The following is a 109,439-nucleotide window of genomic DNA, read 5'->3' on the forward strand; positions in this document are numbered from 1 at the left end:
CTTCATAGGGGTTGCAGTGACTTTGAACCACAATCTTAAAAACTCCTACACATAAATTATATTACATGAACATCAAAAAATGCTTCCTACATGTAATTAATCCATATAGAGCAAAGGTTTCACGAATAGACTTTAGATGATACATTCACAAAAGCTTGAATCGATTATAAGAGCGTGAAGAGGACCAGAGAAATCAAGCAACGATAATGTAGCATGAAGCACCTTATCAACATTCTCAGGCTCAAGACCATTTTGAAAGCGTTCCATGTAAGAGTTGGCAATCCAGTATCTACTCGAGTCAGGAGTATGCACCTAGATATGCAATGAAACTACTTTATCAGGCATTGATAAGCTAACGTGTGAGTGCATGATAACATTGGATGTGTTTCAAGGAAAAAAATTAAACCTCATCAATCAAAAGAATTGAACCATCATTTGCCTTCCCAAATTCATACTAGTGTCCACCAATATGAGGCCATGTTCCAAAGCTACATGCTGCAAAGTAAAGCAAATGAAGTAAACAGGAATGAAAAACGGGCAGAAAGATATTGATGTGTGTGTGTGTGGGGGGGAGGGGAGAGAGAGAGCAAACACGTTGAAGTTTCAATGGATTGATGCACTCACATACTTATGCGAGCATATGATCAAGCTGTCGTCACTTTGTCAGTGATAATATATAAAAATTTGTCTCTTTATGATATGAAAAGTGGAATTTACGCAGGCAGAAGATATCAGTGGAAATAAATGGAGATGCATAATTACCTGACCATACTCAAACAAACTTAACGCTTTCCTGCTTACTTCTTCGTAGTCAGCTTGGGTCATGAGTCCACCTTAACAATCTGCCAGGGAAATGCATCATAAAATAAGTACGAGAATATTGAAAGATATTATCCAATTGTTGGAAATCCAACAAAAACAATCAATGTGTGTAACAGCATGTGTTTGATGTTTATCATTTATAAGCACTGCATCATTAAATATTTTCTTTTAGAGCTAAATCATCAATTTAGCCATGGAATCACCAGGGATTACTACGTTAACCATCCAAGCCAAATTGTATATTGTTAGATGACTACGAATGCTGGTTAGAATTGTTAGATATCATTCAATAAATTTTTCATGATATGATTGCATAAGCCCTCATGCGCTAAAGTCTAAACTCAAATCTTGGCCTAATTTGTAGCATCATATGGCTACTTTACTCCACAAGGAAAATGAACTGAACAGTTAATCTAGTAGCAATTGTGGTCAGTCACTGCGATCAGTGCCACCCACTGGCAGCCATCTTTGATTTCCAATCAAGCTACCTAGTCCCTCCTTCCAAAGTCGGCCCCTAATCAAGACCTTATCTCTCGAGTCACAGAACAGGTTTATAAGCAAAGTACTCTATCCATTCTGTCAAATAGATATTAGCATAATTATAATAAGTCTTGGTTGACATTTTTGAAGGCATATATCACAAAAATAATATAAATTCATCCTAAAGGAAAACTAGATTAATGATTGTGCCAAGGATAATCCTAATCCAAGACAATATCAGAAAAATAACCCCCATCATGTATCATTCATTCATTTTAAGTTAGAAGTTTAATATCCAAATGCAGAGAAGCTTCATAAATTCCCAAACTACTGCCTCCCTTCCCTTCCTAACCTTGGTCCTGCTCTCTCCATCCTTCTCTTTTGCTTGTGAAGCTCATTTATTATCAACAAGATAGTCAGGATTATATTATACGCGTCATACCTCATCAGGAGTGATAGGCACGTCATGATCTGCAGCCTTGGTTGTTGGCGTGATTATATTTTCAGACAGCCTTTGATTTTTGGCCAATCCTGTAATGTGTTACTAGGATATAAACTAAAAAGTACAACTTTAAAAAGAAACCCAAAACGCAAAGATTGAAAGAAAATCCACCATCTGGGAGAACATTGCCACAATATTCTCGGATGCCTTTATTGTAGACTGTCCATAGAGATGTATCAGTACTTCCAGTCACGTATCCTCTAACTGCAAAACAGCAACACTAATCTAAATCAACGGCCATTTGAACCCCCATCGCATTTCTCAGAACATTTAAATAATGAAAACATGTAAAACGAGATGAATAACAATAAAACATAAAGAAGCACAACATGCGTATCTCTAGCTCAAATACATTGTATCCATCACAAAACCGTGAACAGCAGATACTCGTATCTTTGTCCTGATCTTTTTCTAATATATCTGCATTGCTCTTCTAGAATAACAAAACCAGAGCAACTCTGTCAAAGCCTTTCAAAAGGTCATAATATGTGTAATGAGACTGTATGTAACAAAGAAAATACTGACCATTGTTTTGTTGCATAAAAGGTGAAAACAATTTCTTTCAGGATACTGAACTCCAAACCAAAGTTGGGCAAAAGTCAATCAAAGAAAATGAAACGGCATCAAGCAAGATGTTAAATAGACAAACGGCAAATCACTCACCAACAAATTCAACAGGGAACACCGAACATTTTCTTGCAATGGTAACATTTTTATCAGGAGCTGATACAACAGCATTGGAAGTTATGTGCTTAGTTTTCTCAAACCACCACAGGCTTGTCTCGTTAAGAACCTGACAAGTATAAGCCCAATAACTCAAATTCCTAAGTGACACCAAAGACTAGCTGGTTCTGATAATTATCTATCTACCAGCTAGAAATAAATTCCAACATTCTTTTTCAGTCACAAGCATTTCCATTCACTATCAATTAAGTAGCACTTCTCATGCAATATCTGGTTAGTATGAAAATAAATATCACATATCAAACCTGGCCTTTGAAAGGTATGGAAGCAAGAATCCTGTCAAATGCACTCTGCCGATCAGTCGTCACCAGAACAAGATAGTCTCCACTGTCATAAATATCTCTAACCTAGCAGCATATACCGAGCTATTTTAGAAGCGCCAGTAAAATATAGGGGAAACAACAAGGAAAAAGAACCAACTTTTTAGTTTTGCATCCCCTTTTTCAGGCTCTCCCAAAACTTCTCCGACCACAAAAGAAATTTGGATGGTAAAAAAGAGCAATAACTTCCCTTGCAAGATGCATTTTCAGCATTAGTTTACCTTGCCTCTAGTTTTGGACTTAAGACTAGGAATGGTCAGATGAAGGTTAGTTTCAGAGAGGCAGTTTGAGAGGGAGCTTTTGATGTCTCCAAGAACTTCTTCCTTGCGATTACTATTGAGGAGAGCTTCAGCCAAAGAGAAATGTTGTTGAGGTTCTTGTTGATGCTGGCTTCGCATTAGCGCCGAGACAGATAAAGTTAGAAACTTTGGTGGCTTCAAAGTGATTCGCGAGGAAGAAAATGAAGAGAGTGCATGAAGAGAAGGATTGATGGGAAGAAATTTAGGGCTGTGGGTTTTTGGAGGGTTTAACATCTGGGTAATGCGACCCATTGTTTATTGACGCACAGACGCGCTAGAATACAAATGCTTCTCACCCCCCTTCTCTATAACATCTAGATTACCTAAGCATCACTTTCTTGAGTATCTTTGTTCATCACCCTCAGCGCAGCCGTTCAAGTCATCGTAGACACCACAGAAGGCCACGTCATACACAGCCTCCCCCAATCTAGAGCCGGTAATACGGGCTGGGCTCGCGGGCCCAGCCCGCCAGCCGCCAAAAAAGACGGGCTTGGGTTGATGTTTTCCCAACCCGCACCGCTTTTGGCCCATTCCGCCGCGGGCTAGCCCGCCAGCCCGCTTTTTTTTTTTTTTTTTTTACTTTTTGATTTTTAATACGTTATATATATAGTTAGATGATTTTGACCATTAAATTTCATATGGACATTACCTCATCCATATCATTATATATATAATTAATTAAGCACTTCATATATATGTATGGTTTTTTTTTTTTGGTGAAGTCATATATATGTATGGTTATATGAAGAGCACTATCCATCTTTTATTTTTATATCTATTTGTCGTTAGTATGCACGGCTTCATAAGATTAGATAAATATGTGATTTTCATATAGTCATACATACACACACATAAAAGATTTACTTAATTAATTTGGATAAAAAAACTAGTTAAATTAATTATTTATAAAAAATATATATGTTAGTTTTTCTTAAATTTCTTCTAATATTATAAATTAATTCTCTTTTTTTTATTAGAATCCATTACTCAAGTTTAAAACTCGGAGCCTAATTTCAACATTTCAAATTAGGCTTAACTCATACTAATATAATAAATTTAAAAAAAAAAATTTAGGCTGGTTGGCGGGCTCGGGCTGGCAAAATGCCAGCCCGCCAAGGTGCGGGCTACTTCAGCCCGCACCACATTTGGCCCGCACCGCGGCGGGCTAGCCCGTATCCGCACTGCCAGCCCGCTTTCCCAGGTCTACCCCAATCATTAACAGAAACCAATTCAAGATCATATCGGAACCGTCCAAAACAAACAGAACCAATAGAGTAAGCTCGTTCAATGAAAGCAACGGGCAAAGCTTCCAACGATTGATAAAGCTCACTCACAGCAGAGCATCTCGTGCAATTGACGCAACATGCAAAGCTTCCCACAGATTGATAAGCTCACTTACAGGCAAAATCTTCAAAATGTAAGACCTGCAATTAATCCAAAAATACACGACATAGACTGATTAATCTCGCCCATAGGTAGAAAACGAAGCACCTCTTTCAAGATCGAAACAGGGAAGAAGGAGGGAAAATAGGAATCAAGAAGATGAAGGAGAATCGTGCAGGAAGAACACATGAAGGAGTTAAGAAGTCTATGCACCTGATCCGTAGAAGAGAGAAGCAAGAAGCCGACACCTGAACTCTACAGCTGCTCGCCGTCCGGCAGAGGTAATGGAACTTTGAACTCTTCTTCCAATTGCTATGATCGACACCTTCCAAGCCTGCGAGATCGAACTTTTAAAGACGGCTTGGAGGTGGAGAATGGTTTGTGATTCTGTGCTTCGGCGACGGCGGGGATGGTTCGGGCATTGAACAGGTTCTCGCCTTCCTCGCCGCCGTCCAGTTCCGTTGAATGGGCAATGGAGAGGAGAACGTTGCGTTTGACTTACGGCCCCCATTGGTTTTTTCTTTTGTTTTGTTTTTTTAAAATTTTTAGGAGAATTAGAGTCAAAGATATAAGGGAGATAGTATCTATTAAAAACAATTTTAAAAATTGCAATTATTTTGTACAAAATCCAACCCTACCTTTTATATGCCCCACATTTTATAAATTAATGTTATCTAATTAAATTTAGACTCAAAAGAGTATAATTATAATATTATATTAGTTTTAATATATATTTTGCCAACAATTAGTCAGTTCTAATATATATATATGCATATAAATTTATTGATAAATCTATCAATATAAAGAAAATATATATTAGAAGTAATATAATATTATTTTTCTACAAAATAAGCAATAAAATATTATAATTATTCTCTTTTAATCTTAAATTTAATTAGATAAAATTATTTTATAAAACACAGATGTAATTAGAGGGGGCGTCTAGAGTCTAGATAGGAATAATTTAATATTTTTGAATTTATATTTTGATACTTTTTATTAAATAATTGTAATTTTTAAGATTTCCTCTCATAAATATTGTTTCCTTTGCCCCATTTGCTCTAATGACGTTAATATCCTGTTAGCACTACATTTAGGAAAAATTCTTTGAGAAATTATTTTTTTGCCAATAAAAAAACTGATTACATCTATATATCTATCTATCTATATAACCTATAAATCTTGCAGCGGTTTTGTGATTAGTCTATGTGACAATCTTAGATGATGGTTTCTTTTCCATCTAATTGGTTGTTGATTGTTGACGTGGATGGTTATTAAATTGAGATGAAGTGGCTGGTTAAATCTGGAGGCCTTGAATCACTTGTGGAAGAATTCAATAAACTACATAATTACTTACACTCTTTTTAATATTTTTAAAGGTGAAGAGACTATGAAATATGAATTACTGTCTAGAGTGATGAAAATGAAAAGGCTTTAAATCATTTTGTGGAACAATTTAGATAACTCTGGAAATCATTAATTCATCCTCTTTTGGTCATCATGTCTCTCTCTTTTTAGTGCAGGAGATTCATCTTCTCTCTTATCTTAGGAAAAATCAATCATTTTCCCATTATAACCTTCGTATCTTGTAAAGTTGCATTCATCATTCTCATTTCCATTATATAAAGACCATTCCACCAACCTCATTTCCTCCTCACCGCATTCCAGTTCTCCACTTTGGTTTTCTCTGCACCAGTCTATTCGTTAATATGGTATTATATGTTTTCAATTTTCCCTCAATTTGATCTTCTCACTTCTAAGCATAATCATGTCCACAAAGCTTTCACCTCTTGATTTATCTTCATTTTTCTTAAAGGTTTGGAGATCGGTTCTCACCGGTGGCACCATCGTGATCACCATAGTCTACCTATGATCTACAGCTCTCAAAAATTCCTCAACTGAATAGTCATTGTGCAAGGAAGCTTACCATACCTCTTTTAAAGTTTTAAGTGCCAGGCCATAATTATGGTAAATGCATTGTCTCAGAAAGGGGCTGTCGGAGGTTTTCTTGTCACTAACACCTGAACGTTTGAATTTGCTGGTTGGTGGAGGTAGTGAGAAGATGGAATATGATTATTTATTAAATTTGCCGCAAGTATTTGCTACATTTATTGAAGAATATTTAACGCCCTCCATTTAATAAGATTTAATTTTTCCTCTTTTCCATTCACCTCATAAGGGATTCTGAGAGTTATGGTTTCTTTCAATTTTCTGGTGTGAATTAGGATTTAAAATTTCTAATCTAGAATTTTGATTCAGTGCTAATATTGAAGTAAATAATCAAGTATTTTAAGCCCCTTTTGTTAATTTATTAACTTCTCTTCTTCTTTTGTTTTTGTCCCAGGATAATGAAGAGATTATAATCAAACTTTACTCGAGAATGTTTGAAACTCCCAATGCAAAGTATAACTAATAAAGAGATTCATTCCATTAATTGAAATTTTTGATATATTCTAAATCTCAATTGCATATGTTGTCGTGCGTAAGTGTTATTTTCAGCATTGGGTCCTAAGTTTTCATTGAATTTACTAACTGTTGTGTATATGAGTGGGTGTGTCAAAAGTGAAGCCTCACATTGTCCAAGAGAGAGGGGCTCAAGTGTATAAATGCTATCATACACTATAGGGCTAGTGAATGGGCCTAGAGGAGAAGGAGGATCTCGCGCACATGATAACAGCCCACCGAAGGGAATGCAGTTGAAAACTGGTGATCCCCCCTTGCGTGAGTTAAGAAAGCACTGGGCACTTTTGCAAAAATAAATTATAAAATTGTGTTAAGAGAGCTTATGAGAAAATCTTCTTTTTGATTGTTTATTTTTTGAGTCAACTGGAAGTTAATGAATTTAGAAAATTTTATTCCTCATTAAATCGTGATTATCCTTCGTTAATCCTTAACCCATTTTCCCTGGATTAATGTTTGGTAACGTCTAAAATTTTTTGGCATCCACTCCTCCTCTGCATTTCTCTGCTCCTTCTCTCTTTCTGTAGCTGGGTTGTATTTTTTTCCTGCTGTTCTATCACCCTGTCTTTTGCAGGAAGGGTTAGTTTAATCCTGGGGAGTGCCGCATTCATACTTACTTACGATGGCAAAATAACTCTTAAGGACAGCGTCTACCGGGACGACTCAAACTAGACTATTATTTGTTTCTAGTTTTCTCTACAATCTTAAGAGTTACAATGAAGTCCCGTAATGATGCTACTGCTTGGAATACTAATCCTACTATCAACATTGCCCATGTTCTTGTCTTCACTGCAGTGCCACTTCCCAAGCCATTTCCGAATGTCTCCAAGATTGATGTGTTCAATGGGAAGCACTTCAGATGGTGGCAGGAACGAGTGTACACTGTCCTTGACATGCATGGAGTTGTTGTTGCTAAGAATGCTTGGGCAATTGCAAATAAGGTTTACTGACATACACTCATTAACACTTTATCTAATGATTTGTTTGATGTCTACTGTGTATACAAGGAGGCACATAAAATATGGGAGTCGCTGATCGTGAAATACACTGCTGAGGATGCTGGGAAGCAAAAGTTTGTGGTTGGAAACTTTTACGGATGGGAGATGGATGATGATAAGTATATAAAGTTTCAAATCAATGAATATGACAAGTTGCTTCGAGCTGAGAAGATAAATCTGCCAGATGAGTTCGTAGCTGGGTTCCTGATCGAGAAGCTGCCAGACTCATGGAATGATTACAAACAACAACTGAAGCACAAGCAGAAGCAACTGTCACTATCATACCTGATCACACATATCATCATCGAGGACACAAACCAGAAGGCAATCCAGACAGCTAAAGGAAAAAAGATGGCAACAAAGGCAAATATGGTAGAAGCAAAACCACATGACAAGAGGTATAACTCCAAACCTAGAAATAAAAACTTTGACTACAAGCCCAATAGTTCTAACCCAAAATTCAAGAAGAAAGGGAATTGCTTTGTTTGTGGAAAGTTAGGTCACCATGCAGCTCAGTGCAGGAAAAGAGCTGGTAAAAACACTAACTGTAAGGGTGGAAATCCTCCTAAGCCAAATGTGAATTTGGTTGAAGGAGATGATGATGAGATTGTTGCTATTGCCTCACAAGCCCCTGTGATCTCTGACGTGAGGAAGTAGGTGGTAGACTCAGGTGCTACTAGGCACATTTGTGCAAATAAGAACATGTTCACCTCCTTTGAAGAAGGAGAAGATCACATCTATCTGGTTGATTCTCGAACTACAAAAGTTTTGGGAAAAGGAAAAGTTGTCCTGAAACTCACGTCTGGAAAGACCTTAGCATTGAATGATGTTCTGTACATGCCTGATGTTAGAGCTAATCTGGTTTCTATAGCTTTGTTAGGGAAAGCTAGGATTAAGGTGTCATTCGAATCTGATAAGATCGTAATGACAAAGAATAATGTTCAATTTAGAAAGGGCTATTGTAATCAAGGATTGTTTGTACTGAACATAACCGAAATGAATGATAATGCATCTTCTGCTTACTTGCCTATGTTTTATATTGATTCTTTTGATGTGTGGCATGCTAAACTAGGACATTAAGTAAATCCTATATAAAAAGCTTTATCATCTAGGGCTAATATCAGGGATTAAAAATAATGTTCTTAATAAATATGAAGTGTGTGCAGAAACAAAACAAACTAAAAAGTCATACTTTCCTACTCAAAGAGAAACCGAGTTATTATCCTTAATACATACTGATCTAGGTGATTTGAAACAAACTGAGACTAGAGGTGGTAAAAAATATTATGTAACTTTTATCAATGATTTTTTAAGGTATGCAAAATTATATTTGTTAAGAAATAAAGACGAGGCTTTTGAAAAATTCCTTTCATACAAAGCTAAAGTAGAAAATCAATTAGACAGAAAAATTAAAAAGCTAGATCTGATAGAGGAGGAGAATTTTTACAATTAAATAAATTTTGTGAAAAAAAAAGGAATTATTCATGAAATAACTCCTCCATATTCACTAAAATCTAGTGGTGTTGTGGAAAGAAAAAATAGAACACTAAAAGAAATGATGAATGATTTACTTGTAAGCTCTGTTGCACTAGATAACCTTTAGGGGTGAAGCCATTTTGTCGACTTGTTTTTTACAAAATAGAATACCCCATAGGAAAACAAATAAAACTCCTTATGAATTACGGAAAAGCTTTGCACCTAGTCTTAACTATTTAAAAGTGTGGGGGTGTCTTGCAAAGGTTTTATTACCTAACCCTAAAAAAAGAAAAATAGGTTCTAAAACTGCTGATTGCTTATTTATCTGATATGCTCAGCAAAGTACCACTTATGGTTTGATGGTTTTAAGAAGTGATGTTTTTGGTCAAAATGCTATTATTGAAACTAAAGATGCAGAATTTTTTGAACATATTTTTTCTTTGAAAGCTGAGCGTATTCCTAAAATTCTTAAAAACTCGTCTAAGCAAAACTCAAATGAAAACATAGTAGAAAGTTTACGAAAAAGTAAAAGGCAAAGAAAAGAAACCTCCTTTGGGGATGACTTCTACACGTATTTAGTACAAGATGAACCTAGAAACTTTTATGAAGCGACATCTTCTCCAGACACATCCTTTTGGAAAGAAGCAATTCAAGCTGAAATTGATTCTTTAAAACAAAACAAAACTTGGGTTTTAGTTGAATTGCCTCTAGGAGCAAAACCAATTGGTTGCAAATGGATATTTAGGAAAAAATTTATTCCTGATGGTTCTATCAATAAGTATAAAGCGAGGCTGGTAGCCAAAGGTTTTACACAAAAAGAAAATATTGATTATTTTGATACTTTTCCTCCAGTGACAACAATTTCTTCTATAAGAATTCTCATTGCTTTAGTTTCAATTGATAAACTCTTTATCCATTAAATGGATGTTAAAACGGCTTTTCTAAATGATGATTTAGAAGAAGAGATTTACATGGTACAACCAGAAGGATGCATTGTTCCTACGCAAGAAAACAAAGTCTGTAAACTTGTGAAATCTTTATATGGTCTGAAACAAGCACCTAAACAGTGGCATGAAAAATTAGATCAAATCTTAACTAATGGTGGTTTCTTTACTATTAAAGTAGGAAGGTGTGTTTATATCAAACTTATGAACAATGACTGTGTGATTATCTGTTTGTATGTGGATGACATGCTAATCTTTGGTACTTATCTAGATGTTGTATTTGAGACTAAGCGTTTCCTTTATTCTAATTTTGATATGAAAGATATAGGTAAAGCAAAAATTATTTTGGGTGTCAAGATAACAAGAAATGAAAATGGCATTTTAGTATCTCAAGAGCACTATGTTGAAAAAATTCTTAGAAAATTTGGATGTGATGATGATTCGTTCAGTACTCCTTATGATTCTAATGTGAATTTGTTTAAAAATAAAGGAGAACCAGTTGCTCAATCTAAATATGCATAGATTATTAGGAGTCTGTTGCATTTAGTGAACTTCACCAGGGTAGACATAGCATGTGCTGTGTGCAGATTGAGCAGGTATGCTCACTGTCCAAGCAGTGAACACTGGATGGCTTTAGTAAGAGTATTGAGATACCATAAGTTATGGTATTCTCTATAGTGGATTTCCTACTGTATTAGAAGGATACAGTGATGCTAACTAGATCTCAAATTTAGAGGAGACCAAATCCACTAGTGGTTATATATTCACTCTTTGCGATGGTGCCATATCGTGGAGGTTAGCCAAACAAACTATTCTAACTAAATCCTCGAGGGATTCAAAGTTAATTGCTATGGAGTTGGCTGGTATAGAAGCTGAGTAGTTGAAAAACTTCTTGGCTAATACCCTATTAAGAGAAAAACCACCACCATCAGTGTCCTTGCATTGCGATAACCAAGTCGTAATAGCTACAGTGAAAAACAAAAACTTCAATGGTAAAAGCAAACACATACGTTTGAGAAATAATATTCTAAGGCAGCTGCTCAAAGATAGAGTAGTCTCAATCGATTTTGTGAGATCAGAAGTGAATTTGGTGGATCCATTTGTGAAACCCCTGGGGGAAGAAACAGATTATCGAAACATCAAGGGGAATGGGACTTAAGCCAACATGAAATCAACAATGATAGAAACCCAACCTTTATGATTGGAGACCCCATGAAGAAGGTTCAAATGGGAAAAACAAGTTATATGTTAGTTCTGCTAGTACTATTGTAAATTCATAGTCCCTTCATATAATGTGAGAAAGTGCTAGAATGCATTTATTAGTGAGGCTGAGTGAAAACTCTTAATGATTTCATAATCCTACGAGATGGTGTGCTCATTATAGGTACACTTGATGAAATCACCTCTATGAATGTGGAGTGGGGTAGCTCCCATGAGATCGTAGCAAAATCTCTAGAGCATTCGTTAAGAACTAGGCACTCGCATGGCTATTATAACACGCAAAACCATTGTAAACAGTGGAAATTGTGAGTGTATAATCTGACTCCTAATACTTCTAGTGCACACCAAGAGTTGTTGGTTCATAGAAGCAGGCTTCACTGACATCTCTATGTGCTAAGTATTATTGGTCTAGGTCTGGTTCATAGTCCGAAAGACACTAGACTTGAAACGGCTATATCCATGTGTAACTCAGCTATATGTGTTCCCTTTTGACACGTGGGGGATTGTTGTGTATATGAGTAGGTGTGTCAAAAGTGAAGTCCCACATTGCCCAAGAGAGAGGGACCTCAAGTGTATAAATGCTATCATACATTATTGGGCTAGTGAATGGGCCTAGAGGAGAAGGAAGATCTCACGCGCACAACAACGACCCATCGGAGGGAAACACAGTTGAAAACTGGCGATTCCCCCTTGCGCATGAATTAAAACAGCACTGGGTACCTTTTACAAAACACTTTTGCAAAAATAAATTATAAAATTATGTTAAGAGAGCTTATAAGAAAATCCTCTTTTTGACTGTTTATTTTTTAAGTTAGCCGGAAGTTACTAAATGTTAGAAAATTTTATTCGTCATTAAACTGTGATTATCCTTCATTAATCCTTAAGCCATTTTCCATGGATTAATGTTTGGTAACATGTTAAATTTATTTTTTAAATATACCTAACGCTCATAATTGACAGTATAATTATAGTTTATTGTAGAAACGTATGAAACTGACGGTTTAATTGTGTTTATGGTCATTAGTGCGGTGCCTAACAGTCAGATCCTCTGAGGCCTATATAAAGCAGTTCGAGACAGTGTGTTGAGCACTCCTCCCTTGAGCTTTCGGGCATCCATTCCTCCTCTGCATTTCTTTGCTCCTTCTCTCTTTTTGTAGTTGGGTTATATTTTTTTTCTGCTGTTTTGTCACCCTGTCTTCTGCAGGAATAGTTTGTTTAATCCAGGAGAGTGTTGCATTCATACTTACCCACGGTGGCGAAATAACTCTTAAGGACAGTGTCTACTGACACGACTCAAACCAGACTGTTATTTGTTTCCAGTTTTCTCTATACTAACTACTACTATAGGATTGTTCAGGATGTTGGTTGGATTAGGTGTATGTATATCCGTTTTGATGAAGTTCTGCAACAAACAGCTTCGGTTTCCCTCTACATGGCTGCGAGTTGTTTACTTATTTACAAGTAGATTTTAGCCAAGACTTTAGTATGAAGAAAGAGGTATGTTTAGTTTGTCACAGATTTTGTATTGGCAAAATTTTTATTTGTAACATACTATTTTTTTAAAAAAATTGTAATTAATATATATAATAATATTTTATTTTTTAAAAAAAAAAAGAAAAGAAGAAGAAACAACTTTCCACTAAATTTGGTGGAAAGTTGTGGCTTTTGACTTAGGAATAGAATTTAGGGGAGAGGGTCGTAAATGAGGTTGGAAAAAAATGGAGTGGATGTATTAAATGAAAGAAGAATGTTGGGGGAGGAGTAGTGATAGAGTTGAAAAACTTGGAATGTAATAAATAAAAGGAGAATTTGGGGAGTAGTAGTAAATGATAGAAGAAAAAGAAAGGGGGAAGATACGGTTGGAAGTGGAAATTGGGAGGAGGGCGGTGGAAAATTAAATGTGGGAGTATTATATACATCCTCATCCCGGTTATTTCTTGCAAGCCAGAAGAAGAGAGACGAAAGAGGAAGAGAGAGCAAAAGAAGAGAAAAGAGAGTGAGAAGCGGAGAGGAGAAAAGAGAGAGAGAGCTGAGTTGTAGAGTACCTGACAGTTTTGGGGATTATTTAGGTACACAAAACTACTTCTTTTTGTCAAATTTCCTTTATGAGTATTTCCTATGTGTTTAGAGCTTTATATTATTAGTATCATTATAATATTTAGAGAAAATTTTACTGTTTGGGTATAGAGTAAATATGGAGTTTTGACAGCGTATGACCGTAGAAATTTAAAGATACATTATTAAGAAATTTTAATCGGTTCATATTTACTCAATGACTGTTTTGAGAATTTTAAATTAAGATTTTAGTTGCAAAATTTGTTATTTGAAGATATAGAATATTTTTACCGATTAAATTCAAGTTAAATAATTTATTTGAGTTATTTAATATATTATTGAGGTTTTAATCGGTTTAAATATTAAATAAGTTAAAGATATATTTTTGAAGGCTTGAAAAATTGTAAATTGAGAATTTTGTCAAATTAGATAAAGCTACAGTTTGTTTATAATTTAAAAAGAAGTTGTTTGGTTTGACGAAAAATTTTAAAGGAGACTATAATAAATAATTCAGAATTTTAATATAAAATATTTAGATTTTGGGTAATAAAAATATATTTACTTAAGTTGTTAAACTTAAATAGCCTTATATGTAAATTATATTTTTCAAAATAATATTATATCTATTATAAATGCCTAGATTTGGGAGAGTTAATATATTTATGTAATTTTGGTTTAGAGGGTAGTCTTAGAATTTTAAAGTAGTTTTGGAGTAGTTCTGAGTTTATATTAATAAATATTTATGTGCAATTTTATAGACTCTTGAGAATTTTGGAGTAATTTTTGTATGAATATTTGTAAGCTAAAGAGTTCCAAGTAACTCTAAAAATTCCTTCTTGTACATGTGAATTGTGTATGATTATATTGTGGATTTACTAATCATTATATTACTGAAATATAATATTATGATTTTTTGTAAAATAAATATTTTGGTACCTTACCTGATTTTATTAAGATTTGTTGCTAGTAATTATGATCAATATTTAAATATATTAATAGCTATGAAATTATCATGAGTTACTGTTAAATGGTATATGAATTTTATTACTATCTTATTTTTAATAATATATTTGAGAATATATTTATGAAGTACTATTATTTGCATATGAAATGCATTGTTTGGTTAAGGATAAAAGGAGATTGCATGGATATAAAATTACGACGTGGTATGCCATCACTCGGTGCACAGTGGATGGCACTTGTCAGGGCCCCTTCTTCCATGTTTTCCTTTGGTCAGGAATTCATTGGAGCTGTGGGACATGTGACACCTCCCTATTCACAAAGGAGGGGAGCCATAGTCCGAGCTTGAGCTCTATATCTTTGGCCGGATATATCTCTAGTATCGGTGAGCTTGGAATAATTCAGTAAAATGGATTAGTTCCTATCGGACCATGTGTTAACCTATGGCTTCGGTCAGCAATATAAGGATGGACGGTGATATAAGGGAAGCGGCATATTGCATTATTTTTGGATATATTAGAAAAATGATATTGGTATATTGTTTTAAAAAAATGAAATTGAATTAAATGTATCAAATCCATGATTTTTAATATATGTATATACACATATAAACAGATTTTTGGTTTATCATATATGGTTTGCTTGTATAGGTTAGAATTTCAGTAGTTACTGAGACGTTTGATCTCACCCCCTATATTAACAATTTTTAGACGAAAGATCTAGTAGAAATCAAAGGAAGGCACCAATAGAGTGAGCCGTGAAGGCTTTTGTGCTCCTCAAGCACATGCTATGTTATACTTATATTTGCCATGACTATAAGATTTTAATAGTTTTTTTGTTGTTATGTCAGAAATATTTTGGAATTATAACTTGTCCAAAGTGTTAGAAATACATATGGACTTTTAAATGAAATATTTATCGCATATATGGATATAATTATGTGAGGTGTTACATTATTTTTCTAAAATTCAGCTTTTTTCTAATTTTCAATGGTGCTAAGTGTGTCAATTCTCTTTCTCTTGTCACGGCTGGCACAACAAAATTTTTTCCCCAAGAGCACAGCAAAAGCAACATGGTTTGGGAATATATAAGTTATGCTCTTTGCTTAATGAAACGGTGAGCACTGGGAGATTAGGCATCAGTGCTCATCTCCCGCTGAGCAGGAAAACGCATTCCTCCATCCATGTCATTCCATCATTCTTCATGCATGCATCTATTTTAATTGTTTTCTTTTCATTTATTTTGGCCGTTTCGTTTCCCTTTGTTTTCAGAGAGTGCTTATCTCGATGCTCCTATATAGATTTTGGGTACTATAAATGCACAGGTCTGGGTCTGCCTTTTTGTGATTGTTCTTCTAGTGTTTGTGGGGGCTTTCTTTCCTTCCTATTGTGGGAATATCTGTAAGTGTAGTGTGTGTGCATTTTCTCTTTTCGTTGGTTGATTTTTGGTGTTGACTGTTTTCTTTCTTCTTTGCTCTGGGGAGTGAAGTGGAAGAATGCATCTCTCTTTTGAGATTTATTTTGGTTTGGTTTGGTTGCGTGGTCAGTAGGTTAGGTGTTTCAATTTTATTCTCAATCGCAATCAGGTAAAGGGCTTTTTCATTCTTTGAGTTGATTGTTTTCCCTTTGTTTTTATTAATAATTATCATGGTGCAATAATTATTAGTTTTTCTTCCCAAAAATAAAAGAAAGATAGTGACTACTCGAGCTTTTCAATGATCAAAGTTCAGTTTTTAAATTATTAAATTACTCAATCAAGAAATTTATTCATTTATTAAATATATTAGCTTTGCTTTCCATGATTTTTTTTTTTTGCCAGTAACGAAATGGAACGACGAGGGGTGAAAGCTTGTGCAATTATCAAGGTCTTTGCATTATTTCATTATTTCACTATTTCACAAAGTTAAAGTTATCTATGGTCTGTTCATTTTTGAAGATATTAAAAGGCATGCAAGCTGTGTATTATATAGTTAATTTTCTGAATTATTATTTCATAAACTAATTCAAGGTCTCTTCGTTTTCATAATCCTAAAAAGTAATTTATGTCCTCTTTGTTTTTCAAGATTTGTTTTTACCGGAGTTTTTCAAGTTATTGAAGAGGGTATAAGTCTTTATAATAATATAGTTTTCTAAATTAGTCCATCAAGTGATTTGGAGTATCTTGGTTTTATTGTTCTGGAAAGTGATTTACAGTTACTTCATTTTTCAAGATAGATTTTTTTTGAGATGACAACTTTTGGATTTTAAAAATAAATGTTAGTCCCTATATCCTTTTTTTTTATAAGAAATAATTTCTCTATAATATTGTCTTTTTTTTTTTTTTTTGATACAAGGAGACCCTGTTTCTAGGGTCTTGAGCCTGTCGACACTCCAATTCCTTCTGCGTCTTCCTGCAAGATTCTCAGTATGCCACTTGGTGGGGCTTCCCACATGCTCCAATGTTGTGGACTGGATAGACTCATCTTTGCCATCATGTCAGCACAGAGATTTCCTTCCCGATAAGTATGACTAAATTCAAGTTGTCATTCTCTCCTTATTAGCTCTTGCAGAATGTTGGTTAAAGAGTTGTCTCCTTCTATTCCTCCTTTCTCTCTGATTTGGTTGATGATCTCCTTGGCATCAGTCTCAACCTGGACCTTCCTAAATCCCAAGTTCCAACAAAGCTTAAGTCCCTCTATGATTCCCCACACTTCTGCCGTCGTTGCGTCCTATGCTTCTAGACCGCATGAAAAACCTCCTAGCCATTCCCCATCGCTTCCTCTTATAAGTCCTCCATCCCCCGTTCTTCCTTTCCTCGTTCCTGCTCCATCTGAATTGAGTTTGCACCATCCATTATGCGGTTGTGTCCATCTTATTAGCGTTTGCGCGTGCCTGTCCCCCTCACATAAACTTTTGTTTTGTCTTGTCCTATAAGATTCCAGATACTCTGCAATATATTTCTTGGCATTTCTGGGCATTTCCCACTCTGGTTCGTGTAGATATCTATTTCTCCATTTCCATATGTGCCAAGCTGTCGTTGCAAACAGCTCCGGCCATGCGCTTTCTTCTTCTGTCTTTCCTTTGTAGTTGAGGTTTCCCATTAGCCATTGATTGCAATCCGTAATATCTAACCAAGTCCTGCAACACCACGGTGTTAGTTTCTTCCAAATTATTTTAGCGCGCGGACAGTCCCTGAGCGCATGTAGTATATCTTCCGTTGCATTTTGGCAAATCTGACACTGGTTTGATCCGTCATCCCATTTACTCATCAAGCTTCTTGTCAAAATTCGTTCATGTTTTATTCTCCACATGAAAACTCTTATTCTTTCCGGCACCTTAAGCTTCCATATTTTCTTCCAGTTGCCTTCGACTTGCATCCTCGAGCTATTGCTTAATTCCCCATAGGTACTTGCCGTGGAGAATATTCTGTTCTCGTTCAGCTTCCATCGTAACTTTACTCCCTCATTTGTATTTTCTATAACCACGTTGGCTTTAAATGTGTCCTGGAGTTTGACAAGCTCCTTCTACAGTCTTGAGTCCCCTGTCAGCACTGTAATTTGGTCTCCTGTTTCACTTTGTCGCTGGTATTTTCCCATTAAAACTTGGACCCAGAGCTCATCTGGTTTGCACTTCATTCTCCATAATAATTTCAGCAGCAGCGCATCATTCATTAAATTCAGGGATTTGATTCCAACTCCGCCCTTGTCTTTGGGATTGCATAAGGTGGTCCAAGCTATTGCGTGCCAATTTTTCTTCCCTTCTGTATCTCCCCAGATGAAATTTCTTTGTATTCTCTCAATTTCCTCGGTCACCCCTTTTGGTAATCTATCATGCTGTATGGTGTAGAGGGCCATTGTATTGGTAACCGAGTTAACCAGCGTAATTCGCCCCGCTAAGGATAAACTCTCCGCCTTCCATCTATTCAGCTTGCCTTTAACTCTTTCCACCACTTTGGTATATCTTGTTCTTCGGTTTCTGGGGAACGATATTTCTGCTCCCAGGTAACGTCCCAGATCTTCAACCTGTCTAAAACCACTTCTCCTGCAATATCTCTTCGCAAGTGATTAGGAACGTTCGGAAAGAAGAAGATCTGTGTTTTTTCACTGCTTACCCTGTGACCTGAAATTAAGCCAAAATCTTGCAAACAATCTAAAATGACATCAATTTGGTTAGTTGTTGCTTTAGCAAATAGCACTAAGTCATTGACGAACATCATATGGGAAATATTGGGTCCTGAACAGCCAACACTCATGCCTCTCCATTTTCTCTCTTTCACTTTGTCTAGAATGAGGTGTGTGAGCTTTTCCATTCCAATGACAAAGAGGTATGGGGAGATTGGATCCCCTTGCCTTAGGCCTCTAGCGGGATTGAATTTTTCCATCTTTTCACCATGCCATAGGACCTGAGTTTTCGTAGTTGTAATGCACCCCAAGATCCTCTTAATCGTTTCTTCTGGAGCTTTTAATTCCTTCAGTACATTCTCCATGATATAATATTGTCTTTAAATACACAAATACAAGTTTGAAAATTTAAACCGGTCTCTCTAGTTTTACCCTCTCTACTTTTACGCAGTTAAATATGCTACTTATTATTTTTTCGTATTAAATTTTTACTCATTATTTTTCATGTACTCTCTTTGCAAATTAGGATATGATCAAAATATATATATCTTGCACATTTATTGCTTTTAATTAAATTTAACTAACATTTTAAACTGCATGGTTTTAATAATTATTTTTTATAATAAGTGACAAATGAAGTAAATGATAATGAGAAATAAACATACTGCAAAGATTGAGACTATGTGGGGCTTGTAGATGGGAGATTAGACTAGGCTTATTATTAGGAAGGTTTGAACTTCATCGTTTTTTTACTGAAATTTAATTGGCATCAAGAATAAATTTACTAAGCATGGTCACCAAAAGAAAGACAACCAAAAAACTAAAGAACAAACTATTCCCAAATTAGCATTTTGATAGGAATAGTGAAATCAAGTCTTGAATTAACATGTAGGGAAGGGGATTTTATAATATAAACTAATTAAGTAAATATAGAAAGAAGATCAATCTCGATGACCTTCTTAAATTTGAATTTTTAATTTCAAATAAAAAGACTCTTGAGATTTGCATAAAGATGATGTATAAATATTACAAATTAATAATTGCATTTTAATTTAGGATTTAAACATGCCCCTCAAAGTTTGCAGATATAACAAAATCAGACTATACATATATTTAAATTAAAATAATCATTAAATTGTAATATTTATATATAAAAATCGCTCTACATTGTAAATTTAATAATCTCAAATCAAGCCTTGAACTAGAGCTGGGAATCAGGGCCGGCCCTTCAGGGCTGGCGGGCTTAAAAGGGCCGGCCCTCCAGGGCTGAAATTTTAAAACTACCTCAATTTGCTAAGCCTGGCCCTTAAGCTACAGGGCTAGGGCCGGCCCGCGGGCTTTTAGCCCGTTTAAGAAAAAATACTATTTTTTATATTTATCATATTTTTTTTATAAAAATATAAAAATAAACCAATGAAATTATTAATAAAAGACATAAATATAAATAAAATTAAGTTACAAATATAAAATATCATCATATATAAATATTCATAACATCTAAAACATTCATTAACAAGATAACAACATCTAAAAGTTTTATCTATAATGCAATTGTGCAATAAATAAACATTATCATTAATCTTTTGAAACTTCATCATCACTATAATTAATTATTTTTCTTCATAAGTATGCTTCTCTTTCGTAACAAAATATCAATTTTTTCTTCTTTATAAGAATTTTATTTTTAAATTTTGCAATCTAACTATTATTTTACTTTAATGTGAGAAACATTGTTGTTGAAACTCATGAATTTCTAATTCAAATTATAGAATCACAAGTTATATAAGTATAAAAATATTCTATTATCAAATATATATATATATATAGTTTAAAAGTATTAACGCATATAATATAAATCAAATCATTATTAAAGTCCAAATTAACCCATTTTTTAAAAATTTAATTGGATAAATTATTGTCTAAAACTAAATTTAATTTTAAAATGATAATAATAACAAAATATTTGAAATATTATTAACAATGTAAAAAATTAATAACATTAATATTATATAAAAAAATTATAAAAGGGCCGGCCCGCGGCCCTCCAAGGCCGGCCCTTTTAAGCCCTCGGCCCTCCAGGGCTTATTTCTCATTTTAAGAGAAAAATATCAAGCCCATCCCTCATAATTTCAGGGCCTAAACGGGCTCGGCCCGTTTTCTCAGCTCTAGAACTCCCCAAGACAACATTAATTATCACTATTTGGTTTTTAAGAGTAGATTAATAGGTAAACAAATAAAAAATATATTGATTCTGTTATGAATAAAGAAGAAATAGAGTATTTCTCATTCCATTCAAGAGTACTCAATACATTATACATGGCCCCTATTTATAGGCACAGCTTTACACCTTTGACAGAATCTACAAATTACATAATAATAGGAGATAATTGTGGGATATAGAGATAATGGGAGATATTAGAGATTATAGGAAATATAGGAGATAATGGGAGATATATGGACATCCACAAAGATATTATTATATTCATAACACTCCCCCTTGGATGTCCAATATATATGAATGTGCCTCGTAAAAAAACTTCAACTAGGAAAAACCCTGTGAGATAAAAACCTAGGGAAAGAAAAAGAGTACATCATTCATTGATACACTATGCAATACTGCCTTATGAAAACCTTGCTAGGAAAACCTAGTGGGACAAAACCATAGACAAGGAAAAAAGAGTACAACGTGTATCAACTCCCCCTTTTGGCAACATCAGTTGACATCTTAGAGCCTGTAAAGTCTAATATAACGAACAACCCTTCCAAATATTGTAATGGGATAAAAACGTCAAATATGAATTTCATAATCTTCTGAAAATTATGAGACAAAATAGTCCTTTTATGGTTTACCCACACGTAGATTATACTATGATCTCTTGATATGAGGATTAAACAAAAATACTTTATCTATATAGCCATTAAGATTAGTCTTGGGTACCTTCAAATAAAATAATATTACCTCCATGGCACCCTTAAAGTAAAGAAGAATATTTTTAATTCCATTCCAACATCTTCATGTTGATAAAAAAAACTATATCATGCTAATCGGCAAACGATATTTCAGATTTTGTATGGCTAGATATATAAATACTTCAGTGATACTAAGATATGGTACTTCTGGATCAAGTGTTTATTTATTACGTTCTGAAGGTCTAAATTGATTTTAATCTATATCTAAAGATCTTGCAACTAATGAAACATATAATAGATGTTGCTCATCCACATAATAGATGTGATTTATCTATATGTATTCTTCTGAAAGGTTTCATTTCAAATTTTTTTCTTTAAGTAATTCACAACTATTGAAAACTCATCAGGAGTTCTGATATTATCATTATAAATAGTACTGATAACATACTCATTTTGAATCTTTTCACAAACAGACAAGTTGGAATAAGTTTACATCATTCCTTCAGTTGATATTAACCACATATATCTCATATAGAGACTTACTTCAATGGTGTTCTTGAGAACATAATTGTATGCTTCTAGAAATTTAAATGATTAAATCCTTAAAGGAATTTCATACATATGATCTATATCTATTCATGTATTGGATCGTTTATATTTATACAAGGATTTGAATCCTTCTGGGATTCACATATAATTTCACTACATAGTAAGTAACTGTATTTTCTAGACGCATATGAGATATTTTTATAAATTATCAAATTGCCAGATTGATAAGATACATAAAAATTTTAATTCACCACAAGATTGTATTTCTCTTTTCTTGTACAAATGCCTATTATACTTCAGGTGCTTGGGTTAGAAATACACAAATCTCCTGTTATAATGTTGTGTCTTTTCTTTTCTGTTGGTCAACTATTTTTCTGCCTGTATCTCATAACAGATTTATATATAAGATCCTCACTTGATCATGTGATATCATCAATCAAATTATTGTCGACAATTTTATTCCTTTATCAGTCCTATTTTCTTTTATGACATAATATATCGAGATCTCTTTATTGTTTTCAAACACTTAAACCTCTTCAGGGGTCAAAGAGTTATGTCTTAACTTCTTTTGCAATTCATGCCTCCTTAGTATGATCATCATGATCATTTGCTCCTTTTTCTTTTCTTTTGGAACCGATCATAATCTCATACTTTTAGCATGTCTTCAAGAATGGGAGCATTTTTAGCTGGAATATAAGAATTAAAAATTCTCATTTGGGTCAGTAATTGCATTTGGCAAACATTAGTAATGTTTTATAAATGCAATACTTTATGAACTTCTAGTTCATACTACTATATTTGAGGATCTACATTTGATAGTGAAAGTGAATTCTATGTGCTCTCTTTTCCAGCTATACATTTTCTCCCCCTTATATTGGAAATATGCAATGTAGGTCTCCCGAATCCATAAATCTCCTTCAGAAACAGTATTTTGTTTCATTTAGAGACAAACAAGAATAAGGAGGTTCTTATCCAACATTGATCCCAACTTACTTTTAATATCTATCTATGTGCATTATTACGATGGAATAATAAATATTGCACATTCTAAGATGAAAAATGTCTGGCTCCTGATCAAAAGCCAATTATAATAGGAGAATTCACAATACATTGTTGGCTTGATGTATTTATGTGCAAAAATATATAAAATCAATCATTCGAATACTCAAATAGGAATTCTGTTCTCATAAACTCTGATCTAGCTACTTATGGAGGCTTTTACTAAGCATATAATCATTAGCAACGTGAGGAACAATCACTAGCAATCTCAACAAGAATCATATTGATTTCATAATCAAGAACTTATGTACTTAATGTAATTATCTGAACATATTTGCAAACTTCAGGTTGCAAGTTGATCATAAATACTTGTGACCATTTTATAGATGCATCTTTTACTTATAGAATATTACTTTGGTCCACATGGTGTCTAAATGGGCCCATATATAAAGTTGATACATTATAAATCTGTACGATCCGATTTTGAGCATAGCTAGTGATGTTCTCTTTGAGTACAAACAACACATAAAAATTCTTGAATCATATATCATTTTTAAAGAATCTTCCGGTTCTTTAATAAATGACAATACACATTTTTCATGATATTTTGCATCATTATAATCCGGGATAATCTAACCGGTCATGCCAAACTATGAATGCATAAACTTCTGGTTTATTGTAAAATTATTCTCAATTATTAGTAAACTTCTTGTTATCATGTTATATTATTTATTTTCCTCCTTAATATTCCATAAGGGATATGTTATCAATTATGAATTTTATCTTCAGAATAATAAATTATAATATAGCTCTTCTAGAGCATTAGTTTTTATCTTTTACCCAAATGGTAGAAACCTGTGCACTTATGGAAGGTTAAGCGCTACTGGTTTTTCTGGAGCTTTTTTTTCAAAAGGAACATGAGATATAAGGAATGACATTAATATTAATAATAACAAATTCCATCCAACATGATTCACACGTGTATTTCAACAATCTCCCCCTCAAGTGTGAGTCATGTAAATATATTTTTCTTATTTTTGTATTTCAAATACAGTGGATAATATATAGTAAGCTAATAACACATCTTTAACTTGGAAATCCAAATGCTTCCTGATTCATATATAATAATAGATTTCAATCCAATTGAGCTATCACCTTAAGATCCTTTGATAAGTAAATATTCTAATATAAATGTTGTGGGTCATAATTTTTCATTATCAATTTCTTTTCTGCCCACAAAAATAATGGGGGGAACTATATTAGTTATTCAAGAACTATATCGATTTTGTTACTAGTTCTTCAGGAACTATATCAACATTTTGCTATTAGTTCTTCTGGAACTATATCAATCTTTTATTATTAGTCCTTCTGGAACTATATCAATTTTTTGATTACATATAGTTCTTCAAAAAAAAAATGCTATATATTGTTCTTCAAGAACTAAAATATATTATTATTTCACTATATGATATACTTCACTTTTTGTTATACTTTTTTTTTCAAAATATGAATTATTTTTTTTGAACAATATATATATATTTTCTCGATATTTCGTTATTCAAAAACTTTATTTCTTTGTATATATTATGTAATGCTTCAAAACTTATTCATAAATTTATAAATTCAACAAAAAAAATCTATAAGGATTAAAATCAAACTATATAGTTAGGAAGATTTGAATCATAAGCCTTCAGGGCTATTTATAAGTCATTAGTCTTCAAGTCTCTATATTGGAAATTATATATATTTTTAAAGATCATTTGTGTCACTTCATATTTAAATCATAAGCCTTAAGGGCTTTAAAAACATCATAACTTATTATTTTCATGTCATTCAATAACATGAGTGTAATGGCTGCTAGCCATTTAGTAATAAAAAAATTATAATATTAATAAATATCAAATTGAATGTCAAAAATATATGAGAATAAGATAAAAATAAAACTTGAATTTCAAATTAATTAAATGTAACATGAAATAAAGAGAAAAGATAAACTCTTTTATCAATACATCCTTCACTATATAGTTATTAGTTTTCTGGGCTACATTATTTATAATTCTAATTGTCATAATTTTTCTTTTATAAACAAACCATATAATGATCCTTCTCATAATCAAAACTATATGGCTTCAGGCCATTTAATAAAGAAAATAAAGATACATGGCATTTAGCTATTTAATTTCAAAATAAAAAATTAAAGATATATGTTTTCTGATCATAAGATAAAACTTTGATGTTATATGGCTTCAAACCAATTAATAAAATAACAAAATTAAATATTTATGACTTCTAGTCATAAGATAGAAAATCAAAATTATATGAATACGAACCATTTAATAAGATAAAAGAAAAATGAAATATATATAAATGGCTTCTGGCTATAAAATAGAAAATTCAACATGATATATATAAATAAAGAAAAATTAAATATATATGGCTTCTGGCCATAAAATAGAAAATACAAATTATATGGCTTTTAGCCTTTTAATGAGATAAAAAAATTTAAATATCTCTGGCTTCTGGCTGTAAGATAAAAAATCAAATTTATATGGCAACTAGCCATTTAATTAGATAAAACAAAATTATATATATATGGCTTCTGGCCATAAAATAGAAAATTCAAATTACATGGCTTCTAGCCATTTAATAAGATAACAGTAATCAAATATATATGGCTTCTAGCCATAAGATGGAAAATTTATACCTAAATACTTCTAGTTATTTAATAAGATAAAATATCAAATATATATGATTTCAAGTCATTTAAGAAAATAGAGAATTAACCCCATATATATATATATATGGCTTCTAGCCATAAGATAAAAACTCAAAGTTGTATAGCTTCTGACTATAATATAGAAAATCAAAATCATATGGCTTTTAGCCATTTAATTTGAAAAGAATGAAAAATCTGAGTTATATGGCTTCTAGCCATTTAATTACAATGAGATGAAAATTTAGAATGATATGTTTTCTGGTCATTTAACTTTAGATGGTAAATCTTTACGGATACTGCTAGTATCTATTGGAACTTTGGGTTCCTTCGAAATAGTGACGTCAGGTCAATAAGAAATAGAGGAGGAAAAAAAATCTCCAATTATAGCAATGGAACCTGATATTTAAAACAACGGTAGATAATCCTTTTAATTCTATATAATGGCTTAGATTATCCTAGATAAATTGAATAGGAATACGGATACTCTAAAACACCATATATATGATGCTCGAGGTATTTTTATTTGAACAGAGCAAATGATGCTCTAGAAAAATAATAAAAATGATGCTCTAAAATTATGATGGGGTAGAAAAGTATATCATATGTACCTTGGTTAGAAGTTTGTGCTGATAACGTGTTACGAATAAAGAAAAAATAGAGAAGAATCATACAGAGGAAGAGAGGATCAATAAGAAAGAGTATTTCTCATTCCATTCAAGAGTACTCAATACATTATACATGGCCCCTATTTATAGGCACAATTTTACACTTTTAATAGAATCTACAGATTACATATTAATAAGAGATAATTGTGGATATAGAGATAATGAGAGATATTAGAGATTATAGAAAATATAGGAGATAATGGGAGATATATGGATATCCAAAAAGATATTATTATATTCATAATAGATTCAATCAGATTGTTAATTGTTATCAGTGTTTTTACCAAAGATGCTATTGTGCTCTTGAAATTAATATTTTAGATTTTGAAACTAGGATAACAATTGGCGTTTTGAAAAGAATGACGCAATCAAGCTTTGAACTCCCCAAAATAACATTAATTACTGTAATTTAGTTTTTAGTTTTTTGAAAATAAATTAACAAGTAAATAAGTAAACAAAAAAGTAATGATTGAATCGTTTTCTGACAGGATAAAAGTGAAACTCATGGAAAGAGGAAAAAATAACAAGTAAACAAATAAATAGAAAAATATTGATTGACTTGGGTTTTTAACAAGTTAAGGTTAGAACTTTTGGGAAGTAGAAAGAAAAAACATACTTAAAATATACTCTCTTTAGTACTATTTATAAGCTTTAAATCTCTGGTCCTATTTATAAGACACTTTCAATATATTTCACACAATAGAAACAATGGAAATAGTGAAATGCCTAAATAACTACATTTCATTCGAGATGGAGGAAGAAGTAGTCCAATATTACAGCTTGGATTCCATAAATAAAATACAGGAAGAAGAGGCTATGTGGCAAGAGATGTACACAACATAATTTCTGAACATAGTGATTACTCAGGAATTCCGCCGCATGTGTATGGTTAAAGGTTGACGTTCCAATAATACTTTTAAAAAATATTGACCAATTTGTGTAATGAAACAAAATTGCAAATTACCTTACTTGGAAGGTATTTCATCAAAGCAATCACATTAAGTGGGACAAGTAAGGATGAAGAAGAATTAATTCACAGAAGGGATCTTAACCTATCAGAATCTAGGCTTCCATTTCAAGCAACTAGAAGACAAGTTCTAGTAATGGTGTCATTTGCAATGACAATTAACAAAAGCCAAAAACAATTAATGGAAAGGGTAGGGTTTTATTTACCAACAATTGAATGTGGCACTATTAAAGGTAAAAAATATTGTGGACTTGAAAGTGTTAGTATTAGACATAGAAAAAAAGCCAACAAACCGAACAATAAATATTGTCTCCAGTGAAGTTTTTCAAAATGTCATTTTGATTTGACACACAAGCACTAATAGTGAGTTCTTCTAATGTAAAACATTTTAATAATTAATTCTTCTAATAAAAAAAAGTCTTGCTTCGACAAGTTGTGCAATGCATGGGGTTCAGCAGTATCTAGTTGAAAATTAAAAAAAAGAACAAATAACAAAAGAGACAAAAAAAAAGAGCAAACTAGGCAATTTTTTTTTGGTCTCAAACAAACTAGACATCAAGTAAGAGAAAGGAAAACTAGAAAGCAAGCATCAAAAGATTCCGTATCCCTCTCCTCGGTAATTTGTAGAGTCACTTGTCTCTCCAACAAAAATATGTCTCCCTCGCATTTATTTAATGTGACATTCTACGTCTTCTTTAATGTATAAATTAGTTAACTAATTTAAATAGATTAATTAAATTAACTTAATTAGTTAGTTTACTAATTTAAATAAATAAAGTAAATTAGTTTAGTTAATTAATTAATTAATTTAAGTAGATTAAATAAATTAATTTAGTTAGTTTTTAAATAAATATGTATTGTTTTTCTTAAAATATTCTTACTAATCAAGTATATTAGTTAAAACTATTATTATTACAAGGACCATGTTAAGAAAAAATGAATAAATTAAATATAAGAGATAAGATGAATTGGAATCTTATATTTATTATCAAAATAAAAATCAAATAAATTCTTATATTATGAATCCGAAGTAGTATTGCTCTTTTTTTTTTTTTTAAAACAATTATGAATCAATTAACTATCCACAATTAATTAACTGCCCGTCAATCGTCAATTATCTTAGCACTCCGATCAAAGAGAATTGATTCATTAAAAATTGATTTCTAATAAATATAAAGAAAAATTACAATCAAGTTTTATAGAAGAGAAATAATTATCAAAAAGTCTAAATAACAACCTCAACAACCTATAATGAGAAGTCTTATAATGAGAATGACAACTTCTAGAATTTATTTTTCAATTATTTTTTTTATTTAGAACCTTATTGTAATTCTTCCTAAATATAAACATTGATATTTTAAACATTTTTCTAAAAACAATTCATGGTTCGGATTTCCATGTACATTTATCTGTCTATCACCCCTCTCACATTTCTCGAGAGCTATTCACAACAAAATATAACCCTTTTTCTTCGATTATTGTTCTTACCCTTTCATTTTTCTTGAAATTCTGATAGGACTATTTTTCTGATCCTGTTTATAAGTGTTTATAAAGTGGAGAAAAGATTTTTCTTAATCCTATTTATAAACTATTTCATTAAATTTTTAGTATGAATGTACTATTTTGTCATTTATTTATTATAATACAAATAGCTATTTCTTTTAAAAGTATATATATCAAATAGAGATACAATTGAAAAGTTATTATATTTTAATAGCGAGTTAATACAATTTAAAATTTTTTTAATCAATGTGAAATATGCTAAAAATACCTTATTTAATAGACTAAAACAATACTTAACAATATTGAGCTTGCATCAAATATACTTGGTTGGCAAATTGGGATAAATCCCCATTTTCCCAAGAATCAATCACACACATACATATATATGAGACTGAGGTACAAAATATTTAAAAAGTTTTTATATAGGAATATTAGGTATATGAGAGTTTCTTTTGATACAAATTTGACCTGAAAGTCTAAAATCCTAGCAATATTATCTCTTATTATTAAAATATTAACGTTGACCGGTAAAATAGTGACATAATCATTAATATTTTTAATGATAGAAAGCAAAATTGCTATGATTTTTAACATTTAGGAAAAAACTTGCCCATAAAAAAAATTATCTACCCAAACATTTTTGAATGAAAATTTCTGAAGCAAATTTACACTTTAATCCATATATATAATAACATTTTTACTAAGTCACAATATTCACGCAATCATTTTGGAGCACACTAGTTAGATAATAGGATCTAATACTCTGCCATTTTAAGTATTTTGAAAGATGTATTATTGTGAGTGGGGGATATTCCTTGTCTGTCTCAAAATATATACACAGATCCATAATGTAACGCACCTCATTTTTAGATTCTGGGTAATATATAGAAATGTTTTTAATAATCATTATTATATAATAGTTGCAAAAGAAAAAATTTATGTATGTCTAATTAAATAATGAAATATTATTCAAATATTTTAACTCTATTAACGATATACTACCTCCGATCCTAAATATAAGACCCTGTTTGACTTTTATTTTGGTCATAAATATAAGACTCCATTCCACTTTGTCACTTATATTTATACATTTTTTCCAAAATAACCTTTCTAACAATGATAGTTCTAGTCAATACACTTGATTAGCAAGGATATTTTAGGAAAGACAACATCTATTTAAGACAAATAACTAACTCAACTTACTTCCTTAATCTCCTTAAATTAGTCAACTGGCTTTTATAATTAGGATCGGAGGTAGTATATATATGTATATATTAGATCACAAATTGTTGGATTATCCTCGGTGGATCATACAATTCTGTATTAAAAAGGAAGAATATTTTTATATTTTATGTATGTTTACTTTTACTGCCCAATACCTGCTTGTCTGGGACTTGATTTCAGAATACGAAAGAATGACCGGAGAAAAACTATAGAGGCTATGACGTAAACAGCTGTTTATGCGACAGAGAAAAACTAAATTCGCTTGCGTCCGGAATCCCCAAGGACTACTCTGACTTGTGGGGCCTCCTTAGTTTGAAAGTTAACTTGCTCAAGAAGGAGTGACTGGCGAGTGTAGTATTTATAGTGTAGTTTGTGAGCTTTTTGTTTTATGCTTGGCTTCTGCCTTCTCTCATTGGCTCACCCTCGATTCTTCAGATTTAGGACCTGCATTCTGTGATTTCGATTTGCGATTGGAGAGAGAAGCCATGGAGATAGATGGTTCAGCCGATCCTCTTCCATTTGCGAGAAGGTAGTTAATACTTCTCTTCAATTGAGTCGATTAATATCGTTATAATTGTTTGTTAACTGTTTCTGCTTCGTCTTCTGCAGTTATCAGTTGGAAGCTTTGGAGAAAGCCGTCGGTCAAAACACCATCGTGTACTTGGAGACTGGTTCTGGCAAAACTTTGATAGCGATCATGCTTCTTCGAAGTTATGCATATCTTCTTCGCAAGCCTTCCCCTTTCGTCGCGGTATTTTTGGTTCCGCATGTTGTCTTGGTTAAACAAGTATGCAAATCTTTCTTTCTCTTTCTTCTTCCGTGAAGTTACATTTTCTGATCGACTTCCATTATCATGGGACCACTAAAAATTTCAATTTTCAAGAACGCTCTTTTGTTTGCACTTCTAATAATAGCATTAAATCTATGGTTCAAAACTGTAGTCCCGCATCCAGTATTGCTGATTGGGAAATTATACAACGGATAAACGCTCTTCCGACTAAGTTTTACTTACTCCTCACTTCCTGAAATGACAGCAAGCTGAAGCTGTGGAAATGCACACCGATTTGAAAGTTGGAATGTACTGGGGAGACATGGGAATCGACTATTGGGATGCTACAACATGGAAAGTAGAAATGCAGAAACACGAGGTGATTATTTTCCACATTTGCTTAGAATCAAATTAAAACTTACTAATTGGGCTATGAGCAGTCTGCTCTTGTCTCTCGAAATAGTCCTGCCCGCATACTAAATGGACTATGTGCAGCATGGCAAGCATTTTACTTGGCACAGGGGTATGCTGTTGTATGCAAAAGACGAATTCAAATAGTCAAAATATGTAATTTTCCCCATTTGGAGGATTAGTTGCCCTCAGTATCCATTTATTGTTAGTTACTCTTAGCACAATGTGTCTGATTTGTCTTTGCATATTACGTAGGTAAGATATGGTTATCGACAGTAGTGGTTTTGATTGTACAGGTACTTGTTATGACTCCTGCAATATTGCTGTCTGGCTTGAGGCATAGCTTTTTCAAACTGAATATGATAAAGGTCTTAATAATGGATGAATGCCATCACGCTAGGGGTAGAGACCCTTATGCGTGCATCATGACTGTAAGTGCCTCCCCTGTTTTTATTTTGCTGGCGTGTCTTTCAGTCTTTCAATAATCACAATCCTGCAGTGAGAATTTACTTGTATATAGGTTATTCTTTGGTAGCAATAGTCTGTAACTTGTAATCATAAATGCTAAACCGTATTGTGTGGTTATGCTATTGAATAGCTGCATTAATTTAATCCGTGACACTTGCCTTAAAAAATTTTACTAGAGCACTAAATTTCTCAGTTAATTAAACCTGAGAATAATTGTCAGTGATGTTCAGTACTATTAAATATTTTTTGTTGTCAAATTGTATAAAAAGATATTTTGTTTGATTGCCGATGCATTTATCTATGGTCAAGTTTCTATCTCATTGTGCATTGCAACTTGGGGTTGTGGCATTTGGAAAACTTATATTCCTTGCAATTTGAAAATTTGATTTCATGCAGGAATTTTATCATCCTCAATTGCAATCTAATAGTTCTGAGCTCCCCAGAATATTTGGGATGACAGCATCTCCTATTAAATCGAAAGGTTTGTAGGCCCAAAGAAAGTTCTATTATCTCATTGAATTGGCAGTATTTTCCTACTCAGCACTTTCTATGATTTTCTAATGTCAAATTTACCTTTTGTTCGCCTCTAATATTTTAACTAGGTGGGAATTCTGAATTGACTCTGTGGAAAAATATTGCTGAACTTGAGAGCCTAATGCATTCTAAGGTTTTTACATTATTTTTCTCCATTTTTTAATTTTTAGTTGTTTTCTTAATTTCTAGCTTTAATGTATGTCTTTTTGCTCTAGGAAATATGTTATCCTTGTAGATACTGACAATTTTGGAATGAAAGTAACCGAACTACTGAGAAAAATTAGATAAAATGTCCAATGTTGTCCAGCATAAAAATTAAAGACTTTAGGCAATTGTAAAGCAATCTGAACAAGCAAATGACAAGATAGGTTATAGAAGTTCAGGACTTTTAGATATCTCCTAAACCATCTGCCTTAAAAATACCTTAACCATGCTTCCTCTAAATTCCATTTTTTCTTTATTTTCTACATGGTGACTGAGTCTGACTTACTTCCATCTTGGAACTTCCCTCTTCTTCTACGTGATTCCCCTTGTGACAAACTTCATGTGTCCCTTCTTTTCCAACTTCTTCAATTACACCTATCAATTTCTGCCACGTCTGTTCCCATAAACATTAAATTCTTTTCTCATCCCATCTGTCTCTTTATCACGGATGTAAATTGACATCTTGAGTTCTATGGGTACTAAAATACAAAATAGAATTGTTGCTTGGGTTTGTGTTTGAATTTTTTCCTTTCTTGTTATATGCAAAAAATTTATGCTGTTATATATCTACTTGTACAGGAACGTTTACATTGCTAGAAAGATGTTATCACTTGACAATGTATTTAGAAGAGTATATTTTTGCAGGACTACGGCCTGTTTGTTTAAACTTAAAAAGAAGAAGAAGAAGTGATTTTTGGATGGTTTAGAGATTAGAGATGTTACGAAAAGTGATTTAGAGATTTTATTTTAAAAAAGAAATTCTGTGTTTGGTTACAATAGTAAGATATTATTTTAGTGATTTTCAGATTCAGATTTTATGATATCTCTTTGGATCTCTGTTAATAGAAAAATTATTTATTATTTAGTTATCTTTAAATTTTTTGTTATCTCCATGTATGTCCGTATTTTGATGGCATTCTCTGTCATTATTGTATCTGATTATTTTCAGAGGTTATTCAAAGTAACTTTTTCAAAATAATCAGAAATCTGCTTTTTTTCAAATAATATTCTGATTAGTTTTAAAAGCTTAAACAAATATTTAAAATTTTTCAAAAGTGATTTTTTTAAAACAAAAAAAGTGATTTTTTCATTAAAAAAAGCTTAAGACAACAGGTTCTAGTACTCTCTTACATTGAGGTTAAACTTTATTTTGTCAGGTTTTTTGTTATTTGAACATTTAATAATTTGTATTGAAGGTATATACATGTGCAAGTGAATCTGTCCTTGCGGAATTCATACCAATATCCACCCCAAAGTTCAAATTCTACAAGCACACTGGAATTCCATTTAACTCATTCAGGTGCTTGGCAGATAAACTGCAGCTACTGAAAAAACAGGTGAGAACCTCCAAGAACACCAGCTTTCAATATGTACTCTTACCTGATATCGACATAGAATTAAATTATTCCTCTGGGTTGAAATTATGGATAAGGAATTGGCAATTCCGACAATCCTGTCATGTTCTTATACCCAATACCTAATCAAAATTCAGTTTTACACCTTTCATTGATAGATATTTTGATCATTTGATTGTTGATTTGCTTCCTTGAGGTTGTTGACTGTTGATTTGCTCTTCATTAGTATGAATGCTCAGTGGAAATGTCAGAGTTGACTAGTTCTGCCTCAGAGTCTATATGCCAAAGAATAACAAGGATTTTCTCAGCTTTAATTTTTTGCTTGGATGAGTTAGGTGTTTTGTTGGCTTTGAAGGTACGTACTCATAGTTATCACCGATTTCATTTTTCTGTTCATGATTGCATGAAACATTTCACTATATGTTTGTTTTATGTGGCAGGCTGCAGAATTCTTATCATCGAATGAAACTGAATTATTTTCATACGGAAGTATGGATGCCTCTGGACAGACTACTGTTAGAAAATTTACATTGCATGCTTTGGACATTATTTCAACTTTCATATCAACTGGTAGTGACTTTAGCCTTGGAGACTATAAGTACATTTACGATGAATCATTAGCTTACATTCTTTTCCTTGTTATCAATCAAATTTTTGTAAATGTTTTCTTGCTCAGGTCCTCAACATACTGTTGGTGATATTAGGTCACAAGTGGATGTGGGCCTATTAACCACAAAAGTTCTCTGTCTTACTGACTGTCTACTTGAATACAGGTTCCCTTATATTGATTATTTATGAAATATGTTGAATTTGAATGTGGTTTTGAAATCTCATATATTCATGTATGGACAGAGGGTTTTTCTCTCGGTCAATGTCCTGTTGAAACGTGAAAGTTTTTTTGGATGATTTTTTATCATCTCTATCGTTCGTTCTTTCATTTAAAAATTAAAATTAGGCCACATCTTTAGTTCTTTGCTACTGTATGTTTATTTATGTTGTTCCTCGTGTTTGGTTGAGTTTTACTTGATCTTAGTGTTCTCACATTGTGACAGAACCTATGAAATTCCAATTACGTAGTTAATTAATAGAATGTGATTAATTTTTAATCTCTAATTGTATATAGTAGTTTTGTAATTCCATTGATGTTGATTTTGACTGGTCTGCTATGAATATTCAATTAATAGGGGCTTCAATGATATGAGATGCATAATATTCGTTGAGAGGATAATTACTGCAATTGCTCTTGAAGCTCTTCTGAGAGAATTCCTCCCAAAACATAATGGATGGAAGACTAAGTACATAGCAGGAAACAATTCAAGGTTGCAAAATCAAACAAGGAAAAAACAAAATGAAATCATAGAAGAGTTTCGTAGGGGCTTGGTATGATGGTTACCTGTGCCATCATTTGTATAGTCATAAAAAAGTACTATATTTAATTTCATACAACGTATTTAATTTGCAGGTCAATATCATTGTGGCTACGTCAATTCTAGAAGAGGGGTTGGATGTCCAAAGTTGTAATTTGGTCATTAGATTTGACCCCTCTGCCACAGTATGCAGTTTCATTCAGTCCCGAGGACGAGCAAGAGTTCAAAATTCTGATTACATATTAATGGTTGAAAGGTAATTTTTTTTTTTTTTTTGAGTATCCTCAAGTATTTGGACAAGATGCGAAAAGTTTATTTGGGACTGTAACAGCTAGACAATTGCAAATAAACATGTTCTACTGATCCTTTAATAACGCACGTTTTGGTTTGATTTTCTGGTTGAGCAAAATTTCTCTGAATAGCTCTCATGTCATGTTTTATTTTTACAATACAGCGGGGACTTGGCTACGCGTTCTCGATTGGAGAAGTACTTAAGTACTGGAGAAATTATGAGAAAGGAGTGCTTGCGTCATTCTTCCCTTCCTTGTGAGCCCTTCGATAGTGATATAGACAACAAGAAAACTTATCAAGTTGAAAGCACTGGAGCGATTGTGAATCTCAGTTCTAGTATTGGTTTAATATACCTTTATTGTTCACGGCTCCCTGCAGATGGGTTAGTTAATTGCTGATCTTCCTAAACTCTAATTTAGGCGTTTCCATATTTTTATGGAGTATTTTTTAGATTTGGTGTTTGACTCTTAGATATGGCTGATCCTACATTTGGGTTTTCATCTATTTCTAGGTACTTCAAACCAATGCCTAGATGGGATAAAGAGACTGGGACGCTACTTCTTCCTAAGAGTTGCCCTATATCATCTGTTTGCGTAGAAGGTTCCAAGAAAACCTTAAAGAATACTGCTTGTCTTGAAGCCTGTAAACTACTACATAAAAATGGAGCTTTGACAGATAATCTTGTTCCTGATATCGTTATGGAAAAAAATTTGATGGAAGAATTTGGTAATATGATGCCTACTTTTCATTGTTATTCTAGAAAATTTATAACTGAAAGTGAAATTTAGTTTTCCTTATATTTTTATGTTGTAAATGTTTGGGAATTTATCTAATTCTCACAGAGAATGAACCTTATAACGAGGAGCAACCTCATTATGTTCCATCTGAATTGGTTAACTGCTTTCCACATGATGTCAATACTTTATACCATTGCTATCTGATGGAGCTGAAGCAAGAATTCAATTATCATGTTGCTGTTCGTGATGTTGTTCTTGCAATGAGATGTGAACTTGACCTAGAAATTGGGGGCATGGAATATACAATGCATACTGATAAGGGTGGCTTGATAGTAAAATTCAGATACATTGGTACAATAAATCTTGGCCTAAATGAGGTATGATGTTTGTCCTCTTGTTGCGGCTTCCGTCATCATAATAAATGTTACAAAAGTTAATGTAGTTATCTCTCTCTCTCTCTCTCTCTTCAGGTTCTCTTGTGTAGAAGATTCCAAATCACTGTATTTGGAATTCTTCTGGGCCATAATATGGCCAAGTTGACAGCCATTTTAAATGAACTCCATTTGGGAGATAATCTTGAGATTGATTACCTTCTGCTTCCAGCCACCACCATAACTCAGAGACCTTTGATCATCGATTGGCCTTCTGTTACTTCTATATATTCATCTCAAGAAGGTTGCAACAAACATGCTGCAAACGTATGGACCAAAGAAGCTCCTGTTTGCTCCTGCAAACTAGAAAATTCATTGGTCTACACTCCACATAATGGTCATTTCTATATCATCACTGGTAGAATGGAATTGGATGGAAACTCTCCACTAAGACTCAGTGATGGCAGAATTACTACATATAATAGATACTTCAAAGAAAAGTATGCTAATATTTGTTGACTATGTTTGTTCTTTTTAAGTTGATTTTTCCCATCAGCTCTTTTACTTAGACATAATCTTATACCTTACCCTAAATCTCAGGCATGGAATCAATTTGCGTTTTCGACACCAACGACTATATAATGCAAGACGCATGTTTCGTGTGCAAAATTACCTTCACAGAAGTAGACAAGTGAAGGAAAGAGGTTTGAATCTTGTTCTTTGACTTACCCATAAAAGTTAGTTGTGCAGGAGGATCCCCAAAAACAAACTTTTGGCCAATGAAAAAAGTACAAAAGCTATTCATAGCTTTTTTTTTAGCTTTTTTCAGAAAGTTTCAACATTTTAACTTTTTCATAAAAGGTTTCTTTATAATGAAAGTATTTTTGCAGACTAAGAAATTATTCTTGCCCGTGAAATCATAACTATAATTTACCCCAAATTGAAGCCAGTGTTTATATCATTTGTCATACTCTGATGCTGATTTACTATATGCATATATATTTTGCAGAATCAAACAAGGGTTCAGTTGAACTGCCTCCTGAGCTATGCTCTATTATCATGTCACCCATATCAATCAATACAATATATTCATTCTCATTCATTCCCTCTATAATACATCGGCTCGAGTCATTGCTGGTGGCGTTCAACTTGAAAAAAATGTGTATGCAAAATGATATCCCAACAGTCAAGGTAAGCTGCTATTTTATTGCTGTGAAAAATTATCATGATATGATTCGAACAGTTATATTTTCAGTTTTTTTCCAAGGAAAGATGATTTCATGCCTTTCTGCTGAGACTCATAAACTACCTGAATGTTTGTCTACATTAATTTTTTTATAAATAAGTTGTTCTAACGGCAACTGAATGGAAAATTATGGCACTGGATAAACAAAGTAAAAGAACTACTTTGGCCTCCTTTTTTTTTTTTTTTTACCATGTCCCAGTCAATACACAATGAGTTTAATTAGATTGCTAAAAGATGTCGTACACATTCATCAATTTCATATCTTGTGAACTATCTTTGTTTTGGTTTATTTGTGTTTGGTCTTCTCCATATGGGTGTATATTTTATTTGCTTGAAGATGCTTGGTGGATAATTCTGTTTGCCACATTGTCGTTTTAGAAGTTTTGAATTAGATATAATGCATGTTCAAGGCAACCTTCACCTTTTCCTCATGCTTTCATTGTACCATGATTACGGAATATTACTTCCCTTGTATATCTTACTTTGTTGTCTTCGTTCAATTTTATTGATGATATCCTTGTCCTATTGGTATCTGTTTTGTGCATTGTAGATCCTGGAAGCAATCACTGCAAAAAAATGCCAAGAATCATTTCATTATGAATCCTTAGAAACTCTTGGAGATTCTTTCCTCAAATATGCTGCTGGCCAGTATCTTTATCAAATCTATCCAACTTATCACGAAGGTCTACTCAGTGTGAAGAAGGACAAGATAATTTCTAATGCTGCCCTCAGGAAGCTTGGGTGCAGCCGTGGACTTACTGTATTCTTCCTTTCCCAACTTTTGTCTTTTCTATTTTGATTCTTATCATTTACAATACTGTCTACCAGTATTTCGCATATGACTTTGGATCCTTATTATTCATGCACTTGTGCATTCAGGGAGAAAATGACACAAGATAATTTGGCTGTGTAAGTGGCTCATATTTCATAATTAAACTAATTCATATTTTTCTCTTCATGTCTCTTTGAATGCATCCTTCACAGAGTGATTATAGAGGATTCTGACTGTTTTTCACGTACAGGGGTAAATATTTCCCTTTTTGGGTTTTAACCTTTAAGGTTTCTATCCTGGTCTGGAAATATTATTTTCTTGACATAATTAACTACCCGATTTATGAAGTGGTACCAAATGGAAAATACAACTTCTAGTGCAACGTGATTGGAGAATAATAAGGGGCTCAACATTTCATGCACGGCTTTATTTCAGTTTGATAAAAGTAGAAGGTTTGATATATTTGGTTGGTGGTTGATTGCTTTGCATATAGTTGTGTTGACAGATTATCTTTTATATTAGCTTACTGAAAATGGGACAAAACATGAGTAGAGATTAATATTAAAAAAAAAGGTCAAATTAATAAAATGTCAATGTGAATACTGAAATCAATCGCATACAAAGCAAGCCTAGCATGGCCAACTGAAATGAATCCGATTCTACTAGAATTAGGAATTCAAAGCTAAAACCCTTGAGGTCCTTATTTTTAAATAGAAAATAGAATCCTAATCCCATTATCTTTGCGATGTCTTATTTGATGAACTCTAAATCCTAAGTTCCATAATAAATCATAGTTAAACCGTAAAGCTATGATTCTATACGTCAAGTATACAATTCAAGTAACATTAATACAATCCCATCACTCGACATTAGATGATTTTTTTTTTTTAACACAAAAAAAAATCAGGTGAAGATGACGGGTTAAATTGTTAGAGGGGTTAAATTGCATTGTTTAACTAGTACTTGCTATCAAGTCAGGAACATCCCTCAGGAGCCTGTTTCCTAATCTTTTGCTAAATATTCATGACTATTCCTAGCTCCTATACGCCTGATGAAAGGCTATGGTAGCCTTCCCAGGACTAAGACTTTTTATCCTAGTTAAAGGCCTGTGACTCTGATTCCTCGGTCTCAGGCAGAAGAGCCCCATTATTTTTTTGCAAGGCTGGTTACGGTAGTGTTATTATATCATCTCTTCTGAATTGTTGAGTTTCTTAAGTCACACTTGACCATAAAACTGTATTTGCTTCACCATTAAGCTTTGGCTCAGTGATAGTTATTTGAGCCGATCTGAGTTTTCAGTTGAAACCAGAGTTCACGTTTGAAAGAATTAAAAAAAAAAATGTACTTGTATTTTGAAAGTGATTCCTTTTCTTTTTTAATTCAGAATTTTCATTCTTTTTTGTTGCAGGGCTTCATACGGAACTCCCCTTTTGATCCACACAAATGGATTATACCCGGAGATAGATCTGGATGTGTTTCTTTAACAGAGGAGCTGGCATCTGATATGACAAAGATTTATGTTAATGGAAATAGAAAAATAAAACCTAAAGTCATCGCAGATGTTGTTGAAGCCTTGATTGGGGCTTTCCTTAGCACTGGCGGAGAGAAAGCCGCTTTCAGGTTTATGGATTGGGTTGGAATTAAGGTGGATTTTAAAATTACACCCAATAAGACGAATTTAATTATACATCCAGAGAAGCTTGTAAATGTCAGATTTCTGGAATCGTTGTTGAACTATTCGTTCAATGACCGTTCCCTCCTGGTAGAAGCTCTGACGCATGGTTCGTACATGCTGCCAGAAATTCCAACATGTTATCAGGTATCTCATAAGTGCTGCATTTTTTTGTTTGATTTTAATGTCAGTATCTTTTTAGCTAAACTGGAAAGTGTACTTTGTTTGCTGGTATGGCTCAGAAACATGCTATTCATAGAACGGTTGGATCTAACTTTTCCTTTGAAATTGACCGTAAGATAACTGAGGCTGAACTGAAGTTTCCCAAAGTCTGCTTGAGACGCTTAAATATGCTAGTCAAACATCATCTTCCGACAACTGAGATAGCTATTATTATTAGTTTATCATACCAAAAGAAAACACTTGCGTATGATTATGGATCTATGAATAGCAAAATTTCAGGCTCATTCCTTTAGTATCAGCCTATCTTATGGAAGATTTGATGTATCCCATGATTAGTAGTCACTATATTTTTGCTCGTTTTTTGTTTCTTTGCTATTCAAAATTATTAACTAATATACACAAATTTTCCCTGCAGCGACTAGAATTTCTTGGGGATTCTGTGTTGGATTTTCTTGTTACTGAGCATCTGTACAATAAATATCCTGGCTTGTCTCCAGGGTTGTTGACTGACATGAGGTCAGCTTCTGTAAATAACGATTGTTATGCTCGGTCTGCCATTAAGGCTGACTTACACAAACACATACTCCATGCTTCTCAAGAATTACATAGGGATATTGTTGCTACAATAAAGGATTTTGAAAAGCTGTCTTCTGAACCAACTTATGGATGGGAGACAAGGACATATTTCCCCAAGGTTAGCCATCACTATTCAGTTCATCGATCTTAAAGCAATGTCCTGGTTTTGAATGTATGCTTATTCATATTACTGTCACAGCAGTGTTTCTTGTACATCTATTCGAATATTACTACCTCTGGTTCTTAATATAAGATCTAATTTGTGGTTCAAATTTATGTTGGGATCCAGAACTCGTAATGTTGGTGGCTAAGGACCAGAAGATTAGATTACTATTAATGCTTTTCAAACATACAACTCATGTTCCTTTAAGATGCAATCTGTTTTTTTTTCCAGTGTTGCAAAGGTATTTGGGATCCTATACTACCTGTAACTAATATTCTTACTATTGATAGGTACTTGGGGACATCATAGAGTCTCTGGCTGGAGCAATTATGGTGGACTCTGGATTCAACAAAGAGATTGTGCGCAGAAGCATCATGCCTCTCTTGGAACCTTTGGTCACACCTGATACTGTACAGATTCATCCTGTTCGTGAGTTGCAAGAACTTTGCAGTAAACAACATTATATAATGGAAAAGGCATTGTTGTCCGCAAACAATGGCTTGACTTGTGTCACAATGAGGGTTCTAGCTAATGGAAAAATTTATCAGGAAACCTGTACAGCTGACCACAAGAAAACAGCAAAAAAGCTAGCTTGCAAGGAAATTTTGACGTCCTTGAAGAACACCAATTCTGCATGAGGAAACCAGGAAGGGTATATAATATGGAATTCTGATTTGGCTAGCTAGCAAGGTCTCATAATTTATGGAATTCTGATTTTTGATAGATCCTTATGTACTGCTTTTTGCGACGTTTAAATAAACTGTGGCAAGTGAAATCCAGTGAAATTAAATTCATGATTTGAGATTTAGTAATTTATAGGTTGCTTTTGTGGGTAGTTCCTTAATAAATGATCTTTTTAAAGGCACTTTTATTTAATTATGAGTATTTTTTTTATTTAATTATGAGTACTTTTGGAAAGAATAAAAATTTCTGGCAAATATGAGCTACTTGGTCTGTGTGTTTTTGGTCGCCATTTAGTGTTTTATTATACTATCTCTGATCCTTAATTTATTTATCTTATTATTAATGAAAAATTTCATATATAAATAGAACAATCCTTACAAAATATAAATACTATTTCTTTGGTCTTATTTATAAATAAAGAGAGAAGATTTTTTTTTGTCCTATTTATAGGGTACTAAGAAAATTTTTTTGTATAAATATACAATTTTAATTTTGTTTACATGAAATATATTTTATATTAAATAGAAAATTGTTGAATTTTAAAACTGAGCTAATAAAGTTTAAAATTTTTCTTGTGTAAAATATGTTAGAAGCAATTTATAAAGAAAACGAGGCGATCAAAATATTCGCAAGGTCTGGTTTCCAATTTGTATCCATTAAACAAGTCATTGAAATTCCCAAAGTGATACATTCTGTATGAGGATAAAAGAGACTTGCACCCGTTTTTCGTTCAGAGAATGATGCGGTAATGACGTAAATAAAATTATTCACTGTGAAAATTTCATGTCATTAGGGGTCATTGATCTGACCAAAAAAAAAAAAAAAAGAGGTCATTGACATTTTTTGATGAATTTTTAAGCAATATAATGTCATGGCTTTTAATTTTGTATTGTATTAATTATTATGATAAACTTTGCTATAAATTTACAATAAACACGTCATTTATTTTATAGGTGCTAATTCTTTAAAATGAGTGTTTCTTCAATTTTTTTTTTTGAAAGTTGGCAAATTGCGGCTTTTACGTTTTAATACTTCCAATCCTTAATATAAAGCTAGTTGATTAATTTGAATAAATTAAAAAACTAATTAAGTTAGTTATTTGCAATAAATAAGTATTTTTTTTAAATATTTTGTTAATCAAGTGTAATGACTAGAACTAACATCAAGGATTATTTTAAAAAAATAAATAAATATAAAAAAAGTGGATTGAGATCTTATATTTAAGATCAAAATAAAAATTAAATGAACTCTTATATTAAGGATCGGAGTAGTATTAAATAGATTATTTGCTTTTCTTTCCCTCTAATTATAAGATCTCATTTGTAGACTACAAATAAGATCTTATGATTAGGAGGATGTAGTATTTTTGAACGTTTCTGAGACCCGTGACGTCGTAGTTTTCAAGACTTGCGTAGTAACTGCCACCAGCGGACTTCTCCCATCCTTCGACTTCCGGGTATCCTTTCTGACGATAGTTATTACTACTACTATTATTATATGCCAATAATATGTGAAGTTAACTGCTGGCAAAATAATAACAATAATAATAAATATATATGAACTTAACAATTTTTTTGGGTTCAGAGAAAGTTAAAACTTTGCATGGTTACAGAAAGTTAACCTGTACATGCATGAAGTTTTGCTTCAGAGAACTTCCCTTGAGAGTGAGACTGGCCCATCTGCCCGGTTGTATTTATCGGTTTCCTTCTCTCTGAAAGCGATAACCAGTACTTGTGGGGTCTCCTTAACTTCAAAGTTAACTTGCGTAAGAAGCAGAGCCAATGGCCTGTGTAGTATTTATACTTTCGTTTCAGAGAACTTTGCCTTGTGCCTGCTTGCCTTGTAGTCTCTCTTTCTCTTACTTTCGTTTCTTCAAGTTTTTCACCTGCATTTTCCGTCACCCATTTGAAATTGCGGAGAACTTCATAAGCTTGGAGCTTTGATAGGCAATCTTGTCCCTGAGACTGTCATGGAAACAAAGCTGGGGCGAGAATTTGGTAATTTTTTACGCCTATTATATCTTTTTACTAATGTGATGATAATCCAAGATGAAATTATTTTGCTTTCCTTTTTGTTTGACCATTTATCTGATTTTTACAGTGAATGAATCTTCTAATGAGGAGCAACCTCATTATATCCCTTCTGAATTGGTCAACAGATTTTCACGCATTCATGGCAACACAGTGTATCACTGCTATTTAATAGAGTTGAAACAAGATTTTACCTATGATGTCTCACCTCGTGATGTTGTTCTTGCCATAAGGCGTGAGCTTGACCCAGAAGTTATCAGGTCAATGGAATTTAAAATGTGTATTAACCGAGGGAGTCTCACAGTGAAGTTTAAATACATTGGAACAATAAACCTTGGCCTAAATGAGGTATGCCACCTTGATCTCTGTCTGTATTGTATAATATAATAGCAAGTCTTACAAAAGTTTAATGCAGTTAATGTATGTTTTTCCCCGTTCAGGTTCTCTTGTGCAGAAAATTCCAGATCGCTGTATTTGGGATTCTTTTTCATTATAATTTGGATAAGCTGATGGGCATTTTAAATGAACTCTATTTGGGAGATAATCCTGAGATGGATTATCTTCTACTTCCAGCCACTTTCATCCATATGAGACCTTTGACCATTGATTGGCCTTCGGTTACTTCTGTGTTCTCATTTAAAGAAGGTTGCACCAAACATGTTTCTAATGTATGGACTAAAGATGATGTAGTTTGCTCATGCAAACTTGAGAATTCATTGGTCTATACTCCTCATAATGGTCATTTTTATATCATCACTGATAGAATGGAATTGGATGGAAACTCTCTGCTCAGTCTCAGGGATGGCAAAGCAATGACATACAAGAAATACTTTGAAGAAAAGTATGATAATATATTTGTTGCTGTGGTCTAGTTTTCAAGTTAACATTTCTCAGTGGGTGTTTTATTCTGATATATTCTCATCCCTTATCCTCCATTTCAGGTATGGAATCCATTTGAGTTATGAAAACCAACAGCTATATAATGGAAGGCATATATTTCACGTAAAAAATTACCGTCTCAAAAGCAGACAAGCGAAGGAGAGAGGTTTGTATTTTGATTCTTGTTTTTGGACTCATAATTGTTAATTGTCTTGTGTGGGAAGGTTTATGAAATAAGTGCAAAAGCTTTTTTTAGCCCCCCCCCCCCCCCAAAAAAAAGTTTCAACTCTTTCTTTATATAAGGAGCATTTTTGTAAAAATTGAGGTTCAACCCTACCATATGACTCTATGCAATGAAAGATAATAGTGGCCAGTATTAGTATCATTTCTCTCTTTATGTGCTGCTGAATATATATATGTATTTTTTCTTTCAGAATCAACCAAGGCTTCGGTTGAATTGCCTCCTGAACTGTGCACGATTTTTATGTCACCCATATCAGTAAGCACAATATATTCTTTCTCATTCGTTCCATCAATAATAGATCGGCTCGAGTCATTACTTTTGGCTTCCAACTTGAAAAAGATGTGCAAGCAAAATGATATTCCAACATTCAAGGTAAGCTACTATTCTTTTGCCGTCAAAATGAACTATCATGATCTAATTATAGTAGTTATGTTTCCATGTTCTGCCAAGGATTGAAAATTTCATGTCTTTCTACTGAGGCTCATTAGCTATCCATATGATGAAGAAAGGAATATATGTTTTTGAAGATTAATGGTTTATGGAAATTTTTTTTTTTTAATGGACCAAATAGAGAAGTAGTTTTAAGGGCGAACACAATGATAAAAGCAGGGCACTAGTAACCAAAGCATAAGAACTGCTTCGGCCTCTTTTTTCAAACAAGTCTTAACCGGTATGCTAAAAAGAGATTAATCAGATTACTAAACAATAGTGTGACACTCTTGATATGATGTGAATTTTCCATGTTAGCATCTTTTGGTTTAACTGCGTTTTGACTTCTCAATATGAATGTAATTATTTGCTTAAAGATGTTTGATGGATTATTCTGTTTGCCATTTCATTGTTTCAGAAGGTTTGACTTTCACATAATGTCTACTGTAAACTTCTCTATCTCTTACTCACTGCCTTCATTATATCTTAATGGTGGAATTTTATTTTGTCTTAGATATATATACCTGCACTAATGGACATTTGCTATATGCTATGTAGATCTTGGAAGCAATTACTGCAAAAGAATGCCAAGAGCAGTTTCATTATGAATCTCTAGAGACTCTTGGCGATTCTTTCCTTAAGTATGCTGTTGGTCAGCATCTTTATCTAACCTATCCATTTGATCCCGAAGGGCTTCTTAGCACGAAGAAGGACAAGATGATATCTAATGCTGCCCTCTGTAGGTTAGGGCGCAACTCTAACCTTCCGGTATTCTCTCTTTTCATAGAACACCTTAACAAAGAAATGTAAAAATCCGCTTGTGTGTTGTACTGTATCCTGAAAATGGTTCCTTTTTAATTGCAGGGCTTCATACGAAGCAGCCCTTTTGATCCAAAGAAATGGATTATACCAGGAGACAGATCTAGAAATGTTACTTTAAAAGAGGAGTTGGCCTCTGATATGACAAGAATGTATGTTAGTGGGAATAGAAAAATAAAACATAAGATAATTGCAGATGTTGTTGAAGCCTTAATTGGGGCTTTCCTGAGCAAGGGTGGAGAGAAAGCGGCTTTGAAGTTCATAGATTGGATTGGAATAAAGGTGGATTTTGATATAATACCCAATAAGAGGCTTTTAAGCATAGAGCCAGAGAGGATTGTGAATGTCAGATATTTTGAATCCTTATTGAACTACTCATTCAATGACAGCTCTCTCTTGGTGGAAGCTCTCACCCATGGTTCCTACATGCTGCCAGAAACTCCATGTTATCAGGTACTTTAAAACCCAAAGAACATTTTCATGCTGGTATCATTTCAGAAAAACCAAAAACTGTTCTACATTTGCTAGCATGGTTCAGGCACATACAAGTCATGAGACCCTTGAGATGATACTGAATTGAAGCTAACTTTAGGACTCTTGGTGATTTTCAGCCTAATAGTGGGGCTGTTATTATTATTATTAGTTTATCATACGAAAGAAGACCTTAATTTGCTTACAGTTACCTATGGAAGGCAAAATCTTCAGGGTCATTTTTGGATCTTTTTTTTTTTTTTTTTTGCAGCGACTAGAATTTCTTGGGGATTGTGTGTTGGATTTTCTCGTCACTGAGCACCTGTACAATAAGCATCCTGGCCTATCTCCAGGTTTGTTGACTGACATGAGGTCTGCTTCAGTAAATAATGATTGTTATGCACGGTCCGCCATTAAGGCTGAATTACACAAACACATACTCCATTCCTCTCAAAAATTAGAGAAGGATATTGTTAAAGCCACAAATAGTTTTGAAGAGTCTAGTGAGCCAACTTTTGGATGGGATACAGAGACATATTTCCCCAAGGTTAGCCCTCACTATTCATCTCATTGGTCTTTAAGCAATGCTTTAGTTGAGTCTATGTTTATTATACTATTGTCACAGTAGTGCTTCAGTGCTTATATTCAAATATTCCTTTGGTGTCAAAGCACAAGCTGTCCTAGTTAATAACTTTACTTATCCTGTGTAGATGAGGTTCTAGCATTTAAACCTGATGTTAACATGTTTGTGAGTATTTAAATTGATTGTAATAAAGAAAATAATCATTTTGGTAGATTTGCTCATGATTAGAGTAGGCTTTTTTTTTTTTTTTCCTCCCTGGCCAGCGATTAGAGTAGGCTTTTCGATCTTCAACAATCACATGAATGTGTAGAGGGTATATTCATCTAGAGAGTGACAAAAGATAATTAGTTATGAAATCTAAATCTCACTTTTTTCCTTCTATTTTTCTCTAAACACATCATCTGCCTTCATTTTATGATTGTAAAGCTTTTTTGTTGAGATAACATGTACTCTCTCTAGTTCTATATACAGGAGCGAAATAATTGATTTGTAGAGCTTAAGGAAATTAGTTAATCATTTGCATTGGAAGTTATCCATTGATGAGAACTTCCTTAATAAGTACAACCAATATGGATAATTTGGAAAAAAAATTATAAATTTAATAGCAAAATAGATTTACAACTAAAACAAGTCCCTCAACTACCTCCTATGCCAGGGAATGGAGGGAGTAACCTGCACTGCCTCCATGGGAAGCTGTGTAAGTCATATAAAATGCCCTAATCTCGAGTCCGATGTTAATATTATACATTATTGACAGGTGCTTGCAGATATTATAGAGTCTCTGGCTGGAGCAATTTTGGTTGATTCTGGGTTCAACAAAGAGATTGTGTTCAAAAGCATCATGCCCCTATTGCAACCTTTGGTAACACCTGAAACTTTACCGGTTCAACCTGTTCGTGAATTGCAAGAACTCTGCCAAAAACAATATTATAAATTGGAGGAGCGATTGGTGTCTAGAAGCGATGGCTTAACTTGTGTCACAGTTAGGGTTCTAGCTAATAAGAAAATCTATGAGAAAACCTGTAAAGCTGCCAAAGGAGACCTAGCCAAAAAACTAGCCTGCAAGGAAGTTTTGACTTCCTTGAAGAAAATCAATGCTGTTTGAAGACACAAGCAAGTGGAACAAAGTAATATGTAGTTAATATTGCAATATTGCATCACTTGAAGAGATCTGGTTTGGAAAGTCTTGTGATTATATAGAATTCCAAGTTTTGAATATTCCTTATGTTTTACTGTTTGTAATATGGTGCGATATCCATTTCCCTTAGTTACCTATTTAGCTCTTCACTCGAAAAAGGAAGTCGCAAGTGAACTTTGGAACTCTTCAGCCACCGGTTGCAGTTCAGCCATTGCTGTTGAAGATGTCTTTTATGCTTAAAGTCTTTCTTTGTTGTAACATTGTTACTTTCTAGTTTTTACTGCTTAGGTTTGTACTGTGTGTTCTCGTTGTTGTTGTTGTCGTTGTTTCCCAGTGTAGAGAATGTTCACATCGTCCAGTTACTGTTCTTTCCCCTTTTAAGGTTCAGTGCAGAAAATTCCATATCACTGTATTTGGGATTCTTTCTGTTTATAATATGGCTAAGTTGATAGACGTTTTAAATGAACTCTGTTTAGAAGATAATCTTGAGCTTGATAATTGATTAGCTTCTGCTTCCATCAACTACAAGTCAAAGAAGACCATGGACTTGATTTGTAAATGCGAGATTTCTGGAATCCTTATGGAACTACTCATTTAACGACACCTCTCTCTTGGTGGAAGCTCTTGTCTACTTGCTACTAAAAATTCCCGTTATCAGGTACTTTAAAACCAAAAGCTGATTTTTGCATTGGTATTACTGATATTAATAAAACCAAAATTTGTACTTCATTTGCACATACAAGTCATAGCATGCTTGGACTTAATAACCTTGAACAAAATATTACCCCAAGTCCTTAATATAAGATCTAGTTTGTAGTTCAAATTAAACTTTAAACTATAAATTGTATCTTATATTGAGGACTAGAGATAGTACAAACACTTGAGGTGAGACTGAATAGAAGTTAGCCTTAGGACTATGGATGAATTTCCACCTAATAGTAAGGCTATGATTATTATTGTCACTTTATCATATAAAAAGAAGACGTTAATCTGTTTATAGTTGTCTTGTCTGTGAAAGGCAAAATCTTTCGGGGTCATTTCATCGACAAGAAGCTGGCTTTGGAGGCCGTATTCAAATAGATAGTGATGCAAGAAGATTGACTGAATATGAAGCCCGTATCTCAAAATCAGTTATGGAATCTAATACTCACCCTTTTCCCTTTTGTTTTTCTCTAAACCCACCCTCTGCATTCAATTTATGAATGTAAAGCTTCTAGGTTGAGATCACATATAGAATATACCTCCTCCAGGGGAAGGTGTGTAAATCATATAAAATGCTCTAATCAATGGCTGAAATCAATTGAATCCACCTAGTGCAGTCATTTATTGATAGAAGACAATCCAGGTCCCATGTAAGCATGATTTTTGATTTGAAGATACAGGACTGTAAATGTTTTTTTAAAAGCTGCGGCAATTGATTTTAGATTAGGGTTTAGGGCTTCAAACATGATTTTATAACTCATTTGTATCCACAAATTACATCTTGCCGGACACAAATCAAAGCAAAACACAATGAGAAGAGGATCATTGAGACTTTCAGCCTTCAGAGCTCAATCTTCATCCCTGGTCGCTGATATGCATTTCCCATGTGCTGTAAGAGGCATCACCCATATGTGATAGATGGTGTACTTGTTGCTGACGATGATTCACATGCTTGACACTTCGGGCAATTTGGCATCCTAGAGGATAAGAAGACATGCTGCCTTGATGTTGCAATAACGCCATATCACGCTCTGCAAGGGCTGCCTTTTTTGAAAGAAAGGGATAGATTTCTCTCTTGAATGGCTGCATCTCTTTCGGCCATAATTGCTGCAATTTGCTTCATGGAAGGTTGATGTTGCATCAACCACTGCAATAAGAGTATTGAGATCAATATTAAAGACAATTTTTTTTAGAGGAAATACATTTCACACTAGCATTTTTTTTTTAAATTAAAAAGGCAGAGACTAACTGTTTGATATTACAAGCGGGATTGAACTTGTAACCTCTCACTTAGAAAGATAGCTTGCATGCCACTAGATTCAAGGCCATCGGCTCGACACTAAGCAATTACTACATGCAAACTTTAACAGTTGAGTATATTAATGAGCAGAAGGTTATTTCAATATATCCGCCCTTGAGCTGATTTATATTGATCGGCTTTGTTCTTTCCATTTTCACAACGCCCAGCATCATCCATTATAAACCTACAAATGGACACAAGATAGTTACTTTTCTAGGCCTCCCCAATTGGTATATAGAGCCGGTAATACGCGAGCCTAGCCCGTCAGCCCGCCAAAAAAGGTAGGCTCGGGTTGACGTTTTGCCAGCCTGCCATGGTGCGGGCTACTCTAGCCCACACCGCTTTTGGCCCGTTCCATCGCGGGTTGGCCTGCGAGTTGGCGGGCCAGCCCGCTTTTTTTTTTTTTTAATACATTATATAATATAGTTAGATGATTTTGACTCTCAAATTTCATGTGGACATTACCTCATTTATATCATTATATATATAATTAATTAAGCACTTCATATATATATATGTATGGTTATATGAAGAGCACCGTCCATCTTTTATTTTTATATCTATTTGTTGTTATTATACACGGCTTCATAAGATTAGATGAACATGTGATTCTCAATTTCTCATATAGTCATACATACACACACATAAAAGATTTACTTAATTAATTTGGATAAGAAAACTAGGTAAATTAATTATTTATAAAAAAATATGTTAGTTTTTCTTAAATATCTTCTAAAATTATAAATTAATTCTCATATATTTTTTTATTAGAACCCACTACTCAAGTTTAAAATTCGGAACCCAGTTTCAATATTTCAAACTAGACTTAACTCATACTAATATAATAAATTTTTTTAAAAAAATTTTAGGCTTGGCAAGCTCGGGCTGGCACAAGATGTGGGCTACTTCAGCCCGCACCGCGGCGGGCTGACTCGTATCCGTACCGCCAGCCCGCTTTCCCAGGTCTACTGGTATAGAACTTGGTCAATTCAGCAATAATATGCTACAAGTTCTGCATACACACATATTACTAACACAATTTAAGCATCTCATTACTGCTGCTGTTTTCATGGGGCAATGGGGTTTGAGAAAGAATGAGTTTCCCTTTCAACAAATCTACATCTCTAGAACTCTATCAAAAAATGACTGCTTCAAGGATTGAATAATTTACCATGATTATAAATATAGATATTATAAATGCAAAAGATGAATGCAAAACTGAATATAATTACCCCTGCATATAAGAATACAACACATGTAAGTGAAAAAATAAAGCACAAGGATTCCAATTTGCAAATGACGTTACCTATATATTAACACAACACGCATAGGAGGGCAGAGATATTACAGAGATATACTATTTATGATATAGTATGTTCCATCTAAGCATTAGAGTGCAAAGAGTTGTCAAACAACATATCCAAAGCATAAAATAATTAAGAGTAATCTACGTCCTATGAAATAAGGGGTACAGCCATTTAAGGTCATCTGTGGTTGCATTGAAGTAACATATTTCATTTCAAAGGGGAAAAAGATATGGAACATCTATTATACATTTGTTATCATCATTCAACAATTTTAAATTCTTGTTTTTTTTTTATCCAGGCACGAGAATCATATCTTATCACAAAATACATTTTTCATCATATTTTTCTTTCCATTCCATACCATTCTAATCATTCTATGCACCAAACATCTTGTTAAATGCCCTCTATTCACAATACTTGACACAGTTGATACTCAACAAGCGACAATGAAAACCCTAAAATAAGAAACATTAAGAATAGATAGTGAAAAAACATATAAGAGTTGTGGCCAAAGAAAAGAGAGGCAGACTGATCCATATTTCGATTCTCGTATATTGAACACAAAATGCATACATAAAGACTGTAAATTGTAGAATTAAGGAGTGCAAACACTTAATTGACAAACGCCCCCTTTTGTTTATTTGTGTTTGTGTGTTACTTACAACTGCCTAGCCCAAGAAGGTCAATTTCTATTTCTAAACTTCACTTGTTGACAGGAAAGAGAGTTTCAAATGATGAATTATGATTTCAGGGCAGTGATTGTAGTAAACGGCAACTGACCTTATGTTTGAGCTCCTTGGTTGAAGATTTAAGTTGCGAATTTATAATAAACAGTAAGAAGGGTAACACAAAATCATGTCACGTAATACAATGCCTGATTCTGGGAACAATGACGGGAAAAAAATAAAATAAAAAGGCTATTAGAAGGAAATTAAGGAGATGAATATGACAAAGGTAAATCAGTATACAAAGAGGAGGGGGGAACAGGGGAAGACAAGTTGTTGAAGTAGTTAAGACAAGCACAGAAAAACTGCACCATAATACAAGAGTCAGTAAGAATACGACTACGATGATGAAGACGACGTCCGATTGAAAACGAAAAGGGGCGGAACAGGAAAGGGTTAAAAGGGGTGAGACGACGACGAAAAGCGACGGTTGGTGGGGAAGAAAGGGGTGAGGCGAGGTCTCTGATCAATGGCCTCGGAACTTCAACAGTAGCCGGCCGAAGGCAACGGTGCCCGGAGCTGATGTGCGAAATGGGGAAGCCGAGGACAGAGTTCCTGTGCCGATGATTGGTACGACGGTGACGAATAAATCACGTGGCATCTGACACGACTATGACAGGGATAATATGATGAAATGTCATGTGATCTGTCATATGACTCAGATGATGACTGGCCAAATTGGTGATTTGTCTGTCAATGTGGCACCTAACAAGATGATGACAAGGTTGAATGAGAACGTGTCTACTGGCGTACGTGACCGATGCTGGCAGGCTCAGTTGGATTGGATGACATGGCAAGATGAGGTGCATCTAACTCAGATGACGATGAGGACAGAAAGACACAGGCAGGCAATGGGACTCATGACTCGGATGATCACACGGAAGATGAGACCACATGGCAGATGATGACATGTCAGATTGGTGATGTGTTTTGCTGAGGTGGCTGCTGACTGCTAATGGCATATCTACTAACTGACGTGTCATGATGATGTGTCCTCTCACTTTGATAACATGTCAATTTGTGAGGTGTTTGTCAGGTGTCTGTTGACTCAGCTGACGACATGTTGTAACGTGTCATGCTGGTGTGCTAACTAGGATGATGCTGCAGCCAAAAGTGACAACATGGCGGCTGATTTGGCAATTGACTTGACGGTGGCATTTGGTGACGTGTCTGTTGAGGCGGGTGCCAACTGACATTGACAATTTGCTGATGTGTTTTGTCACGAGGGCTGTGACTCCGATTATGACCGGGTGCTGCTGATGACGTTCCCAGTCACATGCAGGCTTGCTCATGACTTGAATGGCTTTGATGACGTGGGGCTGACATATGATAAGATTTTTGTTTTTGGGCCACGTTAATTGGCCCATTTTTATGTGATCCTTCGTTTGACTTAGGCTCATCTGATAGGCTTTTCAAATTTTACGGATCAGTTTACCAAAAAAAGAATTTACGGATCAAGCATTGATCTCATTGAGGGCCAAGATTTTTTTTATGAGTACAATTAACATGTGCATGTAAAGGTGCGTACGTTTATTTTCTGTAAATATTTTTTTGCCAACATCTGCAATTTTTTTGTGAGAATCATCAATGTTTAATATATTAATAGAAATTTCATTAAAGAATAGTCTATATGTAATATAAAAATTAAAGAAATACAAAATAAAATCAAATAAATATACTATATTTATTGTAAAAACAATTATGATGAATACATCAAAAGCCCAAATTTTTTTTATATTTTCATCAAAAATATTATTTTTAACTGCATTCTGAATATTATCAATAATCAATAACTAAACCCTCCCCTCAAAAGACCTTTTTTTACCACCAAAAAACCCCCAAAGCATTAACATGTGTGGTTCTGTATGTAGAAAGGCATTAGGGGGAAAAAAAATGAAGAAACGAGAAAGTGAATAAACATAATATGTTGTACAGTATACTTAGTAAAACTTGTTTAAACCATACTAGGTAAAATTAAGAGTAAATATGTTGGCCAAAAAAGAGAGTAAAAATATACATTGGTCCATAAAATAACCATATAACTCAAGTTTACAATTAAGTGTAAAAAATTGTCCTTAATTTTTTATTTACACAAATTCTCATGCTTATCGATCATCATTCAATACTCATCATAGTAATAAATACAATTATAATGGAATACAGACCATCCAAAATTTGGTATGCATTGTTATATTTAAAATTTGAAACATGCAATTTTTTCAATGATAAGCTTATTTTTTAAAAAAAGTGTTAGTTATAAGATTATCTTTATTTTTAATTTCAGTATCTATTAAAACAAAATTTTAAATTCAATCTAAATTATCCTAAATTAATCTCAACAAAAAAATTAAGATGAACATTTCATGTCATTCGATCAGCTACAAGCCTACAAGGTGGTTGACCGGCTCTCTTTCTATTTCAACTCCCCCCCCCCCCAAAAAAAAAAACATTAAGATGAGATTTTGTACGTTAAAAGGCATTTTCAAAGGGGAAAAAATATGAAGAAACGATCAAGTGGATAAATATAATATGTAGTCGATTAACATGCATCGTTTGTAGAGATTTGGCTCGTAAAGTTTTGCGATCATGTGTAATTCTGGTTCTACATTTTTTATAAATCTTTATCTATTACCGCTTCCAATGGGTAAATGAAGTTATTTAGTAAAATTTTCTTAAATCATAATAAATAAAATTAAGGGCAACATCACGCATTGTAGTTTTTTTTTTTTTTTAGTAATTACGTGATAACAATTCTCCCCGCTTTTTTCCAAGGCAAAATGTTCACATCATACAATGTACAGTTAAGTTAGCTTAACAAGGAGGGAAGCTGGCCCACAGAAGCACGCCATGAGTCTTTTGTTTTGAGCTTGGAACTTTCCCTGAGCTTGCCTCTTTACATCACTCGCTATCCTTCTTTGCGAAAGCGAGAACAGATGATGATTATTTTTCTTTCTTTTTGACTTGCGGGGTCTCGTTGTGTGGAAAGTTAACTTGCTCACGAAGGAGGCACTAATCTGTACTATTTTTTTTTTTTGAGCTGAACACTAATCTGTACTATTTATCCTTTGATTTCTGAGAATCTTTTTGCTTCGTGCTTGCTTGCCTTGTGGGATCTCTACTCTCGATCGCTCTCTCACCTTCATTTCTTCGAACCTTCTACCTGCAATTTTTGTCACCGATTTGAAATAGAAGCCCATTACCGATGGTTCGTTTTTAAGGTTCTAAGAACCTTCAAGATCAAACACTAAGGCTTGCCTTGACGATTACAAAGAACTTCATCAGCTTGAAGTTTTGACAGGCAATCTTGTCTCTGATACTGTCAAGCAGAATAATTTAGTGCAAGAATGAGTCAATCAGGTAAATTTCATGCCTATCATTTGTTGTACTATAGAACTTGTGATGATAATTCAAAATGAAATTTTGCTTTCCTCATATGTTTCCTTTTTGTTTGACCATTTATATGATTCTTACAGTGAATGAATCCTATAATGAAGAGCAACCTCGTTATATCCCGCCTGAATTGGTCAACAGATTTTCACAAATTGATGGAAATACAGTGTATCACTGCTATTTAATAGAGTTGAAACAAGACTTTACTGGTGATGCTTCAACTAGTGATGTGATTCTTGCCATAAAGTGTGAGCTTGACCCAGAAGTTATGGAGTCAATGAAATTTGAAATGCGCATTGACCGAGGGAATCTGACAGTGAGGTTTCAATACATTGGAACAAAAAATCTTGGCCTAAATGAGGTATGCCACCTTGTTCTCTTTCTATGTTATATAGCATAATAACAAAGTTTAATGAAGTTACCGTGATTTTTCTTTTTTTGGGCTCCTTTCCAGGTTCTTCTGTGGAGAAAATCCCAGATCAAAGTATTTGGGGTTCTTTCTGGTTATGATATGGCTAAGTTGACAGACATTTTAAATAAACTCTGTTTGGAAGATAATCCTGAGGTTGATTATCTTCTATTTCCTTCCACTTCCACACATCAAAGACCTTTCTCCATTGATTGGCTTTCATCTCAAGAAGGCTGCAAGAAGCATGTTGCAAATGTATTCACTTCAGATGGCCCAGTTTGCTCCTGTGAACTTGAAAATTCATTGGTCCATACTCCCCATAGTGGTCGTTTTTATATCATCACTGATAGGATGAAATTGGATGGAAACTCTCGGCTTAGATTCAGGAAGGGCAAAGCAAGGACATACAAGAAATACTTTAAAGAAAAGTATGATAATATTCGTTTCTGAGGTCTTGCTGTTAATATTTCCCATTGGTTGTTTCACCGTGACATATTCTTATCCCTTATCCTACATTTCAGGCATGAAATTAATTTGCGTTATGAAAATCAACAGCTATATAAGGGAAGGGATACATTTCAAGTGAAAAACTACCTTGACAAAAACAGACAAGGGAAGGAAAAAGGTTGGAATTCTGATTCTTTTATACGGATTCATACTGGTAAAGGTGCTTGTGCAGGGTTTCCGAGAAGTTTTTTGCCCATGACACAAGTGCAAAAGCTACTTTTAGCTTTTTTTTACTCTAGAAGTCTCAACTTTCTTAAGCCATTGTTAGTAACATTTGTCTCTGTGTGTTGCTGATTATTCTTTCCCCCCCCCCCCCCTAAGAACCAGGCAACGCTTCAGTTGAATTGCCTCCTGAACTGTGCTCTATTCTTTTGTCACCCATATCGGTCAGTACATTATATTCATTCTCACTCATTCCACCAATAATGCATCGGCTTGAGTCACTGCTTGTGGCTTTCAACTTGAAAAAGATGTGCATGCAAAATCATATCCCAACAAACAAGGTAAGCCATTATTCTATTGTTGCTAAAACGTGCTAGCATGATTTAATTCTAACAGTTATATTTCCATGGTTTGCCAAGGACTGAAAACTTCTCCATCTCTTGCTCGTGCTTTCATTATCTCTTAACGATGGACTTCTATTTTCTTATATACATATATTGTTTATTCTAGTGTTGTTGATGATACCTGTCCTAATGGCATCTGCTTTGTGCGTTGCAGATCTTGGAAGCAATTACTGCGAACGAATGCCAAGAGTCATTTAATTATAAATCGCTGGAGACTCTTGGAGATTCTTTCCTTAAATATGCTGTTGTTCGGCATCTTTATCAAACCTATCCATTTGATCCTGAAGGGCTCCTTAGTAAGAAGAAGGACGAGATGGTATCTAATGTCGCCCTCTGTAGGTTAGGGTGCAACTCTAATCTCCCGGTATGTTTTCTTTCTCACCTTAAAACACCTTAACCAAGAGAGATAAAAATCCGCTTATGTCTTGTGCTGTATTCTGAAAAGGAAAAAACTTAGGTCAAGTTCCTTATATCCATTATGTCAAGTTCTCTAATTACACATGATCATGTGTCCTTATTGACATGAAACAAAAAAGGACACAGTCATATGTACCTGGAGAACTTAACGTGATGGATATAAGGGACTTGATGTAAGTATTCTCATTTGGAAAATGGTTCCTTTTCTTCTCTCTTAACTTTTTTTTTTTTTTGGCTCTGCAGGGATTCATACGAACCAGCCCTTTTGATCCAAAGAAGTGGATTATACCCGGAGATAGATCTAGGAATGTTACTTTAAAAGAGGAGCTAGCCTCTGATATGACAAAAATGTATGTTGATGGGAACAGAAAATTGGACAATGAGAAAGTTGCAGATGTTGTTGAAGCCTTAACTGGGGCTATCCTTAGCACAGGTGGAGAGAAAGCTGCTTTGAAGTTTTTGGATTGGATTGGAATAAAGGTGGATTTTGATATAACACCCAATAAGAGGCTTCTCATCGCACATCCACAGACCCTTGTAAATGTGAAATCTCTGGAATCCTTATTGAACTACTCATTCAACGACAGCTCTCTCTTGGTGGAAGCTCTTACCCATGGTTCCTACACACGGCTAGAAATTCCACGTTATCAGGTACCTTAAAACCAAAAACTCTTTTTCCTGATGGTATCATTGGTTCTAGCAAAACCAAAATCAGTAATCTATTAGTACATACATATCATAGCATGCTAATGGTACTATTGATGAATTTCCACTTTATTCACTTTGACTATAACAAAGATACATGAGATGAGGATGAATTGAAGTTAGCTTTAGAACTATTGATGAATTTCCACCTCATAGTAGGGCTATGATTACTATTATCAGTTTATCATATGAAAAGAAGGCGTTAATTTGTTTATAGTTATCTATGAATGGCAAAATCTTCAGGGTCATTTTGTTCGAAGCGGTCTATCTTTTGGAAGTTTTGATGTAACCAATAAGTAGTTATGTTTTTTTCTATTACTTTCATAATGAATGAATTGAATATTACATATATAATTTTTTCTTTGCAGCGGCTAGAATTTCTTGGGGATTCTTTGTTGGATTTTCTCATCACTGAGCATCTGTACAATAAATATCCTGGCCCATCTCAAGGTTTGTTGACTGACATGAGGTCTGCTTCTGTAAATAACGATTGTTATGCTCGATCTGCCATTAAGTTTGAATTACACAAACACATACTTCATTCCTCTCAAGAATTAGAGAAGAATATCGCTCAAGCAATAAATAAGTTTAAAGGGTCTTCTACTGAACCAACTTTTGGATGGGATACGGAGACTTTTCTCCCCAAGGTTAGCCCTCATTTTTCATCTTATTGGTCTTTAAGCAATGCTTTAGTTTAGTCCATGTTTATTCTACTATTTTCTCATAGTGGTATTTTAGTGCTTATATTCAAATGCTCACTTCATTACTAAACATAAGAGTTAGTAAAAGGGTCAGCTTTGATCCCAAATATAAGATACCAATCAATTTTGTCTCTCTTATAATTCTTTTCCTAAACTCTCTCTATTGAATATACATATCTTATCGGTCCTTAAGCAATGCTTTAGTTTAGTGTACGTTCGTGGTGTTTTAGTGCTCATATTCAAATGCTCCCTTCAATACTAAATAGAAGATACTAATTAACCTTGTCTCCCTTATAATTCTTTTCCTAAACCCTGTCGATTGAAAATATATATTAAGGAGGTTTTCATTAAGGGATAATTTCTAAGGCAAATGATTAACGGGTGTTTTAAGAAAACCAACACTTATTTTTCACGAATGACTAGAGTAGTTATTTAGTTCCTATATTTAGGAGCGAGAGGTAGTATCATTTTGGTACATTTGCTCACAATTAGAGTAGGGTCTTGCTTTTTGATCCTCTAGAGTCACATGACGATGTAGAGGCTGCATTCAACTAGAGAGTGATAATATAATCATATAATTAGTTTTGGAATCTAAACCTCACTTTTTTTTTTCCTTCTATGTTTTTTCTAAATAACACTTCCTCTGCCTTCATCTTATGAATGTAAAACTTCTAGGTTAACATATAGAACATACTACCTCCATGGGAAGGTGTGAGTCACATAAAATGCCCTAATCTTGAGTCCAATGTTAATATTATTCATTATTGACAGGTACTTGCCGACATCATAGAGTCTCTAGCCGGAGCAATTTTCGTTGATTCTGGGTTCAACAAAGAGGTTGTGTTCAAAAGCATCAGGCCCCTGTTAGAACCTTTGGTAACACCTGAAACTTTACCGATTCACCCTGTTCGTGAATTGCGAGAATTCTGCCAAAAACTAAATTATAAATTGGTTTTGGGGGAGCCATTTGTAGATAGAAACGATGGCTCAACTTGTGTCACAGTTAGGGTTCTAGCTAATGGGAAAACTTGTAAGCACACCTCTAGAGCTGCCAATAGAGACATAGCCGAAAAGAAAGCCTGCAAGAAAGTTTTGATTTCCTTGAAGAAATCAATTTCTGTTTGAGGAAAACAAGCAGGTGGACAAATATGATATGTAGTAGTTTGTTAATATCCCATCATTTGTAGCTCAGTAGCCTCTTCAAATAAAAGAATGTCATCCGCAAACATTAAATGAGATATTAGAGGACCACTATTAGAAGTCCTAGCAGGTTTCCGTCTGTTTTCATTCACTACATCACATATAATATGAGACAATCTATGCATGCAAAGGACAAACTGGAATGACTCGATGATGCCGGGTTTGAATAAGATTTTTGTTATTGGCCCATTTAAATTGGCCCATTTGTATTTGCTCCTGGTCATAAGAAGATGATTTAGAGGGGGTTTGGATACCCCAATAATCACTTTTTAAAAGCATTTTCCCGCAAATCGAGACAAACTCTTTTATATATTTACTTCGTATACCGTAAAAACACTTAATTGTTTTGGATATAGTATTGATCTCATTAAAGGGCCAAAGTATTTTTATAAATAAAAAAAGTTTTTATAAATACAAAAAATATATGCACACAAAGTTTTTATAAAATCTTGTTTTAATATTTGTTACTATCAGTGTTTAAAATATTAAGAGAAATCTCATTAAATAAAAAGTTATATATAATAATATAACAATACAAAAACAAAACAGATAAATATAATATATTTACTTTAAAGAAATTACGATGAATACATATATCCTCACTAATGCCTTTTCTTTTCAGCTACAGTAGGGAATTCCGGAGAGACCTGTGAGGGTCGGCGCATCGCGGCTACTAAATTCTTAGTCTAGCTTTTCAGTTTTAAAGATCATTTAGGTATTTTAAACTGCTTTTCTGGTCAAAAAAAAAAAAGGTATTTTAAACTGCTTCTTTTCATTAAATGCATCTCATAAAAATTATTTTACTCATAGAACTCTATCTAATGGTAATAATTTTATATTATTTTGAAAAAAAATTTATGTCTAAAATTTGAAACCACAGTATTATAAAACTAATTTAGTATGTCATTTCAATCAGTTTAATTTTATTTGGTGTGAAAGATGATATTTCTGCTATGAAAATTTTGATTAGATTATTTATTTAAGTGTATTTGAGTTGCTATTAAACTTTTAATCGTTTAGTTTTGATATTTAAACTGGAAATGAGACTTTTAAATTTTAAATATAATAATTTCATATCTGAAAATTTGGAAAAAATGTTTATTAAAGTAAATAATTTAGAGGATTTAAATGAGTAATTTAGATTTTTAGAAAGGGTATAATTTAGTGTTGAAAGACTAAATTATAGGTTATGAGAGAATTGGAATTTTAGCATAGAAATTTAACTATATACTACCTTCAGTCCTTAATATAAGACCTCGTTTGACTTTTAATTTGGTCCTAATTATAAGACCCCAATCCATTTTGTCTCTCATATTTATGCATTTTTTTTCCAAGATAGTCCTTCTAATAATGATAGTTCTAACCAACACACTTAATTAGTAAGGATATTTTAGGAATGACAACACTTATTTGTTACAAATAACTAACTTAACTTACTTCCTTAATCTCCTCAAATTAGTCAACTGGGTCTTATAATTAGAACCGGAGGTAGTATTAAGTATATATATATGTTCTCAACTAATTAAATAGCTTATGGATTGATATGTGAATATATTGATTGTGTAGATTAATAATTAGATTATTGGTGTCAGCATAGAGCTAATCTTGTGATAATCCTTTTCTTTAATTTGAGTAAGAAGTAACCTTTTTTTTTTGTGTGTGTGTGAGTAAAAGTAATTAACCACTTTTTACTTGTTATGTATGTTTATATATTATTTGCGAGTGATTTTAAATTGTGTGAAATTTACAAAATGCTATTGGACTATGTTATGAATTATTAAACTTTATTGTTATTGAATTTGTCTTGTGGGACTTGTTTTTGTTAAAGAATGATTAGTATGATGACCTTAAGGGTTTATAGATAACTGAAATCAAAAGTCTAAAATACTTTCAAAGCAACATTAACAGAACAAAATGGCATAATACATATAATACTATTACGATTAGAATTTATATATAATTAATGATATTCAATATATCATGAAATATTAATTTTCAGGAATTGCCAACTAATTATAAGCACTGAAATATATTTCGAAACAATCAAAATCAGGCTAGTAAAGCACTCATCGGCAAAAACCACCAGAAGTCATATTAGCATTCAAACATATATTTCACAACTTAAAAATATAGTCGTACAAACTGAATCAGTAATGACTCGGCCAACTTTAATAATTGAATTTATATGTTGCACGAAAACTTTTAGAATAAAATAACCATCATTACAATTCACAGAAAATGAAGGATTTGTTTTGGCATCACAGTGAGCATGAAAAATTCTTAGAAAGCATGATTTTCCCAACATTTCATTGTACTACACCTGATCCTAATTATAAGAGCTAGTTGACTAATTTGAAAAAATTAAGAAAAGAAGTTAAGTTTGTTATTTATAATGAATAAGTGTTATTTTTCCTAAAATATCCTTATTAATCAAATGTATTAACTAGAACTATCATTACTAAAAGGACTTCCTTAGAAAAAATGTATAAATATGAGAAACAAAGTGGATTAAGGTCTTATATTTAGGACTGAAATAAAAATCAAACAAGATTTTATATTAAGGACCGGAGGTAATACTATGTAATTGTAGTGCAAAATTGTGCACCACACAAAATGGAGAAAATGATTTCACTTTTATGTAATCCATAGCTTTATGTCATTGCAATAATCATCACAAAAAAGTAACTAGAAGTATATATTTACACGATAGAATAGATCTTGTATCCTCCAATTAGTAAGAAGAGCTTTAATCCTTGAATAACAACATAATTGAAAAAAATGAACAGAACAAAATTTGTTTGAATAGCTCGGGTGGCTTAGCTAGCTAGATGCTATCTCATACAAAATTAAGTTAGAAGACTATATCTTTTCAGTATTCTAATTGTGTCTCTCTTTAATTAGCCAAAAAGGTAGTGCAAGTCTGGTTTAAAGTAACATGTACTATTGCATGCATTAGATCCTTAAATACAGCTAGCACTTGAAAAGAGGCAAGTTTTTCTCAGAGAACTTGGAAAGGTTGGGATTGAAGGAACAAACGTACTACGTTTACTTGGAAACAAAGGTCTCTATAATTTTTTTGGAGCAAAAAAGATCCCTATAGTTTGATATGGGCAATTTATGAGGAATTAAACCTCGACTTAATCTTTTGACGTTTTTTCCCCCTGCATAGGACACAGAAGAAGGAAAAATATGTATCATAATTGATTGATTGATTGATTAATTAATTGATTAATTAATTAACGTTTTGTTTACTTGGATATTGCGATAGTTTCACAATTGCTATAACTTGATCATGAATTGCAAAACAATTATTAAAAAACGAAGAAGGAAGTATTGCTATATTAAAAATGTATTAAATCATGGGGGGGGGGGGGGAAGCTGAGTCCGAGATGTTGAATGCATGGCCCCAAAAACAAAAAAAGAATAAATTATGAAAAAATGAAATCTAACATGTATTAAATAATTGATATACTTACTCCACGACTATTCAATAATGACTCAAATGAAATAAGCAAGTTGAGAGCTCAAGATGTTGATGGAGCTAGGAATCAGGACCGGCTCTGCAGGGCTGATGGGTTTAATAGGACTGGTCTTACAGGGTCGAAATTTTAAAAATACTTCAATTTGCTAGGCCCGGCTCTTAAGCTAATAGGCTCAAGGCCGGCCCGCGGGCTTTCGGCCTGTTTAAAAAAAATGCTATTTTTCCTATTTCTTATAAAAAAATAAAAATAAACCAATAAAATTATTAATAAAAGACATATATATGAATAAAATTAAGTTACAAATACAAAATATCATTATATACAAATATCCATCAACATCCAAGAACATCTAAAACATTCATTAACAAGATAACAACATCCAAAGTTTCATCTATAGTGTAAATGTGTAATAAACAAACACTATCATTAATCTTTTAAAACTTCATCATCGCTATAATCAATTAATTTTCTTCATAAGTCTTCTTTTCTTTCGTAACAACAATATCAACTTTTTCTTCTTTATAGGAATTTCACTTTTAAATTTTGCAGTTTAGCTATTATTTTACTTTAGTTTGAGAAATATTGTTGTTGAAACTCATAAATTTCTAATTCATATAGAATCACAAGTTATATAAGTATAAAAATACTCTCTTATCAAATATAATATAGTTAAAAAAATATCAACATATATAATATATAATCAAATCATTATTAAAGTACAAATTAACCCACTTTTTAAAATTTAATTGGACAAATTATTGTCTAAAACTAAATAAATCAAACCATTCTGTGAAATTTAATTTTAAATCGATAATAATAACTAAATATTTGAAATATCATTAACAATGTAAAAATTAATAATATTAGAATTACACAAAAAAAATTTAAAAAACAAAAATATATAAAAGGGCCTAAACGGGTCAGCCCGTTTAAGCCCTCAGGCCCTGTAGGGCCTGTTTTCCATTTGAGGGAAAAAATTTCAAGCCTGACCTTTGTAATTTTCAGGCTTAAACGAGCCGGCCTGACGAGCTCGACCCGTTTTCCCAGCTCTAAATGTTGGGGGGGAAAAAACATATATTTTATCATAATTGGATTCAGAGAATGTTAACTTAGTATGAATGAAAGGAAATACAAAAAAAATAGAGTAAAATATTCTAACTACCCTTTTAGTTTACATCATTACACATACCTTCTTTTATTTTAAAAATATACAGTTTAATCCAATAAGTTAACACGGTTAAGAATATTCTAAAAAGATTCTAAAAACATTATTTTTAACTAAAATTTATATTAAAATAAATTTTACTTATTATTTTACCTTTCATTCTAATAAATTCCTAAATTACATTTTTACAGTTACATAAATTTCATTCATTTAAGGCAAACATAAAAGACTTGATTAAAAATTTAACTATTTTTTTCAATAAATATATATATACTTTGACTGAACATGTATATAAAATTTTGTAACAAAGATGTGTTTAAAAATTTTGAATTATAAATTTAAATAATTTATAAAACCTTTTAAACTTATATTATTTAAATTCTATGATAAAAAAAACTATGTATTTGAAATATGTTTTCACAATTTAAAAGAAATCAAAGTAAATAATTTCTAATGAATGTGATAAAATATTAAAATTATAAAATTTTATGATTTAGATCAAAATTAATAAATTTTATGACATATTAGAAATTTTTAAAATATATGTATTATAATTATTTTTGATTTTATAAAAAATATTTTTGGAAAATATAAATGTCTAAATAATTATTAAGTTAAAAAGGGGTATTTTGATTAAAAAAAATAATTTAAAGTCAAATTTAACGGTCAACTAACAGTTTGGATAGATAGAAATTGAATATTAAATATAAGAGGGAGGTTTATGTAACATGCATTTAATTATAAGAGAGGTTTATATACATTTTTAAAATAGAAGGAAGGTTTTTATAATTAAAATAAAATAGAAGTGTGTCTGTGTATTTTACTCAAAATAATCCATATCGCCTCCAATGCAATCCTTTGAAAATTCTCGAGCTCTTCAGACTTAGGATCAGTAGACCCCCAAGTTGCAGATGAAAACTTCGAAACAACCCCTTTTTCTGTTCAACGTATAATTAATGTTAAACTATAAATATTTAAGCTGAGAAAAAAGAAGCAATAATTTGCAAAGTCCCCTAAGTAAGAAGAAAACAAAGAAAATACTGAAAAAATAAGGGCCTGTTTATTTTTATTCTTTGTTTTCTTGTTCTTAAAACAATTTTATAAAATTGTTTTCTAGAATAAGTTTTGAAAACAAAAAACCAAAGAATTTGTTTGGATAATAATTTTAAAAAAATCATGTTTAAAAAAAAAACCTATAGAAAACCATACTTAATAGGTCATAGTTGTATTTGCTAATGATAAGTAGTAGATAGCAGGTGAAAAAAAAATTCTCAAAACTTTTAAAACAAAAATACAAAATTCAAAAACAAAATAAAAATCATTTAAAAGTTGTTTTGGTTTTTTGGTTTTTAAATACATGTTACTGTTTTTTTGTTTTTTAAAACAATCAACTAAAAATAAATTACCATACAAATTTTTTTTTATTTTTCTGTTTTTAAAAATAAAAAATTATTTTTAAACCAAAAAACCAAACAAATCCTTGTTGATTTCAATTTTGATTGTTGCGCTGCAAATTCCCATCAAGTCACCACTGTCTCTCGTAACATGCGCCCAAATGTTGATTTGAAGGAAGCCTTGTACCGTATCTATGTGTCTCATTGCTTTTTATTAGTGGTATATGAACAAGAATTGAGTTAGATAATTGTCTTATTTGAGCTTATTTGAGCTGGGATTTCTTTTTTTATTTGGTTTTAAATTATTGATAAAATATTTATATATGCTATTGACGATCGAATATAAAATTATAAAAAAGTGAATTATTTATATCAAATTTTAACATTTAAATTTGTTTATGTACATTTTTAATTTATTGATATTAAAATAAATTTTTATCAGATATTAAATCTCAGTCATTCAAAGTTGATCTAATAATGAGAATACAGCTAAATTATACATTTAGTCTTTTAGTTTTATATATAGTTTTAATTTAGTTCTTAACTTTAACAAGTTTATTTTTAGTCTTTTAACTTTAAAATTGTTAACGATAAATAATGATCTTGACATTTTAAATGTTAACAAAATATTTTCAAATATTAACATATTAAATTTAATTTTTAAAACAATCATAATTGTTATAAAAAAAATTATTATTTAAGCTTAACAATTTTAGGATTAAAGTACCATGATTGCACCCATAATAAATATTTCATTTTTAACTATATTGGATCATTAATAGCGTATATAAATTTTTTTATCAATAATTTGAAACCAGATAAAAAAAGAAATCCCAGCTCAAATAAGATAATTATTTAACTCAATTATTTGTTATATACTGGTAATAAAAAGCCATGAGACGCATACACATGATGCAAAGCTTCCTTCAAATCAACATTTTGGGTGCGTGTTATGAGAGGCAGGGGTGACTTGATGAGAATCTGCAGCTCAACATTGAAAATTGAAATCGTTCACTACTTGATTTGAATTTCTCTCCGTCAGATTGAAAATCGTTCTCCTGAAAAACAACTTTCTCGCATTTCTAAACTTGTTCATGTTTTGAATAATTTTGATTATAGCATTTTGATAATTATTTTTCAGAGTGTAGCATTTGGATAATTTTTTTCACTGTTTATAGGGTCTGGGTAAAAAAGCCTATAATCATGACCAAGTATATATATCTTCCATCCTCCTCAAATTTTATATCTGAAATCGAAACCAAAAAAAACAAAATTCACAAAGTTGGAAGAGCTATACATCCAAGGATTTAGGGAGTATTTGGATTGTTGGAAAAGTACTTTAAAAAAAAAAAATCTTTTGTAAATCGAGATAAATTTCTTTACATATTTATTTCGTATACCGTGAAAGCACTTTTAAAACTATGATTTTATTTTTACCCAAATACCTCCTTAATAGGACCCTGACTAAGTATGTTCTTACCTAACTACAAAGGGTATGTTTGGATTGACGTTGGGCAAAACTGACTTCTAACCAAACTGACTTTTGTAACTAAAATTAGAGTAAAAGTCAGTTAGTGTAATACGATTTATGTTTGGATATGTGCTTTAAAAAAATCAGTTAAAAAAGTTAAAAGTTATTTGGATGATTAATAGAAAAGTTAGTTTAGTTGTAAAATGACCGAAAGGCATGGACTTTATTAAATAGTAGTTTTGAAATTTTATGTTTTTAATATGATAATAGTTTAAAAAATATGTAAAGTTATTATGATAAATATAAATAGTTTATTTGTGAAATTATAAAATAAAAAATTTGTTACGGAGAAAAATTTGAAAACACATTGTAGATAATTAATTAAATATACATAATAGACAAACATGAATATAAATTAAAATTAAAATTCATTTGATCTCTAATTAAAGTAAATGAAATCACATAACTAATTAGATCGTAAGTTTTGCATAATTTTCCCATAAATTAATTAGAAAAGTTAATTCAGATTGCGTTCCATAAGTCAATTAGAAAAGTTACTTTTTCTCATAAGTTAGTTTAAAAAAAACCCCATCCAAACAACCAATTTTACCCAAATAAACCACAAACATCAGTTTCATACTTCTCCGTACACTTTTACCTTCTCCAACGATAATCCCAACGAGGCCAAAGTGGTCTGAATATCCCCTCTACCATGTTTTGAGCCTTTTCATTCTCAAAAATAATCGCATAGTGAGGAACGGTAAAAGTAGGGAAGAGCCGTTCATATACAAAAATAAAAGACAAAATCAAAACTATGATCCAAGAATCTATTTTTCATACTCTGTTTAAATCTCTTGTTTTCTTATTGGTCTTAGTATATTTCGATGCACACCTCTTTCTTCATAGTTTTAATGAACTAAGATTATATTAGAGTTTTTTCATGAGAGCCTCAATCATTCAACTAGACGCCAGAGGAAGGCACGCAAGACGAGAGAAGCTAGAAATGATGACAGTGAAACTCATTCACCTATTGAACGAGCTGGCTTTCCAATTTTAAAAAAAAAATATCACATCAGTTACATGAAAAAAGTTGTCCTCAGTAAGAATAATTTGTCTATAAACTTAGGGGGTGTTTGGATGAGTGTAAAAGTACTCTTTAAAAGCACTGTTTCACAAATCAAGACAAATCCTTCATATATTTACTTCGTATACCATAAAAGCACTTTTTTTTTTATATTAAAAGAAACCTCATTATAACGTTACATGCTCGTTTCTCGTGTATCCACAATCAACATCCAGAATAGAAGCCAGGTCTGCTGGTATTACAGAAACATAATGAAAACCCCTCATAGCTTCAAGCCCTTTCTTTGCTAGAAAATCCACGACCTTATTGCATTCTCGACTAGCATGCTTTATTCGGACGGTCCAGTCTCGCGAAGTAAGATTCTTTATTTCTCTTAACACCTCGTAGTCGGCATGTCCCTCCTCTGGTTCCAGGCTTAGTAACTCAGTTACAGCCACGGCATCAGATTCGAGTAGAACTTTCCGGTGGCCATAGTCCCAGGCAGTCTTGAGTCCATGAAGACACGCCCACAACTCTGCCGTTAGAGCCTCTCCAACATTAAGCCTATGAATGAAGCCTCCAAGAAATTCTCCAGCTGCATTTCTGATGACTCCACCACAGGCGCTCGCAGCCATAATAGGGGAGAAGGCTCCATCAACATTCAGTTTCACCCACCCCTGCTCTGGTGGTTGCCACCTATCTGTGTCTCTACAGCGGCGAATCCCTTGCAGTTGACACCATTAAGATGCTTTTGCATTTCATTTATGTTGAGACCGTTGCATGTGCATTAGCTAACACCACTTCATTTGTCACACGCTTCCCTTCGAAGATGGCCAAATTCCTCCTTTTCCAAATCCACCAACATATCACGACAAAAAGAGCTTTCCATTCGACACCATTAACTCTCTTTGAACAGATGTTCCACCATAACCATTCGTCGAAACTAAGAGAGCAGAAATGACGCCAGGCATTAGGTGGGACCAGTTTTTTCCATAGTCGCTTTGTTTCGTAGCAGTCACGGAAGACATGTGAAGTATCCTCCACTGCTCTTTTACAGATATGGCAAATGTCATCATCACTTAAGCCCCTACGTCGACGCGCAGCGTTAGTAAGGAGGCATTTCCTAGTTGCAAGCCACATCAAAGTCCTACACCATTGTGGTACTCTTAACTTCCACAGCTTCTCCCATGATACATTGTCTTTTGGATCCGATTGAGCAAGGAGGTTATAAGCCGATTTTACGGAAAAGTTCCCACTCCGTTCGTGCTTCCACTTTATATTAGCCCCATCCGCGAGTTCTTCAATTCCTGCCTCTACTTTCTTCCATACTGATTTGAGTCCCGACCACAAATTTGAACCATAGCGATGTTCATTAATTTTTTGGGATCATATCACTCCCACATCGGTACTTGTCCCGAACAACCCGGACCCAGAAGTCATCCTGGCATTTGATTAGTTTCCACCCTAGCTTCATCAAATGGGCACGGTTTTGCAGCTTAGCATGTCTCAAGCCGAGTCCTCCCCTAGTTTTCGGTTTGCAGACGGAGTCCCAAGCAACTAGAGGAATCTTATGTGTGTCAGTTGTGCTGCCCCAGAGAAAGCTTCTGTTGAGTTTATCAAGCTTCTCGCATGAACCAGCTGTAAGGAGAGAAGTCTGCATGGTATGCGTTGGGATGGCTGTGGTTACAGAAGTAATGAGGGTGGCACGGCCCGCAAGTGAGATTGAGCTTGTCTTCCATTTAGCCATTCGATTCTTCACCTTGTCGATAACTTCCTTAAAGGTGTCTTGGTTTACTCTCTTTATGATGTAGGGAAACCCCAAGATACTTACCCAAATTAGCAGCTTGAGTGAAGCCTAGGTGGGAACTGAGTTCTGAGCACCTGTTTATGATTAACATTTGTAGAGAAACACACGAGTCTTCAGGATGTTGACCTTTAGGCTCGAGCACATGCAAAAAGCATCGAGGCACTGTTTTATCAATTCTGCCTGATGAATGGAGGCTTCTGAAAATAAAATAATATCATCTGCAAAGAATAGATGTGAAATAGGAAGACCCTTCTTAGTTAGCCGTATCGGTTTCCAGGCTCCATCTTCCATTTTTTCCTGAATGAGATGAGCCAATTTCTCCATGCAAATAACAAAGAGAAAAGGAGAAATCGGATCCCCTTGTCGCACTCCTCTAGAGGTGATGAAGGAGTCTGCTCTATTCCCATTCCAGAGCAGTTGTATACTAGCAGTACTGATGCAGCAAGAAACAATCTCAATAAAGTGGGCTGGTAGAGATAGCTCTCTTAGACATTTAAGAAGAAACTGCCAGTTTACTCGGTCATAAGCTTTTTCCAGATCTATCTTAATAGCCATGTATCCTTTCTTCCCTTTCATTGTACGCATTGAGTGGATAGCTTCTTGTGCCACAATGATGTTATCTGAGCTATGTCAACCAGGGACAAAACCACATTGGTTTGGAGAGATAATTTGTGGCATAAAGTTCTTAATCCTGCTAGCCATAATCTTCGTGATCACTTTATACACAACATTGCACAGACTAATGGGTCTCAAGTCTTTGAGAGTCTCTGGTGGGTCTTTCTTTGGGATCAGTACAAGCAAAGTATCGTTGACCCTCCTGATTTCTTGAGGATTCTCAAACAGATGCTTAACAAAAGTAACAAGAGATTTTCCAACAGTGCACCACTGGTGCTGATAGAATAGAGCGTTAAAGCCATCCAGTCCCGGGGATTTTAACGGTCCCATGCTAAAGACTGCATCTTTAATTTCCTGTTCATCAACATTACGGCCACAACATCTTAAATGGAGCTCATCAATAGGGGGTAAGTGATTTTACATACCAGATTATCACGTAGAGGTGTTTCCTCTGTGAAGAGATTATAGAAAAATTCCGTAGCCTTACACTTAATAAGCTCGGTATCATAGCACCAATTATCATTATCAAGACGGATAGCATCAATTCTGTTCGCTTTCCTTCGCCCATTAGCGTGCGCATGAAACAGTTTAGTATTCCTGTCACCGTATATGCTCCAATTTAATCTCGCTTTTTGAGCCCAAAGGAGAGCTTCCTGCGCCAAAACACTTTCGAGATCTTTCCAAAGCTCACTCTGGATTTCTTCATAATAGCTAACATTCCGTCCCCTGTCAATTGCTTTAGAGATACCATCAAGACGGCGAATGAGTTTGTGTTTTCTGCTTTCAATATGACCGAAAACATTCTTATTCCAAGATCTACATGCGACAGTGAATTGTTCTATATTTTGATTCCAACTCAGTCCCTCGTTCCACTTTTCTTGAACAAAGTCATCGAAGTTCTCATGTAGTACCCAGGAAGCTATGAAACGGAAAGGTCGTTGGGGTTTCTCCTCCTCACGGTCAAGTTGAAGGAGAATGGGTCAGTGATCTGATTTGTAGAAGGGGAGATGCAAGACTCGTGCATGAGGAAATTTCATGCCCCAGTCATTATTGGCAAGAAAACGGTCCAACACAACTTCCATCAGGCCCCTTTTCCACGTGAATCTCGGTCCCACAAATCCCAGACTTTGAACGTTCGCCTCCTAAAACCAGCTATAAAAATCACGGTCTATTGCAATACTATGAGTAGCATTTGAGCGCCTTTCCATCTCAAAAAGTGTTGCATTAAAGTCACCCCTGAGTATCCAAGGGTCATACATGGTGCTGTTTATTCGTCTCAGTTCGGTCCACAATGAACGTCTCCCTACCATGTGTGGGTTAGCATATACAATGGTCATAAACCATGTTTCATGTCTGCTATTCATAATTTTAAAATGAATGAACTGTTGGTGTCTTTCCACTATTTCAACCTTACGAACCCCCGTATTCCAGAGACACCATATTCCACCCCTATATCCTTCAGCATCAATATAGGTATAATCTTGAAAGCCCAGTTTACCAATCTTGCGTTCTGTTTTTTGCTTATCAGACCGTGTCTCTACTAGAGCAAGAAGGTCCAGATGATACTGCTTTTTGATCTCTTGTATCAGGCTAGGAAATGTCTTCGAGCCTGTACCTCTTGAATTCCAAATCATGTAATTCATGGGGAAACTAGACAAGGATTTGGTGGTGATTCAATGCTTCCCACCTGAGCAATATCCATATTGTTCTGGTTCTCTGTGTCCGTAGTGTCTCTATCTCGTTGCATGTCTGCTGTACTCACCTCTTGAAAGTCAGTGCCCACCCTCATGTTTTTGCTTTCAACCATTGTGGGTTGAGCTGAACCCAAATCGTCAGGATGTTAGGAGATATCCATCCCCATTGACCCAAACCTATTCACGGTTGGGCCCATTTTATTGGACTGTTCACTTGTTTCTGCTATAGAAGGCCCACCTTGAAGAGACGAGAAGGGGTTATAAACAGATATTTGACCCTTCATGTTCCCCTTTGCTTCTTTGACTTTTCCTTTTCCTTTTTTGGATCTGTTTTCTTTCCCACGAAGTTTACTTTTGTCTATTATTTTCCTTTTAGAGCCAATCGTGGTCCACGTGCTATTATTATTTGAGATCTCAATCCCAAAGTTTGACTCTCTCATGATAGGCACCACAGTTTTCTCAACCAGATCCCTATGTGATCCTACCGGTTGATACACCCTCTTAACAGACTCCTTGCTCTTGATCCGATGATGATCCCGATTATTATTCCTAGTATCTGTTTCTATCTTTTCCGTGCCATTACTTTCGGTGCCCGAAACCTTCTTCTCCGCACTGTTAGGGATATTCAATCCCTTCTTTTCCATACTGGCATTAACTCTGCGAAAATCTCGCCTTACAAGCATCTGGGGTCCTAAGTGTACGTCGACCATCGTCGGCATGTGATCCATCACCGGATTCTGGGTTTTGTCAGTTTCAGCAGGACCCACATGCTGGTTCTGGTTCATCGTGTCTTGATCCTGAGATGTATTCAAGGTGATCAAAGGGCACGTGATAGCATACAATATGGAGGTCATGAAGCCGAAGTAGTACTCATCCAATTAGAGTCCCAACAAGCCCTCCAGAGTAATCAGGAATGCTTACATGGAGGAGGACATGGATCATTCCTTGGATGATGACATGGACACGTGCGGAGCTTAATGTGACATATGGAAGGCCACCCCGAAAGCCACCATGGCATATGAGTCGTTGGAGTATAAATACTTGGACCTTGAGAAAGACAAGAACATGTGTTCTAAGAGCCCAAAAGGAGCATTTGAAGCCAATTCTTATGTGCCCGGAGGAGTCCATTAGAGCTATAATCTTTTAAATTGGGGCCCAAATGCATTGTGTTATGGACCATGGGAGTTCCAGAACGTGATTCAACCATATTCAAGCCCAAATGGGTGTCTTAAAGGCCCATACATGCTTATGGACGTGAATAGCAATTATGAAGATCTATTTGGAAGTCCAAGAAGCATCAAGAAGGCGTCTTTATGTATTAGTTATGGTTTAATTTCGTTTTTTTAAGTTTCCATTTTTATTTGCATTAAATAAGGCCTTTTGGTCAAAGATTGCATAAGAATATTTTAGGTTAGTTTCCTATTTTTAGGTAGCAGCCTTTTTCTTCAAGAAAAGGTAATTTCCTATTTCCTTGAGCCTTAATAGGTGCCAACCAAGATAGTCAATCATCATTAAGGCACATTTATGGCATTTATGACCTAGGGTTTTTTGATTCTAGATTGTTCTTTTGCTGCCTATATAAGGCTACGTTTTTTGTAATTGGGGATCAGATTTGAATGAATGAATTTTAGAGAATTTTATTTCTCTTGAGTGAGCTTTGCTTGCTGCCTCGTATTCTCGTGGGAATGCTCGACTGTATCAAGGACTGATCATCCTTGTGATGTCTCCATGGCTAGGGTTGTAAGAGACAGGTTCTCTTAAGGTCCTACCTTCGATCGTTCGTCTAGTTTCCTAACTTGTTTCTAGCCGATCCGTATTCGTTCCTTATATCAGCACGCGTGCTTCTGATGTCCGTATCTTCCACAATGGAAGCAAACCATGTGAAGCCCTTCATAGACGATTTGTCGATCCTCACCGAAGGCCGTGAACGCCGTGGGTAACGGTTGTTGCAAGTCAATCTCTACGCATAAGCGCGCAAAACCTCCCTTATCATAGATTGAGGTCGATCGGTCTATTTTAATCGTTCTGCCCACCATGTTCCCAATCATTCCAAGAGATTCAACGTTATAGAATTCCATTGGCAAGTCTGGGATACGAATCCACGCCGTAATCTTCCTTTGATTATCTGCTTTCCATGGGTTAAAGTTAGGGCACCAGCGTTGCACTAATAAGTAATGGTCATCTATCATCCAGGGTCCTTCATGAAAAGCATAGTCTCGGTCTTCCCTACTAGTGAAGGAGATGATGTAGTAATCGTTGCTAAGAGGGGTCACCTTCATTGGGTTGACCTTCGATTTCCACATCCTGTGAACTCTGTCAATGAGTATATGCCGCTGAACATGAGTCTCCAGAACTTTAATTATCAGAGAATTCATCCACGGTTGACACCACGTCGTGTACTGCTCAGCCGTCATCTTTAGAACAGGATACCTGGGTTTAATGGTGGTCCCCTCTGTCTCCACTCCCTCTGACACTTCCTAGTCCAGAGATGCTCCTTCCTTGTTCTTTTTAGCGAAAAAGGATTTCCAACCATTAACTATATCCTCAGATTCATCATGTTTGACCAAGAAGCCTCCGCATCCTAATGATAGAAGCTTTTCCTTATAAGACAAAGGAAGGGTTCTACGGTTTTCATATACAGGAGTCTTCTCCTTCAGCCCTTCGGCCACCTTATTTCGTTCACCCCCAATTCCAAAGACAAAGTCCATAGGCCCTTCCTCTTGCAGATTCAGCTTGTCACGTTCACGTCCTCCACCTATGTCACCACTCTCAGTTCTCCCTCCTCCCTCTCTGTCCCCATTCTCTCGCTCACCGCCGTTCAGCCCCCTCGCTCTCTCGCTCATTCTCTCAGAAATAAGCTTGATCAAAACGTGGTTTTTCCCGTAAAAGCACTTTTAAAACTATAGTTTTGTTTCTACCTAAACATCCCCTTGAACTCGTTCTAACCTTGAACGATTTTAAATGCAGTATTTGAGTAAATATTTTCTAAAATGCAGCATTTGAATCATTTCTTTTACTGTTTAAAATATATGGATAAAAAAGCCATGAAAAATACTATGAGGGCTACGTGGGTTGTTAATAGCTAAATGAAATGTGTTAAAACATGATTTGTAACTGTTAAAATTAGAAAGTAGATTCTGTTATGTGGGTCACTTTTTTTGCTAACAACTAAGTGAAATGTTAAAACCTAGCTTCAAGTTGTATATGGAATTGGAGACTTGTGAATTATGAATTAAAAGTTATTAATTTATAATTAAAATGTGTTAACTGCGTAAATGAACTTGTTAATTTTTAAGATTATATTGTGATCAAGTTTTCTTCAAAGAGTTATTGTAAGTATGTTATGAAGACATAAAGTTATTAATTTATAATTGAAACGTGTTAACTGTAAAATGAAACATGTTAATTTTCAAGGTTATATTATGATCAAGTTTTATTGCAAGTGTACTATGAAAACATAAACCTATATTAATTTAGAACTAGAATTTATTAACTGCATAATAAAACTTGTTAATTTTCAACACGTATTATATTTTGGCAAAAAAAAAAAACACGTATTATATTATAATCAAATTTTACTTAAAGACTTATGGAGATAGAAGGTTGTTGATTTAGAATTAAAATGTGTTTGAGTTAATAAAGGAGGCATTAGAGTCATTTAATAAAATTTTAAAATCTTTCTTTGGGTTAATTAGGGCTTTAACAAATTCAATGACCTAAATAATAATTTCATTTCTTTAAGTACCTTTTTAAGGAATTTTTCCAAAAAAGTTCTAATAGTTACCTATTATTAACAAAAAAATTGAAATTGAAATTTTAAATATTAAACATATTAAGCTTTTTTTAAATAACAATGATTAAAACATCATTTAATATTAATAATATTAAGACTGGAGGATCGAAGAAATACTGTATAAAGTTAAAAAGACCAAGTTCCATGGCAAAAAAAAAAAAAGATGAATAAAAGACTAAGTTAAGATCTTATACTAATTTAAAGAAAATTAACATCTAATAAGCACATCGCTAATGCTTTTATTTGAGAAAATGTTTAAGAGTGATAAATATAAGTACGAACAGTTATTTAAAAATAATTGAAACTACATTATAACCATAACACACTTATAATAAGCTTTTAAATAAAACTTAATCATAATACAATCTTTAATAAATTCAATCATGCGATTAATAAGGATGAAAATAGGTTAGGCCTGTTTTGCAGCAAGTTGATCTGAGCTTGGCCTGTGACATGTTACAAGTTTGTTTTTCAGCCAAAGCCTGATTTGTATAAAGGTTTGGCTTAACCTAAAGCCTATTCGAAAACCTATATTTTTAAAAGCTTCAAATTACATAATAAAAAATGCACATACTAGTGAAGAAGCAAAACATACATACTACAAAATAATTATTTTTTTAAGTCTTGTCTTTTATTTAAATTTCAATGTCATAGGTACTATTTTAAATCTTAATATAGTTAATAAAAATATTGTTGAGAACTAGTTATAATTGTCCATTAAAATTTGGAATAAGTCTAGGTCTAAGTAAAATTAAGACAAATAAATAAAGAGAAAAATTATTAATTTTACAATTAATATAGGGGATATCATATTTCAATTAACATAACACATAAGTTAATTATTTGATTACTTATTTCCCTTCATTTTAACTATCTTTTTAGAACAAAATTTTTCATTGCTATTTTATCTACATTTTTAAAATTTAAAGATCACATTATTTATTAACATTATTATTTTAAATTATATCCTCATCTTCACTTGTCAACTGAATTTCAAAATTCAAGAAAGCATTAAGGTATTAAAAAAATAAATCAAAAGAGCACATTAAACATAATAGCATTAATTAATTGTTTCATAATATTGTAATTTTAAATTTATAACAGGTCTAAACCGGTCTAACAAGCTTAACAGGTATTTCAGAGAGTCTAGGCTTAACCTGTTAAGCTAAACAGGCCTGGGCCTTTTTCTTTTTTAAAACAGCCAAGGCGAAGTCAGGCCAAATGCAGGCCAAGCCATAGACCCATAAAAACTGCTTGGCTTGTTTCCACCCCTTAACAGTTAATAAGTTTCAATTATAAATTAGCAGCTTTATATCTCCAAAATATATTTATAAAAAGTTTTTGAATAAAACTTAATCATAATATAACCTTGAAAATTAACATGTTCCAACACATTTCAATTATAAGTTTATAACTTTCTGTCTCTATAACACCTATAATAAGCCTTTGAATATAAATTGATCACAATACAACCTTGAAAATTAACATGTTCCATTACACCACTAACGCATTTCAATTCGAAATTCACAACTTTTTGTTAAGATTTGCAACAAGTCTTTAAATAAAAGTTGATCATAATACAACCTTAAAAATTAATATGTTCCATTTCATAATTAACATATTTCAATTTTAAATTAACAACTTTTTATCTCTCTAACACACTTGCACGATTAAAGCAGAAAGATTTAACATAAAAACTAACTCACCATTATCTCCTGTCGTCGACTTTACAATAATAAACACCAAGTTTCTCTCATTTAAGAGCTCTTACCCAACGCAGAAATGATAGAAAATTCTCGTCTTTCTAAGTTTTGAATGAAAGAGGTAATGAAAATGGTATTAGATTTATAAAATTTTAAAATTTTTTTTTAGGTTATATGACCTGATAAAGATTTTAACAAATTTAATAATTTAAATAAGAATTTGAGTTATTTATGCAGAAGGATTTTCCCAATTAATTTCTCATGTTTACGATCAAACCCAAAGGTAACTATGTAATGACAACTAATTAAATTTTCCCTTCAAAATGTACATTCATGCACATGTTCAGGGCCAAAAGGGAGAACTCTCCAGGAAAAAGGAGCCTTCACTGCGAAGTGCTCAAGTGTTTCAAGTCAATTTAGCGTATAAATACCTTCATCTCCCTTTCAACCCGCGAAAATCAAACCCTCCTTGGAATCACACCACTGAGGGATGTGCTAAGCAAAGTATCAAAATGGATCCAATCGGAGCGTGGCAGGAGCTTGGTTTTCGGGTCGGGTTCACCGGTCACAGTGGACACCTCCGAGTGGAGCCGCTGTCGACAGTGGAGCGTTCCAACCCATTGAGTTCGCTTCCTGATTTCATCCTGGTCAATCGCTGTACTTCGATCCTCTTCTCTGCTAGTTAACTCCATTTTTAGCTCCATGGTCTGCGTTCGGGTGCATGTGCTATGATAATGTCGGTTGCAGTGTGCCAAATGTAACATAGTTTAGAATTTCCTTGCTTGCAATTTCTTGTGCGTCGGTTCTTTCCTGTGTACGTTTACTTTTAATTTGTAATCAGTATAGTAATGTTTCATAGTCTCTGTACTAATTTGGATGAACAGAAGTTGCATTGCCTAAGCGGAAAAGCTTGCAGCCCAGTTGCTGAATTCCTGAATAGTTTCTTCTTTTTCACTTTTGATTTTTATTTTTCATCAACTTCCATTCTTCAAACGAACTGAATTCCCGCCTCCAGACGCACGATAAAGCTGTATTCTTTTCCCAGTCGTAATTTTTCCTGTTTGATTTCAGCCACCCGCTTTTCCGGAGGAGACACCTGAATCTATAAAGAAGTATATTGAAGAGACATATCTCAGCCCCGGATTGGACCCTGATGAATTTTCACCCGAGAAAGTTGGGAGGCAATGGGAATTTGACTGGTTTGACAGGGCTGAAGTGCCTCTGGAGCCATCTTTGCCTCGGACTGTTGTTGTTCCTGTTTGGGAACCACCATTTCGACGCCAAAACGATGTTTCAGAGCAAGGAAAATGGGAGCCAAAATCTGAGGAGGTACCTTATGTACTTTCTACATGTGTTGTAATCATCTGCTTTGCAATACCTTTACGGATGGTTGTTACAATTTACTCTTAATTTCCAAATCGTTTCTCTTTCTTTTCACCATTTATCCCATCGGGATGACATTGGTGCTCTTGTGTGGATGATCCATTTTGATTGACAAAAGGATATGAAGCAGCAAAATTTGTGTCAACATTGGACATGTGTATTTAAAAAATATGGGAAAATGTTTTGAGTTGTTATTAAGTGATGTTTGTCTGCCTTAGTTTGACTTTGCCAATTCTGTTTTATTAGGTGGATGTGTCAGAATTGATGGTAGGAGATGAAGACTCTGGGTCATTACCACGGACTTCTGGATCTGCTAAAGACTTTGTAAGGGGAAGCATCAACAGTCGCCCTTTTCGTCCTGCAGGTTTGGATAACTCCCAAACTTTAAACAGAATTCTTCCAGAAGGTGCTTCTAATGGTGAATGGGTGCATGAAATTTTGAATGGTGGCCCTCCTCAGACTATTCCTCCTGGCTTTAAACAAGGGTTGGACCTTGGGGCATTTAAGGTTATAATTTTCTTTGTCATTTTAATTGTTCTATTCAAAACTCTATTTCTAATAAAAATATTGTATCAACTTTTTGGAGTTTTTGTTTTGATGCAATTTATATTTAACTTTTTTTAAAGCCATATCCTTGCTCGTGGAATGTTTACAAGGATGCCAGTTCGCTTAGGAGCTCATCAGTTGAAAAACTGGTTCGTTAACTGTTATCCACTTTTTCTTCAATTCTTTTAGCAAGAGAAGTTTCATATTTTACATTCTTTTAGTTTCACTTGTGGACCTCTTATTATGGATTTTATTGGCAGTAGAGAGATTGTTAGTGTACAGGTGTGCTTGTTTGATTAATAACATTATGTGCAACCAGGGACATGATATGCATCTCATATTAACCAGTAGTTGATGTTGATGTACAGAGTGAGTTGTCTCTACAGTTTGATGACTTATTTAAGAAGGCTTGGGAAGATGGTGTTACTCGTGAACAAGAGAAAGACGGTATCTTTACTAGCATCGATAATATCTTTATAACATCATATCTTTTGACATGTGTTTTATATTTATAGACATTCTAGCGTTGTGGTCTAGTAATGTGAACCAAGTGTCTTCATGTGATGCATTTCTTCATTATTTCCCCCTTTTGTGGGTAATAATGATTGTGTTTGTCAAGGCCATCTATCAGAAGTGGAATCTGTTACTCTGGATGCTGAAGTTGATAAGGCCAAGGTATCTAGCAGCATGCATGAGGATGAATTTTCATTAGATGAGGTCTTGTCAACTAAGTCAGAAGGATCAAAACCACTTATAGATGCATCTAGTGATGGTGGACAGCAGCAAAAGGAGGTAAGTGATTGTGAATTAATGCTTCCATCTGCCATTACATACTGGGCATGTCTTTTAATGCATTGTGGTTTCCTTGGTATTTGTTACAAAGTTCGTCTCTTGGCAGGCCTGGGCACGTTGTAGAGGTAGCAAAGAAATTATAGATCACTTCCATGAACTTGTTCCCGATATGGCACTTCAGTTCCCCTTTGAATTGGATGCATTTCAGAAGGAGGTATTGATTAAGGATAATTCTCTTTTTATTTATCCTTAGACACATGGATCTTGCTGATGTGGAAACTAAAATCATAGCTATGCCCGTTTTCTAATAGAAAGTAGCACTGCAATAATATCTATTTAAGAATGTTATTTTTCCTCCTATAACTGGTATTCATTGGTGGAGACTACCGTGATTCCTGCCTTTTTAAGTTTTACTGTACCCATTTTATGATAATATAACTGATTGTTGAGGCTTAACCTTTTAATGTCATCCAAAATATAACTGAAATTTGGGATCCAAGCAAGTTTCTCTTTGTCCCTTTCATGTTGCTGAAAACTGAGCAAATTCGTGTAAACCACTTTTACACCACCTATTGGGAAATTGATACGTTTATGGATCATTGGAGTGTTCCCTTCTTCATGGCCCCCTCCACTGTTATCTTGTTTATTGGAAAAGGGTGCTGAGATTTGGATGCTACTTTGATCAATGAAGAGGAATTTCTTTGCCTAGATCTTGCCTTGCTGAAGCCCTATCAACGTCTTCCCCTTTTAAGAAGAGTTCTTTTAAGAAGGCTGGGGTGGGATAATGGAAAATTTGAACCATTTATTTTATGTTATGCTTTTAGGAGTCTCTTCTGCTACTTTATTTTGGTTCCTTTAAGTGTGGGCTAAATCACAAACATACCATACCTGGTGATGATGTCAGGTTAATTAGGAGTATGGCAGAAGGGGTCAAATTCTTAATAACTTCGGTGTGATATATGTGTGTGTGTGTGGGACCAACAAATTAAAACATAATCGTTGTACGACATAAAAAGAAAGTTGAGTTTTAAACAAGCATTTTAACTATGAAATAGCTGTCCATAACAAGGTACCTATAAAATAATAAAACAGTCTACCACTAGAGTTTTCAATTCAAATTAAATGTCAATGTGCATTTCCATTTACATCACTATGATTCTATATGAGATTTGAGCTGTGTCAGAGTGTTTCTAAATGTACTGACGTATTTGAAATCTTCCGAACCATATCAGATCAATGCTTCCTTTAATATATATCTCTAGTCTCTAGTACTCTTTATTCTTGAAGGTAGTTGATGGTCTTGGTTATTTAAGACCATTTGTCTTTATTTTTCTTTTTGGGGACAAAAATACCATTTGTCTTTTGGATTCTACATTTTGCATACGCACTTAGTGGAACTGTATCTGTATTTTACATAATTGTATTAACAAAATGAGACAAGTGTTATCAAATAAATATCTTTTGTTGTAGTTTGCGCCTGGCATTATGTTATACATTAGTTGTGGAATTCCTCTTAAAATGTCAAAAGAATATCAAGGGAAGAAGGAATACGATTACTCATATATGTATATAAACATATTTTTCCCTATGATTTTCCATCATTCCCTTTCTATATAAAAATTGCAGGCTATATATTATCTTGAGAAAGGGGAATCTGTTTTTGTTGCTGCTCACACATCAGCTGGAAAGACAGTAGTGGCAGAATATGCTTTTGCTTTAGCATCAAAGGTGTAGATGAATTTTTCATTCTTGGTTTTCTTCCTCCTTTCCATTCCCATCATAGCAGGGTTGTTGCATGAAGCAATGATTGTCATTATGCGAAAACTTGTTAGAGTTCTGTGATTTAATGCTGCAGTTTATTTATCAAAGCAACCTCATAGTTCTGTGATGATATCCTATTATTTAGACCAGGCCTGTCATGGTCCATAATTTTTTCCTTTTCACTTTACAATTAATTTGTCTACAGGACAAGAGGAAAACTTAAATTGATTTCAAATTTTTTGTTCAAACTTCATCCATGCAGCATTGCACTAGAGCTGTGTATACCGCTCCGATAAAAACAATCAGCAATCAGAAATATAGGGATTTCTGTGGGAAGTTTGATGTTGGGCTGCTTACTGGTGACGTAACCTTGAGGCCAGAGGCTTCTTGTCTCATCATGACCACAGAAATTTTAAGGTCCATGCTTTATCGAGGTGCAGATATTATTCGGGATATTGAATGGGTGAGGGACTTTTCTGTGGTATCATGCCACCAGCACCTTATCCATTTGTTTATAGAATAAGTTTGTAGATAATTTTAAAACTGACAATTTATTCTTCTTTGCTAAATTGGTGAATAATTATGTTCATTTATTGATTTATTTGCTGCATCAATGTGGTAGGTTATATTTGACGAAGTGCATTATGTCAATGATGCTGAAAGAGGTGTTGTTTGGGAAGAAGTAATTATAATGCTTCCAAGACACATAAATATCATCCTCCTTTCAGCCACGGTAATTATTTCCTTGATATCTAATTCCTTCGTGGTCAATATCGTGCTTTGGGGGACTTATGCTTGATATTTTTGCTGACATGGAACTTATATGCTGGCCCCCTTCTAGTTCACAACTTCTTCCTGAGAAATTATTTTTTTGACTATGTGACCTACTACGATATTTCTTTGCATCTTCAGTTCATTTCAGATACTCATGTCATGTCGGACTGCTATCCCTTTTCCTTTTTATGCCTCAGCAAAGCTTTTTAGTGACAAATGTATTTATTTTATTTGAACAAATATTTTGCAGGTACCTAACACGGTTGAATTTGCTGATTGGATTGGTCGGACAAAACAAAAGGAAATTCGGGTTACAGGGTAAGTAGTTAATTCATCTCACATGTGGAAGGTGATCTGTTGAAGGCTATCCTGTGGAGTCAAGATTCTTTAAAAAACACGTACCTTTCTGGAAACAAAAGAATACCCAGAATAACATCAAAATCATATTTGACTTAATTACCTTAGTTACTTGAAGTTTTTACATTATAAATCAGGGTGGGATAAGGGATATTCTCTTCAACACGTGATATCCTTCAGTTTCAAACAATGGAAAGTCTTAAAATCAAATTATCTGGCTTTACTAAACATCATATCATCTTTAATTTATAATTTATAAAATGGATAAAATTTTGTAATTACATTTCAATATTTTCTATTTTAAGATGTGTAGGGTCTGTAGATTTGTTGAAGATGTGACAATTTAGAACAAGACTGATGTTTGAAGACTGAAATTTACTTGGATGGCGCACTGAATAACACCCTCACAAGATTACTTGATTGCTTTGTTATTTCCTGATGTAATGATCAATTTTGCCTTCAGGACAACAAAAAGACCTGTCCCATTGGAGCACTGTCTGTTTTATTCTGGAGAACTTTACAAAATTTGTGAAAGCGAAACATTTCTGCCTCAGGCACTAAAAGCTGCTAAGGATGCATTTAAGAAAAAGCATTTAACTGCTGTTGGTGGTGGTTCTGGACGATATTCAGGGACATCAGCAGGTCATGATGGTACTCAAAGTCAAAAACGTGAAAGTGCAGCACGACTTAAACATGGAAGTAGTTTCTCCAAAACTTCTAGAGGCTATCAGAATAATGGGAATGGCCAGAACAACTGGGAGCTCAGGAGGGCAGAAGCTTCTATGTGGTTGATGCTCATTAAAAAGCTCTCCAAAAATTCACTGTTGCCTGTATGTCAAAATAGGTTCTGAAAATATACTTAGTTACTTAGTGCTACCTTGATTTTACTAACAAAATTTTGGATCATGGGGACCACATAATTTAAGTAATTTGACAAGGGAGCCTTGTGCAGGGTAAGGAATAAAGAGTAGTGTGGTATGCATCTTAGTGTTTATTTAATTACATTGAAAAGCATTGTTATTCGTTTGATACAATTATTTCTTGTATTTCTGTTTTGCAATGTTTGGAACAACTATACATGACAGCCATGTAGATATTCATGATTGATACACAAAGGAATATGATCTTTTTAAGGAATAATGTGGAGATCCCTTTTTCTTTTCTCTATTACTTCTTTATCATTCAAAATCTTACTTTTGCCTTTGGAACTTATGCAGGTGGTCATATTCTGTTTTTCTAAGAATCGCTGTGATAAGTCAGCTGATAATATGACTGGAACTGACCTAACTAGTAGCTCAGAGAAAAGTGAAATCCGTGTTTTCTGTGATAAAGCATTTTCAAGGCTGAAAGGATCTGACAGGAATTTACCACAGGTTTGGTGATTTATTGTTGAACATTCTTTCATACGAGCTTGACTACTAATGAATATATTTTTGACAGGTTGTCCGAGTCCAGAATCTTCTTCGTAGAGGGATTGGTGTGCATCATGCTGGTCTTCTTCCAATCGTAAAGGAAGTAGTTGAAATGTTATTCTGCCGTGGTGTTATCAAGGTGACTTTAACCTTCTACTTTCTGTATAAAGTCCATGGCTGTTTTAGATATAAAGTTTTATTCATTGAAATGCAGAATACATATTCATGTTAGAGTCATAGGTTCTGTTCCTTTTTCATGGCTGTTGTTCACTTGGATGATTTTAGGAGCAATATCTGACTGTGTACAGTCTTGTTTTCCCCTTTTACTCAATATTACAGGTTTTGTTTTCAACGGAGACATTCGCAATGGGTGTCAATGCTCCTGCTAGAACAGTAAGTCTCTTGTCAAGGATGATGCTAAAGTTGGATATGCATACTGCTTCTGCACTGAAAGCTAGGTCTAAAATCTGATGTTTGCATTTCTTTTCTTCTAATTTTATGAATCAGATGTTTGACAGATTGTCAAACTTTTAAATGTTCATTTTACTCCATAAATTGTCATTAACCTATTAGGTGAAGGCTTATTATTTTCCATATATCACCTTGCATGCCCATAGTTATTGTTAATGGAGGCACAATGCACTGTTGAGAAAACGGCTTCTGAAGCCTTGTTAATTGCTGCATCAAAGTATGGTTTAGTTATCACTGTCCTTTCCAAAATGCCAATAAAGCAAAAAAAAAAAAAAAAAGAAAAAAAAAAAAGAAGAAGAACATTAATGTTATAGGATGAATCGCTCAAGCTACAACTTGACCATTCTGTGATGATCAATCGCATTGAAGCAGTCAATTGTGTTGTATTTGTTTATGCTATTGAATACATATAAGTCTCTGCTTCTTCGGTTTTGAAAGAATTAGAACTTAATTGGAGTTGAACCCAAAATGTTTTATTGCTTTTGTCGGAATATTATTAGTTTTTCTTCTTTTTAGTTAGTGAGTAGAAGTATCACCTTGGTTGTATCTTAGCCAATAGCCGTACCACCTTTTTTTTTTTCAAATTAAAAAAAAAAAAAAATGTGAAGCGTAACCCTTCTAGTATTTTACCTATGAATCCAAAATGTTTTTGGTTAAACCGCATAACTATATCATCTAGAATGGTAAAAAAATAAAAAATAAAAAAATAAAAAGTTATTCCAGGGCCCCTTATTGTCAGAGAAGAAAGTACCTGTGCTGTTGCTTCTAAGGTCCAAGAGTCCCTTTATTAAATAATGTGTCATTGTGCTGTCATAGTATCACAAAAGACATTTGTGCTGTCATTGTTTCATCATCAATATTTGGCTGCTCTCCCACCCCTCAAAAGGTGTCTTGACACTAAACCAATCATTGAAGTGGTCTAAGCATTGGTTTCACTGTAGTTGAACCATGGTTGACCTGCTTGTAATTAAAATAATATATTTTTAATGCAATATCTTAGAATATAACATAAGTAATAAAAACATTTCATAACTTAATATTCAAATGCGAAAAAGTTAATATAAATCATTTATTACAGAATTGGAAACAATAAAACCAATATCAATATATAAAGCATAAAATATTTAGAGTCATGTCGTTTCAAAATTCATGAACAAGGCAACTGATATATTTTGCCAATTTTTGGATGTGGGTTATTACATGTTTTATTCTTTTATTCATAACAGAATAGAGGTGCAGTTGCAGTGTTTTAACTGCTGCTACTGAAGGAAATTGTTGGCTTATGTTTTTTAGTTGGCATGAACTCACTTTGGATGTTTTAATTGTCGTGAACATCTACACGACAAGTACAAGGTCTGTGGCAGTTGCATGTGTCACTCTGCGTCCCTTTTAACTTGGGCTGTACGTATGTAATTTAGTTTCCAAAAGTGGAAGTTTTAAACCATAAGTTTCGCAAGATTGTTGTAGCGCTTTCATAGTGATTGCTGAAATGCATCTTGTCATCTTCAGTTGCTTATTTGACTATGTTAGAGATGTAATATTATATATATATATAGATATATATATATATATATATATGTTCATGAGCCTTAGTAATAACTAGATTTGCTATGGCCTTTGGCATGATATTATAATCTAACCAAGTGCTCTGGAGTTTTATCTGTCACCCTCAGTCCTTATAATTTTGTGTAGTTATACCATAGGCAGGCTTATGCTTCTTCCACTTTTCAAGCCTAAAGGGCTTGCTGCTTAGTCTTATATCAAAATTTGTCTCATCTTGGATGTAAACTGTATTTTATTCGTTTTCAGGTTGTCTTTGATACTTTAAGAAAATTTGACGGCAAGGAATTTAGGCAGTTACTACCAGGAGAATATACTCAAATGGCTGGTCGTGCTGGAAGAAGAGGTCTTGATAAGATTGGTACTGTTGTTCTAATGTGCCGTGATGAAATCCCTGGAGATAGGGATTTAAAGCATGTTATTGTTGGAAGTGCAACCCGTCTTGAGTCTCAATTTCGGCTTACTTATATTATGATCCTCCATCTCCTTCGAGTTGAAGAATTGAAGGTGTGCTAAACCATTACTTTATGTTCTTTATATGAAAATTAAATGTTTTGGTAGTCAGAACATGAGTGAAGTAGAAAATATAAACAAAGGAGGAAAGAGCCGGAAGATAAATATAAACATAAGGAGAGCGCAAAAGGAATGGCTTATAATGATGTAAAATAGTTATTTAATTTTATTATAACCTTTTTGTGTCTTCAATTTGTTTGGCACTTAGCTAATGGGCCGAGCTAGTCACTAACACAAGGTGTGTTTGAGGCTGGCTGTGTGATGGAGAATGGAAGATAACTACTAGAGTATGAGAGCCTAGAATTTGATTAAACTGATGATATGTTTTATTACTGATCTTTATTTTAACATTTAGGATTTAGTTTGAATTAAGATTTACCTTTATTCTTATCTTGGCTTAAAATAGATTGAGATCAGGCTTTATCTTATTCTTTAAGATTATAATAGTTTAACTAGGATTCAGAACAGGTCTCTGTAAATAAACTCTATGGCTATCCACTTATATTGATTTTTTTTACTATTGAATAATATTCATTTTTTTTTCTGTATCTATATCTTTCCCCAATTTTCTTTCTATTTTTTCCTTGATTCTTCACTAATTCTCCCACCTCCTCTTTCTCTCTCCTCCTTTCTTCCCTGTATTACATCAGTGAGAAAGGGGGGGGTTTTGTTGACTGGGTATACAATGGGGAGGTGGAAGTTTAAGGAATATTTGGAGTATGTTAGGGAGAGACTATGCCTCAAATGCATAGAAATGAGTGGTATACTCTTTTTTTTTTTTTCCTTTTTATTTGTTGGGGGGGGTGTTGAGGGAGGAAAATTTGTCCCATTGTCCTTTGGAGTTGAAATGATCCTCTCATTATGTTTCATATTTGCATCTAAAGTTGGACAAAAAGGATAATTTATTGAAGAGAAAAGAAAATGGAATAAAGATGGAGGGCAAATGGACCTCACAAAACCAAGAAAAGAGACTAGACAATTTTTTTGCTCAGAATGTTTTTCCAATGCCTTTGTGACTGCACAAAACATGCGGACCAAAAATAACAGCAGCAGCTGAAACACCCAAGGACATAAGGGCATGAGGCCTCATTTGGTACACAATGAAAATTGATGGAAAGAGAAGATAATGAAAAAAAGGGATCTTGTAAATTAAAAAATGATTCCTTGCCTGTACTTTATCTCTGTGACATAATTGTGTGGGGTGTGATGTCCATTCTCCTTTTTCATTGTAAATAGAAATTGAAGATTGAAATCTTGTCAGCATAAAGAATTTTTGATTGTTTTCAATAGTATTATTCTTGCTAAATGCTATTGATAATTTAATTTATTTTTGTCACTTGTGCAAATTAACAATTATTATTCTAACTCATGTGAAAACTGGCTGCAGGTGGAAGATATGCTTAAAAGAAGTTTTGCTGAATTCCATGCTCAGAAAAAACTACCTGAAATGCAAGAGCTTTTGAAGCGAAAGCTTAATCAGCCTACAAAAGATATTGAGTATGTCATTGCAAAATTTTGGTTTATGCTTCTTATGAACAATTTGATACATGACTTTTATTTTTGTGGTTTTTTATCTTGCAAACTTGATGTTATTATAATGTTCGCGTTTTCTAAATAAAAAATTAATTGAAGAGAAGGGATATTGATATAGAAAGTAAAGAAATAGAGGATAAGAGGTCCTTCCCAAACAAAAGAACCAATATCCTTTATAGAGTTTTTCAACTCTTCTGAATGGATAGGGATATATCTCCAAAAAGGCCATTTTCTGAAACCTATGAGAGAGCCCATAGAATTAACACCCCCCCCCCCCAAGGAAAAAAAAAAAAAAAAGAATAAGCGGTGGTATTAACCTGTATTCCGTTCTAGCCTAAGACACCAGAATGTCACACTGCCAGGGAGCTTTATGCTTTTGTCTTCTCCCAAAAACATGTAAACTTGGTAGCAAAACAAAGCTGCAGATTAACTGGATAATCGGAGCTAACATGAAGAAACCATTCCAAATCTTCAACAAAGCCGCCTCACAGTGTAATACTTTCTGTATGTTCGCAAGTGATCTCATAGTTTTTAAGTCGTGCTGGTGCAGGTGATCCATTTCATTTGTTATCACATAGATTATAGAGGCAACATCATATAGATTAGAATTTACTCGTTAAGAAGAGAATGGAGTTCAAATTTCACTCATGTTTTTACGAATTTCATGGTTTTGGATTATTGCAGGATAAGACTGTGATTCTAGCTTCTGAATGGTTCTCTTTGTATCAATTTTTTTACGAGTGTCTTTGTAGTACATGCAAAGAGAGAGGGCGGCTTTGTATTTTCATGACTTTTTGGTTCTCATCTTATCTCATATCTTAAGTTTGCCTATTCTCCTCCAGCTTGGAATATTTCCTTCATTCCAATGACATTTCAATTCCTATGAAAAATGGAAAAGAAAATAAACGATATTAATATATGTTGGAATGCTTGCAAAAAATTGCCTTTTTGTTGAATGATATATCTAACTGTTGAGGCTCAAAATACTTGTACTTTGTCTCCCTAGTTCAACCAGGTAGAGTTGTCATGTTGGTGTCCATGTAGGCATCTGCACATGAGTAGCATTTTTTGATAAATTTTTAATTTGTTTTTTTTTTTTTTGACATTTTTAAATTTATATGCAGAGTGGATGCCCTTTTTTTTCTTTTTTGGTAGTTGCTATGCTTTTTTAGCCCCTCATTTTGGCTACCACAGGATAAAATTCTTATTTTCAATTTTAACTCCATTGCTTGCTTTAACTTTTTATGCCCTATAAACGAGGAAAACAAAAGACCAAGATAAGAAAGTTGTATGCATTGCCTCTCATTTTATTATTATGAATTTGTAACTATCTTGAGTTAAACTTCTTGGTTGTTTATCTAATTTTTTATTTATTTGGGCATGACGTCTTCTCCATTTTTTTGTGTTCTCTCATCTCTTCAATAAATTCTATTAACTTAATTTTCTTTCTTGCAATGCTGTATGTTTTTCCTTAAAAAAAATCTAGATGCATAAAGGGCACGCCAACTATCGAGGAATACTACGAGGCATACTCTGAAGCTGAGAAGTACAATAGCGAAATATCAGATGCAATTTTGCAGTCCCCTAGTGCCCAACAATTTCTTGCTCCCGGAAGAGTAATAGTTTTAAAATCAGAATCAGTGAGTTGCAACGATTAATTATGTGCATCACGTTGGTATTGTTTTATCTTGGTCAAGTAATTGCATAATAGATGCATAAAGTTTTGTTTGAGCGACTTTCTAGAAGAAAACTCTGCAATGTTATGTAAGATGGGATGGGCAGTTACATTTTGTTTTTCCTTCTGGAGGGACTGAATTACTTACCCATGCGCATTGTGTGCCTATTTTATACATGTAATTTGTGACAAGGGATAGTACTTATAGTACAAGTCCAAGGACCACTAATCTTTTGCATACTTGACATAACCATCAGAATCACTATTATGTGGCTCTCCCTCAAACAAAACTCAATTATAACAAAGACAAGCCTATTCAGGTTTGGAATCCTAAAAACTTAGACTAAACTCCTCAATACATAATCACCCAACAAAAACATCATGGCTCACAAGGTTGCCCTAATATCATCACAAACATTCAGGAAAATCCTCAGTAGACGAAGAGCTCCCAGAATTCTCTGACCTTCTCATGAGCAGTCCAGTCATGTTCTCCCAGCTTCTTTTCTCATCCACATGATCTAACATCGACACAAATCTAGAATTCCTCAACTTGCTTGCCATTAAGGCCTCTCTGACATTTTTCCTAAGTCTTGCCTAATTGAATTGCTTGCTATAGACACGCAACAAGCATGCAATCTAGTGCTGAAATCTTCCACCTCTCCTTTTTGGTTAACCAACCAAGGTTGAATACTATTCAGAATCTTAAACTAAAACAAATCAAGGGAAAAACATAAAAGGACTCTAAATCAAGAAATACACAAAGGCTTGGACATGCTGAAACACCAAAAACATTGTGGTCCATGCCCGTGCCAAAAACAGAAATGAGGTCATTAGGAGGACCAGTTGACTCTTTATGAGCTTGCTAGTGTCTTTGTTGGGGGCATAAGTGTCACAATGCATTGGCACGTGGGATGTCACCAGAACTGAAGGGGGTGTATGGGTGCTATTTCCATTATTTTATTATTATTGTTGGGAATATGCCAATTTGAATGTTCTGAGTATAAGCTGAATGTCCCTGTTCCAGAAGAAAGGTGTTTGGAAAACATTTTATTCACAGGAAAAAGCAGTAGAAAAAGAATGCTATAGCTAAACTGGAGCAATGGAGGCCATTTTCTTTTTACTATATATCTTTTAGAACCTGGTCAAGCTTTCTAACTGAAATTTTTAGGACAATGTGGAATACTTTTTGAGTTGTAACGTACACATTTATTGTTTTATATTTTTTTTGATCTAGCCTGGGTATTCAGTCATTTGACTGGGTAATGGGTAGCTCAATGTTTAACATTATTTATGCAGGCAAACGATCACCTGCTTGGTGTGATTGTGAAAGCTCCTTCTGCAAATTACAAGCAATATATTGTTTTGGTGCTCAGACCTGATTTGCCATCCCCTGTGGAAAATGCCCCAAGTAGGGGTAACATGCAAGATAAACCCAGTGACTTCAACCAGGGTTATTTTGTGTTGCCTAAATCAAAACGTGGTTTTGGAGATGAATATCTTACCTCTGTTTCAGCTCGTAGGGGAACAGGGGCTGTCAACATCACTTTGCCACATCGTGGTTTTGTTAGTGGAATTAGTTATGAGGTTCGAGAAGTTGATAGTAAGGAGTTTCAATGCATTTGCAATACCAAAATGAAAATTAGCCAAGTTGGACTTCTTGAAGATGTTAGCAATGCTGTTTACTCCAAGACAGTTCAGATGCTCCTGGATTTAAAATCAGATGGAAACAAGTACCCTCGACCCTTAGATCCTGTGAAAGGTATTACCAATTCATGGAAAAATGAATCTTTTAATTTTATATTAATAACTTGACCACTTTTATATAAATAACAAATCAATCATGTTTGGCCTATGATTATTTTTATCACTGTTTTGCTTTTATTAGCCTTTTGCATTTATTTTGAGCATTTGATCCCAGTGATGTTCTAATCTTTGTGGTCATCAAACTTATATTAGAAACATGTTCTTAGTTGTTAATTTGTTATTGATTTGTTGGACTTCCTAGTTATTTCCATCTGTAGTTAGTTCCAATCTTATTCAGACCCAGATAAATTTTGGTCAAAAAGTTTGGAAACTTTGCATTGTTAAAATTTAATTCCTAATTATATTTTAGTAATAAAAGCTGCCCTAACTTATTTCAATTACGTGATAGTTTTTTTTTTTTAAATATATAAGAAAAATTATGTTTTATTAAATAGATATGCACTTATGATCAAAAACCATCTTCTTGACATTGTAGTTTTTCTAGTCTGCCCCTCAAAATCATGTGTACAGTTTTCATGTTTGATATGTCATAACCTAGTTGGTTGCGAATAGAGGTCATGCCATGTGATCTGTATGGCTATCTCCACTTAGGCGTGTTCTTGTTGTTGATGTTTCATGACCTACCTGTTAATCATGAATTTCTGAACCTCATCCTTTTGTCTTATAAGTAGGTTTTCAAATATTCAAAACACGAGAAAGGTCGCTAACAAAACAGTGTCAATCTTTCCTAATACTTATTGGAGAATAGGCCATGATATGTGTTGTATGTGTTTCTATGTAAGTTTCTTGAGCTGTTGCTTGGTATTGGATAATGGATGATAATGTTTGTCCTGTTTTAGTACTTAATTAAATTTTGCTTGAAACCTAAGACCTCCTGCAAGCTATACAAGTCTCTCACTACTAGACTATAATCCGTGGCTTAAATATTTTATTCCCGGGAACTGGTAATCTAACACATTTTTAATGTAGATCTAAAGTTGAAGGATGTTAAACTTGTGGAGACATACCACAAATGGACTAAATTATTGGAGAAGATGACCCTGAATCAGTGTCATGGGTGCATAAAATTGGAAGAGCACATTAAGCTAGCGAAAGAAATACAAAAGCACAAACAAGAAGTCATTGATCTTCAATTTAAAATTTCAGACGAGGCACTTCAACAGATGCCAGAATTTCAGGGCCGGGTACATTTCCATTTATGTGATATCTCATTTCTCAGTAACTAATATTGATATTTTCTGTTGTATTTATCTTAGAATTCAATCTCATACAATTTTAATCATTGTTTATTTATTTATTTTGGTATACTTATTTATTTATGCAGATTGATGTTCTGAAGGAAATTGGTTGCATAGATGATGATTTTGTTGTGCAAATGAAAGGCCGTGTTGCCTGTGAGATGAACTCTGGTGAGGAATTGATTTGCACTGAGTGCCTGTTTGAGAATCAACTGGATCAACTGGAACCAGAAGAAGCTGTGGCAATAATGTCTGCTTTTGTGTTCCAGCAGAAGAACACTTCTGAACCTTCACTGACAACCAAGCTGTCTGAGGCAAAACATAAGTAAGTTTTTCAGCTTTGTCTATTTTCTTAAGTAAAGTCTTTCTGATTTTTTTTTTTCCACCAGCAAAGTCTTTCTGATTACTACACGTCATGTTACTTAGAAATTTGCATATGCTGAAAATAATTGTAATATCAGGATTATCTCTGCCACTTATCAACATAAATTTTCCTTCCTGTGTTTGATGATATGCCGACTACTACTTGTGGAATTGACTGCATGCTATTATGTGTCTTTTTTAAATTTTTATTTCCAATAGTAATTGATATTATTTTGGCTGTAAAGTAAGATTTAGCTGAAATTTTATTTATATGACTGGGGTCACAAGAAAGGGATTTAAATACAAGCCTCTCTAACCAGGCTTTAAAATGATGTCAGAAACAATCTAATTTAACCTACAGGTATGTGCTACTAATTAAAGGCTTGCTGATTTTCATAACAGTAACTACTTTGTCTTATATGGTCGCTTTCAGATGTCTTGAAAATTTTAATTCCATATAGAGAAGCTATACTTAGCTTGGGATGATTTCATTTCAGATTGTACAATACGGCGGTAAGACTTGGACAGCTTCAAGTGCAGAAAGGACTACCAATAGATCCTGAAGAATATGCCCAAGAAAATCTCAAGTTTGGTCTAGTTGAAGTGGTTTATGAATGGGCAAAGGTTAAAATAAAAGCCAAAAGATTTTTTTTTTTTGGGGAAAAAAAAAAACCTAATGAGTTCCATTATTGATTTGCTGGAGTAAAACTGATGAGCTAAACATATGTTTCTTCATTTGCAGGGCACTCCATTTGCAGACATTTGTGAGCTCACGGATGTTCCTGAAGGCTTGATAGTGAGGACCATTGTGAGACTAGACGAGACATGTCGGGAGTTTAAGAATGCTGCAGCAATTATGGGTAATTCTGCTCTCTGCAAGAAAATGGAAGTTGCTTCTAATGCAATTAAGCGTGACATTGTTTTTGCAGCTAGCTTGTACATTACTGGTGTATGATCCTTGTTCAACATTTAGGTAGGCTTTGGTTCGTGGGTTATTTTTGATCTCCACAGCATTTGACATTTTCTTTGTAGAATATTTGTGCATAAAGGAAAATCTGATTCCAATCTTTGGTTTGAATTCCTTTTTAATTTGGCACCGGACGGGTTCACACAGTTTTTGATTCCCTACACATCCCCACAAAGCAGCTCTCCTCAAGGGAATTACAACCAGTCAAGGGAGAAAGACAGGGAGATGAGATTTATGTCATCTTAAGAGAAATGATCTTTTGTTCTTTTTCTATATCGTTCAAAATGACGTCAAACACCTTTTTTTAATGTTTTCTTAATACGAGTCCTCTGTAAATGATATAATGGATGCGTAAACTATGATTTGAAAAAAAAAATAAAATCAAGTGTTAGATAACAAATAACAATGCATGTTACTGAATTGGAAAGGTGAGGATCGCCCATGGCCATGAACAATATGGGTAAAATAAATTATGGGAAGTCATGTTTTGTTATTTGAAAAAATATGATGCAAAATTATTAAGCGTGCTATAAATCATGGCAAAATATTTCTATAAAATTTAGACTGATGTAAAAATGTCGAAGTGATATTCCAATATTTTTATTATTTTTATTCTTCAGCATTTTGTGTTATCAAGTGTTTGTATGTTTTAATTTGATTTTTTGTGATCTTTAGACTTTTTGATTTAGGTGCTGTTTATGACCGTGTGCTTAAAAAAAACATCTTTGATTGTATTAGATAGGCAAAGATGGAAACAGACCAGACCAGACTTTACTCTTAACAGGTCAGGCCTGTTTTGTAGGCCATCGACCTGAGCCTGACTTATGGCCTGTTATAGGTTTATTCTTCAGCTTAAGCCTGACTTGTATAAAGGCCTGACTTGGCCTGAAACCTGCTAAAAAACCTATATTTTAAAAAATTTAAATTATTTAGTGATATTTAAAAAACAACATACATAATAATTAATTTTTTAGCCTTGTCCTTTATTTAAATTTTAGTATCATAAGTACTATTTTAAATCTTAATTACAATTTACAAGGATTTTATTAAAAATTAGTTATAATTGTATGTTAAAATTTGAAACAAGATGATTAAGTACAAAATAAAAATTAAAATCAAGACAAATAAATAAAGAGAAAAAATTACTCCCTCCGTTCCTTATTATAAGAGACAAATAACCGAAGTACGTTGATCAAAAAAACAGTTAAAGTTAGTTAAGAACAATTAATGTATAAAAAGTATAATTTTTTTTCCAAAAATGGCCTCATTAATAAGGAGAGAGAGCATGAGAGAGAACAATTAAATTATTAAAAGAAAGAGAAGTGAGAGGGAGAGAGAGTGTGAGTTGGAGATAATAAATATGGGTAAACTAGTAAATCAACACAAAAAAGTAGAGACAACTTGTAAGTGTCTCTTATATATAGGAACATGGCATAAGCATCAAGTGTCTCTTATAATAAGGAACGGAGGGAGTATTAATTTTACAATGAATAAAGAGGGTATCATAATTTAATTAATATAATACATAAGTTAATTAATTTATCATTCTTGGAATAAAATTTTTCTTTCCTATTTTATTTATATTTTTAAAATTTAAAGATCACATTATTTATTGATATTATTATTTTAAATTATATTTTTATCTTCACTTATCAACTAAACTTCAAAATCTAATAAAGTATTAAGCCATTAACTATATATTAAAATTAAAAAATAAATTAAAGATTTTTTCATATATTATAATTATAAATTTATAATAGGTTAAGGCTGGTCTAACAGGCTTTTTAGAGAGCCTAAGCCTGACTTGTTAAGTTAAACAGGCTTAGGCCTGTTTCTTTTGAAAAACAAGACAGGCCCTAGGCCACTAACAGACCGTTTTGCCTGTTTTCACCCCTATAGATAGGGAAATAAATCTTTAGGTAAAAAAAAAAAAAAGATAGGGAAATAAATCACACTTTAAGAATAGTTACAAAGTCCAGGGGGTTTTTTTATCAAAATACGATAAACAGTAAAACTATATACCAATATGCTATACTTTTGAAAGTATTTACCAATATGCTGCACTTAAAATCGTTCTTGGCAAGAACGACTTTCAAATTACACACAAATCATTCTTGGTGTGAATGATTTCAGAAGTCGTTCTTGGCGTGAATGATTTTTAAAATCGTTCATGCCAAGAACGATTTCACTTTCTCTCTCTGCCAATTTTGCACGACTTGTTTGATCTCCGCAGTCTTTCCCGTTCGCTGCCCTCCACTACCACAAAATGCCAACGTTTTGCCTCAATATGGAGAGATTAGGCGAGTGAATTGAATGGATTAGAAGAAGCAAAGTTTGCAAGAGAGAGAAAAAAAAAGCAACCTGGATTTTTTTTTTCACCGGTGGATGTTTAACGCCATTAGCAAATAAATAAAAAATTATTCAACACTTACTAATTTTATTTTATTCAGCTCACTATATTTAATAAAAATTAAGGATTGAATATAAACTACTATCTCTAGTCTTTAGTATAAGACACAGTTAATTAATTTAGAGCGATTAAATAAGTTACTAAATTATTTTAAAATATTTATATTTATCATTTTTATCCAAACTAATTTGTCTCACTTATAAATTGATATATAATTTAATGATTCACATAAGTATTAGAGAGATAATGTAACATATATATTATAATGAGGTAATTTAGTAACTTTTTTAATCTTTTCAAATTAACCAATTAATCAACTGGATTTTATATTAAGGACCAGAAAGTAATATATTTTTATGGTTTACGTTTTAATTTATGAATTTTATATTAATGAACAAAGGACGTGAGAGAGAGAGAGAGAGAAAATAGTCGGCCTGGATTTTTTTCTCCACTGGCGGGTGTTTAATATCATTAGGAAGTAAATAAAAATTATTTAATACTTACTAATTTTATTTCATTAAAATTCTTAAATTTTATTTCTTCTACTTGTTTCTTTTACGTCATACAGAACCTAAAAATTGAGTGTATTTAATTCTCATGAATTAGATAACAAATATTGAATGATGAGAATTGTCTTATAAATTAAAACGTACCATAAAATATATTATTTTCTGGTCCTTAATATAAAATCCAGTTGATTAATTGGCTAGTTTGAAGAGATTAAAAAAGTTACTAAATTACCTCATTATAATATATATGTTACATTATCTCTCTAATACTTATGTGAACTATTAAATTATATATCAATTTATAAGTGGGACAAATTAGTTTGGATAAAAATGATAAATATAAATACTTTAAAATAATTTATTAACTTATTTAATCGCTCTAAATTAGTTAACGGTGTCTTATACTAAAGACTAGAGGTAGTAGTTTATATCCAATCCTTAATTTTTATTAAATATAGTGAGCTGAATAAAATAAAATTGGTAAGTGTTGAATAATTTTTTTATTTATTTGCTAATGGCGTTAAACATCCACTAGTGAAAAAAAAATCCAGGTTGCTTTTTTTTTTTTTTCTCTCTTGCAAACTTTGCTTCTTCTGATCCATTCAATTCACTCGCCTAATCTCTCCATATTGAGGCAAAACGTTGGCATTTTGTGGTAGTGGAGGGCAGCGAACGGGAAAGACTGCGGATATCAAACAAGTCGTGCAAAATTGGCAAAGAGAGAAAGTGAAATCGTTCTTGGCGTGAACGATTTCAAAAATCATTCACACCAAGAACAACTTCTGAAATCGTTCACGCCAAAAATGACTTGTTTGTAATTTGAAAGTCGTTCTTACCAAGAACGATTTTAAGTGCAGCATATTGGTAAATACTTTCAAAAGTATAGCATATTGGTATATAGTTTTACTGTTTATCGTGCCAAGAACAATTTTAAGTGCAGCATATTGGTAAATACTTTCAAAAGTGCAGTATATTGGTATATAGTTTTACTGTTTATCGTATTTTGGTAAAAAAACCAAGTCCAAAAAGCTTGTTAACAGTAGTAATAATAATAATTCTTTTTAATGCTGGAAGGGAAAATGACTTAAATCATAATGGAGAAATAATGAGTATAGAATTGATTTTTTTTTTTGATACAACGGAAATAAAACTAAGAAAGCTAAGAAATAGAAAGCAGAACTACGTTACACCATTAGAAGCGAGCAGTGCATAAACCGTCACGTTACTCATAATTTGCAGTCCCATAGCTCCTTTGAGAGCTACCTTGGCTAGAGTGTCCGCCGTTCTGTTATCTTCTCTACTAATAACCTGCAAGTCAACATTCCATCTCCAAGTTAGCATTTCCTGTATCTGCTGAATGATGTTCCAGTCGCCGTGTAGCTGATTCTCTCCCCCAAGGATGGTCTGAATAGCTTCGTAAGAATCACAGCGCAGTGTAACTTCTCTCTCTCCTAGGTCCCAGGCACGCTTCATCCCCATCAGGCACCCCCATAGCTCAGCTGTGAGATGGTCCCCTTGATCTAGTTTCAGCGAGAATCCTTCTAAGATTTCCTTGTTGTGGTTTCTGATGATGCCACCACAAGCTAGCGAGTTCGAGAAGGGTGAGAAAGCCCCATTGACCTCCACTACAGTTTTTTTATCAGTCATAGTAGTGCTCGGGGTAGATAGGTGTTGGTAGGGGCCATTTATATGCGTCCCTCTAAGCTTGGTCGATGTCTTCCTCGTGCAGTTTGTGATCGCCAAAGCTCTTGCAGCAATAGCAGAGAAGTCAGTTCTCGCATTAGAGTGAGAGAGATCATTCCTGGCTCTCCACAAAAGCCAGCATATGACGATAAATAGGTTCTTCCAATGGCCCTCCACTTTTCCGACGTGCCGTTGCAAGTTGAGTTGGATCCAGTCTTGGAGGTCCCTTGAGAAGAATCGGTTTCGGTGGGAAGGTTTGATGATGTGTTCCCAGAAACTTCTTACCTCAGGGCAGTCTCTCATCGCATGCATATCTGTTTCAGTCTCCTGGCAGCATCCATCACACTGTCTGTTTGGGTGCAAACCTCTACTGTGCTTGCGATGGTTTGTGGTGATACGTCCGTGAGTCAACAGCCAAGCAAATAATTTGCATCTTTGGGGAGTATTTAATTTCCAGATATTGCTCCAAATTCTAGGACTATCTTCAGGTGGAGGGTTCAGGGTGTTATAAGCAGATCTGGTAGAGAAGTAACCATTCTTTTCCCACTTCCAGCGCACTGTGACTTTTCCTTGGCTATCTCTGCCTTCTTGCAACCCATCTTTAACGTGATCCCAGTTGTTTTTAATTCCTCTCCACGTGTTGGATCCAGGCCTCTTCTTGTTGATACGGGGTATGAGATCGGTGCCGCAACCATACTTCTGGCGAATGACGTCACTACAAAAAAATTGATTTTCAGCGGCAACTTTTGTCGTCGCTGAAAGTAATGCCTAAGAAGAATTGCCTTTACCAATGCCACGTCATCACCGCCGGTGCCACGTCATCGTCTCCGGCCGCCACATCATCACTAGCCACCTCCACGTCATTGCCACATCACTCCTCATCGCCACGTCATCGTCTAAATATTTCCACCTTAAATGTGTCTTCTTCCAGGATCGAACTCGTGACCGCCTCCTTTCGTGTCCAACCTTCTTGCCGCTGAGCCAGATTGAATTTGTTTATTAATATTGTAAAATAAAATATATATTATTATATTATACTTTCAGTGGCGACAAAAAAAGTCGCCGTTAAAGGTCCACTTTCGGCGGCGACACTTTTGTCGCCGCTGAAAGTATTGGTTTCAATGGCGAACTTTCAGCGGCGACTTTTTTAGTCGCCGCTGAAAGTCCACTTTCGGCGGTGACAAAAAAGGTCGCCGCTGAAAGTCTTGGTTTCAATAGCGAACTTTCAGCGGCGACAAAAAAAGTCGCCGCTAAAGGTCCACTTTCAGCGGCGACACTTTTGTCCCCGCTGAAAGTCTTGGTTTTAATGGCGAACTTTCAGCGGTGACAAAAAAAGTCGCCGCTGAAAGTCCACTTTTGGCGGCGACAAAAAAAAGTCGCCGCTGAAGGTCCACTTTCCGCGGCGACATTTTCGTCGCCGCTGAAAGTGGACTTTCAGCGGTGACTTTTTTTGTCGCCGCCGAAAGTCGTCGCCTAAAGTCTGTTTTTTTGTAGTGCGTTCACCCATAGAGCGTCGCGTCTAGTAGCCAGGCCCCATCCCAACTTCATCATGTAGGCTTTATTCTGTTGCTTCATATGTCTCATGCCTAGGCCTCCGTGCTTCTTTTCCATGCACACTTTGTCCCAAGCAACAAGGTGCATTCTACGACTCTCATCGGAGGAACCCCAGATGAAGTCTCTAGTGTTCTTTTCTATCATGCTGCACGTAGTCTCTGGAAGGTAAGCCGTTTGCATGGTGTAGCTTGGCATTGCATTGATCATCGTCTTCGCCAAGGTGTTTCGTCCTGCCAAGGAGAGACTGTTCACCTTCCATCTAGTAAGTCGGTTTTTAATCTTGTCTATTATAAAGTGAAATGTCTCATTAGACACCTTGTCATGGTGGAGAGGAACGCCCAAATACTTTCCAAGGTCAACCGTTTGAGTGAAGCCAAGTTCCTTGCTAATCTGCGCAGCTCTATTGTAGTTGACATTTTTAGAGAAGAAAATTTTTGTCTTTCCTTGATTAACTTTTTGGCCTGATGCCTCGCAGAATATGTTCAAGCATCTATTGATCACTTGTACTTGGTCAAGGCTAGCTTCTGCAAAAGTCAACAAATCATCAGCAAAAAATAGGTGAGATATCGGGGGGCCATGCTTACCAATTTTAATAGGCCTCCACCTTCCTTTGTTCGTTTCACTCTGAATGAGGTGCGCCAACTTTTCCATACACACAACAAACAAGTAGGGAGAGAGGGGGTCTCCTTGTCTTGGTCCACATGCGGGTTTGAAACTGTTTGCTTTCTCCCCTTCCCATAAGATCTGTAGTGATGATGAGGAGAAACTAGCAAGGATCACCTTAATGATCGGGTCAGGCATTTCTAACTCTTGAAGGCACCTGCTAACGAAATCCCATTTAATGCGATTGTAAGCTTTTTCTAGGTCTATTTTAATAGCCATAAACCCACGTTTACCTTGCATGATTCGCATTGAATGAATGACCTCCTGGGCAACTATGATATTGTCAGAGCTCATCCGTCCAGGCACAAAGCTGCATTGATTCGGGGAGATGACTTTGGGGAGGAAATCCTTCATTCTGTTTACCACCACTTTGGAGATGGTCTTGTAGATCACATTGTACAAACTGATAGGTCAGAAATCCTTTATCGTTTCTGGTCTTTCCTTTTTTGGGATGAGAACAATGAAAGTGTTATTGATGGACTCTATGATTGAGGGATCCTGAAAAGCTTGTCTCACCATCTTCATAACCGAGCTTCCAACCACTTCCCATTAACTCTGGTAGAAGAGTGCATTTAGACCATCTGGTCCTGGGGATTTTAGAGCCCCCATTCCAAAGAGAGCCACTTTAATCTCTTCATCTGCTATCTCCTTGTTCAAGAGACCAATCTGCGTGTTGTTCAGCTTGGGAAAGGTGATATCGCACTCTATGTCAACTCTTGTGTGACCCCCGTCCTGGAATAGATTAATGAAGTAGTCCGTTGCCAGTGTCTTGATTATGTCCCTGTCATCGGTCCACTCTCCATTTTCCTGTTTAAGAGCTTCTATTTTATTCCTTCTTCATCTCCCATTCGCCCTTGTGTGGAAATACTTAGAATTTTTGTCTCCGAGGGTGTACTAATCACACTTAGCTTTCTGAGCCCAGAGAAGATCTTCTTGTAACAACACCTCTTCTGGTTCTAACCAAAGCTGGCGTTGAAGTTGTTCTAACGAGAAGGAGTTTCCAGAGGCAGACATGGCTTTGGAGATACCTTCGAGTCTTCCCATAAGATGATTCTTCTTACGCCCCAAGTGCCCAAAAGTATTCTTGCTCCAATCCATGAGCTCACTAGTAAAACTTTGGATATTGTCCACCCAATTAGTATTTTGCTCCCATTTTTCTTTGACTAACCTGCTAAAGTCATTATGCAACACCCAAGGAGCATTAAATCTAAAAGGGCGAGAGAAGTTATTAAAAGGAGACATACCCGGTCTCAGTTGGAGGAGAAGCGGACGGTGATCTGATTTAAACCACAGAAGGTGTTTCACCACTGCGTCGACATACGTGAATTTGGCGGTGTTGTTAGACAAGACCCGATCAATTCTACTTTCGCATCCTTCTCGCTTCCAGGTAAAAAAGGGGCCAGCACATCCTAAGTCAACCAGTTCCATGCTTTCCACCCACTGATAGAAGTCATGATCTGCAGGGGTGGTTTGGGAAGCAGAAGATTTGTGTTCATTCGAAAAGAGCGTAGCGTTGAAGTCTCCCCCTATAAACCAAGGCCAATTCGTCCCTGGGTTAATACCTTGAATCTTAGACCAGAGAGTTTGCCGCGTGTTGATGTTGGGGGGTGCATACCAAGGAACAAAAAACCGGACCGGACACTAAACCGGTCTAGATACTGGTTCAAGGGTTAATGGGTCAGATCGGGTCAAACCGTGGTCAGACCGGTAATAATTAAAATAATATAATTTAGTTAAAATAGGTGTAAATATTTATATTTTAATGATGAAAAATAATATTTAATCTTTGAATTGATAATTATATTTGAAATAATTTATATATATGACTTTTTCCCCTTTTATTCTTTTTTTCCCTTTGACCGTATTGTTTGTTTTGTTTGCTTTCTAATTTTCTTATCCTTTTTTCCTTCCCCTTTCTTCTCTCCCACGTGACCCCATGAGTAGCCCCTCTTCGTAATGCGCAAAGCAGCTTTTTATTTTTTCTTTCTTCCTTGGACAATGAACAAGCAGAGGAGGCTTGGAAGTTGGAAGCTTGAACACGCATCACTCTATCAAATCGGTCTGTATTCCTCACTTCTTAATTCTTATTTACCGATCTTCCTCTGCCTTTCATCTTTCTCCTTCTCTTCTGATCCTCTACAAGCAAAACAAGTCTGATGCTTCAGAGTGGCACACAGCGGACTTCCAAACAAAGTTTTGTCTCTCTCTTTGTGATCTCCTCTGGTTTTGCCATTGCAGTTTTCATGGTCTTCGGCCGGCGAGTCATCCATGTCCGGTGAACGGTAAGAAGAAGAAGGAAGTGAAAAATAATAACCGGCCAACCCGCCCAACCAACGATTTGCACGATTTTTACCGGTTTATTCCGGTTCGTTCCGGTTTGTTCCGGTTCGGTTGAAAGCCGGTTTTTAAGTTGAATCAGACCGGACATTTGGCCGGTTGACCGGTTTTCCGGTTCAACCGGCCGGTCCGGTCCGATTTTTTTTTCCATGGTGCATACACAGCTGTGATGAATATTTTTTCTTCCCCCTTCTCAATCTTCATATGTAAGAAGTGCTCATCAGAATCCAACACACTCAAAGAAAAGTTGTCATTATTCCAAGCCACCCAAATTCCTCCCCGGAAGCCCAAAGCATTCACAATCTCACAACATTGAAAGCCTAGTTTATTACACGTAGTGCGTGCTTTCTCACCACCTGCCTTGGTTTCAAATAAGGCAGAGAAGTCAATTTTGTACCTTTTTTTAATTTCTCGAATGAGTCCAGGGAATGATTTGGACCCTGTTCCCCTACAGTTCCAAAAGATATAATTCATGATGCACCTGTAGGAGGGGAGTTCGTGCTTATAGACCGCTTAGGTTGCGTAGTAGAAACTGAATTATCGCTTGAGAGTGGACTATCATGCAGAGTCGCGTTTTGCTGAGGCTTTGCAGTCATGGTAATGTCAGTGTCGTAATTCTCCTCGCTATCTGGGCTTAGCTGCTCCATCACCATATCATTGTGTTCGTTATCACTAGCTTCGGGTGTCAGCTCAATAATGCTCTTTTCTTGGGGCCCATTTTCGTTTAGATCCACTAAAGCTTCAAAGGGATTTTGGGCTTGCCAAAAGCTAGCCTTAGTATCTGCCATGCTTGTCTTTCTTGGCCCACAACGTCTAGGCGATGGAGACGTTTTTTCCTTGCCATCATTCAGTTTTTTATTTTTCATCTGATTGCCTTGAGCTACTGGGACCCACTGTAGATTGATTTGCGACTCTTGCCCAAAGTATTTAGGGTGACCGTTGTTGACTTGCAGCACCTTCGCGTTATCTTTGCTAATCTAATTCGGTATTCTGTTTGAGCCCTGATTCTCGCGTGTCTGAGCAGATTTTGTGTTAACTTGCAGATGAGTTTTCTGATAGCTGTTATTAGATCCTGATTTTGCGGAGTTTCCAGATTTCTCCCTTTCGTCCGTTGGACAAGGTTCCATACGCCAAGCCCCTCCGTCTGCGGTGGTTTATCCCTGCCGGAGATGTCCCCGGCATTAGGTGCCTCGCACCTCCTCTTCGGAATGCCACTTTCGGATACGCTGTGGTGGTTATCTGGTTGATCAGCAAGAGGCTCCTTGGGCATAGCGTTCAGGTCCACGCTTACCTTCTCATTAGCTTTAGGTTTTCCAGCGTTTAATGTTTCAGCAGTAGCCTTCTTCGTCTCTGGACTGTTGCAGTTATCCGGGCACACATCTCGGTGGTGTCCATACTTACCACAGCTGAAGCAAATCAAGTGCAGACCTTTATATTCCAGTGTGCGCTTCTGACCAAAAATATTAATAGACGGCTTTAGCTTCTTCTGAAGATCCAGCTCGACGCATATACGGGCGAGCCTGCCTCTCTCACTATGAGATGTAATCATGTCGACTTTGAGAGCCCTCCCGATCAGTTTTCCTATCTGTTTAAGGCATTCGACATTGAAGAACTCTAACGGGAGTAATGGGATTCTTACCCTTGATAGTCTTATGGAAACTCGAGAGCAATAAAAGCATTGCAAAAGAAAAAAGAGAAAGTAATTCCCACGTTAAAAAGGAGAGTAATTCTTGAAGTTCAGTTCAGATTCGTTTGAAGACATTTAAAAACATTTAATGTGATGTGATGATCTTAGAAATATTAATTCTGAAAAAAATAACTCAACAATAATATTAAATTAACCATGTTAAATTGCCATTATATCAACACTAACGTTCTGCATCATTCGCCTTCATTGTGCGATTTTCGATCAAACGTTCAATGTCCCTCTTCGTATGCTTTTTGAGTGTAAATGGCCATGATTATTTTCTCTTACTTTCTGAAATTATGTTTCAAGCTGAGGTAGAGCAATATCCAACTTGAAAGGACAAATTTCCATTCAATTTTTTATTTGGGACCTATCTATAATTTTCCTTGTATGTAAAAGCGTTCATATGATAATAAATTTTACCAATTTTATTGCTATCATTCCTCTTTATTAGACGGTTTTGAAATTCTTTTAAAGAATGTTTTTTCTTGCCGTGAATAATTAAAACTTCAGTTGCACATAAATGCTTACTCTATATATATATTTTTTCTATTGAAGCAATCGGTGATATGTGTGAGACAATGAAGTGTCAGGAACTTCAAGACCTTTCCTATTTACAAAGGATAAGGTTACATTGAGGGTGCAAATAAAGATTAAGAATTGAAATCTTTCATTAAATTAATAAAAATATAATATTGTTAAAGTGCTGCAAGTGTTGTTCTAAATTTGTAACAAATAACACCCTAAATTTATTACAACTGGTATTATTATATTTTTTTTACTTCTATTTGAAATTCGATTTTATATTTTCTTCAAGTCAAATAATTTTGAATTCTATAAATTTAGTTAAATTTAGTTAATATCAATGCAAAATACACAATTTAGTTAAGGAGTTTTTGATACTTACTCTCCTCTGCGAGAGTTTGTTACGGCAGTTATTTGCTGCTTCTTGGAGAGTGAGTGATGGTGCTCTGTTGCCCATTGCAGCAGGATCGAAAGAGTGATCTGAGCTTCTGTTCATTACGGAAGCTGGGATTTGTGAGTGTGTGCATAGATTTTGGTGATTCGGAGGAAATGGCAAGTGTAGAGGAAGGAGGTGGCGGTAGTAATCATCGATGATTAGAGGCTAATCTTGTATGGAGAAAAAGTGATAAGAGAAAGAAGCATGGTCGAGCTCTGATTGGAAGATTGGCAACCTAGAAGAATTTAAATAAGATTACCTCGATCCAGATGATTTGTAAGGGATGGAATCTGGATAAGACAGATGATCCAAAGATAATTGATGTGGATCAGAATGTTTTCGTTTTTGAATTTCAAAGAAAAGAGGATTATAGTAGAATTTGAGGGAAAGACCGTGGTCGTTACAAGGTTTATTGCTGAATATTCAGCCATGGAAGGAGTATATGGTGTATAGGGAGGTGGATTTTAGCGTCCATCCTTTTTGGATTCAGTTTCACGACCTTCTTCTGGGGGTGATGGATCTGGATAATGCGATTACTCTTGGATCTATGATAGGTAAGGTTGTTATGGTTGAGAATCCGCGAAGAGATGAACTCTTGACCCGCAGCTTCTTGAGAGTCAGAGTTTTAGCGGATTTGAGGAAACTTTTGATTATAGGCATGTGGACGCCCGACGCCTAGACCTGATGGAAAAGAGCCGATTTGGATAAAGGCTAAATATGAAAGACTACAGAATTTTTGCTTTGTTGTGGAAGATTGGGAAATAACCAGCGAATTTGTGAGAGGCGCAAAAATAAAAATGAAGAGGAGGATGTGAGCTATGGGACTTGGCTAAGTGTACAGGCTGCTTGTTTTATTGAGAATGAGGTGATTTGCTGTAGTGAACGTTGGGAAGAGTATGATGAGGGTTATTGGAAGTTAAAGAAGGAAAAAAGTATAGTGACGCAAACATTGGGTAATGAGGTAAGCAAGAAGGAAGAAGTAAAAGTGCAGAGCGAGAAGAATCCACAGGATCTTGCTATTACAAACAGTAAGGAAGATGTGGTGAAGAAGAGGATAGTGATCAAAGATTGGAGTGAGAATGTTTCTTCTAAACACAGCACTGAAAATAATAATGAAGCAGGAGGAAACAAGGGGAGCAGAAAGGGGAAGGAGATTAATGAACCTGTGATTCTTTCTGATGTCACAAATAAAGTGATCAATATACCTGAAGCTAAAGAGGATTTGTCGAGAGCTTTCGTAGTTTATGGAAATATTTCTCTAATTGAAGATGTTACAAAAAATTTGAGTAGGGCTTGAAAAGAGGATTGGAGTTAGTGGAGCTTAAGAGAATTGATAAAAGAAGGAAGCTGTCTGTTGATGATTCTCCTGTAAAGGTTGAACCTGTAGGGAATGTAGTGACAAGGTGACCTGGTAGAAAGCCCTCTGGTAGCATTTTGAAGGACCTAAGGAGGGGAGGAAGTAGAAGGTGTGTTGAGATAAAGGAGAAAGGGGAGTGTAGTAAGAAGAATTTTGAATGTGATTTGATGAATTATGTTATAGAAAGGATTTGCTCTGTTGTTGATAATGCTAAAGGTCTTGGTAGCTGGCCTCAAACAGTCGCCAAGGAGCAATAAAGCTATTATTGTGGAACTGTCAAGGTTTGGGTAGAGCCTTGACAGTGAGCAAGTTGAGGGAGGAAAGTTTTAAGAACAAGCCCTCGGTTATCTACCTGATGGAA

The 109,439-nt window shown here is 34.3% G+C and overlaps 5 protein-coding genes, 1 long non-coding RNA gene and 1 pseudogene across 9 annotated transcripts; 5 read left to right on the forward strand and 2 right to left on the reverse strand.

The window, feature by feature from the left end:
* Positions 1-4: 4 nt before the first annotated feature.
* On the reverse strand, positions 5-3,589 carry LOC114717728 (phosphoribosylaminoimidazole-succinocarboxamide synthase, chloroplastic-like; annotated as a pseudogene).
* A 1,008-nt stretch (positions 3,590-4,597) lies between these two features.
* On the forward strand, positions 4,598-8,064 carry LOC114717710 (uncharacterized). Its single transcript, XR_003737743.1, has 3 exons — positions 4,598-4,831; positions 6,367-7,256; positions 8,018-8,064. It is a non-coding gene; the product is annotated as an uncharacterized LOC114717710 (long non-coding RNA).
* Positions 8,065-15,416: 7,352 nt separating this feature from the next.
* Positions 15,417-42,056, forward strand: LOC114717724 (endoribonuclease Dicer homolog 2). Its single transcript, XM_028902924.1, has 24 exons — positions 15,417-15,421; positions 18,928-18,933; positions 30,775-30,825; positions 30,906-31,083; positions 31,331-31,444; positions 31,773-31,907; positions 32,341-32,425; positions 32,547-32,611; positions 33,879-34,019; positions 34,264-34,392; positions 34,478-34,607; positions 34,714-34,810; positions 35,222-35,417; positions 35,500-35,660; positions 35,859-36,077; positions 36,207-36,421; positions 36,538-36,809; positions 36,903-37,303; positions 37,404-37,507; positions 37,813-37,994; positions 38,600-38,809; positions 40,230-40,640; positions 41,092-41,370; positions 41,706-42,056. Exons 2-24 carry the CDS (start codon positions 18,929-18,931, stop codon positions 42,051-42,053), a joined length of 4,128 nt encoding a protein of 1,375 aa, XP_028758757.1. The 5' UTR covers positions 15,417-15,421; position 18,928; the 3' UTR covers positions 42,054-42,056.
* A 1,988-nt stretch (positions 42,057-44,044) lies between these two features.
* LOC114717725 (endoribonuclease Dicer homolog 2-like) lies at positions 44,045-48,666 on the forward strand. The gene is made up of 9 exons (XM_028902925.1): positions 44,045-44,096; positions 44,200-44,477; positions 44,570-44,970; positions 45,071-45,174; positions 45,443-45,624; positions 46,240-46,449; positions 46,546-46,953; positions 47,243-47,518; positions 48,312-48,666. Exons 1-9 carry the CDS (start codon positions 44,069-44,071, stop codon positions 48,657-48,659), a joined length of 2,235 nt encoding a protein of 744 aa, XP_028758758.1. The 5' UTR covers positions 44,045-44,068; the 3' UTR covers positions 48,660-48,666.
* Positions 48,667-55,786: 7,120 nt separating this feature from the next.
* Positions 55,787-60,791, forward strand: LOC114717726 (endoribonuclease Dicer homolog 2-like). Its single transcript, XM_028902926.1, has 9 exons — positions 55,787-56,083; positions 56,200-56,477; positions 56,571-56,953; positions 57,047-57,150; positions 57,354-57,535; positions 57,753-57,962; positions 58,259-58,666; positions 59,089-59,367; positions 60,193-60,791. Exons 1-9 carry the CDS (start codon positions 56,071-56,073, stop codon positions 60,544-60,546), a joined length of 2,211 nt encoding a protein of 736 aa, XP_028758759.1. The 5' UTR covers positions 55,787-56,070; the 3' UTR covers positions 60,547-60,791.
* A 14,350-nt stretch (positions 60,792-75,141) lies between these two features.
* On the reverse strand, positions 75,142-75,726 carry LOC114717714 (uncharacterized). Its single transcript, XM_028902911.1, has one exon. It carries the CDS (start codon positions 75,724-75,726, stop codon positions 75,142-75,144), a length of 585 nt encoding a protein of 194 aa, XP_028758744.1.
* A 3,478-nt stretch (positions 75,727-79,204) lies between these two features.
* Positions 79,205-95,986, forward strand: LOC114717727 (DExH-box ATP-dependent RNA helicase DExH11). Of its 4 annotated transcripts, XM_028902929.1 has the most exons (24): positions 79,205-79,455; positions 79,880-80,137; positions 80,438-80,698; positions 80,818-80,886; positions 81,106-81,184; positions 81,357-81,529; positions 81,636-81,743; positions 83,156-83,257; positions 83,553-83,753; positions 83,913-84,023; positions 84,315-84,382; positions 84,885-85,181; positions 85,215-85,251; positions 85,639-85,794; positions 85,862-85,972; positions 86,173-86,226; positions 88,114-88,371; positions 89,765-89,874; positions 91,397-91,550; positions 92,882-93,344; positions 94,319-94,533; positions 94,674-94,912; positions 95,448-95,574; positions 95,693-95,986. In XM_028902929.1, the coding sequence occupies exons 1-24, from the start codon at positions 79,321-79,323 to the stop codon at positions 95,903-95,905; spliced, it is 3,999 nt and encodes a 1,332-aa protein (XP_028758762.1). In that variant the 5' UTR covers positions 79,205-79,320; the 3' UTR covers positions 95,906-95,986. The 4 variants fall into 4 exon arrangements, with proteins under 4 accessions (XP_028758762.1, XP_028758760.1, XP_028758761.1 ...); XM_028902927.1 differs by having other exon boundaries at positions 84,885-85,251; XM_028902928.1 differs by having other exon boundaries at positions 81,369-81,529; positions 84,885-85,251.
* The last annotated feature ends 13,453 nt before the right edge of the window (positions 95,987-109,439 follow it).

Source organism: Neltuma alba, unplaced genomic scaffold (genome assembly GCF_004799145.2).
Source record: "Neltuma alba isolate B1F8T4 unplaced genomic scaffold, ASM479914v2 tig00011771_pilon, whole genome shotgun sequence".
In the NCBI taxonomy this organism is placed as follows: domain Eukaryota; kingdom Viridiplantae; phylum Streptophyta; class Magnoliopsida; order Fabales; family Fabaceae; genus Neltuma; species Neltuma alba.

What these genes read in the sequence shown, in the direction of transcription:
- LOC114717724 (XM_028902924.1), top strand. An exon ending in CCTCTTCCATTTGCGAGAAG is followed by an intron (nt 30,826 to 30,905) that starts GTAGTTAATACT and finishes CGTCTTCTGCAG; the next exon opens with TTATCAGTTGGAAGCTTTGG. An exon ending in AGAGCCTAATGCATTCTAAG is followed by an intron (nt 32,612 to 33,878) that starts GTTTTTACATTA and finishes TTTGTATTGAAG; the next exon opens with GTATATACATGTGCAAGTGA.
- LOC114717725 (XM_028902925.1), top strand. Translation starts at nt 44,069, where the DNA reads ATGGAAACAAAGCTGGGGCGAGAATTTG. An exon ending in AAAGCTGGGGCGAGAATTTG is followed by an intron (nt 44,097 to 44,199) that starts GTAATTTTTTAC and finishes TGATTTTTACAG; the next exon opens with TGAATGAATCTTCTAATGAG. An exon ending in CAGACAAGCGAAGGAGAGAG is followed by an intron (nt 45,175 to 45,442) that starts GTTTGTATTTTG and finishes TTTTTCTTTCAG; the next exon opens with AATCAACCAAGGCTTCGGTT.
- LOC114717726 (XM_028902926.1), top strand. An exon ending in GGTGCAACTCTAATCTCCCG is followed by an intron (nt 57,963 to 58,258) that starts GTATGTTTTCTT and finishes TTGGCTCTGCAG; the next exon opens with GGATTCATACGAACCAGCCC. An exon ending in CGGAGACTTTTCTCCCCAAG is followed by an intron (nt 59,368 to 60,192) that starts GTTAGCCCTCAT and finishes CATTATTGACAG; the next exon opens with GTACTTGCCGACATCATAGA.
- LOC114717714 (XM_028902911.1), bottom strand. Translation starts at nt 75,726, where the DNA reads ATGACGGCTGAGCAGTACACGACGTGGTGTCAACCGTGGATGAATTCT.
- LOC114717727 (XM_028902927.1), top strand. Translation starts at nt 79,321, where the DNA reads ATGGATCCAATCGGAGCGTGGCAGGAGCTTGGTTTTCGGGTCGGGTTC. An exon ending in CTTTTGCTTTAGCATCAAAG is followed by an intron (nt 83,258 to 83,552) that starts GTGTAGATGAAT and finishes TCATCCATGCAG; the next exon opens with CATTGCACTAGAGCTGTGTA. An exon ending in TTCGAGTTGAAGAATTGAAG is followed by an intron (nt 88,372 to 89,764) that starts GTGTGCTAAACC and finishes AACTGGCTGCAG; the next exon opens with GTGGAAGATATGCTTAAAAG.